Raw genomic sequence first — 113,735 nt, forward strand, 5'->3', positions numbered from 1 at the left:
CGTACACCATTCCATAGTACATGGAACAGATAAAAATGTACAGTATACAGATGTGGTACGATTGCCAATGAAACAACTATCCATCAACGTCAAGATATAAGCTGCAGGTCGTACAACATTGAACACACCAAAACTGTATAGTCAACTACTATTCAGACAAAGGGTCATTCGAAGTATCAAGGCATACGGCAACAAATTAGAAGATGCAAACAATGTACATGGATAGTACAAAAGGCTCCTTTCTACGATCAGTAAATGCAATTGACGTTGTCCACTACACCTGAAAAACAAAGTGTTAATCAAATTGAAAAGTAAAATGTTTTAACTTTTATTCGAGGGATAATGATGAGTCATTTGTAGACGAAACAAAAATGGAAGCTTTGTATCTTTGATTAGTACATTTAAATACAAGTCATTTTGAAAGAGGGTCGAAAGATACCATAGGGAAAGCCAAACTAATAAATCGAAAAAAAAATGGCAACGCCTTGGCTAAAAATGAAAGAGACAAACAATAGTATACATGACACAACATAGAAAACTAAAGAATAAACAACACGAACCCCACCTAAAACTGGGGTGATCTCATGTGCTCTCAAAGGGTTAGCAGAGCCGTCGTGTTGCCCATGTTATAACAAATCGGTGAAGTAGTCTTATTCGGTAGGTCACATTCATGAAAGGGAAGGGGATTGTAGTTACTACGTAAGGAACATATCTGATATCATCTGTGAAACGGTTATTCCATAACGGTCGACCAACTCGTGATGGCGTCCGTAAAATTTACGAAGGGATGATTTTAACTTCACCATTTGTAACTTTTGATTTAAAAGTTTCCTTGTTAGTCGCAACCCTCTATCAAGAAAATTAGCTCCTATACTATGTATACGAACTTTGGTTGATTAACTTAAATATGAAGGGTAAACTTTAGATTTGAAGTTGTCCACAACAAAAAGATACCATGTTTATAAATTAAACAACACTGATCAGTCTTTAGATCCTGTACGATATAAACTCTATGACTGGTAGCTTTACTTACCTTTTTCAAATACTGCTTCCTTTAGAGTTTGAATGTCAGACCTTGTGTCATCATATTTGTTCGTGAATGTGCGAGCAGAAACAAAAACAAACAGGAGAAAGACGGAACAATTGTGGAGATTCTTACACAGGTTATATAAAATACAGATTGGCAAAGTGCTATCCTGTACAAATGGATGAAGACCTATCCTGTACGGATAAATGAAGTCCTAGCCTGTGCAGAAGGGTGAAGTCCTAGCCTGTTCAGATGGGTAAAGTCCTAGCCTGTACAGATAGGTAAAGTCCTACCCTGTTGAAATGGATAAAGTCCTAGCCTGTACAGATTGGCGAAGTTCTAGCCTGTACAGGTGGGCGAAGTCCTAAAAGAGGGTCGAAAGATACCAGCGGGAGAGTCAAACTCATAGACCTGTACATATAACATACTTTTAAAAGTCTTCGTGTCTACAAAATAAATTGATTACCTGTATGAAGCACGACAATTATTTGTTCTCTTAACATATTGCATGGCATATACAGAGTGAATTCATAATGGTAGAAATTTCAATATGGCCTTATAGGTTCTTGATTCCTTCTGAATTTCTTTTTGTAACGTCACGTAAAAGGCGAAATTTCGTTATGGCGTCACATATAAAGAACAGAGCTTTCTGCAAACGTTTGAAAAAGAAGGATTGAGTTTGTTTAAATATCGTTCGGCCGTTATATCTGGTGAATGATGATTTTTTTCCAACTCTGAAACAGGTAACTTTAAATATATAAAAAAAGTTTGGTAAGCCTAGCTTTTGAAATTTAAAATTCAAAAGTCTTGAGTTGAGAAATTACGTAACACACTTTGATACGGTGATACTTTTTGTCCGCAATTTGCTTTTTGTCCGATAATTTTGCTTTTTGTCTGACACTTTTGCTTTTTGTCCGTTTTGCTTTTTTGTCCGATAATTTTGCTTTTTGTCCGAAACTTTTCCTTTTTGTCCGATGATTTTGCTTTATCTCCGATATGAAAATGTATATGTTTTGCCGGTTTCGTTTTGAACATCAAAACCCCCTGCCATTTTTTTCTTATTACAAAAGTAAACAAACATAAGTGATTGCGCATATTGTCAACAGGGGCAGACATTTTTAGTGAAATCGTGCATATTTATGATTTTTTGCGTTTTGTGTTTGATATTTTTAAGAAGTATAACCTAACTCAAATTTCAAGTTATGCACATAACATTATTTATTACTGAATATTATAGACCATGAAATGCTTTTGATTTTTTTCATTAAAAAACAAACTTATTTATTTTCAGCCCATCTGGCTCTATTGAACAAATAGGCTTTTCTAATCACGTAGCGTTCGGCGTCCGTCGTCGTCGTCGAGCGTTAACTTTTACTAAAAAAAATCCTCTAAAGTTACTGAGTCAAATTTTAACAAACTTGGCAACACTTATTATTAGGGTATCTCATTAAAAAAAATATGTCTAATCATGGAAGTTTTAAATATTTAGATAATAATTCCATGGTCTAATTAACTCGCCTACCAATTGAGATGAACAACACGCCATAACATAGAATATATGGGGTAAAATTTAAGTTTTGTCTTTTATTTTGAAAACCACTAAAAAGGTAGAAATCTGACAACATGAGGATGTTGAGCTCTACCGATTGTCCATACATGTCAAAACAGTGAGATGCTGTCCCAAAATTGGTTTCCATTATTTAACTATAGTTTGCCTTAAACCATTGCTATTAAACTTGGACACAATGCTTATTACCACATTACCCAGAACAAGTTTGAATTTTGATGGCGTCACTTTTACTGTTGTAGAGTTATGTCCCTTTGCAAAAACTGTCGATTTGTTTTATTTCCGTTTCTTTACTTAAAAAGAAATGGTATGAAATGTGCAATGTGTATTACTACAAACCACAGGTCAAATTGGTGACATCACTTTTCCAGTTATGCCCCTTTATAAATAGGGAAATGCTGACTTTATCGTTTTTGTTTTCTAACTTTAGTTCGTCTTTAGCAAATGATATGAAACTTATACAAAATACTTATAATAACAGAAGTTCGATCAAGTTCAAATTTGGGTAGTGCCACTTTTGCCGTTCTTAAGTTATGTCCCTTTCTAAAGGTAAATTCAAGCGGAATTATTATCTGCGTCCAAAAGACTAATTTGGATTTATTGCCCTTAAATGGTTTTTACCATTTATTCTCGTGTTTGCCTATTATTTTGAAAATTAAAATAGAGACCATGGAGACAGAAACACCTTACGATGACCAGTCAGATCAGTTTTATACAAGTGAGACAACATGGTCGAACTCATTAATAGACTCCTTATTACAGAAAATGTCCTTTGATGATGATTTTGACCATTTTTTTGTTTGCGTTTTTTGCCTCATAACTTAAATCTACAATAAAGACAATATGAAGACGACTTCTTACTTAAGTTATTGCCCTTTAATGTAGTGTCTTTCCGTTTTTTTTAAATGTAAATAACAGAAAACAAATTTGTAATTAAGGTAGTAAAATTTTATTTTTTTTGTTTGATTAGTAATGTTTTTAGATTGGTAATTTAGGGGAGATAACTATAAAATAGCGAATTTTCTGAAAGATGAAATTGAGAAAGAAAATGTAGACTGTGTCAAAGCGACACCAACCCGACCATAAGGCAGACAACAGCCGAAGGCCACCAATGGGTCTTCAATGTAGCAAGAAACTCCCGCACCCGTAGGTGTGCCTTAAAAAATATGTATACTAGTACAGTGATAATGGACGTTATACTAAACTCCGAATTATAAAGAAACTAAAATAAAAAAAAAATGCAAGACTAAAATGGCCAGGGGCTCCCGACTTGGAACAGGTGCAAAATTGCTGCGGGGTTAAAATGTATATGAGATCTCAACCCTCCTCTATACCTCTAGCCAATGTAGAAAAGTAAACGCTTAAAAATACGCACATTAAAATTCAAGTCCGAGTCTGTAACAAAAGAGAATAAATAAAATGACAATAAAACATTAATAAAAACAGACAACTACATGATATTTTGCTATTTTACATTTGAGCACGGTGACTTTTTCTTATCTATTAATATTTTCAAAGCATTTTCTTTTCTAAAAGCTATTTTCTATCATTTGTTTACCTTAGCTTCGGATCACATGATGCTTGGTTTTTTTCCTGTATAATCCATACAAAATGTGTCATTTTGTCACAACCTGTATCTTGAGAAAATGTTCGTTTACCTATCATACTTATTATTTTTTTGAACGTTTCACAATATTTTTAAGTTTGTTGCAAAATCATTTTTAATCTATTCTCCCATACCACCTTAAAGACGATTTTCACATCTATTTTGCGTTTTGTCACACGTCATAGAGAATTATAATAGATAAAGATACACTTCAAATCTCAAAAATGATCAGCAAATCAAGATCTACTAATATGTCAAATCTTGCCGACATAGTTAAGTAGTAGACTGTAACTCTTTATAAGAGTTATTGCCCTTAAATGAGTACTTCTTTTATCCTCTATTGTGTTCTGAGCAAAGATAGAAGGAATCTAAACAGCACATCACTGAACAATACCAGGTCAACAAAACAGATTTTGTTATGAATTATATTCTTGTTTACAATTTTGGAGAGTGTCCTTTGTTGAATATGCACATAGATCAAGGTGATCACAAAGGCTCTAAAGAGCCTCTAGTTTATTATCATTAGAATCACAAATGTATGTATAGTTGGTTAAAATAACCTTTTAATATCAATGTCGAATACTTTTCGCTTGATAAATTTTTGGAACAAATGTGAAGTTCATCGGGTTATTTGAACGGATGCAATTTCGAGTTCGAACGTTTTCTTACTCAAGTATGACTTTCTTGTTTTACTTTCGGCGTGTAAATTTAAGATTATGTCAGGAATTTCAGCTCTTATTGTAAAGAAATTCAATAAATAGCAGAATATATGCCAGATTTTTCTAACAACCAGTGACAAATAATCAGGTGCATAATTTAAATATGATTTTTCCAGCAAGCAATTGCTCATAGACTGTATATTTACCCTCCACATTAGACCAAATAATCCACAAATTCCGCAAAGAGATCTTTTAATGAAAGGCCATGTCTAGGGAGTCATAAAACAACATTCGCCCAGCAGGACCTATGTACATTTGTATTTGTCCTAACCAACTATGATAGTGTTTCCGCGTTAGCTTTCATATTGACACGAGTACCCATGGTAAAACCTTCGGAGCTATCGCAGCTTGCATGGAAATTAAAAAAAAAAACGTTGATCTTTTCCTGGTGATTTTATAGTGGCCGTCCGGCGTAAACAAAATATCTGATAACCAACAACCGTTATATATATATATATATTATTGATGGCGATCCGATGGATACATCTGTTGTAGAGTTGTCACTGACTTTGACGTACTTATAAATATAATTATTTTCTGTGACTGCATATTACATTAATTTGTAGGATCCTTTACTACAGATAATTTAGCTGATCTGTAACAATAACATCTTCATGCCTTATATATCATGTACTGCAGTACGCCGAGAGATTAAAACTGACGTGGAAAGGTAACACATGGCCAGCGAAAGCTCTTTTATTGAGAGCCCAGGTGGTCGTGTGGTCTAGCGGGACGGCTGCAGTGCAGGCGATTTGGTGTCACGATATCACAGTAGCATGGGTTCGAATCCTGGTGAGGGAAGAACCAAAAATTTGCGAAAGCAAATTTACAGATCTTACATTGTTGGGTTGATGTTAAGACGAGTTGTATATACATTATGTACACAGCCATGTATCACCATCATTGATGGCGATCCGATGGATACATCTGTTGTAGCCGAAAATGAAAATGAAATATTCTTATTTGATATCGATCTATTATTGGAATGATAAATTTTCCTGACCATTTTTTGTTTTAAAAAAATGATCATTTTAAATATAGATTTTAATTTTGAAAAAGAAAGTGTCAGTTTATGTTAGCTGTCATTTTTTTTTAATGTGATTATCGGAGTCCTGGTCTGCATTCCAGCGGCTTTCGTTCGTTTATTTTTGTAGTACATTTTATATAGACACTGTTTTCAATTATTTTCACCAATATTTGAGATGCAAGTTACATCTTGCCCACTCAAAACAGCGTTACAAAATTTAGGTTTCAGAAATGAATAGCCTTAAGCCATCAACGATGACTTTTCACGAGTTGTTTTAGTTAAAGGATGATTCCTTTATTTTTGTGCAAGTCTTGCTCTTCACGACAAACAAGATAAAAAGAACATTACGTAAAGCATTAAGTACATGTATCACCTATAGTATTTTACAACCTTCATTGGTGGAAGTTTTATAAATAATTCTGGTGTTTTGTTGTTTGTTAGGTTGTTTTTGGGGTGTTTTTTTTTTTTGGGGGGGGGGGGGTAATATATTAGAAATTATTGTCCTGAATAAACATCTCTATGTGTTTGTGCTTTTTTGCATTTCAGTTTGAATTGTGAAATTTCTTCTATCCAGCCGTTATAAATGTTTTTGCCAGAAATCCATGTTTTTTTTTATCTAATAGCTACAAACTTTAAAAACATTTTCTAGTTGTCTTGGATTAGATTTTCCGAGACGCTGAGTTTGTAATTTGGTGCCTCATTTAATTTATACAATATTTGGAATCTTAAAAAAATGCAGATGGAAATTGTCGGTTCTTATGAATGTGTTCGGAAGGAATAAAATTATGACTCCTTGTTAGACCATCAAAAATGACTATTAACAATGTAGGACACCTTGGATTAAAGATCTTTCAGGACAACGGGTTTGAAATTTCACTTAAACATATCTCTTTAAACATATGATAATGGACATAGCACAATGAAGTCCTGTCGAAAATACGATTATAATACGACATGAACGGAGCAGGATTTGCTAACCCTTCCAAAAAACCATATATCACCTCGTTTTTTAACAGGGTTCTTGTTGCTCAGATTTTATTTTTCAATATTGTGAGTTGTGTGGACTATTGAGCCTTTTTCTTATATATGATATCACAACTATTATATATATGTAAGCGTTCAGATACATTTATATTGATACACTGTTGAATTGAAATAGACTTAATAATTAGATGAGTGAAAAAAAGTTTGAAGAAATAGAAAAAAGGGGACATAAAATTAAACAGGAGAAGTAAAAGGAAAGTTTGAGGATATCTGTACGTGTGTGGAATTGGCATTCTTAAGTGTTTTACACAACAAGGAATATAATATTAAGATTGTTATAGAAAAACGTTTATTCATTCTGGTCGCAAGTAAGTCTGGAATCCTTAAACGTGTTAGCAATGGTGTTCCTTCTCCAATTTTTACAATGCATGGGACATCTAAAGATAAAGACGAAAATCCATGTGTGATGGTTTTGATATTGAAATTCTAAATATGTTTACTGCGCTAAATATTAAAAACGAAAATCGTACAAATAAGTCAGGAACGGGGGTTCAACCTCTAACTTAGTACCGTAGTTGCTGTTTGTATCTGTATACAATATTTGTTTGTCGTGTACAGTTTTGTTTATCAATCAAGCCGTTGTTTTTTTCTCCTAAAATTGTTTACAGTCCAGTAATAATTTCGTCATTTTTCCAACAACTTCATTTGTTTCTAAATATTAAAAACATTACAAATATAACAAACAATGCTGTAACTTTTGGAACACAATCGCAAAGTTTGAGGAATACATGTGTAGCTATTTATTGACATAAACTGTATCAATCTTTAAATATTGAAAATGTCTAGCAACTATTTCCAAATGGCGTACCGTTAAGACGTTTGAGGCTGTTCATGGAATAAGGAAACTTTGGTTAGCATTGTCAGCCAAGTATTCAATTGTTGTTTGACAAACTCAAAAAGAGATGGGAAAGTAAAAAAGTAAGCAAGTTGGTTAATCGTTAAAACAAGTTAGCTAAGTTGAAACCCAAGCCGTTATAACAAGTTAAGCCCCAGTCCCTCCAGACCACGATCGCACCACGCTCACCGAGATCTAAAATAATTTCACGATCTTACCACGCTTCTACTGCTATTATAGTACGTTCTTACCACGATTATACTTCGTTCATACCTCGATCTTACTATGTTTTCAGCAATAACGTGAACATGATAACATCGTGTTCCATATCATTACAGTTCCATTCCTTCTATCTCCACCCAAGTAACAATCTATAAAGGTAAACCAATATAGGTCAAGGTACGGCCTTCTACAAGGAAACTTAATGCCTAATCCAAAAATAACTTAATCCAAAAATAATGCTCACACCGAACAGCAAGCTATAAAGGGCCCCAAAATTACTAGTGTAAAACGGGGAAAACAACGGTCTAATCTACTAGCATATAAAAACGAGAAGCATGGTTAATCCGTTAGAATAAAAGAAGTCCTCGTTACAAACAGACAAATAACACCTGGAGAGATTTAATATATTTTTTGTGAAAATGACAATGAAAATCATGAATTTGGGTCGCGGTGAGAACAGGATGGTCGTTGTGAGGTCGCAATAACGTCGCTGTGAGATAATAGCGCTGTCTCTCCGAAAAGAATCATCTTTCGCTGCGCCCTCGCTACGATGGTACAGCGACCTTCACGATCTTACCAAGACCTTAATGCGCTCTCACTACGCTTCTACTACGACCTGATTAAACAACGAACGACCACACCACGACTGTTTTGAACATGTTCAAAGTTGGTTACACTCATCACGATCTTGAAAACCTCACCACGATCGTGATACGACCTTACTGGGATCTACACGATCGTACTACGATCATCAAGCAAAATTATTGGACAAAAAGCAAAACGGACTTAAAGCAAAGGACAAAGAGCAAAAGTGTCGGACAAATTGCAAAATTATCGGACGAAAAGCAAACGCGGACAAAATTCAAATTGCGGACAAAAAGCACCGTATCATACGGCCTGTACACATAATACACGTCCATTTAACATGCAACAGGAGAGCACAATCATTAGATATACAAAATGAGAAACCGCCATTATGCAATAAAAAAGAGTCATTACACATTCAACAACAAAAAACAGCCACTACAAATTGAACAAGAGAGAACAGACATTAGACATACAACAGGAGAACACGGCAATTATACATTAACGAAATGAAAACGGCCATCCAAAAAAAAAAGAGAATATGGCCATTACACAGATAACTGGATAAGAAAACGAGTATAACACATGCAACCGGAGAGAACGTCTATTAGACATACATCATAAGAAAACGGTCATTACACAATAAAAAGATATTATGGTTATTACACATACAATAAGAAAAACGGAAACTACACGTGCAACAAGAAAGAACGGCTATTTGACATACATTGTACAAGAGACAAAATTCATGAATCACAGAAAATGAGAACATTGACATTACACATGTAACCAGGAAATTTGACCAGCATACATACAACAGATACAAAGGGCAATTTGACATACTGTTGACTCAATAGTATACGTTGGATACCAATGTTCGTGGTTTTCATTGGTACAGGTGAACCACAAATTCAAATATTCAACGAATACCCATTGTGTATAGGCTTTGTATGCAGATATTGACAAAACCAGGAAATCAAATATCCACCAAAATACTGGTTTTCCGCAATCCACGAAAATTGATACCCACTAAAATAAATTAATTCACAGTACAACAAGGAAAAGTGACATTACCCATACTAAATGTGAACATGTCAATTTCACACAAAGCAAGGATACACGCGCATTACACATAAGACAAGAGACTACGACCATTTCTTTTAAAACAGGAGGAAAATAGAATTACGCGTTAAAAGAAAATACCGCCATACACATATAACAAAAAATGGCCATAACACATCGAAGAGGAGAGAATGTCCATACAACAAGAGAAAACGGACATTAAACATAAAAAAAACTAGACAGTTCATCAAATACCCATATAAAGGGAAAAAATCGGCCATTACGACTACATAACGAGAAAGCAACCATTACATATGGTAATTTTACGTACAACATGAGAAACCAGCAATTGTATATGCAATAAAAGAGAACGGCCATTAGATATACAACAGGAACAATGGTTATTACGCATATAACAGAAAAACGGGCATTAAAAAAACAAGATAAAGCGGCCATTACACAAACAAACGAAGAAAACGACCATTACACATGAAACAGTAGATAACAGTCTTTAAACATTTAAAAGGAGAAAACAGAGATTGATATAAATAACAATAGAATACCGTTTCAGATACAACAGTACAAAATGGTCGTTACACATACAACAAGAGAATACATCTATTACACATCTAACAGGAGAAAACGGAAAGTACACAAACAAAAGGAGAAAACGGCATCTATACATAAAACTGGAGGAAACGACCATTACAAATAAAACAATAGAATACGGCTTTAAAACATACAACAGGAGGATTCGGCCAAAACACATGAAACAGGAGAGAACTATCATTAAACATAAAACTGAAGAATCGGCTTTTACACACACAACAGGAAAACACGTCCAGCTCACATACAACAGCAGAGGACTATTAAACATAAAACTGGAGAATACGGCTATTACACATATAACAGGAAAACACGTTCATGTCACATACAACAGGAGAGGACTATCATTAGACATAACACTGGAGAACACGGCTATTACACATGCAACAAGAGATATCTATCATTAGGCATAAAACAAGAGAATACGGCTATTACACATACAACACGAGAATACAGTCATTATACATTAAACAAGAGAATACGGCTATTACACATACAAAAAAGGAATCGGCCAAAATACATACAACAGGAAGGAACTATCATTAGAAATAACACAAAAATATACGACTCTTACACATAATACAGAAAAAAACCGGCCAATTCACATACAACAGGAGAGGACTATCATTGGACATAAAACTGGAGAAAACGGTGATTACAAGATTATAAGAGCATACGGCTATTACACTATCAACAGGAGAAAACGGCCGTGACACATACAACAGGAGAGAACTGTCATTTGACATAGAAATGGGGAAAAGACCATTAAACTTATATATGTTCCTATTGGTATAAACGCAATGTGACCTACCTTTTTTGTTCCCTCTTTTATATTTCTAGATGCCTGTACTTTGTCCTCCGAATTCGACCTACCGAATTTGATTTATAACCACTTTTGTACTTACATAAGCAACAGGACTAGCGCCATTTGTGCCGCATGATCTGCAAAGCTTATCGGACCATTTCGACATTTTCCGATTTTAATTCTTTTCAATGAAATTTTCAGTTTGCTTTCAACAAACGAGTTTTAATGCCTTCTTGTTATATTTCGTCCCAATAAGTGTACATTAACACATACACTCTAGACGACACACACTCCTTGGGTGACTCTAGAATCACTGTTGACCGACTTTTGACTCCATATTACACAATTTTCCGAGAGGTTACCTATAATATGTGATGTTACATTCTGGTATATTCTAAGTTCTTATATACATGATATATGAAAAGAGTATAATAAAGAGTGCAATTAGCGGAAATAACAATCAGGTATTTCCACTACTGTATTTGTTTTTAGAAAGAACTATTGTATTTGTTCTGATTATATTTTTTTCTTCCGCCAAGTTTCAAAACTTGTTTTGTGGTGTCGCAAGATGTTGCTTAGATTTTTTGCATATGATATCGAACAGTTATTACGCTTTTGAAACTGAACCTGGTAAGTCAACGACTTTTCATTGTAAGAGTAACCTCACCAAACGTTGTTTTTTTCGTGCTGAGTTCTCCTCCGTAACCAAAAAAAGTGACAAATTTATTGTACTTAATTGCTCGTTATATCCTAAAGATGATTTGTCATATTCAACCGAATCAATTCTTAGACGCTATATGACAGTTATTTCCACTTTTGAATTTAAGAAAAGGGATATGTCAATGTATCACATGAATGGATAAACATAAGGGACGTGTATTTGAGGTCCTGAGGTCATAAAAATAAATTTGAGGTCAAGTTCACAGGTCAAGGTCATGTTTTGAATTTTGATTTTCCATTGTTCCGATATTTCCTCTGTAAAGGTAAAAAAAGCGACACATTAATTGTACTATATTGCTCGTTATATTCTAAAGCCGATTGGTCATATTTAACCGAATCAATTCGTAGACTCTGTATTACAGTTATTTCCACTTTTAAATTTGACATAAGGGATATGTCAATGTATCACATGAGTAGTTAATAATACAGACCTTAGGGACGTGTATTTGAGGTCCTGGGTTCATCAAAATAAATTTGATGGCAAGGTCAAAAGTCAAAATAAAACTTCTAATTTTTACTTTTCCTTATTTTGCATCTTCTCCGACACTGTTATAGAAATACACATGTATAAATAAAAAAAAAGTGCAAACTGTTTGCTTTATTGTAATGAAGATGTTTTCCTATTTGGTCTGAAACAATCTAAAAGAATCATAAAATGCCCCTGAAAAAAGTTTTTATATAAGGTTAATTGTTTATTACTCCAATTGTTCATTGTAAACCAATATCACCTTTTACAAAAGATTGGGGAGATTGAAAAAGTGACACATGGAAGTGACCTTGAGAAAACCAAAAGTAGCCATTTTTTTGCACTTTTTTATGGAAAAGTACTCGGAATCCATTTATTTTGTAAAATAAATAAATAATCGCATCATTAAAGACTAAACCGGAAGTGGACAATTATCAACTTTTTTACATGCGAAAGTATAAAGAAACTATATATTGGTTGAATTAGTGTAATGCTATCAAATGAGACCGGAAGGCACATTTTCTTTAACGGAAGTAGCACATAATCTCCCTTAATTCTCTCAAACGTATATAGAAACTATTCAATCATCGCATCAGTATAAACATGATAAAGAAAGTTATGAATGGATACTACTTTCAACTTTTTTTAACCTGAATTAGCTTCTTTTAAACTTTTGAAATTGATGAGGAGAGACCTTCAGGTGTTCTTTGAATAATTAGTAAAAGAACAATTGGTTTCCAATAAGGTACTTCCACGGAAAAGTTTTTTTTATTATTTTGTTCGGAATTGTGTTTTTCGCCTTATTGGTTTCTTGCATAGTGTTATTGTTTAAGAAGATGTCGCTTATGTATTTGAAATATAATGTCGAACAGTTTATAAGCTTTTGAAACTACTAACACTGCTTAACAAAATACATTACCTTGCATATGATATCGAACAGTTATTACGCTTTTGAGACTGAACCTGGTAAGTCAACGACTTTTCATTGTAAGAGTTACCTCATCAAACGTTGTTTTTTTGGTGCTGAGTTCTCCTCCGTAACTGAAAAATGTGACAAATTTATTGTACTAAATTGCTTGTTATATCCTAAAGATGATTTGTCATATTCAACCGAATCAATTTTTTAGACGCTTTATGACAGTTATTTCCACTTTTGAATTTGAGAAAAGGGATATGTCAATGTATCAGATGAATGGATAAACCTAAGGGACGTGTATTTGAGGTCCTGAGGTCATAAAAAAAATTGAGGTGAAGTTCACGTTTAAAATTTTGATTTTCCATTGCTCCAATATTTCCTCTGTAAAGGTAAAAAAATGCGACACATTAATTGTACTATATTGCTCGTTATATTCTAAAGCCGATTGGTCATATTTAACCGAATCAATTCGTAGACTCTGTATTACAGTTATTTCCACTTTTAAATTTGACATAAGGAATATGTCAATGTATCACATGAGTAGTTAGTAATACCGACCTTAGGGACGTGTATTTGAGGTCCTGGGTTCATCAAAATAAATTTGATGGCAAGGTCAAAAGTCAAAATAAATCTTCTAATTTTTACTTTTCCTTATTTTGCATCTTCTCCGACACTGTTATAGAAATATACATGTATAAATAAAAAAAAGTGCAAACTGTTTGCTTTATTGTAATGAAGATGTTTTCCTATTTGGTCTGAAACAATCTAAAAGCATCATAAAATGCCCCTGAAAAAAGTTTTAATGTAAGGTTAATTATTTATTACTCCAATTGTTCATTGTAAAGCTATATCACCTTTTACAAAAGGTTGGGGACATTGAAAAAGTGACACATGGAAGTGACCTTGAGAAAACCAAAACAAGCCATTTTTTGGCACTTTTTCATGAAACGTACTCGGAATCCATTTATTTTGTAAATTAAATAAATAATCGCATCATTAAAGACTAAACCGGAAGTGGACAATTATCAACTTTTTTAAATGCGGAAGAAACTATATATTGGTTGAATTAGTGTAACGCTATCAACTGAGACCGGAAGGCACATTTACTTTAACGGAAGTAGCACATAATCTCCCTTAATTCTCTCAAACGTATATAGAAACTATTCAATCATCGCATTAGTATAAACATGATAAAGAAAGTTATGAATGGATACTACTTTCAACTTTTTTGAACCGGAATTAGCTTCTTTTAAACTTTTGAAATTGATGTGGAGAGACCTTCAGGTGTTCTTTGTATAATTAGTAAAAGAACATTTGGTTTCCAATAAGGTACTTCCACGGAAAAGTTTTTTTTATTATTTTGTTCGGAATTGTGTTTTCGCCTTATTGGTTTCTTGCATAGTGTTATCTTCTTGTTTTAGAAGATGTCGCTTATGTATTTGAAATATGATGTCGAACAGTTTATAAGCTTTTGAAACTACTAACACTGCTTAACAGAATACATTACCTTGTAAGAGTTACTGTAAAAGTTTACGACAAATATATTTTACCAAATTGCTCGTTACATCTTCTGGACAAGGATGACCATTTGAACCGAAGCTATCCAGAGAATCCATATGAGAGTTTTTCCCCTGATGCATTTGATATAAATGATATGCATTTCTAACCTCTTAACCATAATTAAAGGCAACAGTAGTATACTGCTGTTCGAATATAAGTGATAGAGACCAAGGGGCGTTGGATTTGAGATCCTTCGTCCGAAAAAAAAGAAAGAAAAAAAGGTCAAGGTCATATTCTGAATTCTGATAGTGGCTTATTATTATTTACTTTTTATAAAAAAATGTATATGATATCGACAACATACTGTTACTCAATTGACATGATAGATAGTTGCGGCATGTACGAAATTGAATAGCATTGAGCACCAAAGTTTCTAAAAGTTTTGCCAAATACAGCTAAGGTAATTTTTTCTTGAGTTACAAAAGCCTTAATATTAAAAACATTCTAAAGTTTTGTACACAGTTAGTTTATAAATATGAACTTATCAATGAAAATCAACATCATGAAAGAAGTGTTGATTTCTAGGCTGGTGATACCATCGGGGTATTTTTAATATTTTGTGTGCTGATGAAGTTTATAAATTCCCAAATTGTAAAGATTTTTTTTACAACGGTTTACATTACATGTCTGAGGACTAACTATATAACTTGTTTATCTGAACAAATGTATATAAAAAGTTCTCATAGTGATGTGTAACGAGTAGATATTACAATAAAGGCAATCGAAGTAGGACAAGAAATAGTTAAACTTGTCAAAATTATATAACAGAAACATACAAGCTGATTACATTTACGTCTTTTGTGACGTAGTTGAAAGTTGTTTCGTAAGCAATCATATCACATTTACTTTTTTTAATATGTATCAAGTTGTTCATTCTTATTTGGTTTGATGAAAGATTTTATTAAGTTGGACTGTCCTGTAAAGAACGTAGTACATACCCCATTTATTTTATTCGGATCTATATCTGCTCTTTCTAATAACAATTTAACAATGTTGATGAATCAACCTTTAGCAGTTAAGTGTGAGGGAGTATCACCTTTCTGAAATAAAAAGTTTACAATGTTCGTATTTTCATACAGACGTGTAATACAAACTCTGTCATGCAAATGATTAAAGTATAAAAAAACATTGGCCAACATTTCGAGAATGATGAATTTCAAAAAAGTTTTTCTTAATCGCATTTTTGTTGAGACTGTTAATAAACTGTGTATTCGAATCCCATTTAATATAACAGACAGTAGTTTGTTCTGTTTGTGTGCTCCATTGACATCCCCAATCCCAACTGAAAAAGCTTTATACTCCAACAAAACAAATACAAAAACAACAACATGGTAAGTTGTTCTACACTCTTAGTATAACTGTTTGTATCATAACGGGCAGATTTCAGAAAAGAGGTCTCAGTACAGAAAAGAGTTTCGAAAGATACCGGAGGGATAGTCAATGCTTACCCTTCCGGAGCACCTGAGATCACCCCTAGTTTTTGGTGGTGTTCGTGTTGTTTATTCTTTAGTTTTCTCTGTTGTGTCATGTGTACTACTGTTTGTCTGTTTGTCCTTTTCATTTTTTGCCATGGCGTTGTCAGTTTATTTTCGATTTCTGAGTTTAACTGTCCCTCTGGTATCTGTTGTCCCTCTTTTAAGGCAGTATAAAAAAAACTGAGAATAAATGTGGTCAGTATATATCAGACAAAAGAAAATTAAATTACATTATTTGAATATTAAATAAAGTGGTGTCTTAAATTATATGTAGCACAGGTAAAGATAAAACACTTAAATACAAGGCTCAAGAAGACATTATATAACATTGTCATTGAAGTGTCATGCAAACATTATTAATCACTGTTTGACATATGTGTGTACCAACGACCGTATTATTTCACTATGGAATGGCAAATTCCATAGAATTTCCAAGTTTACACAAATATGTATTTAAAAATTTATTTACAAATCTTTTTTATCAATCCATTTTCTGTTGCATGCATTATCATTAATAGAACAAGGTTTGTAAACTTCAAATAGAACAAGGTAAACTATTAAAGTAAATATTCAATATAATTTCTTATTCAAAAGTTCATGATATTTCTTTTGCTAATAACAATAAGGCCGCTGCCTATCCGTGTGGACGCAATGATCGCGAAAGTAGCAACAACTCACAAGTCAGGATTGTTGTGTTCACTTGCATATGATTAATATGCTATTTGTGTATAAAATGTTGACTGATTATTGCTTAAAACTAAGCATTTTCTGCCTTATGCATAGTCTAATAGGCTGTACAAGAGAGAGTCGAAGTTTTGTTATCTAAGAAACGGATGTTCCATAACGGTCACAAACTCGTGAAGACTCCGTAAACTTAACGGAGGGACAATTAAATCTAAGTTTGAACTCTTATTGACTTCCTTGTAAGCAAACATACTTCTATCATGGAAATGATTGTATGAAATACAAGCCATTGAATATAATATCAACTATATGTGAAGCGTTTTTTCTGTAGTTTCTCGACGACGTACTAAATATTTGATGTTGCATCTATATTGTTTTATCTTAACTTGAACTCCCTGCTGAGCATAATGTGGAGAAAACATCATATCATAAACCTTTGATGATATTTTACTTCATGTGATCGCGAAACAGTAAATTTTGACCTATTTGTTTTATAAGTTTTATTAAAATTCTAAAACACTAAACACGTGATAAACAGTAATTAAAACAATCCCGTATACTACATTGAAAGAGAATCGAAAGACACAAAAGGGTTATTAAAACTCGTTTGTCGAAAAGACAAAGAAAATGGTTATCTGTTTATACACTATATTTAAAACTAAAGACTGAGCTCCATGAATCCCTTAAAACAGACCGGAGATACTTGGAACTTACGGATACCATGTATACTGTTGTTACTATAAATATCTTTAAATATAGTCTCCAATACATATTTCAGACATAATAGCTATTTTAATTAAATTTCGTCATAATGTGTTTTTAATCTTTTTTTCAGATGCCTTCATGTCGGGCCTTGTTCTCCTTTCTATTTATGTTATGTCATTTACGTGATAAAAACTTTTAAATTTATAACCCGAGTTATCTACTTTAAAGTATCCATAGTGTGTTGTTATCTTTTAAATACATAGAAGAACTGCTATAATTTACGTGTATGTTGATCTTGCAATATCTACTGTCTCTTTTTATGTACGACCTGATGCACTATCATATACTATGAAGATTTCTAAGGATATTTCACGTGTATTTAATATACTTGTTGTTGTTTTCACACCAGTCCTTTTGTTGCCGTTACCATTAGTTGTTGGAACACAGGTAATATTTTTATTCATGTGTAGTCTTTTTTTTTCCGCTGTTTTAAGAGAAATATTAACAATATAAAAATTCAAACTTTGTTTTTCGTGACAGAATTTATAATTATCTGTCAGAACTCATTTTTTGTTAAATTGGTATTGATAGTCAATCGTTCAATCAATATACATGATATATGGAAAGTTTGTTTATTTACCAATGGATTTGTTGTAAGTACGCACCATTTTGATATCAGCGTCTCTGCTGAGTCTTGTGTAGACATAACTTGCGTCTGGCATGTCACATTATAAGCATGATAACTTTAATAACTATTAAAACCACTGGATCGACGTCACTGCTGGTGGACGTTTTCTTCCCGATACAAATATTCCCAGGTCGACTTCGTTGTTTACATGACTTTCAATTATATGTTGTTTTTTATAAATTAATTGTTTGAACTTTATTGTACTAAAGTTTGTTGAATGAATGTAAATAACAAGACTTATTATCGTTAGATTTTGTTTTTCAGTCATATACTATTTTCGTAATTTATATCGTGGAAAATTGTCTTGAAAATTGTATCTTTACATTTTAATGCTAAGACTCCGTGTTGAAGACCGTACCTTGACCTAATGATTTTCTTTTATAAATTGTTTTTTTATGGAGAATTGTCTCATTGGCACTCATACCACATCTTCCTATATCTATATAAAATGACACGGATAAATTGAAGACTCTCTTTTTAATCAACTCATCTACAAATTATAAAAAAAGAACCTGATCATTCAAGAGGGTATCAACACCCAAGTGGCCAGTACTCCAGTACTTGCATGCTAATTCGGATTTGTGTTATTATAATTGCTTTTACACACTTTTAATTTCAGTGTCACTGGTCAATCTTAAATTAAGAAATATATCTCCCTCATGCAAAGATCTGATTTCCTTCCCGGCTTCGGATATATTAAGTTTGTCCTGTTAGGTTATAGCTCTTTATCTTTTCAATAAGCTTTGTATTTTAAAACAATAGGGTCCCTTACATCACTGACCATACATTATTTGTCCAAATACGTATCTGGTACCCAAAACAAAAGGGAACCGTTTACGTTATCATCAATGCAAACAAAAGTTCTATTGAATTGATTTCGCAATTTTTCTGGCATATGCAAATATAATTATGCAAAACATATGCGTTTGAACATCAGAAAATGCTTTAGGGCATTTCAGTTTGTCTTATTATTGACATTATTTAACAAAAGTCGGGATAAGGGCAATACAATATACTATCACTTATAAACAAACACTTTTACATTTATCAAAACACACACAGGTCAAATACTGGTGTTACATTTACATAATATATATACCTTATTCTGAAGATGTGTAAATTCTACATTACAAATTGAGGGATGAATACGTAAACAATTAAAGACAACTTAATGGCTAGCAACACTTGTTTCTTAAAACATATAGTCTAGATAACATTATTATATCAAGACAACCTGGGTATGTATTGCTATCATTATACATGACATCATAATGATAAGTGATGCATTATCTTCCATTTGAACACCTCAGATTTAACGTATTCTGTTGGTCATATAACCAAAAAGCGCCAGTTCTAAGATTGAATGAAAAAGCCTTTATGGAAACTTAATCGGCAAATATATACATACACGTAACGCTTAACATGTCAGCGCAACCATGCCTGCTGGTGTTGCCAAAGTATCTGTACTGCGTTTGTGTGGGGCGCACTCGGAATGAAAAAGCAGAGATTCAACAAAAGTAAACGTCAACATACATAAAAACGGACTGTCTGATGAAAACTAGCAAGTTCCTCGTTTGTAAAAAGACAAGAAGATTAAAATATGTGTTGAACCCGGTTTTATAGCTACATGTAGCGGAACCTCTCGTTGATATGGCAATGATGAGGCCGCTTTTGACCTCTTGAACTCGAATATAGACTTAAAATTTATCACCATAATCCTCTTTACGACGATGCCTCATATCAGTATTACAAACAATCAATTATATCAAATATAATTTACAATGTTTCCTTGGTTTAATAATATACTGCACACAAATATACGTATTCTCTATATGTTCTTCTATCATTTCTTCTTTAATATAAATCAAATCATTTTAAGACAGTTCTTGTAGAAAGCATCATCAATCGACCTAAGTTTGGATTCAATGTTACATGTTTTCCGAAAAATTATAGCAATTTATTAGATTGTCAAATATAGTCCTAATCCTGTTTCTTGTATTAAATTCAGGTTTTATATTCATTTGTCATTCTAGGAATCAAAATGTGCTTACATAGTGTTTATAATGGCAATATACTGGATCACCGAAGCGTTGCCTATTGCAGTGACGTCACTATTGCCTATAATTCTGACACCATTAGTTGGACTTGGGAGTGCAAAAGAAGTTTCTTCACATTATTTGAGTGTAAGTTATTTCTACAGTTATTATAAAGGTATTTTCCCATACACTCAAGTACTATTTTAAGTATGAGATGTATATAGTTTAAGAGGGAACAAATAATTTTTTAAACATTACAATTCACATTAAGCAGTCAAATGTAATAACAAACAATCATCATATTTTTTTACTTAAGAGATAACTGTATTGAACTTGAAGCTTTGCAGACGTCCATCGTTAGTCTAACTGTTGCAAGTTATATTAGTGTACCGTGCAACGCGCAGCGGAGACAGGTAAACGGGTATTTGCAAACAGCAGAACTACCGAGGGACGTTATCAAAGCTTCAAATACAATGCAGCCATCTCTTTTCTAATGCAAACAACTTAAAGTTTATTATAAGATTTCAATCATTGTTTCAGTGTAAAAGTTTCATGTAAGAATATTCCGCATAAAAGATATTATTTTTTTTGTTCTCGACACTATGTGACTTCATAAGCATGCTTCCAATATCAAACGTAATCACTGGGCGTTTTCTAGCTTCTATGCTGCTTCAGAATGTTGCAGTACATATATAAATAGTAATGCATGTGGTTTAATTTTATATTTTATTTTTTGAGCTTCTTTGTGCTTTTAGGTGCAACATTTTAAAACTATGACAAACACTTAGCCGTGTTCCTTAGACTAGTTGATTCGTGTAATGACGTCATTAACATGTAGTGTGAGTTCTGTTTTAGGATACATCCATGTTATTTCTTGGTGGACTCATCATTGCCGTAGCTATTGAACATTGGAATATACACAAACGATTGGCCTTGGCTGTTCTAATGCTTGTTGGAACTGAGACTCGATGGTATGAAAAAAATAATGTAATTTGTACTGGTAGTTGATTTTTTGTAGTTGATGAGACATTGAAGTTGTTAGAATTGAAATTAAAAAAAAGAGATAAGGTTTGATTTCCAATGAGAGATCAAAATGATACAGAAATTAACAACTATATGTACCTCGTACGGCCTTCAACAATGTGCAAATCCTATATCGCATAGTACGCAATTAAGGGCCCGACATGACGATGAACAACAATTCAAACGAGAAAAATAACGGTGTTATTTAAGTCGGTTTAAAAATTACTAGTTATTTCATTTTTTTGCACGGTATTATGTTTCCCAGAATACCTGTAAAAGAATATAAAATAAAGACATTTATTCAATTCCATTTAAAATGTTTAAAATAAATTATGTGTTCGATTAGCGTTTGTCTTAATTACACAGTTCTAACCATATGTATACTTTGCACTCGAAAACAGTATTTGGTTTTTCTTTCTACAATCAATATCTTTGATCTTTGTCTAATTGAAGAATTACTAGCTCTCTTATACTTAACGAAGAAATATTTGTGAATTTTGGTCCCCAGTGCTCTTCAAGTTCGTACTTAGTGAGGCTTTTTTTTTGGATTCGAGCGTCGCTGATGGGTCTTTGTACGAGGCGCTCGACTGCCAAATTTAATTTTGGTAGCTATGATGAGTTTAACTAATACAACACTAACTTAAAGAAACGCGTTCAGCACGTACACACATACATAGCATACATTATAAGGGAACATTGATTCACTTAACGGTTAATTATTCATCCCTGATGATTACATACTAAACATACTACAATATTTGAAGGTTGATGCTTGGACTGATGTTACCCACTTGGTTATTATCCATGTGGATCAGTAATACAGCAACAACGGCCATGATGATTCCTATAACAAACGCCATACTGGTACAGCTAAAGGAAGCAAACGTCCCCGACGAAGACATTGCAACGGAAGGTAGAACTTTGATTATACATTATGTGTACAACAAATTAAAGGGCTGTTTTTTTTCGTGAAGAATGTTGCACGTTTTGTGTTATTGAGTAGTTTTTATAACTTTGACAGCTAACAGTATTCCTAATTATCAGGCGACTTTAACTTGAAGCTCATTCTATATCTAATGGATTTCTTTTAAAATTAATGGTCATTTGGTTAAAGTTAAAATTGACAACTTTTCTTTATACCTTTTGGCTCTCTTAAAGATTCTAGGTTGAAATAGCATTCAAGACTATTTTTCTCGATTTCAAACTAGCGTAACACGAACATTTGTAATCCCATACACATTGGTATGAAAGGCATGAGTATAGAGTCGGTATGATCATTTATTGAACATAACATAATCATTTATCACTAGATTGACAGGATTAGCCTACCCTTCAATGGGAACCTACGATCACCATGTGTTTATAATTTGTGTTGCTCGATTAGATTCTATGCAGTCATTGCAGTGTGATGTGTTTTATTTTTCCTGTCCGAAGTGTTTGTCATTTTGACCTGACATTTGCACTTATTCTTCGACTGATAAGTTTTCTACGTCAGAAAATACCTCTTCCAAGTCAGGAATATGACAGTAGTTCACCATTCATTTGATGGGATTAAGTTTATAACTTTGCCATTTGATCAAGGACTTTTCATTTTGACTTTTTCTCGGAGTTTAGTATGTTTGGGATTTTACTTTTTACATGACACCCTTGCATCACCCGTTTCATTTTAACATTAATACTTATTGGTGTTGCTACATTTAATCAAAATATGTTTTGAATGAATCATGTATTTGACTGATAGATGAAACTATGTATACGTTCATCGTAACAGATATTATAATTCTAAATTAATAGATGAGAGGGACGAAAGATACAAAAGGGACAGTCAAACTCAGTAATCTAAAATAAACTGACAACGCCATGGCTAAAAATGAAAAAGACACACAGACAAACAACAGTACACATGATAAATCATAGAAAACTAAAGAATAATAATATAATAATTTTAGATTGAAAGATTACTAATCAAATAATATCTGTTTACAGTTTATGATAACGATGCACTTAAGCTAGAAGATATAGAAGTTAATGGTGTCATCAAAGAAAATGGTCAACCTACAAGTACCGATATAGAGAAAGCAGATAAGTATGGGAAATCTTGTATATTCATTCATGTATACATTGGAAACAGTTCTGATTAAATGTTTACAATTGTTTGCTACATGTATATTTTTCATATTATTGTCATACTTGAAAAAGATCCGCAGAATACCTGCCTCTTTTGTTTGTATGAAACATATTCAGAACAGTCATTGCCCAGCAACACAAACTTATAGTAATGAATAAATGTCTGCCAAACACTTCGTGACTGGTGACTACAATCTCTTTATTTCCCCTTTTTTTAAATATTCTTTCTGAATTACTTTTTGAGTTTTCCTTTTTTGCTTGAAAGTGTTTCAATTACAATTACTTGATAATGCTTTTTTAATTTTTTTTACTATTTTTCTATTTATTTTCAGAACTTTAAATTACAAGGCTGATCCTGGAGACAAAATGAATCAACATGAAAGCAAAGAACATCTCGAAATATGTAAAATGATGTCAATCTGTATAGCACATGCCGCAAACTGTGGTGGCCTTGGGAGCTTGACCGGAACTGGTCCTAATGTTGTTTTCAAAGGACAAAGTGATATGTTAGTTAACCATTTACATTTGTAATTTAGAATGTAGATTCGTATAATTTTCAATAAGTTTAATAGCGATTGGTAATTTCTAGCCCCATAATGTTGTTAAAATATACTTGATTAAAGATTTTAGATATAACTCTATATATAAACAGTCTAACATATCAGATTTGAAAATACAATAGTCTCTGTTGTCTCTAGTTCAAAGTTATTGCAAAGAGACCACTATTGTTATACATGTTATACAGGTACCTAGAAGTTGGTGTTACCATTTTACCCTTGATAACATCGATGATAAAAAAAAATCGTATTTTGTGTGCCATGGCTAAAAATGAAAAAGACAAACAGACAAACAATAGTACACATGACACAACATAGACAACTAACGAATAAGCAACATTAACCCCACCTAAAACTAGGGGTGATCTCAGGTTTCCGGAAAGGAAAGCAGATCCTGCTTCACATGTGGCACCCGTCGTGTTGCTTATATGATAACATATCCGGTTAATAATCTAATTCGGTAGGTCACATTCATAAAAGGGAAGAGGATTGTAGTTACTATGTTATTGACATATCCGGTATAATTTATGAAACGGTTCTTCCATAACGGTAAACCAACTCGTGATGGCGTCCGTAAAATGTACGAAGGGATGAATTCAACTTGACCATTTGGAACTCATGATTTCATAGCTTCCTTGTGAGCAGCAACCCATGCAAACTATGCAACCGAACAACAAAATAAACATTATCACTTCATTCACATAATAAATAATTAAGATATCAATATGTTTTACTCCTTTCAGCATATTTGAGAAATACGGAGGAGAATCGCCGGTTACCTTTTCCTCGTGGTTTGCATTTGGTTTACCAATATCTGCTATCATGTTACTGGTATCTTGGCTATGGCTTCAGTTGTACTTCTTAGGAAAGTAAGGAATATACAATATTGAATGTTATATTTATATTGCTTTCAACAAAGACAAGTGACACTGTCTTTTGAAGAAAGATAAATCATACGAAAATAATTTCTATGATTCCAAGTCTTTTAATGTTTAAATGTCGTTTGGGTACAAAAACATAGACACCTCATATGTTCACAGACGGTCTAGTATATATCATTGTTGTCAAGGTGTATTTCTTAAATTCAATTTCAAAAACACATTAACCTTTATCTGATCTGTTAGTAGAAAATGACCGTGAAATCGCGGTACAATTGGCTATTGGTTAAAGCAAATAGTTTGTTTTTAATTTCGTGGGCAGTAAGTCAATTGAGCTTGCGCGAAAACATATAATAAAAGAATCGATAACGGTCTCTGAATTGAGTTATTTTTTCAAACAATGGCGTTATATGTGGTAAAAAGTTTCAAAGTTAAATCTAGGGAGAATAAAACATTACAATTATACGTCATAAAACAAATATTCCTGACTAAGTATGGTTTCAGAGGAAAAGCGCTCCAATAAAATTGTGTCTGTCCCTTTTAGTTGCATTGATTTTAAAATTATTTTCGAAAGACTGTTTTGGATTGTCAGACCTCCAGAAATGTAAATACATACTTGTTTTTATTGTAATTGAAGAGGTTGTTTGCAGTTCTGTTCCGGAAATGCGGAGTCTAGGTCAAGAATCAAGTCGCTTTTGAGAAAAGAATATGCCAGTCTAGGTCCAATAGAGTAAGATTTTGCGTTAGCTGAAATATTTATAAGAAGAAAAAAACGAACATTGACAAACTCTCCATTTTCAAAGATTTTGGATTTGTATGATACTTACTAAACATAAAATACTATCACCAAACGGTACGGATAAAAACAACCGTCACATTCCTGACTTGATAAGGTACTTTGTTCAAGGCCGCTAATTTGTGATCACGTAGAGGTCCTAGATTTCATGAAGCTATAATGACGTCAAGTCCACTGTTGTTGTTACTTGATTTCATAAAACATTTACATACAGACTTTGGAAGGACAAGTTCCGTGTACAATGAATCCCTTATGAGGATTCGCCTCTTATTCATTACAGATCCATAGGGGATCGGTAAACATGTACTAGTGTAAGAATGTTTCATTTAAGTTTGTAACTGAACTTAATAATACGCTTAAATACAGCAAATTCTTTAGTACATTTTGTGGGCGTTCATGAAAAAGTGAATGTAGTAAGGTTGCTAATGAAACAAGAGACCACCAGATATTAAGCAATGTGTTTAACCAACCATCCAACCAACCAACCAACCAACCAACTAATCAACCAATCAATCGATCAATCAATCAATCAATCAATCAATCATGATCATGATCAATAAATCATGTTTCATGAAAAATCGAAATTCAATATTGTTCTTGCGTCACTTCTGAAAAAAAAACACATGTACTCTGAAACTACAAGTACAATCGACCTCAAAATTTGCAGTCAGCAGGGCATACATGTACTGAAAGTTTATAAAAAAACTTGGTGCAGATATCTCTCAAAGCTTTTCCTAGACAAAAGAAATGGCAATGCCGTAAAAATCGCTTGCTAGGTCCGTAAATCTCAGTATAAACCTACAATAAAATGTCCGCTCCGAGATTGAAATACTAATCTGTGTTACAAACAGGTGCTGAAAAATGTACAATATCAGAAAATAATCAATAAATGTGTTTTAAAGTAACACCGGATCAATTAAATCCAAAACATGCACTGCCCGTGAATTGTCATCAAGTTGTCAATTTCCTACAATAACAAAAGAAATTACATTGTGTACATTCCATCTCTATGCATGTTGTCTGTACAAGGTCCCGACCTAAAAAGAAATTAAAAGACTAAGTTTTTCTTAATATAAACCCGTGTCACGTGATGTCTCCTCAATCTTGCGCGCGCGCTGTATCTAAAATAAAAGAAAAACTTTCCAAACTAAACATGAAACTTCTCCGGTAACATAATAATATAGACCCCATACCAAAGCAAACAAATAAACAAATAAACAAATACCCCCCCCCCTTTTCCAAATCAATCAATAAAAAAAATCAATTATCCATTCATCAGAGGGGAAAGACTGCCTAACAATTGTTTTCAAAACAATTGCTTTATATTTGTTCTTTTATTTGTTTTTGTTCTATTATTAAGATTACTTTTACTGTTGAATGGTTTTATGTGATATCCGTTTGACGGGGCTCGGTACTTATACATCTCGTCAATGTGTTTGTATTGGCTTTCATTTTTTGGTGATTTGTTTTGTATATGTGACTCTTTGTATTTCTTTTGTGCTTATAACGTGACTCTGTACTTTAAAAGATCCCGTCAGTATGATATTTGTCTATAATATGTCATTATGATATATTTCTATTATGAATTACTATATACGTTGAACCACAAACGTCAAAATCAATCAATGGCGTAGTGGAATTATCAATTTTTGGATTCTCATAAATTCTATGTATAACTTTTGGACTAGTTTGAATCTCGGTCTATTTCTGTAATTCATTCTTACATACTTTTGATTTTTTAACCAAAGTATGCGTACATTGCCTATGTAAATTTTAAAATTGTTTGTATGCACATTGAACGACAAATTTATGTGACATATATAATTTTTCTGACGTCAGACACTCAAATCAATCCATGTGTTCGTAGATAGTAGATGTTTTTGTGTCCTGTTAAATTGTTCCTTTTAAAAGTTTTAAATTCTCATAAATTCTATGTATAACTTTTGGACTAGTTTGAATCTCGGTCTATTTCTATAATTTATTCTTACATACTTTTGATTTTTTACCCTGTATGCGTACATTGCCTATGTAAATTTCAAAATTGTGTGTATATACATTGAACGACAAATTTATGTGACGTATATAATTTTTCTAACGTCAGACACTCAAACCAATCCATGTGTTCGTAGATAGTAGATGTGTTTGTGTCCTGTTAAATTGTTCCTTTTAAAGTTGTTATACGATGATGACTGATGTACCCATATTTTGACTATTTAATTAATTGTGACTGTTTATTTAACGCATCATGTAAATGTAGCAGAATTTGATGAGACTGTTATTAAAGTCAGAGGGTTAGCGCTATAGAACCAGGTTTAATCCACCATTTTCTACATTTGAAAATGCCTGTACCAAGTCAAAAATATGACAGTTCTTGTCCATTCGTTTTAGATGCGTTTTGTTTTTTGATTTTGCCATGTGATTATGGACTTTCCAAATTGATTTTCCTCTGAGTTCAGTATTTTTGTGATTTTACTTTTTTTTAATGGATAACAATAGACATTTTGTTTTAGCTTTGCTAAAGGCCGCCGTAATTGGTCACTTTGTTCTCCTGGTACATTGTATTCTTATGGATAACAAAAAACATTTGGTTTTATCTTTGCTCAGGTCGACGTAATTGGTCACTTTGGCCTTCTGGTATTATTTTGGATAACAAAAGATATTTTGTTTTAGTTTTGCCACGGCCGTCGTAATTGGTCACTTTGTTATCCTAGCATTGTTATGGATAATAAAAGACATTTGGTTTTAGCTCTGCTCCGACCACGGTCATGTGTCACTTTGTTCTCCTGTCATTGTTATGGATAACACTAGACATTTTGTTTTACCTTTGCCCAGGCTGACGTAATTGGTCAGTTTGTTTTCCTGGCATTGTTATGGATAACAACAGTTATTTGATTTAGCTATGCTCAGGCCGCCGTAATTGGTCACTTTTTTCTCCTATCAATGTTATGGATAACACTAGACATTTTGTTTAAGCTTTGCTCTGGCCGCCGTAATTGGTCACTTTGTTCTCCTGGCATTGTTATGGATAACAACATACATTTTGTTTAAGCTTTGCTCAGGGCGTCGTAATTGGTCACTTTATTCTTCTAGCATTGTTATGAATTACACTAGATATTTTGTTTTAGCTTTGCTCAGGCCGCCGTAATTGGCCACTTTTCTCCTGGCATTGTTATGGACAATGATAGACATTTTGTTTTAGCTTTGCCCAAGCCGCCGTAATTGGTCACTTTGTTCTCCTGGCATTCTTATGGATAATGATAGACATTTTGTTTTAGCTTTGCTCAGGTCGACGTTATTGGTCACTTTGTTCTCCTGGCATTGTTATGGATAATGATATACATTTTGTTTTAGCTTTGCTCAGGCTGCCGTAATTGGTCACTTTGTTCTCCTGGCATTGAAATGGACAACAATAGACATTTTGTTTTAGCTTTGCTGAGGTCGCCGTAATTGTTCACTTTGTTCTCCTGGCATTGTTACGGATAATGATAGACATTTTGTTTTAGCTTTGCTCAGGCCTCCGTCATTGGTCACTTTGTTCTCCTGGCATTGTTATGGATAACAATAGACATTTGGTTTTAGCTTTGCCCAGGACGACGTAATTGGTCACTTTTTCTCCTGACATTATTATGTATAATGATAGACATTTTGTTTTAGCTTTGCTTAGGCCACCGTAATTGGTCACTTTGTTCTCCTGGCATTGTTATGGATAATGATTGACATTTTGTTTTAGCTTTGCTCAGGCCGCCGTAACTGGTCACTTTGTTTTCCTGGCATTGTTATGGATAACAACAGTTATTTGATTTAGCTATGCTCAGGCTGCCGTAATTGGTCACTTTTTTTTCCTATCATTGTTATGGATAACACTAGACATTTTGTTTAAGCTTTGCTCTGGCCGCCGTAATTGGTCACTTTGTTCTCCTGGCATTGTTTTGGATAACAACATACATTTTGTTTCAGCTTTGCTCAGGGCGTCGTAATTGGTCACTTTATTCTTCTAGCATTGTTATGAATTACACTAGATATTTTGTTTAAGCTTTGCTCAGGCCGCCGTAATTGGCCACTTTTCTCCTGGCATTGTTATGGATAACAGTAGACATTTTATTTTAGCTTTGCCCATGCCGCCGTTATTGGTCACTTTTTTTCTCCTGGCATTGTTATGGATAATGATAGACATTTTGTTTTAGCTTTGCTCAGGCCGCCGTTATTGGTCACTTTGTTCTCCTGGCGTTGTTGTGGATAACAATAGATATAGGTGATGGAGGTGGATGGCATAATATATTTCCACCAAAGTAAGTAAAACAATATGCTATATGTTATCAATACAAAAAGTTTGATCTTTAAATTTCGGGTATATTTGCTTTCGATCTGAACCCCATTAACTTACAAGGGTATAGAAATATGAAACCTTAGGCTTTACCTGTAAAAAAAAGTAATAAGAAGTACACTCCCCGACACTTGTTCAATTGCTTTCTATGCTTATAGCTCCGTTTTAAGCAGGCACACATCTTTTACGTTCAAATAAAGTGGCAATCGTTGCATTTCAAAGCAACACTTTATGGTGTCATGTACTGTAAAAATCAACATACAGTATTGTACCTTTAATGACATATATATAATACATAAATATTCTACATATTGTGAAAGTTAAATTCATGCGTAGGAACTATTTTGTGTTAAATATGTACTACTTTCTGCCGGGCCCGAACTAGAGGTGTTACACCAATACTCATGTCAGAAAAGGACGTCCATAGACAACGATGCAAGGTTAAATATTTGTCTTTATTTAAATGTAGAATATTCTAGTTGTGGTCTAAAATTTCTTACCTTCATCACAGGAAAATCATATGCAGAATATAATTTTTCAAACTATGAACTCTTTACACTGACAAAGTTTAGGTTATTTTTTCATTGGAGGTTAACCACATCACAAAATATCAATATTTTATCAGAGTTCGTAAAACTGTATATATTTTTCAAAGTCTACTACGATGTTCGGTTTCTCAGTGAAGTACAAGCGGTGTTTATATATATTATCAATGTTATATCTGTGTCTATAATGAATACAATATCTATTTAAAGCTGATATCATAATTTTTCAGAACAGTTTCAAACTCTACTCCAGCTTGATTATTATCATGTAGTTTGTTAATATTTCAGAACAGTTTCAAACTCTACACCAGCTATATTGTTATCATGTAGTTTGTTTATATTTCCGTCTAGAATCAGAAAGTTTTCCGAAAAAGGTTAGTATTAATAAATCTGTATTATGACATGTATGAAGACTAGTGTTGTCTACTAGAATATAAAATAATAAGATCGTAAAATTACTTCTGCGTTCAATATTATAAGTTAAAGCAATGTTTGTTGTGGTTGGTTCAAATAACAGATCTGTTAGTTAGAACCTCAATGTCCTCTTTAAATCAGAAATATAAGAACTGATTCCGTTGTGAATCGAATTTGTCTACAATTTTAACAAAATGAAAATGAATTAATGAGGGTATTTACAGACCGTCGTCATAGATATACAGACCCATTTATTACCAAAATAGAAAAGATAAAACAAACAAATAACAGTCCACAAACAATGCATATACAACTTAGTACTGAGTAGAACAAACCCTACTACACACTTGGTAAGATTGGAAAGATAGATAGCATATGATAACTGTTGATGCTAGTTTGACTGTATTCGAAAAAAATACTTATCTCCGAGAAAAATGTAAAACAGAAAGTCCCAAATCATATGGCAAAATAAAATGAAAAAGCACATCAAACGAATGGATATCATCTGTCATAATCCTGACTTAGTACAGGCATTTTCAAATGTAGAAAATGATGGAATGAATCTAGATGTTTAGCGCTAAACCTCTCATTTGAAAGACAGTCGCATGAAATTCCTTTACATTGACATCGATGCGTAATCAAGTGTCACAACTAGGGGTACAAGAACAACACAAACTAGACAAAAAAACTAGGGTAAGTTCAGGTGCTCTGCAAGGGTAAGTATATATTGTTCCACATCTGGCACCCGTCGTGTTCCTTATGTTATTCTAAAGCCGGTAAATGGTCTCATTCGGTAGGTCATGTTCGTGAAAAGGGAATGGTATTGTATTACGACATATTAAATGAACATATCCGATATCATTAGTATAACGGATATTCCATAACAATCAACCACCTCTTGATGGCGTCCGTGAAATTTACGAAGTAATGATTTCAACTTCACCATTCGGAACTCTCGGTTTAAAAATGACAGAGTCACAATTGGGAATCTGAAATCATCTCTTTTTTCGTAATTTTTTGTTTCCAACCAACCATACAAGCCAATTTCTAGATATAAAACCTAATCAAATGGTAAAATCAAAAGCTGAAACATATCAAACGAATGGATAACAACTGTCATATTCCTGACTTGCATTGGTACAGGTATTTTCTTATGTAGAAATTTCATTTATGCACGAATCACTAAGAGTTACATTTTTGCGTTTGTGTTTTTTTCAAAACAGGACCAATACCTCCTCTGCTTACGTGGAAGATAGTAGAGAAGAAGTTACCATGGGGCGTAGTTATATTGTTAGGCGGGGGATTTGCTCTTGCTTTCGTTAGTCAGGTACTTATTCAAACGTTTTTATTACTTACTTTGTTTGACCATGTTTAACATGCAATGTTTACAAAATAACGATATATTATTACTGACAATTAGCACTTATCATATCAGGTATGTTAATGTCTTTAGAACACGTAATATTCTGTATTGTACTACTTGTTTTTATCTTACTGACTGATAATTTACTTTCTCAGCTTTCTCCTTGAGATGATCAACGATAATCTAGAATTATCTAAACAAGTTTACAAGATGATGCAATGGATATTTTATTGATAAAATAAGAAAAGGGATGTTTTTAACCGAGCAGGAACATAACGCTTATTGATCTTATACGCTAATTTGTCTTCGTTTAAATTGATGACACGATTCGATTTACTGGTTAAATTTTACTTTGAGAATGTGTTGCCTACAGTTGGCGATTTACACGGTCTATCTTGTTTTCCTATCAAACGAAATAACCATCGATATAGGTAAAGTAAAGTCAATTTCATGGTCATGATGGTATATTTTAACTTTCCAACATTTTTGTCAAATTTTCAACGATCTTTATGAAAGAAACATTAGTTTTTCCTGTAGAGTAAAAGTTATATTCTGAAATATTGTATTAAACCAGCAGACAATTTACGAACTAATAATGCCAACCTTTCAAATAACAGAGTTCCTTATTGTTTTAGAATATGATGTGACAATATTATATTTTTATAGACGATGTTATTTTTTGCAGGAATATGGGTTATCCAAATGGCTAGGAACGCAATTGGCTGTGTTAAAACCCCTTGACCCATGGATTGTGAATATGATATTGTGTATTATCGTAGCGGCAGCGACAGAGGTCACAAGCAATGTTGCAATGTGCACACTCCTAATGCCGATTTTGGCTGAACTAGTAAGTGTATTTTTATATGTTATTTTAGAAGCACTCTTGTGCATGTTTTTGTAAGTAGACGCATCCAGATGATGGAACATGGTTCCATCTGGAGTTCCTGCAAGTCAATTATATTTTGTTTGAAACTAGAATGTGGTCTTTTCTTCGACAAACGTGTAATATAAAATAATTACTGTACCTTGGCCGTGATATTCGTTAATGTTATCCCTCGCTAACGCTCAGGATAAAATTCGAATAAAACGGCCCAGGCCATGTGTAAATTACCAATAATCTATGGCTTCCATGAATTATTTCTTAAACAACGTTTAAGTACTCATTCATGCTCATTGTAAAACATCAACTGAATAAAAACACAGATGTACACATACACATAAACAAAAACGACGTGAAGATTTTAAAAATTCAAGTGCTTTATTGAGATCAATCTATGAATCGTCCGAGTCTAACGTTAAATTGGGTTATACGGTAACAATTATATTTACAAGTATTTATTATATATTTGTAGTCTTTACAACTAGAAGTTAATCCTCTATACTTCATGTTTCCGGCAGCCATAGCGACATCGTTTGCTTTTATGTTACCTGTGGCAACACCGCCAAATGCTGTGGTGTTTGCCTATGGATACCTGAAAGTTATAGACATGGTAAGAATTGTTGTATACGATTTATTCTAACATGACGTCCTTCAAACGCTTTGAGTACACACCCGTGGTAAAATATGAATATATTGCATTGGCTGTTCCGATCGTACTCCCACGTCATATGTTTTTTATGAATGAAGTACCCGACGTAATAGAATGATGACGTTATGATTTAAGCATTTTACGGGAAAATACACGCTTTTGATACCGAAAATCATCACAACAAGGAAACGTAAACAAACGATGCTAAAATGTGGTATAAGCCCATTTTTTTCATATAAATAGAAGACATATAAGTAAGTTATCATTAAAATACATCCAAATCTATCTAAATAAGATTTGTGAATAGTTTGAGCATGTCACTTATTCTGTATTCTCCGTTCTTTTACGCCAATCTAAAAGTGCGTTAATTTATGGGAATGGCAAATAATGGCCTCCACCTAGAGCGCTTCGATCAATAAAAATTGCCGTTTTTTGTCCTATTAGAATCGAAATAATATCATGGGGGCTTGAATATATCTAGATTTTACCACGGGTTGTCCCTTTATGCCGATATTTTACCCCTCGCTATCGCTCAGGGTAAAATATTTGTCATAAAGGGCCAACCCGTGGTAAAATAACGATATATTCAAGCCCCCATGAATTATTTCTTAATTCTAACATGACGTCCTTCAAACGCTTTGAGTACACACCCGTGGTAAAATATGAATATATTGCATTGGCTGTTCCGATCGTACTCCCACGTCATATGTTTTTTTATGAACGAAGTACCCGACGTCATAGAATGATGACGTTATAGTTTAAGCATTTTACGGGAAAATACACGCTTTTGATACTGAAAAACATCACAACAAGGAAACGTTAACAAACGATGCTAGAATGTGGTATAAACCCATTTTTTTTATATGCATAGAACAAATATATAAGTTATCATTAAAATTCATCCAAATGTATATAAATAAGTTTTGTGAATAGTTTGAGCATGTCACTTATTCTGTTTGCTCTGTTCTTTTACGCCAATCTAAAAGTGCGTTAATTTATGGGAACGGCAAAAAATGGCCTCCACCTAGAGCGCTTCGATTCAAAAAAATTGCCGTATATGTCCTATTAGAATCGAAATAATTCATGGGGGCTTGAATATATCTAGATTTTACCACGGGTTGTCCCTTTATGCCGATATTTTACCCCTCGCTATCGCTCAGGGTAAAATATTTGTCATAAAGGGCCAACCCGTGGTAAAATAACGATATATTCAAGCCCCCATGAATTATTTCTTAAATATATGTGTACTAGATAGTAGATTGATTTAAGGGCATACGATACAGTTTTGATTCTGTATTTACAAGTTCGTGAAAATTTGCATATAGGCTATTTTTTACCTGATTAAATCAAATATGTAATAAAAACTATACCTTCATGTGCTACTTTTTGAGGCTACTTTTATGAGGTCGAAATTTTGTATATTTGCTCAAAATTAAGATTTGTGGCCGTAATTTCTTTTTCGAAAGAAAAACATAACTTTTTTTGTTATAAAAGATAAACACAAATTGTTTTTTGTTAAATAATCGGTAATTTCTGTATTTTATAAGTATCCAAAAAAATTATGCATGTTTTATTCAGAAATAACTCATATTTATCAAATGTTCATGAATTGAGGAAAATACGTCATTTTTTGCTGCATGTTTATCAAAATTAAAAACAATTCTCTATTTACAGTTTTATAAAATTTTGGTCACATAATCTCCCTGCAAAATGAAACAAATTGCTGTTTTGAAAAATAGGGGTCCATGAACTCGTTTTTAAATTAAATCAGTTTAAATGATAAAAATCAGTCGAAAAATGCATCTTTTTCGATATGTCACAGTTTGACGTCGCGAAAATAACATTTTACGTTAGCAACGTCATTACCTCCCCTGTAACTGTATCGTATGCCCTTAAGGAATGACTGTACTATTTTTTCTGTCAATGATGTGCACACTGAATAACCCATTTGAAACTGAGGTAAATAATGAAAAACATATTGATGACGTCAAACCACAAGACAAAGTTATGTCTATGAGCTGATAAGCAAAACGAAGTCAGACAATCAGAAGACGGGTTACATTCAAAATTAAATTACTTGTGTTTACATTGAGTTTGGTTTGTAATTCATCCGGAAATGTAGAATAATGGTACTTTTACTAAAAGATATTTCAAAATTAGTATAATTAATCTGTTAAATACACTGTATTGGTCATTTATGCAACCATGCAACGATCACAATATTAATGTGAATTTATTTTTGGTTCTAATAAAGTTGTTTGGTTATTTCTCTGACAGAAATTCATTGGTTTTTTTTTTGTCTGAATACAGTTGATATGTTATTTCTTTTACAATAAGATCAATTGTATTTTATTTATTAGTCCTAAAAATAAGTGGAAAAGGAGAATCACAAAAATACTGAATTCAAACAGGAAAGTCCCTAACCAAATGTCATATCAAACGCTTGCACTGATAAATAACAACTTATTCCTCACATGGTAAAGGCATTTGCTTGTGTACAAAATAGTGGATAAAACCTGTTTTTAAAGCTAATTAGCCTCTTACTTGTATGACAGCCGCATCAACTTCCAGTATATTTACAACAAATTGAGTGAGCAAATCAAGCAAACACATGACACACAATAGGTCAAAATGATCCAAATAAAGCTATGCCACGAAATGGCCTTAATGTGCTTAAAAGTGGCATTGAAATACCGAAAATCCATAATAAAAATCAAATTTAATTGGTTATGTCTCAAACAATTAGTACATATGATAACAAATAAAACTACGCTTATAAATATTCAAGATGAAGTATACCAATGTTTTATTTAAGAACCGAAGTACAATTTGTATGAAGCGCGGAAGCGCTTCATTCTAAAAATGTACGCACGGTCAACGCTTTTACAACCCTATAAAGTTACAAAAAGAAGCATTCAATACTTATAATTACATTTTTGAGCTAGGATTATAAAAACATGATTTTAATGAAGTTAAATTTTTAAATTCACCTGTGCACTTTATTGTGGGACCTCGTGTCATCATGAATGAAATGTTATTGTCTCATGCAACTGCTTAAGGAATAACATGTGATGTGCAATTAGCCAATCAGAATAACGTATTATAATGAAACATACATCTAATGTAATTATTTCAGGTTAAAGTTGGTTTTTTGATGAATATACTTGGAATAGTTGTACTGGTTATAGGAACGGAAACGTGGGGAGAAGCTGTGTTTGGTTTCCATAATCAACCAGATATCTTTAAGCATGGACTAAATAACACTGACATTGTAAATAACACTTGCATCTGTAACGGAAGTCTACTTTTGTAAAAATAAAATAACTTATGTTTAGACCGAAGTCAATTCATCTGTGTTTTATTAAGTTTTTGCAAAAAGTAAAATCACAAAAATACTGAACTCAGAGGAAGATATAATCGAAAAGTCCATAATCACATGGCAAAGTCAAATGACAAAACACATCAAAAACGAATCGACAAGAACTGTCATATTCCTGACTTGCAATGGAACATTGTATTCGGCTGTTGATAGTTTTGTGTCTGTTTGGATGTGTAATGACCGTTCTCTTTTTTTTTTTTTATAGAAGATGGCTTTTATCTCTTCTTGTTGGTTAAATGTTCTTATCCTCTAGTCTTATGTTTAATCGCAATTTTCACCTTTTAAATGTGTGATGGCCATTTTCACCTTTTTAATGTGTAATGGCCGTTTTTTCTTCTCCTGTTATATGTCTAATGATTGTTTTCACTTTTTGTATGTGTACTGGCCGTAATCTTTAGTTTTATATGCAATGGCCGTTTTTATTTTGTGGAAAGTTTTGTTTTCTGTAGCATGAGTTATAACCGTTTTCTCCTTTTACATGTATATGTGAAATGGCCGTATTCCTATATGAAATGGCCGTTTTCTCTGATCTTATGTGTGATGGCCGTTTTCATTTGTTATGTTTGAAATGCCCCTATTTATGTTTTGATAGCCGTTTTCCCCCGTTGTATGTTAAATGACCTTTCTCTTTCCAATGGCATTGTATTTTTTTTGTCTGTATTGTGTCTCCTATCGTACTCTTAATAGCCGTATTCTCTTGTTTAACGTGTAAAGGCCGATTTCTTCGGGTTTTACGTGTAATTAAAATGGAATTTTTCTTCTTTTGTTTGTGTAATGGTTGCATTAACAATGTCTTATGTTATATGTACAGCGGCTGTTTTTTTCCTGTTGTATGTCGAATGACTGTTGTCTCATGTTTCATGTGTAATTGCAGTTTGTCTTCTTGTACACGTAATGACCATATTTTTTTTTATTGTATTATTGTAGTTTTCTCGTTTTGTATGAGTAGCCGTTTTCTACCTTTGTGTGTGTTTTGGCCGTTTCCTCTTGTTTTATGAGTAATTTTTGTTTCCTCTTGTTTTATTTGTAATGATCGTTTGCACCTGTTATATATTTAATGGTCGTATTTTCTTGCTTTACGTGTAGTTGTCGTTTTGTCTTGTTGTACTGTACGTCTAGTTGTACAATGTACCCTTCTTCTGTTGCATGTGTAACGACCGTATTCTATAAGTATACTAAAAACTATATGTCGTCATCTGTAAAACAGTTGTCTCATTGGCACTCACACCACATCTTCCTATATCTAATAACAGGTTAGGGGAAGGTTTGGGGTCCCCGCTTACAGGTTCAACCCGGTCACATTCTGTATGTGTACATCGACCAAGCACTCTCAAATCGAGTAGATAACTATAGCGTGTATTTGAACTGATTACTTAAACGAAGATAAACTGAAGTTAATATAACAAATCAAACACAAGAATGTGTCCATATTACACGAATGCCCACCTCGCACTAAGATTTTCTATGTTTAGTGGACCATGAAATTAGGGTAAAAAGTCTAAATTGGCATTAGAATTTGAATGGTCATAGCATAATTATGGAACATGTCAACTAAGCTTCAGGTTGATTGGACTTTAACTTCATCCAAAACTACCTTGACCAGAAACTTTAACCTGAAGTTGGACAAACGGACGGACGGACGAACGGACACACAGACCAGAAAACATAATGCCCCTCTTCTATCGTAGGTGGGGTATAAAACATAATGCCCCTCTACTATCGTAGGTGGGGCATTATAGGATTAAACACATTTTTTCTAGAGGTTATTGATGTGTAAACCGGGGCGGTTAACTCACAAACTGAATAAAAGTCCGAAGGACTTTTATGTCAAGTTTGTGAGTTAGAGACCCGGTTTACACACCAATAACCTCTAGAAAAAATGTGTTTAATCCTTATAATTCTTCAGCCAAACATACGCGATTATTAGTTTACATTATAACTTTGATGGCTACTATATGTACCATCAGATGCAAACTGTCATGTCGTAACTAAGGAGTACGCCGCCATCTTGACTTCTAAAAAACTTTTAAATGTTCGATAAATGCAAAAGAGTCTAAAATGAACTAGCACCTACCTCAAAAACTTCATTTTTATTAGATACTTTCCGAATTTGAAGCGTAATAGTAACGAAATAATCTTCCGTCTGAAAGTTTTCAACCGTATGACGTCGTGTTTTGCCATGACGTAAATTCGCCAATTCATTCGTGAAATTTCCCGGAATTTTATTTAAATTTATTTTTTATACATTTTCGAAGCTTTAGTGCATTTACTTTTTTTCTTTTTTTGGATTATATATGCATAAGAATAGAAACAACTGAGAAGTTTGTTGACAATATCATACATTTCTTATAGTTTTCCCAAACTATTCATATATTTTCAAGCTAGGAAAATAAACTCATCATAGATACTCCAGTGGCACGTCCTATCATCTTGAATATAGGAAGTGGACCCCGAGGTGAGTGCAGTCCAACCGAACCGACAAATATTTTGAACGATTGTATGATAAAACACGATACCCTCCCCCCCCCACCACCATTATACACTTTCTAATTAAACGAGAAGTACACACCCTCTACACCCTCTACAGCATTGAATCTGCAATAGAGTGTTACTAAAATTTAGAATCGGGTTATCTTAATCGTTAATTTCCTTCCAAACCCCTTAAAGCTTGTATCTGAAAACTAATCCCCTTTTGTCCTATATCTTTGATTATAGATAATGTTATACAGTTTATTTCCTGATTGACTTAAATCGGTTATTGTCGGTACGTTAATCTCACTTGAGGTACTTTCGTAAACTATTTAAGGAAAGGTAAAGTCACATCTATCTATGTATATAGCGATACCTGCATGTCACCTTTGAAGAGAAGTTGACAGTTTGTATATATATATATATAAGATTTAAATCATCACAATTTATAACCGAGAGATGGGTGTATTACGAGATTTACTTCGATTGAGGAACATATTTATCATAATTCTGACACCTATAATACTATTACCAATTATTTATAGCATTGAAACAAAGGTAAGATTTGTTTTCGTCTTTTCTTATTTAATGCAACTAATTACTAAGTAGTACACAATATTATTGAGGGGCCAGCTGAGTACTACCTCCGCGTGCGGGATTTTCTCGCTGTGTTGATGACCCATTAGTGGTCTTCGGCTGTTGTCTGCTCTTATGGTCGGGTTGTTGTCTTTTTGACATATTCATCATTTCCATTTTTAATTTTATTTACATTGCTAGACCACAAAAAGGACCAAATTGATGAATTATCCTACGAGATGAATATCCGTGTTTATGTATAATTTATGCAGGAACGTGTGTTCTTTTCTGTTTATGATATCCATATATTAACATACAATGTACGTGTAATGTACGTATACAATTTATAAAATTAGTCTTTACACATCTCTTCAACTCGTTTATTTTTTTGACAGCTGTGATTTATAAACACTTTTCAGAAATTAATGTTTTGTACATATTTACAAGGCGTATACACCTTCCGTTTTGCTAAATTCTGATAGAAAATGTATATGACCAAGAGTTTCGTTCGTACATGTAGTTCTTTGTCCGTTTCGTTCTTTGATTGATTTATGGTTGTTATTTATTTAAGTCTAGTGCTAATTTATTTATGTAAGAAGTGACGAGAATTATCTTTTCTTGTGTATATCATTGTCTGACAATCATACTTACATGTTCTTACTTAATCCTCTTCATGTTCTTGAACACATAATGCATTAACACCCTTGTTTCTGTTTCTGTAACACAAGTTTTTTTCCGTGGTTGAGTAACTAGCCCAGCGCACAACCCCCTTATAAGGAGGGACAGTGATTTCTTCATGAAGGTTTCCTTCCTCTAGATGAGTCGCTAGCCAAATTTCACGACTCCCATCTTGCCATTGGTTTTGTATCGAGTTTTCCTTCTCTTAGATAAACTGCTTCAGTTAACAGAGCTATGATCTTCATCTGACCAACTATTCACCCATAGCCAGATCGCTGGGGCAAGGTTGATGAGTGCTAGGGCATGTTCACACGCTGGTTGGCCTACACACCGCATCTCTGGGACCCTTGTTGCTCCGTGATACTGACAATCATACAGCATTATAAAGTTCACGAGTGCAAATATATAAGTGAAAAGTTTTGTTGCAACAAAAAATACATATGATTTTAGTAGCAAAAAAAAATCCCTGAAGAAAAGTACTAGTAGTCAACATGTTAAATGGAGAGTTGATACATGTAGGTAGCCACTTCACAGAATATTACTGTACGAGAGCAATGCAGAACATATTACTAACTATAACATGTATTTGAAAAAAAAATGAATTGTGAGAATATGTAAATATATTTTAATTGACTGTTGGTTACTTAACCTCCAGTGGTAAATATTTCATGTACTGGTTCAGGACTATTTAATTGTGTTTGAAATCTGCTGTAAGCAAAAACTGAAAGACTCTGTTTTGCCGCAAATAAAAAAAAAAAAGATCCTACAGTCCTTGATAGAATGTAAACAAACCGTTATGCATGTACAAACAAAAAGAATCAGTACAAACAAAAAAATCTGGCAATTTGCCATCAGACACAGCATCGTCGACCTACATTGAAAATTCCATTTACTAACTTAAACCGAAACCTCGTAAACAATCCCTTTTTTCCTGGTACACTTAAAATGTAGATAAACAAATATTTTAAAATAGCCAATTTCAAACTTATGTTGATGTAAATAGTGATAAGAGATGTGAAACGACGATCAGTCCCTTATTCAACAAGATTTTTTGTGCAGGAGAAAAAAATGAACCGTACTGAAACATCATAAAATAAAACGTCCAATACAATTTTTTTATACGTCCGTCCATCCGTGTCTGTCTGTCTGTCTGTCTGTCTGTCTGTCTGTCTGTCTGTCTGTCTGTCTGTCTGTCTGTCTGTCTGTCTGTCTGTCTGTCTGTCTGTCTGTCTGTCTGTTCGTCCGTCCGTCCGTCTGTCTGTCTGTCTGTCTGTCCGGCGTAAACATGTTGCACCGTAACTTGAGAACGACTTATCCAATTTCATGAAACTTAATATAGTTGTTTCTTGTGATGGTCAAATGATCTGTATACTTTTTGGTGAAAATAAGATTTAAACTTTTTGATTTACGGCACTTTGTAGCTAAAACAGGGGTGTGTAATCATTATATCTGTATACTTTTTGGTGATGATTCAAAATTTCATTTTTGAGTTATTGAGTATTTTGAGTATTTTGTAAAAAAAGGGGAGGGTTTTTTACATGTCGCGCCATATCTAAAAATCGATTTATGATTATTGCTACAAAATTTACACATTTCTTTGTTATATTAATCTAAGATCTTTATACTTTTTAATGGTGATTCATATTTCATTTTTGAGTGATTGAGTATTTTGTAAAAAATGGGAAGGTTTTTTTTACATGTTGCGCCTTATCTCTATAACAATTTATGATTATTGCTTAAAACTTAACACACTTCTTTTTTATATTTATCTAAAGATCTGTATACTTTTTGGTGATGATTCAAAAAAAAAAATTTGAGTTATTGAGTATTTTGTTAAACAGGGGAGGTTTTTTTTACATGTCGCGCCGTATCTCAAAAATAATTTATGATTATTGCTTAAAACTTTACACACTACTTTGTTATATTAATCTAAAGATCTGTATACTTTTTGGATTTTATTCAAAATTTTATTTCAGTGATATTTAGTTTTTTGTAAAAAAAAAAAACCAGGGTGGGGGGTTTCCCGCCGTGTCTCAAAAACTATAAATAGTTATTGCTTAAAACTTTCTCAGAAACTATTGATGATTATTGCATATAACTTCCACATAAGATGTCGGGCGTATCATGCGCTCATGGCGAAGCTGTTTATTAAACAACAAATATAGTCGAATAAATTTAAAGAACTGTACAGTACTTTTATTTGGTAGATTTCTGAGATAAACAATGCTGTCTAGTGCAAGTTCTGTGTGATTCTTTGGTGTTTTTTTTTATTCAGAGGATAATGATGCTAAAACAAATAAAACAAAGAATCTTTCATTTCTCTTTATTACATTTCAAACCTGAATCGGACAATCGTGTAGTAAATCAAACTTTCTGTTTCCATTATATAAGATATCCTTACGCATTTTTGTCATTTTTTTATGAGTAGGCGCAGTCAAAGAATTATGTTGTATTGGAATATTTTACATGGTCCAGCAAAGACTTTATTTCTATAAAAAGAAACTAACTGTTTGGATCCGGACCGATGGCTTTTTTTCTATTCCGTGATTTTTGTATTTTTTTTATTATAAGTTTTGTTTGCTCATTTTACATTTTATTTTATAACTAATGTTTATCCATTATTCGCTTATTCTTAATCAAGTCAAGTCCCTCTTTGAAAAATCACACTTCAAGATATAAAAGTGTCGTGTTATCGAAGGTGTCTGAGGACTAATATATGTCCTAAGACCCTCTTAAGAGAATTGTTACTCTAAGTCGTGTTATCGAAGGTGTCTGAGGACTTATATATGTCCTAAGACCCTCTTAGGAGAATTGTTACTCTAAGTCGTGTCATCGAAGGTGTCTGAGGACTAATATATGTCCTAAGACCCTCTTAAGAGAATTGTTACTCTAAGTCGTGTTATCGAAGGTGTCTGAGGACTTATATATGTCCTAAGACCCTCTTAGGAGAATTGTTACTCTAAGTCGTGTCATCGAAGGTGTCTGAGGACTAATATATGTCCTAAGACCCTCTTAAGAGAATTGTTACTCTAAGTCGTGTTATCGAAGGTGTCTGAGGACTTATATATGTCATAAGACCCTCTTAAAAGAATTGTAACTCTAAGTCGTGTTATCGAAGGTGTCTGAGGACTTATATATGTCCTAAGACCCTCTTAAAAGAATTGTAACTCTAAGTCGTGTTATCGAAGGTGTCTGAGGACTAATGTATGTCCTAAGACCCTCTTAGGAGAATTGTTAATCTAAGTCGTGTCATCGAAGATATCTGAGGACTAATATATGTCCTAAGACCCTCTTAGGAGAATTGTTACTCTAAGTCGTGTTATCGAAGGTGTCTGAGGACTAATATATGTCCTAAGACCGTCTTAGGAGAATTGTTACTCTAAGTCGTGTCATCGAAGGTATCTGAGGACTAATATATGTCATAAGACCCTCTTAAAAGAATTGTAACTCTAAATCGTGTTATCGAAGGTGTCTGAGGACTAATATATGTCCTAAGACCCTCTTAAGAGAATTGTTACTCTAAATCGTGTTATCGAAGGTGTCTGAGGGCTAATATATGTCCTAAGACCCTCTTAAGAGAATTGTTACTCTAAGTCGTGTTATCGAAGGTGTCTGAGGACTAATATATGTCCTAAGACCCTCTTAGGAGAATTGTTACTCTAAGTCGTGTTATCGAAGGTGTCTGAGGACTAATATATGTCCTAAGACCCTCTTAGGAGAATTGTTACTCTAAGTCGTGTCATCGAAGGTGTCTGAGGACTAATATATGTCCTAAGACCCTCTTAGGAGAATTGTTACTCTAAGTCGTGTTATCGAAGGTGTCTGAGGACTAATATATGTCTTAAGACCGTCTTAAGAGAATTGTTACTCTAAGTCGTGTTATCGAAGGTGTCTGAGGACTAATGTATGTCCTAAGACCCTCTTAGGAGAATTGTTACTCTAAGTCGTGTTATCGAAGGTGTCTGAGGACTAATATATGTCATAAGACCCTCTTAAGAGAATTGTTACTCTAAGTCGTGTTATCGAAGGTGTCTGAGGACTAATATATGTCCTAAGACCCTCTTAGGAGAATTGTTACTCTAAGTCGTGTCATCGAAGGTGTCTGAGGACTAATATATGTCATAAGACCCTCTTAAGAGAATTGTTACTCTAAGTCGTGTCATCGAAGGTGTCTGAGGACTAATATATGTCATAAGACCCTCTTAAGAGAATTGTTACTCTAAGTCGTGTCATCGAAGGTGTCTGAGGACTAATATATGTCATAAGACCGTCTTAAGAGAATTGTTACTCTAAGTCGTGTCATCGAAGGTGTCTGAGGACTAATATATGTCCTAAGACCCTCTTAGGAGAATTGTTACTCTAAGTCGTGTTATCAAAGGTGTCTGAGGACTAATATATGTCATAAGACCCTCTTAAGAGAATTGTTACACTAAGTCGTGTTATCGAAGGTGTCTGAGGACTAATATATGTCCTAAGACCCTCTTAAGAGAATTATTACTCTAAGTCGTGTTATCGAAGGTGTCTGAGGACTAATATATGTCATAAGACCCTCTTAGGAGAATTGTTACTCTAAGTCGTGTTATCGAAGGTGTCTGAGGACTAATATATGTCATAAGACCCTCTTAAGAGAATTGTTACTCTAAGTCGTGTTATCGAAGGTGTCTGAGGACTAATATATGTCATAAGACCCTCTTAAGAGAATTGTTACACTAAGTCGTGTTATCGAAGGTGTCTGAGGACTAATATATGTCATAAGACCCTCTTAAGAGAATTGTTACTCTAAGTCGTGTCATCGAAGGTGTTTGAGGACTAATATATGTCATAAGACCCTCTTAAGAGAATTGTTACTCTAAGTCGTGTCATCGAAGGTGTCTGAGGACTAATATATGTCATAAGACCCTCTTAAGAGAATTGTTACTCTAAGTCGTGTTATCGAAGGTGTCTGAGGACTAATATATGTCATAAGACCCTCTTAAGAGAATTGTTACTCTAAGTCGTGTTATCGAAGGTGTCTGAGGACTAATATATGTCATAAGACCCTCTAAGAGAATTGTTACTCTAAGTCGTGTTATCGAAGGTGTCTGAGGACTAATATATGTCATAAGACCCTCTTAAGAGAATTGTTACTCTAAGTCGTGTCATCGAAGGTGTCTGAGGACTAATATATGTCATAAGACCCTCTAAGAGAATTGTTACTCTAAGTCGTGTTATCGAAGGTGTCTGAGGACTAATATATGTCATAAGACCCTCTTAAGAGAATTGTTACTCTAAGTCGTGTTATCGAAGGTGTCTGAGGACTAATATATGTCCTAAGACCCTCTTAGGAGAATTGTTACTCTAAGTCGTGTCATCGAAGGTGTCTGAGGACTAATATATGTCATAAGACCCTCTTAGGAGAATTGTTACTCTAAGTCGTGTCATCGAAGGTGTCTGAGGACTAATATATGTCCTAAGACCCTCTTAAGAGAATTGTTTCTCTAAGTCGTGTTATCGAAGGTGTCTGAGGACTTATATATGTCCTAAAACCCTCTTAGGAGAATTGTTACTCTAAGTCGTGTCATCGAAGCTGTCTGAGGACTAATATATGTCCTAAGAACCTCTTAGGAGAATTGTTACTCTAAGTCGTGTCATCGAAGGTGTTTGAGGACTAAAATATGTCATAAGAACCTCTTAGGAGAATTGTTACTCTAAGTCGTGTCATCGAAGGTGTCTGAGGACTAATATATGTCATAAGACCCTCTAAGAGAATTGTTACTCTAAGTCGTGTTATCGAAGGTGTCTGAGGACTAATATATGTCATAAGACCCTCTTAAGAGAATTGTTACTCTAAGTCGTGTTATCGAAGGTGTCTGAGGACTAATATATGTCCTAAGACCCTCTTAGGAGAATTGTTACTCTAAGTCGTGTCATCGAAGGTGTCTGAGGACTAATATATGTCATAAGACCCTCTTAAGAGAATTGTTACTCTAAGTCGTGTTATCGAAGGTGTCTGAGGACTAATATATGTCATAAGACCCTCTTAAGAGAATTGTTACTCTAAGTCGTGTCATCGAAGGTGTCTGAGGACTAATATATGTCATAAGACCCTCTAAGAGAATTGTTACTCTAAGTCGTGTTATCGAAGGTGTCTGAGGACTAATATATGTCCTAAGACCGTCTTAGGAGAATTGTTACTCTAAGTCGTGTTATCGAAGCTGTCTGAGGACTAATATATGTCGTAAGACCCTCTTAGGAGAATTGTTACTCTAAGTCGTGTCATCGAAGGTGTCTGAGGACTAATATATGTCGTAAGACCCTCTTAGGAGAATTGCTACTCTAAGTCGTGTTATCGAAGGTGTCTGAGGACAAATATATGTCATAAGACCCTCTTAGGAGAATTGTTACTCTAAGTCGTGTTATCGAAGGTGTCTGAGGACTAATATATGTCCTAAGACCCTCTTAGGAGAATTGTTTCTCTAAGTCGTGTCATCGAAGGTGTTTGAGGACTAATATATGTCATAAGACCCTCTTAAGAGAATTGTTACTCTAAGTCGTGTCATCGAAGGTGTTTGAGGACTAATGTATGTCATAAGACCGTCTTAGGAGAATTGTTACTCTAAGTCGTGTCATCGAAGGTGTCTGAGGACTAATATATGTCCTAAGATCCTCTTAAGAGAATTGTTACTCTAAGTCGTGTCATCGAAGGTGTCTGAGGACTAATATATGTCCTAAGACCCTCTTAAGAAAATTGTTACTCTAAGTCGTGTCATCGAAGGTGTCTGAGGACTAATATATGTCATAAGACCCTCTTAGGAGAATTGTTACTCTAAGTCGTGTTATCGAAGGTGTCTGAGGACTAATATATGTCCTAAGACCGTCTTAGGAGAATTGTTACTCTAAGTCGTGTTATCGAAGCTGTCTGAGGACTAATATATGTCGTAAGACCCTCTTAAGAGAATTGTTACTCTAAGTCGTGTCATCGAAGGTGTCTGAGGACTAATATATGTCCTTAGACCCTCTTAGGAGAATTGTTACTCTAAGTCGTGTTATCGAAGGTGTCTGAGGACTAATATATGTCCTAAGACCCTCTTAAGAGAATTGTTACTCTAAGTCGTGTCATCGAAGGTGTCTGAGGACTAATATATGTCGTAAGACCCTCTTAAGAAAATTGTTACTCTAAGTCGTGTTATCGAAGGTGTCTGAGGACTAATATATGTCGTAAGACCCTCTTAAGAAAATTGTTACTCTAAGTCGTGTCATCGAAGGTGTCTGAGGACTAATATATGTCGTAAGACCCTCTTAAGAAAATTGTTACTCTAAGTCGTGTTATCGAAGGTGTCTGAGGACTAATATATGTCCTAAGACCCTCTTAAGAGAATTGTTACTCTAAGTCGTGTCATCGAAGGTGTTTGAGGACTAATATATGTCCTAAGACCCTCTTAAGAGAATTGTTACTCTAAGTCGTGTTATCGAAGGTGTCTGAGGACTAATATATGTCATAAGATCCTCTTAAGAGAATTGTTACTCTAAGTCGTGTTATCGAAGGTGTCTGAGGACTAATATATGTCCTAAGACCCTCTTAGGAGAATTGTTACTCTAAGTCGTGTTATCGAAGGTGTCTGAGGACTAATATATGTCCTAAGACCGTCTTAGGAGAATTGTTACTCTAAGTCGTGTTATCGAAGCTGTCTGAGGACTAATATATGTCGTAAGACCCTCTTAAGAGAATTGTTACTCTAAGTCGTGTCATCGAAGGTGTCTGAGGACTAATATATGTCCTAAGACCCTCTTAGGACAATTGTTACTCTAAGTCGTGTTATCGAAGGTGTCTGAGGACTAATATATGTCCTAAGACCGTCTTAGGAGAATTGTTACTCTAAGTCGTGTTATCGAAGCTGTCTGAGGACTAATATATGTCGTAAGACCCTCTTAAGAGAATTGTTACTCTAAGTCGTGTTATCGAAGGTGTATAAGGACTAATATATGTCCTAAGACCCTCTTAGGAGAATTGTTACTCTAAGTCGTGTCATCGAAGGTGTCTGAGGACTAATATATGTCCTAAGACCCTCTTAAGAGAATTGTTACTCTAAGTCGTGTCATCGAAGGTGTCTGTGGACTAATATATGTCCTAAGACCCTCTTAGGAGAATTGTTACTCTAAGTCGTGTCATCGAAGGTGTCTGAGGACTAATATATGTCCTAAGATCCTCTTAAGAGAATTGTTACTCTAAGTCGTGTCATCGAAGGTGTCTGTGGACTAATATATGTCGTAAGACCCTCTTAAGAAAATTGTTACTCTAAGTCGTGTTATCGAAGGTGTCTGAGGACTAATATATGTCGTAAGACCCTCTTAAGAAAATTGTTACTCTAAGTCGTGTCATCGAAGGTGTCTGAGGACTGATATATGTCCTAAGACCCTCTTAGGAGAATTGTTACTCTAAGTCGTGTCATCGAAGGTGTTTGAGGACTAATATATGTCCTAAGACCCTCTTAAGAGAATTGTTACTCTAAGTCGTGTTATCGAAGGTGTCTGAGGACTAATGTATGTCCTAAGACCCTCTTAAGAGAATTGTTACTCTAAGTCGTGTTATCGAAGGTGTCTGAGGACTAATATATGTCCTAAGACCCTCTTAAGAGAATTGTTACTCTAAGTCGTGTTATCGAAGCTGTCTGAGGACTAATATATGTCCTAAGACCCTCTAAGGAGAATTGTTACTCTAAGTCGTGTAATCGAAGGTGTCTGAGGACTAATATATGTCATAAGACCCTCTTAGGAGAATTGTTACTCTAAGTCGTGTCATCGAAGGTGTCTGAGGACTAATATATGTCCTAAGACCCTCTTAAGAGAATTGTTACTCTAAGTCGTGTTATCGAAGGTGTCTGAGGACTAATATATGTCCTAAGACCCTCTTCAGAGAATTGTTACTCTAAGTCGTGTAATCGAAGGTGTCTGAGGACTAATATATGTCATAAGACCCTCTTAGGAGAATTGTTACTCTAAGTCGTGTCATCGAAGGTGTCTGAGGACTAATATATGTCATAAGACCCTCTTAGGAGAATTGTTACTCTAAGTCGTGTCATCGAAGCTGTCTGAGGACTAATATATGTCCTAAGACCCTCTTAAGAGAATTGTTACTCTAAGTCGTGTCATCGAGGACTAATATATGTCCTACGACCCTCTTAAGAGAATTGTTACTCTAAGTCGTGTTATCGAAGGTGTTTGAGGTCTAATATATGTCCTAAGACCCTCTTAAGAGAATTGTTACTCTAAGTCGTGTCATCGAAGGTGTCTGAGGACTAATATATGTCATAAGACCCTCTTAAGAAAATTGTTAATCTAAGTCGTGTTATCGAAGGTGTCTGAGGACTAATATATGTCATAAGACCCTCTTAGGAGAATTGTTACTCTAAGTCGTGTTATCGAAGGTGTCTGAGGTCTAATATATGTTCTTAGACCCTCTTAAGAGATTTGTTACTCTAAGTCGTGTCATCGAAGCTGTTTGAGGACTAATATATGTCCTAAGACCCTCTTAAAAGAATTGTTACTCTAAGTCGTGTTATCGAAGGTGTCTGAGGACTAATATATGTCCTAAGACCCTCTTAGGAGAATTGTTACTCTAAGTCGTGTCATCGAAGGTGTCTGAGGACTAATATATGTCCTAAGACCCTCTTAGGAGAATTGTTTCTCTAAGTCGTGTCATCGAAGGTGTTTGAGGACTAATATATGTCATAAGACCCTCTTAAGAGAATTGTTACTCTAAGTCGTGTCATCGAAGGTGTTTGAGGACTAATGTATGTCATAAGACCGTCTTAGGAGAATTGTTACTCTAAGTCGTGTCATCGAAGGTGTCTGAGGACTAATATATGTCCTAAGATCCTCTTAAGAGAATTGTTACTCTAAGTCGTGTCATCGAAGGTGTCTGAGGACTAATATATGTCCTAAGACCCTCTTAAGAAAATTGTTACTCTAAGTCGTGTCATCGAAGGTGTCTGAGGACTAATATATGTCATAAGACCCTCTTAGGAGAATTGTTACTCTAAGTCGTGTTATCGAAGGTGTCTGAGGACTAATATATGTCCTAAGACCGTCTTAGGAGAATTGTTACTCTAAGTCGTGTTATCGAAGCTGTCTGAGGACTAATATATGTCGTAAGACCCTCTTAAGAGAATTGTTACTCTAAGTCGTGTCATCGAAGGTGTCTGAGGACTAATATATGTCCTAAGACCCTCTTAGGAGAATTGTTACTCTAAGTCGTGTTATCGAAGGTGTCTGAGGACTAATATATGTCCTAAGACCCTCTTAAGAGAATTGTTACTCTAAGTCGTGTCATCGAAGGTGTCTGAGGACTAATATATGTCGTAAGACCCTCTTAAGAAAATTGTTACTCTAAGTCGTGTTATCGAAGGTGTCTGAGGACTAATATATGTCGTAAGACCCTCTTAAGAAAATTGTTACTCTAAGTCGTGTCATCGAAGGTGTCTGAGGACTAATATATGTCGTAAGACCCTCTTAAGAAAATTGTTACTCTAAGTCGTGTTATCGAAGGTGTCTGAGGACTAATATATGTCCTAAGACCCTCTTAAGAGAATTGTTACTCTAAGTCGTGTCATCGAAGGTGTTTGAGGACTAATATATGTCCTAAGACCCTCTTAAGAGAATTGTTACTCTAAGTCGTGTTATCGAAGGTGTCTGAGGACTAATATATGTCATAAGATCCTCTTAAGAGAATTGTTACTCTAAGTCGTGTTATCGAAGGTGTCTGAGGACTAATATATGTCCTAAGACCCTCTTAGGAGAATTGTTACTCTAAGTCGTGTTATCGAAGGTGTCTGAGGACTAATATATGTCCTAAGACCGTCTTAGGAGAATTGTTACTCTAAGTCGTGTTATCGAAGCTGTCTGAGGACTAATATATGTCGTAAGACCCTCTTAAGAGAATTGTTACTCTAAGTCGTGTCATCGAAGGTGTCTGAGGACTAATATATGTCCTAAGACCCTCTTAGGACAATTGTTACTCTAAGTCGTGTTATCGAAGGTGTCTGAGGACTAATATATGTCCTAAGACCGTCTTAGGAGAATTGTTACTCTAAGTCGTGTTATCGAAGCTGTCTGAGGACTAATATATGTCGTAAGACCCTCTTAAGAGAATTGTTACTCTAAGTCGTGTTATCGAAGGTGTATAAGGACTAATATATGTCCTAAGACCCTCTTAGGAGAATTGTTACTCTAAGTCGTGTCATCGAAGGTGTCTGAGGACTAATATATGTCCTAAGACCCTCTTAAGAGAATTGTTACTCTAAGTCGTGTTATCGAAGGTGTCTGAGGACTAATATATGTCCTAAGATCCTCTTAAGAGAATTGTTACTCTAAGTCGTGTCATCGAAGGTGTCTGTGGACTAATATATGTCCTAAGACCCTCTTAGGAGAATTGTTACTCTAAGTCGTGTCATCGAAGGTGTCTGAGGACTAATATATGTCCTAAGATCCTCTTAAGAGAATTGTTACTCTAAGTCGTGTCATCGAAGGTGTCTGTGGACTAATATATGTCGTAAGACCCTCTTAAGAAAATTGTTACTCTAAGTCGTGTTATCGAAGGTGTCTGAGGACTAATATATGTCGTAAGACCCTCTTAAGAAAATTGTTACTCTAAGTCGTGTCATCGAAGGTGTCTGAGGACTGATATATGTCCTAAGACCCTCTTAGGAGAATTGTTACTCTAAGTCGTGTCATCGAAGGTGTTTGAGGACTAATATATGTCCTAAGACCCTCTTAAGAGAATTGTTACTCTAAGTCGTGTTATCGAAGGTGTCTGAGGACTAATGTATGTCCTAAGACCCTCTTAAGAGAATTGTTACTCTAAGTCGTGTTATCGAAGGTGTCTGAGGACTAATATATGTCCTAAGACCCTCTTAAGAGAATTGTTACTCTAAGTCGTGTTATCGAAGCTGTCTGAGGACTAATATATGTCCTAAGACCCTCTAAGGAGAATTGTTACTCTAAGTCGTACAATCGAAGGTGTCTGAGGACTAATATATGTCATAAGACCCTCTTAGGAGAATTGTTACTCTAAGTCGTGTCATCGAAGGTGTCTGAGGACTAATATATGTCCTAAGACCCTCTTAAGAGAATTGTTACTCTAAGTCGTGTTATCGAAGGTGTCTGAGGACTAATATATGTCCTAAGACCCTCTTCAGAGAATTGTTACTCTAAGTCGTGTAATCGAAGGTGTCTGAGGACTAATATATGTCATAAGACCCTCTTAGGAGAATTGTTACTCTAAGTCGTGTCATCGAAGGTGTCTGAGGACTAATATATGTCATAAGACCCTCTTAGGAGAATTGTTACTCTAAGTCGTGTCATCGAAGCTGTCTGAGGACTAATATATGTCCTAAGACCCTCTTAAGAGAATTGTTACTCTAAGTCGTGTCATCGAGGACTAATATATGTCCTACGACCCTCTTAAGAGAATTGTTACTCTAAGTCGTGTTATCGAAGGTGTTTGAGGTCTAATATATGTCCTAAGACCCTCTTAAGAGAATTGTTACTCTAAGTCGTGTCATCGAAGGTGTCTGAGGACTAATATATGTCATAAGACCCTCTTAAGAAAATTGTTAATCTAAGTCGTGTTATCGAAGGTGTCTGAGGACTAATATATGTCATAAGACCCTCTTAGGAGAATTGTTACTCTAAGTCGTGTTATCGAAGGTGTCTGAGGTCTAATATATGTTCTTAGACCCTCTTAAGAGATTTGTTACTCTAAGTCGTGTCATCGAAGCTGTTTGAGGACTAATATATGTCCTAAGACCCTCTTAAAAGAATTGTTACTCTAAGTCGTGTTATCGAAGGTGTCTGAGGACTAATATATGTCCTAAGACCCTCTTAGGAGAATTGTTACTCTAAGTCGTGTCATCGAAGGTGTCTGAGGACTAATATATGTCCTAAGACCCTCTTAGGAGAATTGTTACTCTAAGTCGTGTTATCGAAGGTGTCTGAGGTCTAATATATGTCCTAAGACCCTCTTAAGAGAATTGTTACTCTAAGTCGTGTCATCGAAGGTGTCTGAGGACTAATATATGTCATAAGACCCTCTTAAGAAAATTGTTAATCTAAGTCGTGTTATCGAAGGTGTCTGAGGACTAATATATGTCATAAGACCCTCTTAGGAGAATTGTTACTCTAAGTCGTGTTATCGAAGGTGTCTGAGGTCTAATATATGTCCTAAGACCCTCTTAAGAGAATTGTTACTCTAAGTCGTGTCATCGAAGCTGTTTGAGGACTAATATATGTCCTAAGACCCTCTTAAAAGAATTGTTACTCTAAGTCGTGTTATCGAAGGTGTCTGAGGACTAATATATGTCCTAAGACCCTCTTAGGAGAATTGTTACTCTAAGTCGTGTCATCGAAGGTGTCTGAGGACTAATATATGTCCTAAGACCCTCTTAGGAGAATTGTTACTCTAAGTCGTGTCATCGAAGGTGTCTGAGGACTAATATATGTCATAAGACCGTCTTAGGAGAATTGTTACTCTAAGTCGTGTTATCGAAGCTGTCTGAGGACTAATATATGTCCTAAGACCCTCTTAGGAGAATTGTTACTCTAAGTCGTGTTATCGAAGGTGTCTGAGGACTAATATATGTCCTAAGACCCTCTTAGGAGAATTGTTACTCTAAGTCGTGTAATCGAAGGTGTCTGAGGACTAATATATGTCATAAGACCCTCTTAGGAGAATTGTTACTCTAAGTCGTGTCATCGAAGGTGTCTGAGGACTAATATATGTCCTAAGACCCTCTTAAGAGAATTGTTACTCTAAGTCGTGTTATCGAAGGTGTCTGAGGACTAATATATGTCCTAAGACCCTCTTAGGAGAATTGTTACTCTAAGTCGTGTTATCGAAGCTGTCTGAGGACTAATATATGTCGTAAGACCCTCTTAAGAGAATTGTTACTCTAAGTCGTGTCATCGAAGGTGTCTGAGGACTATTATATGTCCTAAGACCCTCTTAGGAGAATTGTTACTCTAAGTCGTGTTATCGAAGGTGTCTGAGGACTAATATATGTCATAAGACCCTCTTAGGAGAATTGTTACTCTAAGTCGTGTCATCGAAGGTGTCTGAGGACTAATATATGTCATAAGACCCTCTTAGGAGAATTGTTACTCTAAGTCGTGTCATCGAAGCTGTTTGAGGACTAATATATGTCCTAAGACCCTCTTAAGAGAATTGTTACTCTAAGTCGTGTCATCGAAGGTGTTTGAGGACTAATATATGTCCTAAGACCCTCTTAAGAGAATTGTTACTCTAAGTCGTGTCATCGAAGCTGTTTGAGGACTAATATATGTCCTAAGACCCTCTTAAGAGAATTGTTACTCTAAGTCGTGTCATCGAAGCTGTTTGAGGACTAATATATGTCCTAAGATCCTCTTAGGAGAATTGTTACTCTAAGTCGTGTCATCGAAGGTGTTTGAGGACTAATGTATGTCCTAAGACCGTCTTAAGAGAATTGTTACTCTAAGTCGTGTCATCGAAGGTGTTTGAGGACTAATGTATGTCATAAGACCCTCTTAAGAGAATTGTTACTCTAAGTCGTGTCATCGAAGGTGTTTGAGGACAAATGTATGTCATAAGACCGTCTTAGGAGAATTGTTACTCTAAGTCGTGTCATCGAAGGTGTCTGAGGACTAATATATGTCCTAAGACCCTCTTAAGAGAATTGTTACTCTAAGTCGTGTCATCGAAGGTGTTTGAGGACTAATATATGTCATAAGACCCTCTTAAGAGAATTGTTACTCTAAGTCGTGTTATCGAAGGTGTCTGAGGACTAATATATGTCGTAAGACCCTCTTAAGAGAATTGTTACTCTAAGTCGTGTTATCGAAGGTGTCTGAGGACTAATATATGTCCTAAGACCCTCTTAAGAGAATTGTTACTCTAAGTCGTGTTATCGAAGGTGTCTGAGGACTAATATATGTCATAAGACCCTCTTAGGAGAATTGTTACTCTAAGTCGTGTCATCGAAGGTGTCTGAGGACTAATATATGTCCTAAGACCCTCTTAGGAGAATTGTTACTCTAAGTCGTGTTATCGAAGGTGTCTGAGGTCTAATATATGTCCTAAGACCGTCTTAGGAGAATTGTTACTCTAAGTCGTGTTATCGAAGCTGTCTGAGGACTAATATATGTCATAAGACCCTCTTAGGAGAATTGTTACTCTAAGTCGTGTTATCGAAGGTGTCTGAGGTCTAATATATGTCCTAAGACCCTCTTAGGAGAATTGTTACTCTAAGTCGTGTTATCGAAGCTGTCTGAGGACTAATATATGTCCTAAGACCCTCTTAGGAGAATTGTTACTCTAAGTCGTGTTATCGAAGGTGTCTGAGGACTAATATATGTCATAAGACCCTCTTAGGAGAATTGTTACTCTAAGTCGTGTCATCGAAGCTGTCTGAGGACTAATATATGTCCTAAGACCCTCTTAAGAGAATTGTTACTCTAAGTCGTGTCATCGAAGCTGTTTGAGGACTAATATATGTCCTAAGACCTTCTTAAGAGAATTGTTACTCAAAGTCGTGTTATCGAAGGTGTCTGAGGTCTAATATATGTCCTAAGACCCTCTTAGGAGAATTGTTACTCTAAGTCGTGTCATCGAAGGTGTCTGAGGACTAATATATGTCATAAGACCCTCTTAAGAAAATTGTTACTCTAAGTCGTGTTATCGAAGGTGTCTGAGGACTAATATATGTCATAAGACCCTCTTAAGAGAATTGTTACTCTAAGTCGTGTTATCAAAGGTGTCTGAGGTCTAATATATGTCATAAGACCCTCTTAGGAGAATTGTTACTCTAAGTCGTGTTATCGAAGGTGTCTGAGGTCTAATATATGTCATAAGACCCTCTTAGGAGAATTGTTACTCTAAGTCGTGTCATCGAAGGTGTCTGAGGACTAATATATGTCCTAAGACCCTCTTAGGAGAATTGTTACTCTAAGTCGTGTTATCGAAGCTGTTTGAGGACTAATATATGTCCTAAGACCCTCTTAAGAGAATTGTTACTCTAAGTCGTGTTATCGAAGGTGTCTGAGGTCTAATATATGTCATAAGACCCTCTTAGGAGAATTGTTACTCTAAGTCGTGTCATCGAAGGTGTCTGAGGACTAATATATGTCATAAGACCCTCTTAGGAGAATTGTTACTCTAAGTCGTGTCATCGAAGGTGTCTGAGGACTAATATATGTCCTAAGACCCTCTTAGGAGAATTGTTACTCTAAGTCGTGTTATCGAAGGTGTCTGAGGACTAATGTATGTCCTAAGACCGTCTTAAGAGAATTGTTACTCTAAGTCGTGTCATCGAAATTGTTTGAGGACTAATATATGTCCTAAGACCCTCTTAAGAGAATTGTTACTCTAAGTCGTGTTATCGAAGGTGTCTGAGGTCTAATATATGTCCTAAGACCCTCTTAAGAGAATTGTTACTCTAAGTCGTGTCATCGAAGCTGTTTGAGGACTAATATATGTCCTAAGACCCTCTTAAGAGAATTGTTACTCTAAGTCGTGTCATCGAAGGTGTTTGAGGACTAATATATGTCATAAGACCCTCTTAGGAGAATTGTTACTCTAAGTCGTGTCATCGAAGCTGTCTGAGGACTAATATATGTCATAAGACCCTCTTAGGAGAATTGTTGCTCTAAGTCGTGTTATCGAAGGTGTCTGAGGTCTAATATATGTCCTAAGACCCTCTTAAGAGAATTGTTACTCTAAGTCGTGTCATCGAAGGTGTCTGAGGACTAATATATGTCCTAAGACCCTCTTAGGAGAATTGTTACTCTAAGTCGTGTTATCGAAGGTGTCTGAGGACTAATGTATGTCATAAGACCCTCTTAGGAGAATTGTTACTCTAAGTCGTGTCATCGAAGGTGTTTGAGGACTAATGTATGTCATAAGACCCTCTTAGGAGAATTGTTACTCTAAGTCGTGTTATCGAAGGTGTCTGAGGACTAATATATGTCCTAAGACCCTCTTAAGAGAATTGTTACTCTAAGTCGTGTTATCGTAGGTGTCTGAGGACTAATATATGTCCTAAGACCCTCTTAGGAGAATTGTTACTCTAAGTCGTGTTATCGAAGGTGTCTGAGGACTAATGTATGTCATAAGACCCTCTTAGGAGAATTGTTACTCTAAGTCGTGTCATCGAAGGTGTTTGAGGACTAATGTATGTCATAAGACCCTCTTAGGAGAATTGTTACTCTAAGTCGTGTTATCGAAGGTGTCTGAGGACTAATATATGTCCTAAGACCCTCTTAAGAGAATTGTTACTCTAAGTCGTGTCATCGAAGGTGTTTGAGGACTAATGTATGTCATAAGACCCTCTTAAGAGAATTGTTACTCTAAGTCGTGTTATCGAAGCTGTCTGGGGACTAATATATGTCCTAAGACCCTCTTAGGAGAATTGTTACTCTAAGTCGTGTTATCGAAGCTGTCTGAGGACTAATATATGTCATAAGACCCTCTTAAGAAAATTGTTACTCTAAGTCGTGTTATCGAAGGTGTCTGAGGACTAATATATGTCATAAGACCCTCTTAAGAGAATTGTTACTCTAAGTCGTGTCATCGAAGGTGTCTGAGGACTAATATATGTCATAAGACCCTCTTAGGAGAATTGTTACTCTAAGTCGTGTTATCGAAGGTGTCTGAGGACTTATATATGTCCTAAGACCCTCTTAAGAGAATTGTTACTCTAAGTCGTGTCATCGAAGCTGTTTGAGGACTAATATATGTCCTAAGACCCTCTTAAGAGAATTGTTTCTCTAAGTCGTGTCATCGAAGGTGTTTGAGGACTAATGTATGTCATAAGACCCTCTTAGGAGAATTGTTACTCTAAGTCGTGTTATCGAAGCTGTCTGAGGACTAATATATGTCCTAAGACCCTCTAAGGAGAATTGTTACTCTAAGTCGTGTTATCGAAGGTGTCTGAGGACTAATGTATGTCATAAGACCCTCTTAGGAGAATTGTTAACTCTAAGTCGTGTCATCGAAGGTGTTTGAGGACTAATGTATGTCATAAGACCCTCTTAAGAGAATTGTTACTCTAAGTCGTGTTATCGAAAAGATCTTATTTACATGTAGGATAAGTCCTAATTTTGGTCTCAACTTTAGAACTACTTATAAGCTGTGTTATGATATACATGTACATGTAGTAGGTATATGTCAGAAAAATATAAACTTTGTTGTATGAGGCTTAAAAACTGGGTAAGGGCGAGCATAGACGGATCCAGGGGGCTCTGGGGGGCCGAGCCCCCCCTTTCTGTGAGAAAAATTTGGTTGATTATATAGGGAATCATTGAAGCATGACTGGAGCCCCCCCACCTTAGGTCAGTCAGCACCCCCCCCCCCCCCCTTTAGGAAAAGTTCTGGATCCGCCACTGACGAAGTTCTACCAAGCCCTTTGCCAGTTTTGCGCCGAAAACAAAAAAAAGGTTATTATATTTCTGACATTGACTTACATTGTTTTTATACTGCAACCTTATTTAAAATTGTAGCATAAATATAAATATAATGCCTTCATCGAAACACTTCGCCGGTTTTTTGTTTTTGTTTTTTGTAAGTCAAATTCACCCTTACATCCCATTTTTTACATTAACAGTCTACTTATACCGCCTTTTAACTGAATCTCGCCGTTTAACAGTTCGTACATGTATTACTTGAGTGTTTTATTATGTGTACTTGTCCTTAATATGTATGTAATGTTTGTCACCGGACGTTTAACAAACAACTTGATCGATCACTCAAACAAACTTTCCTTCAGCAAATAGATACGTACATTTATTTAAACATTGACAAAATTACATTGACTAATTATCGAGCTAGTCATTAAGAATACAATCATATAAATACATGCAAAATATGCGAATCATTTCATGAACTTTTTTGGGATAGTTCTGGAAAAAAATATATTTATAATTTAGACACATTTTATTTTCGCCTTTTTGTCCAATTCGATTCGAGCGTGACTGTGTTTGTAGACGATATGTTGGCTTTGGTCTTAACTTCGTGCACTTACATTTTAATCCTTGGATCTTTGATTGATTTATTCAAAGGTATTATTGAAAATAAATCAGTTTATATGTTCGATCATAAGTTAACAAGAGTGTACTTTAATAAGTTAAATATTCTTCATTTTGACCGATACACTCAAAAGTCAGTTAATTTATGCAATATGTTGTGTATCTATCTACCTGTAACTAGTAATTTCATGTTTTAAATGTTTAAACTTTCTTTCAACTTAAATGTATGTATATTCAATAGACATGTTGATGTTGTAACGCTAACATTTTTTTTTCACCGAAGATATTCATATTATATAATACTTGGAAGGTGTGGCCTACTGGATTGGATATTATATAATAATATCTTTATTTGTCATATAAGTAACATTAAACTTGTGACATAAACAAAAGTAACAACAACAATAAAATAACTGAGTTGACCACACACATATCTATATATATATATTTATCGCTATTTTGTGCATTTTTCCTTTGATCTTTTTTTGTGATAATTTTCATATCATGCTTCTCGCTTGAAATGGAAGAATTATCGCTAGAAACTAACGAGGCCACGTGGCATTGCTAACGAAATTGACATTGACATTGACAACGTCGTCATAGATAAAATAGCGATAAACAGATTATCATTGGTCCTCTCAACTCGATTGCTTTTCTCACTTTCGCTGTACCAGCTCAAGCGAGAAAAATCAATCTCGTTGAGATAGTCAACGATAATCTATAAATATACAAGTAAAATTATATACCCGTTTAAAAGAAGCAGGATATAAAGTTTACGTCTGTCCGTCCGTTCGTCCGTCCGTTCGTCCGTCCGTTTACCTCCTCTCCTATAAATTGTTGGTTCAATTTTCTATAAAATTGAGAATGGAAATTGGGAACATGCCAAAGAGACAACAACCCGAAACTATCTATTAATAAATCTTACAACTCTTTATTTAGGGGGAAACCCGGAATTCTGAATCAAAAGTAATATTTTAAATAAATCCAATAGCGAAGAAAACAAAAAATGGTCTAAAATTGTGAGAGCTACATTTGTAATTTCCTACACTTGCGAGTTATGCAAGTTCTCCTATCTTGAAACATTAAAAATAAGTACGCCCCACCCTCCCCGAACATTTTGTCGCGGGGACATGACAAATAAAGATATTTTTTTTCTAAGAGGGAACATTATGATTATTTGTTTTTCTTTTTACACCAAAGGAGGCAAAATGTGCTTATATAGTTATACTTATGGCTGTGTATTGGATAACGGAGGCCTTACCTATAGCTGTGACGTCACTGCTACCCATTATTCTCACGCCATTGACTGGATTGGGCAGTGCAAAAACTGTGTCAAGCAAGTATCTTAATGTGAGTTCACAATAAGTTCATATTTAATATTTAGTTGGAACAACGTCTAGTGATCAAATGTAATCATATCAAAACTTTTTTGTGCACTATCGCCGTTATGTATTTCATATTCATGTTGCTCAAACTTTAATCTAGAATCTACTCGTTTTAACTTTTGATACATGCATGCGTCCAATTTAAACTCTGAAGTTTAATATCGCAAAACAAAAACAGCAACAAAACCTTTCAAACGGTCTACAACTTGAAAACTAAAAACGTTACTCTTTCAAAAGATATTTAGAAAAAAAACCACGGAAAACAAATAACTCATAAATCTGTTGTTTCTAGAGGTTACTGGGTATTTAATTGAAACAGCTAACTTAGTACAAAATTTTGTGGAAATTTTTATGCAAAAATTCAAAAAAAAAAATATATTGATATTTTTCTTTAGGACGTTTCTATGTTATTTCTTGGAGGACTAATGATGGCTGTGGCTATAGAACATTGGAACATCCACAAACGATTGGCACTTAGAATTCTGTTACTTGTTAGATCCGAACCAAGATGGTATGTCAACTTAAACATTGCTTCTAGTGTAATTAGAACTAATTCATATTTAAATAGTTTAGTGTGCAATGTTTGTCGATAGTTCAGACATGTAGTTTTTTTTTTTATTTAAAAGCCTCTGTTTGTAGAGTTGGTCATTTTTTTTTATTGGTATGTTAAAACGTTGACTGGAGCACATTTTGTGTGAAACGCTTTTGTAATCCTACACGAATACATTAAGGAAACCTTTAGTCCTTATGATAAAATGTATAGGACTCGTAGATGCAATAGAGCTGAATTACGATGGTCAGTCACGCTGAAGTGCGATGTTTTTTTTACAAAAGAGCGATGGTCCGTACGCTACAGTGCGATGATCTATAAGACACGTGATGGATATTTCAAAATCTACAGATATGTAATTATTATCAGGACTAGATTGTTTTATTATCCAGTTTATAAATGTGCGTTCATCATTTACAATGTAAGTTCTTAGTCTTAGTTGTAAATGAGAGATTATAGTCTTTTATATTTTCGACATGTAAATATTATTCTGCGTTTACTTTTTATCTTTATTCTTTTCTTGTCATGAGTTCTTCGTATACCGTATAGTAAAACGCAGATTCTTGCTGGGGATCCGTGTGTATTTCAAAAAGTCCACGCTCCATTATACGTAACAAATTTCCTTTGAAAATTTGGAAACAAATCCGCTAAATTAAAGGTTTACTTATCGTTCTCCTGTATGGCAATCCTCCCCGTTTTCAATAGTATTACAATTTAACGCGACCCTTGTTAAATAGAAAACTCGAAAATTGCTTCTAACAAACAAATTTACTTTTACATTGACATTATAATTATTCAAATAATTATAATTATTTTATTCAGACCATTACACTTCAGTGCACCCCAATCACACTCCGATATAGCTACCAACAAATGAATGCTAGTTAAGATAGCGGCAGAATGCCAACATTGCACTTCAGTGTAATCAAAAACGCACTTCAGCCACAAACCACCCCACATCAGCGGGATTATCGCGTTTAAGAGTACCAACGCGGTTCCCAGTCTTACATTTGTATCAACTATGAACTAACGAGATGTATACCAAGCTTGTGTGTTGTTTTGCTATGCATTGTCATGGGAACCACGTGCAGTGATGAATGTTGCAGGTTAAGGAGAAATTACATGAATTTTCTGAACGGCTGAACATTTTTATCAGCCAATCAAAAGTCCGGATTCCTATCAAACACACACGAGGCCATAGATGGGGATTTACAGAATAGAGAATAAAGAAAACATAAAAAAAAAAGGAATACAAAATTAATAGAAAAGAGAAAAAAAAGATTTCCAGACTTGAGACAGGCGGGGTCTACTCGCACAAAATCCTCTAAGTAGATCTGAGAGTACTTGCAAGTTCCATGGTTACTGAAAGCCAGTTCAAACGTGACAATTGAAGAAAAATAAAAGTTAATCAATTCTTACATATGTGTGCGTAAGGTTTTTTTTTACATCGGCTAGAGTTATAGGGGGAGGGTTGAGATCTAAAAAAAGACATGTTTAACTCCGCCGCAATTTTGCGCCTGTCCAAAGACAGGAACATCTGACCTTTGTTAGTCTTGTATGATTTTTAATTCTAGTTTCTTGTGTATAATTCGGAGTTTAGTAAGAGGTTCATTATCACTGCACTAGTACATGTATATATATTTGTTTATGGGCCAGCTTAAGGATGCCTCCGGACGCGGGAGTTTCTCGCTGTATTGAAGACCCATTGGTGGCCTTTGGCTGTTGTCTGCTCTACGGTCGGGTTATTGTCTCTTTGACACATTCCCCATTTCCATTCTCAATTTTATAAAAAAATCACAATTTTAAATAAATACTAATTGTAGAACTTGTGATGTTTTAAAATCGAAAAGTACATATTTCAGGCTAATGTTACATATTTTAGGCTAATGTAACACATTTCAGGCTAATGTTACATATTTTAGGCTAATGTAACACATTTCAGGCTAATGTTACATATGCCAAGCTAATGTTACGTATTTCAGGCTAATGTTACATATGTCAAGCTAAATGTTACCTATTTCAGGCTAATGTTACATATTTAAGGTTAATGTTACATATTTCAAGCTAATGTTACATATTTCAGGTCAATGTACATATTTCAGGATAATGTTATATATTTCAGGATAATGTTACATATTTCAAGCTAATGTTACATATTTCAGGCTAATGTTAGGACTTATGCTACCAACATGGTTCCTTTCAATGTGGATCAGTAATACAGCAACAACGGCCATGATGATTCCTATAGCAAACGCCATACTGGTACAGCTAAAGGAGGCAAAAGAAGAAGCAGAAACAAACGGACATCTCGCTATTGAAACTGGCAAGTTCCATATTACATGATGACGAAAAACGTTACAAAATGCAACAAAGAAAGCCCAGTTTGAATGCTTCTCTTTTTTTTTGACGAACACCGTTGATTTTTAGACAAGTGAGCTAATACCTTTTGCAATACATAATCATTTCTCTGTGACATCACCTGTGTATTTATTGACCATTTCATATTCCAAAGAGAAGTTTCAGAGCCTTTAGACAAATACATGTTTAAAATTTATATGGAAAAGCTGATCGAGGTAAAGATAAGAAAAAATGGTATGATTTATACTAATACCATATACGAATGGACAACATTATGGACAATTAAAGGGCACCGTTGGGGAGATTGAGGGATTGTTTTTTTTCCTGAAATATGGATATGACCCAGTAAAACGTTTATTATCTTAAACAGTTCTTCTGCAGTACAAATACACATCTTGAACCAGACTATGTTAAATCAAATGATCCTGAATTGTACGCGCCACGCTTTTATCATGCTTGCACCAACTGCATGTTGATGTCCATATATAGATTTCCAATTAGAAGGTTTAATATGTGTCCTTATTTAAGGGACTACATCAAAAGTTCAATGTAGGATAAAAAAAACTTAATTCAGATAGTTTTTTTAATGACCCCCCTACCCCCCCTCTTAACTTAATTAGGGAAAAATTGATAATCCCCATATGGATAAATGTAAAATCTATGTAGGATAATCAAAACTTGCAGTAAGTTTAACCCCCACCCCCAAACTATATGAATTAAGTTTTTTATCCTTCATTGATCTTTTGATGTCGTCCCTAACATATCCTATTGTTTATAGCGGGTTGCCTCGCATGTCATTCTTCCCAATGTACTTATTATTGGAGTTCTGGGCATTTGTTTTCTTGTCATGAATATATACGTATAAACATATACCCATGAACATTTAATGAACAACAACCAATAAACCAATAAATGAATAACTGTTCTAATGATCAAAAAGTCATGTTTTATAATGTATGAATGATTTAATTGGTAAACAGATTTTACAGTGTATTAGTTTTAGTTTGTTATTTGTGGACTGCTACTTTGGTATCTTTTTCCTTATTTGCTTGCTCTATATATTTATGAAAAATTGTTACCCTTATATTATGTGATATTAACCTCATTAATTTGACTATATTTATTTCAGAACATGATGAGGTTAGATTAGGCGTTGTTACCCTCTGGAATTTGACTATATATTTCAGATCATGATGAGGTTAGATTAGGCGTTGTTTCCCTCTGGAATTTGACTATATATTTCAGAACATGATGAGGTTAGATTAGGCGTTGTTTCCCTCTGGAATTTGACTATATTTATTTCAGAACATGATGAGGTTAGATTAGGCGTTGTTACCCTCTGGAATTTGACTATATATTTCAGATCATGATGAGGTTAGATTAGGCGTTGTTTCCCTCTGGAATTTGACTATATATTTCAGAACATGATGAGGTTAGATTAGGCGTTGTTTCCCTCTGGAATTTGACTATATATTTCAGAACATGATGAGGTTAGATTAGGCGTTGTTTCCCTCTGGAATTTGACTATATATTTCAGAACATGATGAGGTTAGATTAGGCGTTGTTTCCCTCTGGAATTTGACTGTATATTTCAGATCATGATGAGGTTAGATTAGGCGTTGTTACCCTCTGGAATTTGACTGTATATTTCAGATCATGATGAGGTTAGATTAGGCGTTGTTACCCTCTGGAATTTGACTATATATTTCAGAACATGATGAGGTTAGATTAGGCGTTGTTACCCTCTGGAATTTGACTGTATATTTCAGATCATGATGAGGTTAGATTAGGCGTTGTTACCCTCTGGAATTTGACTATATATTTCAGATCATGATGAGGTTAGATTAGACGACGTTACCCTTACAGTAAAAGATAATGAGAAAATAATGGAACAACAGAATAATGGTGAAGTCAACAAAGAAGAATACGAAAAGTCAGTTGATGTTTTTTTTCGTGGTTTTTTTTCCCATTTCTTTTGGCGTTTCAATGTACGCTAAGTACTAAGTATATAGGTAATCGAGGCGATTAACATGAAACAATAAACAGAAAATGGAAATGTAATGTGATGCAAAACAAAAAGTAAAACATCACTGCAATATAAAATAATTGTATAATTGGATCAGTCAAAATGTTAGTCTCGCTGTTGACTCATCAAGATCTAAATACGTTCAATGAAAACTGCATTACTTTGCTAGTAGTACTAGAATGATACTATCCCGTTCCCTTTTCAAGTTTGTGATTACCGAATTAGACTAAATATCAGGTTTGTAATAGCATGAGCAACACGACGGATGTTACATGTGGAGCAGGACAACCTGAGATTCCCCCCAGTTTATGGTGGGGTTCGTGTTGCTTAGTATTTAGTTTTCTATGTAGTGTTTTGTGTACTATAATAATTGTTTGTCTTTTTCCTTTTAAGCCATGGCGTTAACAGTTTATTTTCAATCTATGATAAAGAATGTGCCTCTGGTATTTCCCCCGTCTCCTTTAAATGTTCATTTTATCTTAGAAAGACGTTTATACCTGAAACATCAAAGAAAGAGAGTCAAGAATATAAAAGGATATGTAAGATGTTATCTATCTGTATAGCACATACAGCTAATGTTGGTGGTATAGCTAGCCTTACAGGAACCAATCCTAATGTTATACTGAAAGGACAAAGTGATATGTGAGTATTGAGACATTATGGTGTAACTAATGTTCAGGGTATAGCTAGCCTTACAGGAACCAATCCTAATGTTATACTGAAAGGACAAAGTGATATGTGAGTATTGAGACATTATGGTGTAACTAATGTTGGTGGTATAGCTAGCCTGACAGGAACCAATCCTAATGTTATACTGAAAGGACAAAGTGATATGTGAGTATTGAGACATTGTGGTGTAACTAACGTTCAGGGTATAACTAGTTTGACAGGAACCAATCCTAATGTTATACTGAAAGGACAAAGTGATATGTGAGTATTGAGACATGATGTTGTAACTAATGTTTAGGGTATAGCTAGCTATAGTCTGACAGGGACCAATCCTAATGTTATACTGAAAGGACAAAGTGATATGTGAGTATTGAGACATTGTGGTGTAACTAATGTTCAGGATATAGCTAGTTTGACAGGAACCAATCATAATGTCATACTGAAAGGACAAAGTGATATGTGAGTATTGAGACAGTATGGTGTAACTTATGTTGGTGGTATAGCTAGTCTGACAGGGACACATCCTAATGGTATACTGATATGTGAGTCTTTGGAGTTACTTGTATATAAATAAGCTGTGTGGTGTAAAAAGTCCTCATTTACAATACCTATGGCAATACCAGCAAACGACAAAGACGTCAGTCACACTAAACTCCGAAACATATGCTAGTAAATAAACCATATACTATTTGATATTGGTATGCCTTGCGATTACTTTCAGCCATTCAAAAGTACAGATTCGTATGAAACATAAATTTTAAAAAAGGGTCTGGGAGAAGGTTTGGTGACATTGGAACATTTATAGTCCCGCTGTAAATGTTTGCACCTGTCCTAAATCAGGAATCTGATGTACAGTAGTTGTCGTCTGTTTATGTAGTTCATTTTTTGTTTCTCGTTTTTATATAGATAAGACCGTTGGTTTTCCCGTTTGAATGATTTTACACTAGTTATTTTTTAGGCCTTTTATAGCGTGCTGTTTGGTGTCAGCCAAGGCTCCGATTTGAAGGCCATACCTTGATGTATAATGGTTAACTTTTATAAACTGTTACTTGGATATAGAGATGTCTCACTGGCACTCATACCACATCTTCCTCATAAGCACTCGTCTCAGATTGTTTTTCCCTTTATATAAAGACCAGTGCCTGAGATCTTCCTTTATCTGTTTTTTACAATAACTTGTGTGTATACTCAACTTATTTTTTATATTTATCTCCAAAGCGCAATTTCTTTAAAAGGATATAGCAATTTAGCCGATATTTTCTCATTAATCTCGTGTATTTCTATTTTATTCAATTGCAGTATATATGATAGGTACAACGGAACTTCACCTTTGACCTTTGCCACATGGTTTATGTACGGATTACCAATCTCAGCTATTATGCTGGCACTTGCCTGGATTTGGTTACAAATATTCTTCCTTCGTGGGTAAGATTTTAGATAATTTTTGTACATCTAGCCAGACTTCTTCCACCATGATTTATTTTACAGCTGTTTGATTGTAAATAGTCTCCCTATGACTGTTAATTACATAAAATTGAGAATGGAAATTGGAATGTGCCAAAGAGACAACAATCCGACCATAGAGCAGACAACAGCAGAAGGTCACCAACAGGTCTTCAATGCAACGATAAATTCCCGCACCCGGAGGCGTCCTCCATCTGACCCCTAAACAAATATATGCTAGTTCAGTGATAATGAACGCCATACTAAACTCCAAATTGTACACAAGAAACTAAAAGTTAAAATAAAACAAGACTAACAAAGGCCAGAGGATCCTGACTGGGGACAGGCGCAAAAATGCGGCGGGGTTAACATGTTTGTGAGATCTCAACCCTCCCCGTATACATCTAGCCAATGCAGAAAAGTAAACGCATAACAATACGCACATTAAAATTCAGTTCAAGAGAATTCTAAATTATGTCTTCATCATATGAATACCAGGCACAATCTTCCCCGTGAGGGCTTTAGTATCATACCATACATGTTTTATAGTATTTTGTAACGGCAAAATAAGAATAGTATGTATCAATTAATAATACACAGTCTCACTGGCTTTTGTTTTTGTTCTATGTCTCAACGAAGTAGCCTCAATTTAAAATGTATGTTTAATATAAAAAAAAAAAGTGATGATGTATTATATGAGAAACCTCGTCGCTTATTTTTATAATTCTTGATTATAAAGTTAAAATCGTAGAGTGTACGTCATGGAAATCAGAACTATGTAACCTGATGTGCTGATATTAGAATCATAGGAAGTCAGATATGGCATGAGTGCCAATGAGACAACAAGCAAGCCAAGTCACAATTTGTAAAAGTAAACCATTATAAACATGGATAACCAGTTTTTTTGGGTTTTTTTTACATTTTTTTCAGGTCATTTTTTAAATGCTGTGGAGGAACTAAATCAGCAGGTGTAAGAATTAAATCAGTTCTGAGGAAGGAATATGAAAGTCTAGGACCAGTTAAGTAAGTGCATACAAGTTCGTGTAGACACTTTAATTTTTGTGGTGTTAAAATTTCGATGTTTTGTCTCTATATAAGATTTTAATGGGATTTAATTTCGTGGTTTCCAGTAAATAGAAGGAATAATATATATAGGTTAAATTTCGTGTTTTTTTTTTAATTTCATGGAAGTATTCTTTCCGCGTAATAAACGAAATTCAATCCGCCACGAAATGTTTTGCTTCATCTATAATATAATTTAGGAATGCATTCATAAGTTTGTAAATTCTGGATCTGGGATTTGCCCGTTGTATGTTTACCGTGCTTGTCCCAAGTTAGAAGCCTGCAATTCAGTGCATGTCCATCTGAGCCTTTTTCAACTGATTTTTATAGTTCGTTCTTATGTTGTACTGTTATACAACTGTCCCAGGTTAGGGGGAGGGTTGGGATCCCGCTAACATGTTAGACCCCGCCACATTATTAATATATGTGCCTGTCCCAAGTCAGGAGCCTGTAATTCAGTGGTTGTCGTTTGTTTATGTGTTAAATATTTGTTTTTGGTTCATTTTTTTTACATAAATAAGGCTGTTAGTTTTCTCGTTTGAATTGTTTTACATTGTCTTATCGGGGCCTTTTATAGATGACTATGCGGTATGGGCTTTGCTCATTGTTGAAGGCCGTACGGTGACCTATAGTTGTTAATGTGTGTGTAATTTTGGTCTTTTGTGGATATTTGTCTCATTGGCAATCATACCACATCTTCTTTTTTATATGTCGTTTGTTGCTGTATATTATGTTTGTTTTTCGTTCAATGTTTTGTAAATAAATTAGGTCGTTAGTTTTCTTGTTTGATTTTGGTTACATTTGTCCGTTAGGGGCCTTTTATATCTGACCATATGGTATGGGGTTTGCTTATTGTTCAAGGACGTACAATGACATAAAGTTGTTAACTACTATGTAATTTGGTCTCTGGTCGAGGGTTGTTTCATTGGCAATTATACAACGTTTTAATTTTTATTATTCATGTTTGACTTTAATTATAAATGAAAAGGTTTCAGTATAAATATGAAATAAAATCTTGTACACGTTTATACGTTTCAGAAATTGGCATGTTCGACATCGAAATTCTTTAAAATTATGTTTAATAAAATTGCAAGGGTTTTTCAGTTGGTCGGGAAATTACCAGGAGTGGCCATATTTTTACTCCCGACAACCCGTTTGTGGCTTTCCACACGGTGATATAAAAAAAAAAACGGAAATGTAGAAAATAGTTGATAAACTTTCCACTTTTTTTCCCTCCTGATATTTAGTACCAAATACAAAAAAAATGCTGATTCTGTTTGATCAATTACCATGGAAACACTTACTCTAATTCAAGAGTTCGAAAAATTAGACGAAAAATTGACGAACATTTATTTTTGCTTCGGTCTGTGAATGATGATATTTTTACAACATGTTTTTTTAATAATTTTACAGTTTTGCCCAAGCTGCTGTGATAGGTCACTTTTTTATTCTAGCAGTATTATGGATAACACGTGACCTCGGTGGAGCCGGTGGATGGGGTGATATATTTCCTCCAAAGTAAGTATAGAAGTTCAGATTCATTGCTTATTTATGTCATTTCTATGCACCACCTACGATAATAGAGGGGTATTATGATTTCTCGTCTGTGGCTCCGCTCATCCGTTCGTCCGTCCTGCTTCAGGTTAAAGTTTTTGGTTAAGGTAGTTTTTGACGAAGCTGAATTCCAATCAACTTGAAACTTAGTACACTTGTTACTTATGATATGATCTTTCTGATTTAATAGCCAAATTAGACTTCAGACCCCAATTTCACGATCCACTTTACATATAAAATGAGAGTGGGAGTTTCAGGTTAAAGTTTTTGGTCAAGGTAGTTTTTGATGAAGCTGAAGTCAATTCAACTTGAAACTTAGTACACATGTTCCCTATAGTATAATCTTTTAAATTGTTATGCCAAAGTGGATTTTAACTATAATTCACGGTCCATGGAACATGGAAATGATTGATTGGGGAATCAGTGTACTTTGGACACATTCTTGTTTTTTTTATTCTTTTTCAAATATAGTGTTGTGAATTATTTTGTGCAAACGCCGGTACGATCTGTTTTTATCATATTACTTTGACATTTGATTAGGGAATTTCCGATTTGAATTTTCCTCGTTGTTTAGTGTTTTTGTGAAAATTTTACTTTTTACATTGTTAATCATTCAAATGCGATATATTTCCTATTTATAGGACAGTTACAGATTCGACACCATCTATATTGATATCGTGTAGTTTGTTTATATTTATAGGACAGTTACAGATTCCACACCATCTATATTGATATCGTGTAGTTTATTTATATTTATAGGACAGTTACAGATTCCACACCATCTATATTGATATCGTGTAGTTTGTTTATATTTGTAGGACAGTTACAGATTCCACACCATCTATATTGATATCGTGTAGTTTATTTATATTTGTAGGACAGTTACAGATTCCACACCATCTATATTGATATCGTGTAGTTTGTTTATATTTGTAGGACAGTTACAGATTCCACACCATCTATATTGATATCGTGTAGTTTATTTATATTTATAGGACAGTTACAGATTCCACACCATCTATATTGATATCGTGTAGTTTGTTTATATTTGTAGGACAGTTACAGATTCCACATCATCTATATTGATATCGTGTAGTTTGTTTATATTTATAGGACAGTTACAGATTCCGCACCATCTATATTGATATCGTGTAGTTTGTTTATATTTATAGGACAGTTACAGATTCCACACCATCTATATTGATATCGTGTAGTTTATTTATATTTATAGGACAGTTACAGATTCCACACCATCTATATTGATATCGTGTAGTTTATTTATATTTATAGGACAGTTACAGATTCGACCCCATCTATATTGATATCGTGTAGTTTATTTATATTTATAGGACAGTTACAGATTCGACCCCATCTATATTGATATCGTGTAGTTTATTTATATTTGTAGGACAGTTACAGATTCGACCCCATCTATATTGATATCGTGTAGTTTATTTATATTTATAGGACAGTTACAGATTCCACACCATCTATATTGATATCGTGTAGTTTGTTTATATTTGTAGGACAGTTACAGATTCCACACCATCTATATTGATATCGTGTAGTTTGTTTATATTTATAGGACAGTTACAGATTCGACACCATCTATATTGATATCGTGTAGTTTATTTATATTTGTAGGACAGTTACAGATTCCACACCATCTATATTGATATCGTGTAGTTTGTTTATATTTGTAGGACAGTTACAGATTCCACACCATCTATATTGATATCGTGTAGTTTATTTATATTTGTAGGACAGTTACAGATTCCACACCATCTATATTGATATCGTGTAGTTTATTTATATTTGTAGGACAGTTACAGATTCGACCCCATCTATATTGATATCGTGTAGTTTATTTATATTTGTAGGACAGTTACATATTCTACACCATCTATATTGATATCGTGTAGTTTATTTACATTTGTAGGACAGTTACAGATTCGACCCCATCTATATTGATATCGTGTAGTTTATTTATATTTGTAGGACAGTTACAGATTCCACACCATCTATATTGATATCGTGTAGTTTGTTTATATTTCCATCAAGAGTACCAGATGTATTTTGTTTAAATAAAGGTATGTATTTACTGATTGCAATTAAGGAGGCTCGCGGGTATAAGATTTTTAGAAAAAATTAAACATTTATTTTTTATTAATTTTTTTATTAATTACCTTTAGTAGTTGTTACTTTATCATATGGTACAAAAATCATTCCAAAAAAATAATTCGAATTGACCCCAGGTGACTTTTAAAATGTAGATATCATTGAAAAAGCTCCAAATTATCTCCCTTTGGTGCAAAAATGCCATTTTTTGCCATTAATATTGAAATATCTTTTTTAAATCATCGGTGACCTATATTTTTTATTGTTGTTTTCGAATAAGCTGTACACAAACTAAATTATTGTTAAATTGAAGCGATTTCTGTAATTTAGTTCTTTTTTTATTTTGATATTACCGTTATTTCTCCTATAAGATCAACAGAAAAAAAGGACATTGACCGAAATGTACGCTTCTTTTTGTAGGCAGATTGTGAGCGTAAATGAACGGTGACCCCATTTTTTTATTTCATTTTTCCATTAAGTATAAGGTAAAGTTCATTTATAGAAAAATATAGCGAAATCCTATATTAAATAAAAAAAAAAATCATTTAGTCCCGCAAGCCCCCTTAAATTGCTTAACGTCCAGTTGCAAATATTTCATACATGTGTCACGCATGTTCATGACAGTAACAAATTAACAATTTCTCAACTGATTTTTATAGTTCGTTCTTATGTTGTACTGTTATACCACTGTCCCAGGTTAGGTGGAGGGTGTGGATCCCGCTAACATGTTTAACCCCGTCACATTATGTAAGAATGTGCCTGTCCCAAGTCAAGACCTGTATTTCAGTGGTTGTCGTTTGTTTTTGTGTTACATATTTGTTTTCGTTCATTTTTTATATAAATCAGGCCGTTAAATTTTTTCGTTTGAATTACTTTACATTGTCATTTCGGGGCCTTTTATAGCTGACTATGCGGTATGGGCTTGGTTCATTGTTGAAGACCGTACGGTAACCTTTAGTTGTTAATTTCAGTGTCATTTAGGTCTCTTATGGGGAGTTGATTCATTAACAATCATACCGCATCTTCTTTTTTATATAATAAGTATAGTAGGAAGATCCTGTAATAGAACCCTTCGATGATTAAGGTCGGGGAAATGTACTAGACTTCCATTGAAAAATTAGGGTAAATTGAAAATAACCCTTGCATCATACCACCTATAGGACCCATCAAAGACTAGTAACAAGGGTTCTAAACTTGCACATATCGGGCTACTTTCTCTTCACGAGGCATCGAATTTAACGCCCCAACATTGATCGGAGGTGCTTGTGTATTTATACATCCCGCAATCCCAAAGCGTTTACTGTCGGTCGAAATAAACTTTGCAGTCCTCATATTTAATTTTAATATTGCTGTTGTTTAAACACAATGCTTTTATGTTTCACAGTTAAATGAATATAGACGGCGTGCACAAAGTTGACGGCAACTATAAAATACGCTTTTAAAAGTAGTTTTGTACAATCGTGTTTGAAATATCTTTTCTATGTGGATTTTTTTTATGATAGAATTATGAATATAAACAAATAAAATCCACATTACTAGTAAGGATATCAAAATTAAATTTGAAAAAAAAGTATGAAACGAACATAGATTAAACGGCAAAAACATGTGTAACTTGTAACATTAGAATAAGTATGAACTAGAGATTTTGACCTGAAATTTATACAAATTCAACATATTTTCCCAAATTTTCGTAAAATATAATTTTTCAGATATGGACTATGTCGTCATACGAAATTCAGAACAAAAAAACGAATAACGACCATTGTGGATACGCTTAGAATGTAGTTCGTTATGTGTAAGAAGTAGTACTTAAGAGATTTTTTTTTTCGAAAATGGAAGAATCGATAAGGAAAATTATGTAATTGCATTTTTTTGTTTTAGAATAACTTGATTTTCCAAATGTGAATTTCAAGAGGTTGAAAAAAATCTGCAAAATAAGAATGATTTGATTGTCCTGGCTGAACACCTCATTTTTTTTAAATGTCCAGTTATTATTTTACAATTTAAAGAAATGTCGTTTTAACGCTATTTTCTGACTAGGGTCACCGACATAGTCGCTTATCATTTCCATTAAAGTGCTCTTAGCTTATATCTTTTAAAAAGTTATGTGATAAACTGAGAGTATTTTTGTTACGCTTATGTTTTCTGGGGGAAAATGACGACGTCGTAAATGAATTTAGTAATTTGAAGACGTTACGTTTGTGGACTAGGCTTTGTGCACGCCGTCATAGTGGTCAAACGTATTCGTACTGCTTTATGTTATGTACAATATGTACAGAAAATATCCTCATACTACTTGTCATTTTAATTTAATATTTACACGTGTATTTTGTAATATAAAACGGTAAGTTTTAAGATGATACAAATTGTACTTGGTAAAATTTTCAGTATATAATAGTATCACAGAAATAAAAAGTGTACAAGACGATTTAAAAGGTCTCCTGTAAAAGACCTCACGTCATCTCTATTTTAAGCGTTAAATGTTTTGATGACTTGTACATATATGATGATTAATTTTCTAATAACAGGAAAAAATGAGCCAATACCTCCGTTAGTACCCTGGAAAGTTGCAGAGAAGAATTTACCTTGGGGTGTTATGATACTTCTTGGCGGCGGATTTGCATTAGCCCATATAAGTGAGGTATGTTGATATAAATAGTCAAATCAAATATTTATATATACTACTTTTTGTTTTGTTAAAATGCAAAACTTTAATGCAATCGAAATATATAAAACAATGGTGCTTGAGATTTCCCGGTAACGGAGAGAATTATTTAGAGGTATATATTTAAACTGTTGTTATAGTGAATTTTGTTTACTTCCTCGTGTTCAATGTCACTTCTGATGGAATGTATAATACTAGTAATCTAGAGCTTTCAACTGTTGCAGGTAAAAGACAGCATTTAAGTTCATGTACACACTACGAAAGAGAAAATGTCGTTAGGTTGATGACATTTTGTCAATTTCTTTCCTGTTATAAATAGAATTAAATCATATAACTTAATATGAGCATCTGAATTTAAACATCAGTTTAAATATACACAGTCATTCATGCTTATTTCTGTAATATGATTTGATCTCTTGCGGAGAGTTGTTTCACATGCAATCATACAATGTACAACATCTTCTTTTTTTTATTTCTATGTAGGGGCCTCGGTGGCCATGTAGTCTTAAGTGCACATTTATAGTCTGTTATTACTAGCCAGTCAGCACTGAGGTTGTGAGTTCGAACACCGCTCGCGTGGATGCACCCGACTCAAATTTTAATTGACTAGGATTGAGAGTGGTCGTAAGTTCTTTCCGGCTACTCTGGCTTCCTCCATGAAAAAAAACTTGCCACCACGAAATAGTCAAAAAACATGCTAAAACACACAAAATTATACAATTTGATATCTTAGTCGAAAGTTGAAAAGAAAGTTTTCAATTTCAGGAATCTGGATTATCTAAATGGTTAGGTAATGAGTTGGCTGTCTTTAGCGACCTTGAACCTTGGCTTATGAATCTAGTGTTGTGCGTTGTTGTCGCTGCAGCAACAGAGGTCACCAGTAATACTGCAATATGTACTCTCATGATGCCAATTATGGCTCAAATAGTAAGTAATCCTAACGTTTTAAATCATGAACTATACAAATAATTTATTTCAGGTTATGACTTGGTATTCACATAGGATTTGCCTTCTAAGCTTACTAATCGGAAATCAAATAACTAAATAATTTAAATTTTAATTTTTGCTAAACGACTCCAGATGAACAGTAAATTTTAAAAGTATGTTGTCCCCGTTATTAATTTACCCAAGTTTTAACCTGTAAACACTTTTTGTGTCTCAAAATTATAATAAGAATGCGAATGATGACCTTCTGTGCATACTACGGTTTCTGTTCTATCACACAACAAAATAAATCTTGTTTTCTATGTTTTTTGTATTGATTTTTTTTGCCATGTCCATTTTAGATTCCTTTGACTTATGTTAAAAGTTATGTTGAGTTTAAAGTTGTCTTTTGGTATAACCCGGATCTTTATTATACTAAGAGTTTGCCGGAACTTATCCAGAACAATTGTGGTGTCCGTGTTTTTCATCGTTAAATCTTGAGACTCGGTGTTTAAGATGTGTAAGGAATGTTTGCTTAAATCTTTTCGTTAAATATCGTAATATTATCATAATCATAGGAGAAAAGGATATTGGTATTTTGCGTATAGTCCGTTTTTTTTTGTTCTGTTAAATTTGTCAAATCTGGCCATATAAGACTAGCTGTTTATGTTTTTACTTTTATAAGCTTTTTTTGTACATTTGTAGGCTCTACAGTTACAACTAAATCCGTTGTACATCATGTTTCCAACAGCCATTGCAACCTCGTTTTCATTCATGTTACCAGTAGCAACTCCACCGAATGCAGTTGTGTTTTCATATGGACATCTAAGAGTTATAGACATGGTAAGTACAGGGTATTAAATGTAATATATTTATTATTAAATCTACCGGTGTTAATATGAAAGCATTTTGTATAGTCGATTTAATCCATCATAATGATGTGTTGCGCGCATTTAAATAATTACTCCGGTGTATTGAACGTGAGAACAAAAAACGATATCCGTCATACAAATGTACATGTAACAAGTATATAAAACTAGTATCAGCGTAAAACTGCATTTTAATTGATTTTCAAATGATGATTTAATTAAAGTCTGGGTCTGGCATGTCAGTAACTGCAAGTGGTCGTTTGTTTATTGATGTATCATTATCACTGTTTAGATCTTCTGTGACCTATCGGACTGTTTTAAGACTCGGACTGTTTTTAATCTGAGTTGTACCGTGCGTTTTTTTCTTCCATATTGGCTAGAGGTATGGGGAGGGAAATTAGGATCTCACAAAACATGTCTAGCCCCGCCGCATGTTAACACCTGTCAAAATTGAGGAGTCTCTGGCCTTTGCAGATCTTAAATGTTGTTTTTGTAATCCGTGTAAGATGTTGTGGGAGACATGGAAATACTGTGCGTCCGTTGGTCTGCTTGTCCGTCCGTCCCGTCTTGTTAGCGCGGTCACAGGTAAAAATTTTGCCATATTTTATAGAACTTATACTATAGTTTGGTACCAGGCAAGGCAAGTTCTATAATGGTGGAAAAATGCGGTGCTCACTTTGAATAACACGCTACGTTGGTTATTTAGTGTGCACAACATTTTTTATGATATATTTTCATAGTCAGAAAGATTATTACAGTCAATCCTTAAGTAATAGCAACACAAACACAATGAAACTGAGTTTATAAACTGGTATCTTTAAGTGACCAAATATGTTTTAGCTGGCTATTTTTTCATTGTTTTTTTATTTCAGGTGATGGTTGGTTTTATGATGAACATTATAGGAATACTGGTACTCATTTTAGGAACAGAAACATGGGGAGCTAGCGCTTTTAACTTTCACACATTACCAGATATATTTAAGACAAACAACAATGTATCTGATATTGCCCAGAACATTACTTTACTAGTGAATGGTACCTGTTTGTGCTCAAATCTTACCATGACATAAAAGTTCATCCTGTTAAATATATATATTTATTTCAAAACGAGGCAACAACTGCAGACTACGCGATGGATGATATGGAACGATTACCCAGTTATTTGGCCAATTGAAACTTGTTTGTGCTAAAATCGTACCATGACATAACATGTATCAAAAGGATACTGCCTAATGCTTCTCTTTATTCATTAAAAGTTCTGGTATGAATTCAGCATATTTAAAAAAAAAGGATCAAGTAAACAAGAAGATGAGCATAGTTAGTTCCCATTGAAATGCCGATTGCTGAAAAACACGCCCTACGAACATTACAAATATGTAACCAATCAAGAAATTATTCATGTTGTTTAAGTTTCCTTGGTATTGTTGTTTTTTAATGTCAGTTTCAGGTAATTGTTTGTAAGAATCAGTAAAATTTTCCCCTCTCTAAGACAAACAAATTCGAAGTATGACATTTTATTTTATAAAACAATATCCCTATCCAACTATTTTAATCTGTACTTAGTTTAGAATGATTAATACTTGTGTTTTAAAGTGAATAAAGTCAAGTGTTTTCATACTATTGCAAGATAAAGAGTCTTAGATTGTAAGTACTGTTGAGATCTCTGGGATTTGTTATCATCTGCATCTGATCACGCCACGTCTACAATAGGCAGTTTCACTATAATGGCGAAGCCCGAATATGATTGCTGATTAATTTGTTGTTAATAATTAAGAAAAAGGTGTCGCGGAACACTCTGAAGACCCAGCAATGCAACAATAGATTAAAGAACATAGAACAGATAAATGATTACCTAATACTTTCTCCTTAGTATGTTAGTGTCATAGGGGTATATGTTGAGTACTCAGGTGAGTTCTCAAAAGCTAATTCATTAATCAAGCAGTTTGTGTGTTGTGATTTATTCACAAAAACGATGATGTGTTGGGGTTTTATCTGCGGGAATAACAACACACATTTTAGAGATAGAACAGGTTTTATGTAGCATTACTATACATTAATCCATTCAGCTTTTTATATTCTGATTTGTATTAACGACATCACAGCCTTTATCCATTCGAAAAGAGTTTCTATTTTTTATTCTCTCGTTTAGCCTATTATTTGGCTTTATCCGGGACAGAAGCCATCAGTACTTTAAAGTTTCCTATTGATGGGTTTCGCTTCAGATATTTCGGGGTATTGAATTATACATTTCCCAGAAACTTTTGTGAGTGTTATTGTTAATTGGATTGGTATAATAGGTATAGACTTCTTTAAAAAGGGAAGTATTTTAAATTGAACTGATTAAAGATGAACATGATGAAGGATATTGCGCAAATTGATGGCAGCAAGACCTTTGATGGCGGGGTAAAGTTTTAGAAAGAGTCCGTTTAAACTTTTCATCTTTTCCGATTCGAATTTGTAATACAATGCCTGTTACTTGCTATATTCTAGATGATAATTGTAAGTTTGTAAATATTTGAATAGGGCTTTGTAGCAGTTGTTTCCAAACATAAGTTGTACAGAAAATGACGTTTGGAACAGGGTAATGAAACATTACGTTCAAATGTAATGAACACTAAGTACCTAACGGCTATTGTATGAATAGCATTATGGCATCAATAAAGACATCATGGAGAGTATGTGGTGTATAATGACGATGACCATGACTGCGTCTACCACGAGGAGTGGAGTTGAAAATGTTAATCGCATTTACCTAGCTACTAAAAGGTCTAATCATAATCCAATTTTTCATTGAAACAATATCGTGTCATTGTTCCCAATTGTCGAATCCAGAAGTGTTCTTTTTGTCTATGGGGAGGTGATGCAAGATAAGGATAGTATATTTTTTCAATGATGTAAACTGGCACAAAAAGGATTGAATGATCAGGCTGATTGAAATGATGGTAAACGTTGTCGCTTGTAGTATATTGCGTCTTATTTATGGTTGCACATGAGTTTATAAAGCCTTCCTTAAAACTTTTATCTTTTTCATTTTTTGCCATGGCGTTGTCAGTTTTAAATTTATTTTCGATTTATTAGTTTGACTGTCCCTCTGGTATCTTTCGTCCCTCTTCTATAAAAGACTGATTAATGACGCTCGAATCAAAAATGTTAAAATTTTTGAAAAAGGCGAAATAAAGTTCAAATTAAAAGAGCATTGGGGTTAATCTATACCAATTCTTTCAGTCTTCAATCGAAAAAATATATACAAATCAAAACACTTTAATTTGTATTGAATGTTATTACAGTATCAGTGATGAAAGTGTAAAAACAAATAAGAAATAAGATAACATGCTCCACCCTTCCTTGATATCATGTTGTTAGCACACACCATAACATTACAGAATGGGAATTATCTACTAAAAGACTAATAGAGTTGCTTCATTTTGTGTGGAATGTACCTCACTTTTTAATTTAAAGACATAGCATTGTCATTGAATATTTGTGTTACGTTGTTGTACGTTGAGCAATAAATAAAACTCATACCACAATGTCTGTTATAAATCCGCCTGTATGTCTGTCACATGTTTGTTTCGTTATCTGACATAAACTGCTAATCAGACCTAGAATTGTGTACCTTAAATTAGTGATGATTCTGTGTCAAGGTGAAAACCTTACGTGACTTTGTGTCGATGGCTTTTCCAAGGTGAAAACCCGACGTGACTTTGTGATAATTGTTTTGTAGAGGTGAAAAACAGACGTGACTTTGTGAAGATGTCTTAGTTAAGGTGAAAAACCGACGTGACTTTGTGATAATGGCTTTGTAGAGGTGAAAACCAGAGGAGACTTTGTGATGATGGCTTTGTCAATGTGAAAAACCGACGTGACTTGGTGATTTGTGGTTTTGTGTAGGTAAAAATCCGACGTGACTTTATGATTGGTGGTTTTGTGAAGGTAAAATTTCGACGTGACTTTGTTATTGGTGATTTGTGAATGTAATAACTCGTGTAAAAGTAAACCAATATATGTTAAGGTACAGCCTTCAACAGTCCATATGCAGTAATCAACATAGTTATAATGACCTTAAAATGTACCAAAAACAAGATCGCAGTTTATTTCTATGTCCAAGTCGTTCCCTCAGTTACAGATACACCTTCTGTCATCAAGAGACATTATTTTACCTCTTCGACAACAAACATCACTGGGTGTGTCGTAGTGCCATATTTGACCGCGATTACCAATAGTTGCATCGGCTCTGTCACATTTACTTCCAAATAAACATCCCATCTGGTATCCTATCGAAAATAAAATATATTGTTTATCAAAACCAGTCTTTTACCTAGTTTTTTGTGGACGTAGCACGCGTCTGGCGTATACAAATAATTTTTAACCTGTAACCGTATGATTGCTATTATTCGTTTGTTTCTCTATCCTATAATTTCGCACATTTATTTAGTGTAGCCCTGTCGTGTAATGTTGTCATTCTAATGTTATAATTAACACTGCCATTAAGGTGGGAGGTTTAGCATGCCACAAAACCAGGTTCAACCCATCTTTTTTTCATGAAATGCCCTGTACCAAGTCAGGAAAATGGCCATTGTTACATTATAATTCGTTTCTGTGTGTTTTACATTTCAGTGTTGTGTCTCTGTTGTGTTATAGTGTTCTTTTATATTTGATACGTTTCCCTCAGTTTTAGTTTGTTACCCGGATTTGTTTTTTTCTCTATCGATTTATGAATTTCGAACAGCGGTATAATACTGTTGCCTTTATTTATGTGTTGAATAGAATATTTCTCGTCCTTTTTCTAAAAACACATAATCGGACGATATTAAGACCTTGCTGATAAATATTCCGTTTCGACTTCACAAATAATACACGATGGTCATGAAGTATATATTATAGGTACTGACGTTTTTTTATAATCTTAATTAAGTCTTTTTGTATTATTTTATTTTCTTTATAAATTATTACTTTTACCATTTAGTATACTTTGGTAATATCGATGAGACGTGTCTCGTTTCTTAAACATCCCGTCATTGTGTTATTGTGCAATGGTAATTTTTTGTATTCTTGTCTTTTGTCTTTGGTTATGTACTTTGAATATATATGCCTTTTATATGATAGTTGTTATCCATTGGTTTAATGTGTTAGAGCTTTAGATTTTGCATTAGATTAGGGACTTCCATTTTGAATTTTCATCGGAATTATGTACTTTTGTTATATAGTACTTGAACACTATAATCATATTCACCATAAAAAGTGGATCATATAACCAGAAACATTTTCATTTCATCTTTTCTGCTTTATTCTAAATGTATTCCGAGCACGTTCAGATCAGAGCTTACTATCAATTTAATCTTCGACGATAAAGAAAAAACACTTGCATACCAATTTTTTTTTTTTTAACAATAAACAGTTTCGTAAACAACTGTGGCCTTAGATCAATAAAAAATTATAGAAATTCCTAATTTACCTTCAAATAGGGCCAACATTTTCTCGTCTAACTTTTTTTTTAACAATAAACAGTTTCGTAAACAACTGAGGCCTTAGATCAATAAACAATTATAGAAATTCCTAATTTACCTTCAAATAGGGCCAACATTTTCTCGTCTAACTTTTCATTTAATTTCCTTTTCTCTTCATTGAATCGATCTATTTCTTCTTGTCGTTTCACCTCCAACTGTTTGCGTCTATCATTCAATTTTTTACGTTCTTGTCTTCCTCAAAAATAAATTTTCTCAAAATCAATTATTGATTCTTGAATATACCTAGTTATTTTCCATTTGTTTGATGTAATTGATTTTTTAATTTTGCCACATGTATGATAAGAAAATTTCTGTTTTGTAGTTTCCTTAGAATTCGATGTTTTGTTTTGTTGTGTTTTTTTTACCTGATTGTTTTTTATAGAATTGATGTAGTGGTTCTGTGTTATCTAACTTGCCTGGATCTTTTAGTTGGTCGTTGGTTTGATTCCCAAGCGGGTCAAACCAATTTCATTTAAACACGTGTATGTTACTCAATGCTTCGCATTAAGATAAGTCGTAAGGGCAAAGGCTGGTCAGATCAGAATCAAAATAACGTATCGAGATTAAAATGCTATAACTCTCTGCTGATTTTTATGTTTGTATTAAATATTTGAACACGAATTAAATAAACCAATCATAGAAACAGAGCATGGAGCAATACTGTATACCCTAGTTTATATGTTTGTTTTATGTTTTGAAAACATACCATTAGATCGAACAAAAGGTGACTAAAAACTGAATGATGTATTATCTGAGTTGAAGATAATTCTTTTCAAGTACTATTGCCATAGATCAGACTTACAAATTATATTTTTCATCATTTGTTTTTCCCCTTATTGAAAACATATATTGTTGTTCCTTGGACTATGACACAAAAAACATTTATAATCAAACTTACAATTTAGATTTATCCAATATTAAAAAAGACATGCTCCTCCCCCTCCTCACAAAATATGAATGGTTGGTGCCGACGTGATGCATACTACATAATATACATACCCGAGTTCCTCAATCTCTTGTTTCGTTTCAAGTTCTTTTAGTTTTTGTTTTTGGATTCTATATTCCTTAGCAATTATTTCTTGCTTTTTTTTGTTCCTCTCTTCCTCTTTTCTTTTCTGATCCAGATCTGTTCTCTTTCGTGTTGTCTGTTTCCAGCATCCGTGTACATTTCATGTGTATAAAACCTCCCTCCATTATTTCTAACAGTATTATATACATTTTCGATTATCATGTAAACGTCTTGTTCAGTGTTTTGTAGTCCGAGTGAGATGTAACGATTGTCTATTTTCTGTAGAAGTGCACCCAAAGGAGAGTCTTTTTTTACTTTGTTTTCGACAAAATCTTTTATATTTGTATTGGCATTTTGGAGTCTATCCTTATTTGTAAAGACAACACTTACAAAATCGCTGACTTCATCTCCGAAGTAGTCCATAAATATTTCTATCGTGTTTTGTTCTTCGGCAGTCATTCGTCCTATTTGAAGAATAAATATGATGGCATGCATGCCGGGAAATGTCAATGCTTTAGATATTTCCTGCAGTATAACTGCATTATCGTCTTCAGTATCAAAGAAACCTGGCGTATCAAAAACAACAATATGGCGACCATTGCAAGTTCCCCTTGCAGACGTGGTATATTTAGTAACGGATTCGTCCGATACATCCGCAGTGAATACTTCTCTTCCTAAAAGACTGTTTCCGGTAGTACTTTTTCCTGCTCCTGTTTTTCCAATCAATAAAATGCGAAATTCATTTTCTATGGCTGCATCTGGGATGATTTAAATGAATGTATTGCACAATTACATTAAAAATACATAATTGTTATTCAAAACTCCCGGACAGATGAAAGTATGGTTATAATTTGGAGTTTAGTATGGTGTTCATTATCACTAAACTAGTATATATTTATTTAGGGGCCAGCTGAAGGACGCCAACGGATGCGGTAATTTCTCGCTAAATTGAAGACCTATTATTGACTTTCAGCTGTTTTCTGTTCCATGGTCGGGTTGTTGTCTCTTGACACATTCCCCATTTCCATTCTCAGTTTTATTAGAGTTTTAAAAATGGAATAACCATTTCACAAATGATATTGGATATGTTCCTGACTTCGTAACTAATATCCCCTTCCCTTTCATGAATGTGATCTACCGAATTAGACTATTTTCCGAATTGCTTATCACATAAGCAACACGACAGGTGCCACATGTGTAGTAGAATCTGCTCGCCCTACCGGAGCACCTGCGATCACCCCTAATTTTTGGTGGGGTTCGTGTTGCTAATTCTATAGTTTGCTATGTTGTGGCATGTGTACTATTGTTTATAGATATATGAAGATGTGGTGTGAGTGCCAATGGGACAAATGTCCATCCAAATAACAATTGATACAAGTAAAGCATTATCGGTCAATGTACGTTTGTCTGTTTGTCTTATTCATTTTTAAACTGACCTTATAAAAGAATATGAAAGTACTAGTCTATTTCAATACCAAATTAAAGATATAACAACTTCCAATAAAACTGAAGAAAATGGCTACCACTTCATATAAATATTTTAGCCAAGTGACCAGAACAAAGAATAGTTAAACAAAAGATTCCAGCCTAAATCATAGTGACCAATAGAAAAGATATAAACAATAGGAAATGTTGTACCTAAATAAACTAGCAGACTACAAATTATAATAGGGGTAAATAGATTATATCCAGTATATATTCTAATAACATAAAATCTTAATTAACATAAAACATAAACACATTGCGTTGTCAATTTATTTTCGATTTATGAGTTTGACTGTCCCTCTGGTATCTTTCGTCCCTCTTTTAAAACAGTTCTGTAAATTTTAGATATTAACTCTCTCCAAATGCTGTGTTTAATTTAGTTGTATGAATATGATTATATAAGTTAACAACTCAAGTGTTGCAATGCCATCCTTTATTTCGCTGTTTGTATAGCGTAAATCCTTGAAATAAAGTAAATTAAGTTATGCAAACGCACTTTTGCTCTTCTATTTAGTATATAAAAAAGTATCCTGCTACCTCCTTTAGCTAACGAGGTATTTCTTTTTACAAAAGTATATAGTTCATGTTGGTGTCTGATTCGCAGTCAGCGTTAATAAGACAATAACAATCAAAACCAAGGAGTAAACAAAGACTAATAAAATCAAGACATTTACATCAACATTTACAAATAATAAATGAGAAACAACATGAACTCCACTAAAAACCGGGAGTGAAATCAGGTGCTCCAGAAGGGTACGCATTTCCTGCACCGTGTATGGCACCCATCGTGTTATTTCTTTGTTCAGTTTGGAAAAGATGGAAGGTTATTATGACTGAGGAAGAATATCAGATATGATTTCTGACACACTTTTGTCATAATTGCCAATCAGCTCATGATGACGACCGTAAATTTCGTGAGTGGTGACCTTAATTTGATTGATTCATAGACATGTCTTAGCAACTTACAAATGTACATGTAATGTAACTTGCAGGATAAAATCAATCATTTGTAACATGAGTAAATTGTCACAAAAAATAAAATATATTTGTAATTGCTAATAAACTAATATGAAAAACAATCGGATTGCGTCGTTTCTAGTTCTGTTTCTAAAGCTCGTGCAAAAAAAATCTTAGATTGTTCGACAAATGCTGTACTTAAACTTTATAATCAAAGAATTTAAATTACAGCTACATACCTTCTGTAAAATACATGGTGAAAATAACAGCTAGGAATACTTGTTTACCAATATAAAACATCTAAAATCAAAAAGAACAAACTGTGCATATAGTCGATTGATAATTATAAATATTATTAGAATTGTAATGTAACATTTGGATTAATAAATATTATTTTTAAGTTACTAAGATCGCCGTTAAAACTTTATATATCTTTAAATATATTTAAAACTTCATGAATTAAACATGTTAGGAAGCATCCTCAAGAATAAGACACCATTATCTTTTTTAAGAGGGCTGTGGGTGTTTTGTTCTGGGGGTCATATACTATTTGGTTTCTAATTTAATCCATCAAACAACTTTGTCAATTACTTCGGTGAGCTATATCCTTAAACTTTACTTTTCGCTATATAGATGATGTTCTCTTACTAAACACTAAATAAATCTAAGTTTAACGGCTATACATCCCATTGAAATAGATATAAAGGATACACTACATAGAGTGCAGTAAGTTTATATTTTGACCTACATCTAGAAATTGGCAATGAGGGGCGAGAGAAAACAAAACTTTACGACAAAAGAGATGATTTTAGATTCCCAATTGTACTCTTTTTACACTGTGCTGCTACATTCCAGGAGCTCCGGCTTTAGGAGTTTATATGTTTTAATAGATAAGATATTGCCGGGCTTGTTTTTCCAATAATGATTTATTTGATAGAGGGTTGCTGCTCACAAACACATTGAAGTTGAAATCATACGTTCGTATATTTTACTTGTGGTTGATCGTTATGATATACTAGTTTCACAGATGATATCATATATGTTCTTTATGTCGGAATTATAATACCGTTCTCTTCACGAATGAGTCTACCGAATTAGATTGATTGTCGGGTTTGAAAATACATGATCAACACGACGGGTGACACGTCCTCTGGAAGCTGTCACCTCTCTTTTACAACAAGAATAACACACTTTGTTTATAAATTTTGTTTCTATGTTATCACTTAATTTGTGTATTTTAATTTTTTCAAATATTTCTTATTTTCATATTTGCTGAAATGTTCAATTATTCGAACTAAGTCAATCGGAAAAGTCACAAAAGGGGGTATGTTAATGTAATGAGTGTGGTTTTTTTTACACGCATGTTCTGATTTAAAATATTAGGTTGATCTAAGAGAACACAAAATATTTATGATTAAGATTTCGCATCATGCAATTTACTGTTTGGATAATTAAAAAATCTATGTTAATGAAACATTCAACAATTCCTCCTCTTCAACTTAATTCGTGTAATTTAACGTCGTCTATTGATGAATATAAAATTTCTTTTTCGTTTATCACTTTATCAAGCCTTTAGTTTTCTCTTTTGAATTCTGTTACAAATGACTTTTGAGGGCCTCTTATAGGGCTGCAGATAAAATGAGGTATAAGTAAAGGTTTCGTACGTTTATTTACCTTATGATTTCATCGGACTTATATTTTGACTTTTAAAAACTGTAATATTATATTTAGCGGTGACCGAATGCAAAAATGAACTCTTAAAAAAATTAATTGACAGTCTTTAATCCTGGAAAAAATCCACTGATAATAGTAAAATATGACCTACCCTACAAAGAGTCAACAACGTAGGACACCCTAAGTATAATCAGATAATAGCTATAATCAATATATATTACAGTTGCTATACTCACATGACTAAGGCCGTGTTCACACCAAACGTCGTGTAGAGTAAACATGTTTACAATTCGTTTAGTGTAGTGTACTCTGGTTTAACATTACATTTGTTCACATCAATACACCTTGTTTAGCTACCTGTACATAAGATTTGTTCCCACTTGTAAACAATATGTCATTTAAATGTTCATTACGTAGAACTGAATTCAAAATTTTTGGACAATTTTTCTAGCGGTAAGGGATCAATCATTTGTCTTCAAAAGGGGGAGGGGATGGAAATAATCCGATCCCCAATTTGATAAAACAAAGAATGGTCATACAGATGATAAAAAAAATATTCTGAATCAAGAGTTTCCCCATACATTATAGTGTTAAATATTAAAAAAAAGTATTTGATCACCAGCATCTAAAAAAAAGGAATAAAAACATACGCGCGAAAAAATTCTGACTCAGATAAAAAAAATAACCCTCCCCTTTTTAAGTTAAGTGGTTGGTACTTTATGAAAGCCATTTTTATAATTTGCAGTAGTTTGAATATACTAGAGATGTCTCGATTACGCATTAGAAAACGTTAGCTGCAACAGCGTGCTTACAGCCGAGAAAATGGATTGAGATATTAGGGATCACTACATTTGAATCTTTTCTGCTAGTTTCAAATGGCATTTCTTCTTCAAGGAGTATTTGGTAAAGGAATAAGGTAACGTTTTTTTTTTATCTACTTCAAGTGTTATTTAACGGATCTGAGATATTAGACACACATATCATTTACCTCACACTTTTTTTAGTCATTTATTTATGCGTGAATCGTTGTTTGAGTAAAGACCAGTGGCTAATATTTCTGTGTACGTCAAGTCGATTCGGGAAGACCTTTTCAAATGAATTAAGCAGCAACTATTAACTTCAATTTTTGTGGAGGGGGAGGAGGAGCGGAGGTAGGGGGGCGTGGGCTATTGATTTTTTTCAGGACAAATTTTGGTGACTACTCGAAATCAATTTTAGCATTAAATATAGTGGCAGCTGAGGGTGAAACAAACACATTTTTTTTCAGGGCCAAAACTGGAAACATGTTTTTGTTTCCAAAACAAAATCCATAGCTAACCTCCCCACCTCCTTGCTTTTATGTTTTATACTCAACTATAATACCCCCTCTCCCCCGAAAATCAATTGGTTGCTGCCTTATGTGTTCGGCAATGATGCTGCTTTGAGTCTTGATCAGGGGTTGATACAGTACGTTATTTTTTTTTAACAAAAATAATCTGTAAAATTTAGACAACAATTTCTGTAAAGAACTATACTAATAATTATCAAAAATATCAATTTAACTCAAAAATAGTTGCCTCCTTAAATATATACACGGTAAAACTAATGTCCTAAATGCCTAGTTTTGTATACACTTAACCTACACTAGGCCTACATTGACTATCGACTGTGTGTAGATAAAACATGATTTAAACTACTTGTAAACATTGAGTTTTATCAATTGGAACGCAATTGTGTTTAGTTTACGTGTGAGTTACACTAACACAACACCGAATTTAGGTCAATGTGAAGACGGCCTAAGTGTGTGGAAATTTGCAGTTTTAATTTTAGATTTCGATTTTCCGTATATAACTATTGATTCGGTATAGTCATACAGCTAAATATTAATTATACGTCATAACAAAACAAAAAATGAACTTATAATTTGAACTTAGTACAAACATGAAGGTATATAATTATTACAATTTTGTTATCTTTATATTCAGCAGATGAGAGTTGTACTTTACACAAGTATTCCACATTCCAAACTAAAAGACAAATTGAAAGAGTGGGTATTACTTTGCTTCATAAAAAAGAATGGCCAAAGTAGATACAAGGTTATTGTCTTAGGGAGGGATAAATCCTACTTTGTAAAGAATCACTCTGATTGTAACAAAATATTCTCTGAAACCGATATTATCAAGATGCTTGATTTCTTGATTGACAACAAATTTGTTACGTTCGGGAGACATGTTTTTCAACAGACTGTCGGCATCCCAATGGGAACAAACTGTGCCCCTCTACTTGCCGACTTGTTTCTTATTATTATGAGGCTGACTTCATGCAGGAACTTCTTAGGAAGAAGGATAAGAAGTTAGCAATATCCTTTAACTCTTCTTTCCGCTATATAGATGACGTTCTTTCACTAAACAATTCAAAATTTGGTGACTATGTGGAACGCATCTATCCAATCGAATTGGAGATAAAGGATACTATACAGATACAGTTAAGTCGGCTTCATATCTTGACTTACATCTAGAAATTGACCACGAAGGTCGGTTGAAAACAAAACTTTACGACAAAAGAGATGATTTCAGCTTTCCAATTGTGAACTTTCCATTTCTAAAGTAGCAACATCCCAGCAGCACCTGCATACGGGTTATATATCTCCCAATTGATACGATATTCCCGTGCTTGCATTTCATATCATGATTTTTCTTGATAGAGGGTTACTGCTCACAAGGAAGCTATTAAACCACGAGTTCCAAATGGTGAAGTTGAAATCATCCCTTCGTACATTTTACGGACGCCATCACGAGTTGGTTAACCGTTATGGAATAACCGTTTCACAAATGATATCGGATATGTTCCTAACGTCGTAACTACAATCCCCTTCCCTTTTATGAATGTGACGTACCGAATTAGACTATTTACCGGATTTGTAATCACATAAGCAACACGACGGGTGCCACATGTGGAGAAGGATATGATTACCCTTCTGGAGCACCTGAGATCACCCCTAGTTTTTGGTGGGGTTCGTGTTGTTTATTCGTTAGTTTTCTATGTTGTGTCGTGTGTACTATTGTTTTTCTGTTTGTCTTTTTCATTTTTAGCCTTGGCGTTGTCAGTTTGTTTTAGATTTATGAGTTTAACTGTCCCTTTGGTATCTTTCGTCCCTCTTGTAGTTCACCTTCGGGTAAGATGTATAAATATCTAATTTTGAAACATAACACAAATATACTTTTTTCGAAAAAGTAAGGATTTTCTTATCCCAGGAACAGATTACTTTAACCGTATTTGGCACAACTTTTTGAATTTTGGATCCTCACTGCTCTTCAACTTCGTACTTGTTTGACTTTATAAATACTTTGATATGAGCGTCTTGCGTACTAAATTATAATCCTGGTACCTTTGATAACTAATTTCATACTTTTTACACGCTTTTGAATTACTCCATCCATATAAAGCCAGCCTTATTGATATAGAGGTCAGTAAATGTTAAAAAATATGAAATGTACGATTATTCGAACAAAGTCGTCAAACAGGGTGGAAGGTGTTTTTTTATGTAAAATAATATGTAATTCCCTACTTTGAAGATAACAATATGTTGATCTTAGAGAGGGAACACAAGTTTCTAAATTTCTGATTAAGATTTTGCATCAAAGAATTTATCGTTAAGTTTGAAAAAACTATGTTGCATGGAACGATTCAACAATTGGACATCACAACCTAATTCGGATAGATTTAACATAGTCAATTGATCAAAACATTATATCGTTTTCGTTAATAACTTAATCCAACAGCGTTTGAGATCTGTAACACATGTCTTTTCAGTGCATGAGTTAGGGCTGCGATAAAATGAGATATGAGTATAGGTGTCGTACGTTTATTTACATTTTAATTCAATCGGACAAAGATTTTGACTTTAAAAAACTGTAATATTCTATTTAGCGGTGACAAAATGCAACAGTGAACTATTTAAACGATAAATTGACAGTCTTAAATTTAGAGAGAGAAAAAACAACTAATTATGTTAAAATATGACCTACCATGCAAAAAGGCAAATACCTCGCACGTCCTTATAATAGTATATATCAGATAATAGATATACAGTTGGGTGCAGACCAAGCATTACATGTAAACGGGCCGAAAAAGTTAACGCGGCGTTTACTCGCGTGCACTTCATGTAAACGCCGCGTTAACTGTGCGTTAACTCTGAAATTGCAGTAGACATTAAAAGTAAACGGGCGTTTACTTTCGCGTTTACATCCGCGTTAACGCAAAAACGGCGCGTCTTCTAATTTTTTAAAGAGTAAACGGGCGTTTACTTTCCCGTTTACCTCCGCGTTAACGTGGGAAAATGCGCGTCTTCTATTTTCGTAATAAGTAAACGCGCGTTTACTGTTTGTAGTAAACGCCCGTTAACGCAGATTGTCATCGTAACCTGGATACACTGACCTTAAATATGAAATGATAAGGAACATCAAAATTAATTGACCAACTAGTCATTTCCGCTTGACATATTGACGATTGCGGATATTTAAAAATGTCACACATTTGTATTTAATTGAACAATAATTATAGTAAATTTCTTGTTCTTCGCAAATAACAGTTTAAGTATGTTTATTCAAATACATGTAATTTAATCCTCACCAAAATCAAACAGTTTTCTCATCTTAGACAGACTGACTCGTAAAACAAAATTATTTGATATCATTAGTTATCTTATTTTCTATATAGAAGTAATTCAGTTATATTTTTATGCCATAATTGACCATATAATACAATTGACAGCAATTTTTGTACCAGCCTGACAGTCATGACCTCTTTTTATTTAAAATATTGAATAGTAAACAAAATTAAGTAGTTTTCATACATCAGACTAACTGGTAATACATAATTATTTATTCGCAACAACCAAAACTGACCATATCAGTAATTTGTTATGTAAATCTATATAGTCCGCATAGTAAATGAGTTATATTTTGATATAAAGATTGATTGTATAATAAAAAAGGAAGCAATATTTAAATATTATGACATAAAAAAAAATGCATCAATTTAGAGTGCCAGCATGTCCTTTTTGTATTCAAAATATTGAATTATAAACAAAATTCAATAGTTTTCATATCTCAGACTGACTCATATAATAACATTATTTGTCCGCAACAGCCAAAACTGACCATATAAGCATTTTATTATGTAAATCTATATAGCCGCATAGTAAAGGAGTTATATTTTCATGTAAGGATTGATTGTATAATAAGAAAGGTACTATTATTTGAATATTATGACTAAAAACATTTATTTGCATCAATTTAGAGTGCCAGCATGTCCTTTTTGTATTCAAAATATTGAATCGTAAACAAAATTCAATAGTTTTTATATCTCAAACTGATTCATATAATAAAATTATTTGTCCGCAACAACCAAAACTGACCATATAAGCATTTTATTATGTAAATCTATATAGCCTCATAGTAAATGAGTTATATTTTCACGTAATGATTGATTGTATAATAAAATAGGTAGCAATATTTGAATATTATGACTAAAAAAATTTGTGCGCATCAATTAAGAGTGCCAGCATGTCAATGGATTGCACATGCTATTTTCACATGGCTAAGTGTGTGGAAATTTTCAGTTTAAGTTTCGATTTTGATTTTCCGTAACTATATATTGATTCGGTTTTTTCAGCCAACATATTGTAATTAAACGTCATTACAAAACACGAACTCGTCACTATACACAAACATGAAGGTATTACAAATCTCACTTATTTTGTGGGTTATAATTTTACTATCTTCGTGTTCCGCAGAGGAGAGCTGTAGTTTACAGTCAGGTAAGACATTCAAATATTAATTTTTCAAAAAAGAAAACATATATTATGTATCATTTTTTTTTACCCTTTTGAATTATTCCGTCTATATGATATACATATATATCTATATATCTATAGTTAAACACTTGACCAACTGTATACTAGGAGAAAATAACAGAGCCACCCCCCCCCCCCCCCCATTTTTTCACCAAGTGCTTATTTCATATCTATCTTAATGAATTGGTCAAATGGCGAGTGAGTGTTAGTAATGGGACACAAACAAATGGTCGGCAAGACCATTTGAATATGAATATATTCATAAAATCAGTAATGGCGACCTCTTTACAATGTACAACAACGTTCGTTAATTGTTACAATTTAAATGTATTACTATGGGTTTTCCCCGGTTATAAATAGTCTACATTATGGAATTTTCCGTCTGTAACAGTTATAAATAGTATGAGCAAAATGGATAATTGAAAGTATTTGCATCGAAAGCGAAAACTAAATTTAATTAAAAACAAATTGTTGAATTGAAATTAAAGATTCGTGCTTCTGTATAATTATATTATTCATTGAATTCAAATAGTTTAATCCTACAATTCTTTTACACATGAATAAAATGAAAACATTTTAATTCATGTAGTCATACTTGTTCAGAATAACAATATTAATTGAAATGTTGGAATTAAAATGTCTTTGGATTTGTAAATGTAGGATGTTTTATATACCGTATATGTATTCCATGACTCCATGAAATTGATGCTATTACTTTGTAAGGACTGAAAAATATAACATACCCCAGATAGGATGTTCTATGGATTTATCGTGCTTAAGAGTGAATATGTATATTTTCACTGGAAAACTTTGCAAAAGAAAATCGTAGAAGCGTAAAAAAAATGCCTCATTAAAATTAAAAATCAGTTATTAGCCTGCAACAAATAATGTAAAACGTTTATTATCTTTTATATTCAAAATATAATTTTCGAGAGTTCTGATTTTCACCGTAAAGCATTTACTGGTTAAACAAAATGCACCGTTTCAGTCAAGGTCATTGTTAAATTGAAAACAGACTTGCATTTAACTTCCCCGAAGAAATATAAACGGGAATGTGGACTTCGAACAACTCAATGAAATGCCACACTGTTTCTCTTTCATAATTTAATTCAAACGATTCCTTTTTTTTATAGAAAAGGTTGCAGATAGTGATATCCGTCATTGTTCACAAAAGAAGAGTGAAGATATAGGTATGTTTCAAAAACACACAAGTTAAATTTCCTTAACATTTCAAATATATATCAGGCAAACCAAACACATTTGAATAGAGGACCTCGTTCTGATTCGCTCGAAACAAAAACAAATAATTCTGACATGGCAGAATACAGACAACAAAACAGAACCTTATAAATTAATGTTAGTTATAATAAAACAAAACATAACATCTTAGGCAAACTGTTGCGTTAGAGACTTTCAATCTAAATAGTATAATTATATTCGGAATATGTCAATATGAAAATATGAAAACTAAAATCATAACACCAATTAGGGTTCTTACAAATACAGCATACAATTTAAGTTGCAACAGTTGTACCTTTTTACAATAATATGTTTAAATGATAAATTGCAAATATATCAACTTAAAAAAAATACGGTTTCAATGTTCTCATTATATTTTATTAAACCAAGAAGCTACTTTTTTTTTTAAGTTAATCTGTTTTACAATGCCGGAATATTCTAAGTAACTACAATATTCCGAATAGGATTTGTTCATTGGTGAAGGCTATTTGATTACCTGCACTTGAATATTTGGCAGTAATACCACATCATATAGTTCTACAACCCTGATTTCCCAGTTGACTTATGTATACATTAGTTTTAGTTAAAATTATGGCGAAGATATATCTTGCAAGTTCATAAGTAAAGTGCTGCATGCTTGCCATATCATAAAACGTAAACAGACGTTCAGTACCTGAGCCGGTTTCTTCTGGGTAATATTTTTGATAATATTCTTCGTTTTTAGGTATAACTGAAAATGAACGCAGAATATTGCTAATAGGCCGGACTGGAGTCGGTAAAAGTACTACTGGAAACACAATACTGGGGAGGGACGTTTTTCATGCAGACACTTCGGGCGAGTCAGTCACGAGAAAGACGGAATATGCGCGCTCACTGCGTTACGGGAGAAATCTTTTAGTTGTTGACACTCCGGGATTGTTTGATACAAGTATACCTAATAATGAAACTATGAAAGAAATTGCACAATGTTATAGCCAAACAGCTCCGGGTTTACATGCTATTATTTTTGTTACTGAGATTGGACGTTTCACCAAACAAGAAAAAGATACATTTGACTTTTTTCTCACTCATCTTGGAAAAGAGGTCATTGATTACATGATTGTAGCTTTTACTGGAAAAGATAGACTAGATCATAAAAAACGTACAATTAAGCAGTTTGTTTCCAATTTAAAAGATGAGTCGGATCTTAGGTGGTTGTTGAATCGGACCGAATACCGATATACAGCGTTTGGATATGGCGGTAATCGTGCTGATCGTGAGGAAGAAGTTATCGAACTTCTTGAAATGGTGGACGACCTTGTCAAAGAAAACGATGGGAAATATTATACAAATGACATGTATGAAAGAAATGAGAAAGTATTAAAAGAACGATGGGAAGAAGAAAAACGAAAAGAAACAGAAAAACTTGAAAAGGAAATACAATCAGCTAAGAAATCTGCTCAAAAAGAGTTTGAAGAAAAACAAAGGGAACTTGAGAAAAGTTTTGAAGAACAGAAGATTGAACATGAAAATAATATGAAAATATTGAATGTCAAATTCAAAGAACAAGAATCCGATATTGTGATGCTAAAAGACAAAAATAAGCAGGACCTTGATGAAATGCGGAGAGACATAGAACTAAGAGAAATGGCATTAACAGTTCGTCGTATTGAAACGGAAAGAGACATTGAAATAAGGTTGCGAGAAGAAGCTGAAAGAAAATTGATCGATAAAGAAATGACGCTTCGAGAGGAATACAGATCTGATGCTGGCTTTTTTGAGCAGGGTCTCACGGCAACAGGAAAGGTTTTAGGAGCTGTTGTAGACGCTGTTAAGGGTGTTTTAAGTTTTTTCGGAAGTTTGTTTTAAAGGATATAAAGCCTTGAGAAAAGTCAATTTTTTTTTCATAGCAATATGTACCTTCCGTAAAAAAAACAAATTGTTCTGAAAAAAAAATCAAGCACACTATCAAAGAGGGGAGGAGATACCAGAGTGACAGTCAAACTCATAGGTCGATATTAAACTGACAACGCCATGGCTAAAACAAAAAAGCAAACACTAATACGGGTCTTTTTAACGTCCTTTCCCATATAGTAGGGATCGCCTATATCCCTTTTCCTTTAACGTTCCATAAGCGTCTTAGTCATCGTCGTTGTGCAGGATAAATTAGAAATAATGTTTGTCCTGTATTTTCCTTTATCACAATTCCCTAATGGTAGAGGTGCTTATCATAAGAATTAAATTTGCCGAATAATCTGAAATAGTCTGAAACAGTCTAAACATATTCTCAACCTGTACTCCTCCTTTTTCTGACTTCAATAATCGACCAAAGGTCTGAACAATCATCCTCCACTCTGAACCATACTTGACCAACTAATATCTGGTTTTATTAAAAAAAAAAAAAAATCAAAATGTTAAAACAAATTTCTTTTTAACTGACATGACGACAGCAACAACAGTTTCATATTAACAAATATAGATAGTTAAATCAAATTATCTTTTATCATAATTACATTATATCAGTTTTAAATTTTTTTATCTGTTTTTTTTAGAAGAATAGATTTTGTTTTACTAAAAAAACACATTTATACTGAAGGAAGTTAAATCTTATCACGATGATCTTGTTTGAAATTTGTTTTTTTACAGTGACTTGACTGTTAGTGTTGCTCTCCACCAATTGCAATTATTCAAAATTTTGACCAAACTGCAATTTGTTTTATTAAACCAAATTGTTCAACTGGTCAGAAATTTGAAAATATTGATCAGTCAAAATGTGAAAGTGCAAAGTGATAAAATAAAACATACTTATAATCCTATAAGACTTTAACTCCACTGTATTGATGTAATACCTATATCAGTCTATCAATCTGTATAGTTATAGTATAAACTATAAAAGTGTTTTTTCACCAAAAAATATATGATAATTTATATTGACCCCTCATAAAAGGGATATTTATAACAATAAGGGGTTGTTCCCAACCTGATTATGACTAGGATGAAAAATTGTCTCATTGTCAGTCACACATACATAGACCAGATTTAACTATTTCTTGATGAACAGGAAAATACTTCATAAATTAAAGGTAGTCAAAGTACAAATGATAAATCAAATTTAAATATTGTCATTACCTATTATTTTATGTTTACAGAAAAATGTATTCACTCTTCTTTGTTTTACCAACTTCGCCCCAAACAGTTGCAAATTAGATATCTTATCAAAATTTTAAATCGCTCGCTCGCCCCAATTTTTTTTTGCCCAAAAACCGGTAGAAGAAGTAATTAAATTGGTTTGGCCTTAAGCATTTAAAAATTTTGAATAACATTGACAATGTTAGTAACAATTCAGTTTTGAGATTTTTTGATCAGCTTGTTTTACTTTAAAGGTGAAATATATCTATATGTAAGTGTTAATATATATAATTTTAAAGTAATGATATGTTTATTCTATAACTTCAAATGGTTGTTCAAATTTCTAGTCAGTAGAAAACTGTTGTTAAAAACAGTTCGTAAATCCTTGAAATACTACAGATATATACAAAATATAGGTCTAGGTTGGTTTTGACTTGCTCGAGTAGGGTTCAGACTGGGTCGGATATGGTTCCTACTAGGTCGAGCATGGTTGAGACGCGTACTTAATTGTTAAGTACATGTCGAGAACAAGTGCAGACTGTTATGTATGGTTTCGTCTGCAGTCAAGTATGATCAGGTAAATTGAAGATCAATTCAGACTGTTCGAGTTTCAATCGTTACAGTCGAGTAAATACATAAACCATTTTAGACTTTTTCTGGTTTGTAGTATAAATTAACATACACAAAGCGAATAAATACAGTTCATATAATACCGATATTGTTATGTACCCAACGCAAATAGAATTACAACAACATTGCACAATACACATTTTTACTCTATTTATAAGATACCGATTTTGTTTATATTCATATACCATTATCAGTGTCCAAATTTGTATTGCAAGTACGGACATAAGCATGCCAATGTTCTATGTATTCCATGACACCATCACTCCAATAGTCAGTGATTCGGTAGTTCTGCAGAAAGTATAATGTTGATGATATCTTAGATATTCAGTTAAATATTCTATTGATTATGAACTTAAAGTGAACTGCAGTTTCCTTTCCCTCATAAACAGTTGAAGCTTTACGATCCAGTTGTCTTACTAAATCTCTTGGTTATATATTGACTATCTGCAATTCTTTTATGATTTTGTTTCTATTGACTTGTGTGATATTTTGGGGTTTTCTGTGATGGACATATTTCATTCTATGTCGTATTGTTTTTTGTTTTTTTTGTTGTGTTTTTTATCTTGTATCATTTTTAATTTACATGACCCAAATGATCATTGTGAGCTTTTATCGTCACTCGACGTACGTCGTCTGTCGTCAGTAGACTGATAAAATTTTGTTCTCTGAAACTGCTGCGCCAAATTTCGTCCAAACCTGGTCATATTAAATATTGGGGTATATAGTTTTTAAAATATTTCCGATGACTTAGCCAGCTAACTAAATTAGTCAACATGGCTAAAAAAAGAATGAAGGGGTAAATGCGCGTTTTTTTCGTTAACCGTTGTACAAAGAGCACAAGTTTATCTGACCTGAGCTAGATTATTTACAATGATAAGTTCTACCTTAATTTTATTTTTTGAATAAAAACTATCCAAGGACTCTTTTATTTCCCTGAAATTTTTATCTTTATTTACATTTTAGCGATACATTTTAAAAATTATAATAAAAACATGTAGATAGAAAATTAAATAGCAAACATAATCAGCAATACAAAAACTGCAAACAGTTCCACATGACAAAATTGTTAACCGATGTTTATTGAAAGTTTTTCCTTTTTATGTCGATTTTGCATTTTTGTGTATCCACCTTGTAAACTATAATATGTATATAGAACCTTTAAGAAAGCAAACGAATCAGCAAGAGTATATATGCAAATAAGAAAGAATAGATGAAATGTCCAGTTATATATTAAAAATCTTTGCCTTTAAATGACGGTTTGTGAATCCTTTTTTATGCAAAATCAATTAGAGAAATATAAAAACTCTGAACAAATAAATGATCAGTAATTGTACAAAATTTATAAAAAAGATATCTGTGTGATAAATTATATTCTAGTCTAAAACGATGAAGAGTGGCCAGTAATCACCATACACACAGATCATGTAAGCAGCACATGCTTAATATCAATTTAGTTATAGAAAAAAATATCATACGACTTAATGGTATAGCTATTCAGTTATGAATTTTCACTATCCTATATTCTGTCATTGGACAAGTTCACTGAAACACATGAAATCCATCATGATCACAAAGAGCATACAATAATATATATTTTAAACTGATTTTATTTTACTTAATGTGGCGGGGTTAAACATGTTAGCGGTAACCCAACCCTCCCAATAACCCGGAACAGTGGCATGACTGTTCAACATAAGACCGACCTCAGTTGAATAAGGCCTAAACTCATCAGATGGACAAAGAATTTCTGAATGAAAACATACAAAAATATTTCAAAATTACAATATAAAAAAGGAGATGTGGTATGATTTCATATGAGACAACTTTCCACAGGAGAAAAATGGAACAGAAATTAACAACTACAGTTCACCGTACGGCCTTCAACAATAAGCAAAGCCTTTATTGCATAGTCTGCCATAAAAGGCCCCGAAATGACAATATAAAACAATTCAAGGGAGAAATCTAACGGCCTCATTTATTTAAAATAAACTGAACGAAAATCCAATATGTAACAGAAAAACAAACGACCACCACTGAATTACAGGCTCCTGATTTAGGACAGACACATATATACATAATGTGGCGAAGTTAAACATGTGAGCAAGAATCCAACATGTGACAGTGGTATTACAGTTTAACATACGAACGACACATAAAAATCTGTAGAAAACGGCTCAATTCATCAGATGGACAAAAAAACTGGAATACCATGTACAGAGAGAAACAAGCAAACATGTTTTAGCTTCAAAATTGGTGTTTTGTTATATTTTGTCTCATGAATGATCTAATTATACGTATTTCCATCTTGATCTAAAGATGTTTATTCAGTTTGTATGTCTTGATTAAGAATGTTGTGTTATCACCATGTAATCTTTTTTTTCCAAAACAAATTGATGTAGTTAAATTTAGCATACAACCTCGACCTTGAAATTGACAAATTACTACCGGTTTAAGTGAACGATCTATAATGGACGAAACCTTTTCTAGGAGAGGATCGTCTTGTCATAGTAAAAGAGTAGGCGCCATTTGTTTCCACAACTAAGTCGGTTCATTTTCATCTACAGTTAAGATAGTTCATGTGTCTTATTCCATCTTGGATTTTGAAGAAGAAGATACCAATTGGTCTAGATCTCAAATGAAACGTGCACATTTTTAGCTTAGTATGTAATTCATGTGTTATACTTTTAATTTAGATATATCAAATTAAGTGTTTTATTATATTTACGGCTGTAATTTCTAAACAAAAACCAAGATGATTGTATTTGATTCATTTATTTTGTAACTTTGCAAAATACGTAGAGATAACTCAGATCAAGTAATTGTATAAGAGAAAATTTTCTGAATTTACCTTTCATCAAATTAAACTAATGAAATATCCCGAAAATTAACTTGTAAAGAAATATTTCTATTCTTTTATACGCACTTTTAAATTATTTAATAACTATATATCTCCTTAAAATAGAATGGACAAATATTTCTTGCATATTCAGGACATTTATAATTTTATAGATAAATAAGTTGCATCAGCAAAGTGGGTAAACAGGCACTTTAACCTATAATGGTTTACTTTTTAAATTGTTATTTGGATGGAGAGTTGTCTCATTGGCACTCACACCACATCTTTCTATATCTATGAAGGGTTTTAACCTTTATTGTCCCTAAAAACAAAACATAGGCAACACACCCACCAGACCCCTGAAATGATTAAGCAAATGTGATCTAACGATCAGAAAACGAATCAGAGGTGATATACTCCTTACACGAGTAACTTAGTCCAAGTACCATTCTGACACATCGTTGCTGCGTAATAATGCATCCCACACAACCAAACAGACGTTTCTTTTTAGCAAAGGTTTAAACGTCTGACGGAGGAAGTTTATATGGCCTAACTCAGTGAACCACGGGGGACAAACAAGTATTAAGATAACTGCTTAAGCTGTTAAACAGGATGTTGATTAGGAATAACATGGCTAGCTGATTTATAATGCTTTTTTGTGAAACCGATATTGATTGTTTGCAATTACCATATTGTAAAACATTTTCTCTATGTAATCACATGGTTAGCTTTTCACTTGAATCGTGATCAATTGCTCCATAAACAAAGAACTATTATAGACGTTTATCCAGCGCAAATGTCGGGGAACATGTGATCGGATAACACCAGATATGAATAGATTGTATTTTTTGGTTCACTTGAATTATTCTTATTTATTCGTTTATTAATTTAATATGATAGACTCATTTTGATTCAATTTTTGCTATTTGATATTTATACTCTAAAACCACACTCGTCGTCCCCTGCTAGCATGCTTACGTCTTACGTTTTTTTCGATGCTTCTTATGCTATCAATTAGTATTTAAGACGAATTAGTAAAAACGATCCAATGATCGTAATTCTAACTTCAATACGAAAATATTGAAAACAAATCATTCGTATATATTCAAAATTAAAAATAAACATCTTCAATGTGTTATATATATAATATATATATTTGTACATTTTCATATTGTCATACTCCTTCCGCTTCTGCTAATAAAAGAAATTAATTTCAATGAGTGATTTAAACACTAGTAGAAATACAAAAGAGTATAAAAAAGAAAAACCTATAATTGTTTACTTTTTAAATTGTTATTTGGATGGAGAGTTGTCTCATTGGCACTCACACCACTTCTTCCTATATCTATTTGATGGAGCCGTTCAAAAGCATTAAGCCATTGGCTCTTATAAATCAGCACTTCATGCATGTACAACCAGTACTTTAGCTATTTAGATATCATATGCTTGATATGATAAAATTTTGATGTTTGTCATGTCTTCGTGTTTGTTTAACCTATATATGATATAACAGACACTCATTGTGACCTTCACTGGAGGCAATATTCTTATAAGACTGAACACCATTTTTTATTCATGAATAAATGCAACAGTAGTTAAACGGTGTTTGAAATCTGCAATTTGACATTTCAGCACTCACAACATAAAGCAATCTTTTTTTCACATTGAGGTAAGCGAGAACAAATAATTAAAATAAAATATGAAAGGGCATAAGACAGTTTTGAGATTAGTATACGAGTTTTTGAAAACAATGAAAAAAACTGAAATGAGGGTAATGGCACCATTTTGTAGTGATCTGACTAAAACTCTTTCAACATTCACGTTATCTCAACTGCGACAAGAAACAGGTGCAAACTTCTTTTAGAAATATTATTAATAAACGTAACGTGGGCTCGTCCTCAATATGGGGATGTAGAACTTGTCATTATCCATAAAAAAAAAAGATGAATATGCACGTATATTCAAATGTAACTTAACCCGCATACAGCAATCATATTAAAATGTATGCCTTTTTGAAAACATGTATAAGAGTAAAATTGTCAAAACAAATGAAGCAATTCAAAAAAGCATGATTCTTTCTTTTTTAAACCTATTTTGATTTTTTTGCTTATAATGGATTTAATATCATGGTTGTCAGAGTTAGGTAATCTCTGTTTTATTTATTCATATGTTGCATATTTAAAGCACGGATGTTATGAACTTGAAATATAGGTTTTACATATGTCCATTTGTATTACTAGTATTTACTGTTTTATGTATAGTTATACAGTGCTATAATTTTGATTGTAAAGTGTTGTTTAGTTTGTGTCTGATTTGTATTCGCCAAACGCCATCTTTATTGAGAAATAGCTTTCTCATGTTTTTTTTAGATTAAACCGTTGGTTTTCCTGTTTCAATGGTTTAACAATAGTCATTTCGGTGCCCTTTATATCAGGCTGATCAGTCTGAGCCAAGATGCAGTGTTGAAAACCGTACTTTGATGTATAATCATTTACTTTTACAAATAATCACTAGGTTGTAGAGTTGTCTCATTGACACTCATCCCATATCTATTCAAATACAATGAGTGAATAATAAGGCAACAAAAAGCAGTTTTACCCTTCACATATGGAATAGGATCCCAGTTACGGTAACCAGTCCGGTACCCACGAATGTAGTTCTTAAAAAAAAACTATAACTTTTCTCTAAAATGGTGTAGTGTCATTATTACACAAGTTCTGAAACTAAATGTAGATTTATTTGAAAGGGTAGGCTTTCTAGTTTGAATTTCTGTAAAAAAAATGATTGATTTAAATACAATCTGGCGTCAGTGCATGGAGTAAACTGTCTAAATTCTAGCCTTTATTCTTCACCGGAAGTAGACTGAGTGACCCTGTTGTCAATCAAAACAAAATTTTGCAACGGAATGCCGGTCATGAGGCACTGAGATTGCACTCAGAAACTTGGAACCTAATGCCTAACATGAAACAGAAATCCCAAGGTGGCTATCAAAATTATTTAACGAACAGCACCCCATTTATTTACTATGACTTTCAATGCGTTCCAATGGGGCAAATAACTGGGTCCCCGTTCCTGTCAGAAGGCATATATTGAACACTTCAATCTACAACTGTAAGCTTATTTTTCGAGTTACATGGATGAAATTTGGCTGCAAACTTCAAAATTTAATAAGGAAAACAATGGTGTAATTATTTTTTAAATTTGAATTAAACTTTTTAAATTAAATTGAAATTTAAATTTATGAAATTTTAAAAAAGTTTTTTTTTCATTTGAAAGCTTAAAAAGAGGTCACAGTGAGGTCATTTGTTGGAAATTTAAATTCATACACTTGTAAGTTAAAATGGAGGGATTTTTTGAAAAATATAGGCAAAAAATAATAGAAAAGAGCCACCTGGCAAGAAATCATGAATGCTTTTTATGGGATCAGGGAACAACAAAAGATGGAAAATATGGGCTTATTTCTTTTCTAGATCCTATTTCTGGTACCTGGAAAAAGAAAAAGGCCCATAGATTCAGTTACATGGTTTATAACAATTATTTAGAGTTAAATAAAACATTTGATGCCAGTCATTTGTGTCATAATAGTTTGTGTGTGAATGCGGCTCACATTAATTTAGAGCCGCATCACATAAATAACAACCGGATTTATTGTAAGCACCGCAATTCTTGCCAGGGCCATGCCAATTATCCAGATTGCCGCCTGGATTTATTTTTAGAAGATATTTAAGGGGTAGGGCTATAGCTTATATATAAAGAATTTTGACTAAATGTACAACAATTTTAGACTCTTTTTGAAAGATTTGGTGGTCCTTAAAAGAACCTTTAATTTTGTCTCTATCTTTTTCAGATGTAGATGGATGCAGTTATGTCTTCTTTGACTTTGGAATTTTTGAAGTACAGCTTCTGGTAGGTATATTCTTCTTGGCAGGCATTACTCTCCCATATGAATGATCGTTCTTTGTGCTTTGAACAAATGCCGTATTAAGTTTGGGATCAAGTTGTCCTTTTTGATATCGGTCTTTAAATTTACTTTGTTCCTTTTCTTCCACATGATCCTTAATTTTCTGTCCGGTTTGTTGTAAATTTTTCTTTTTCCTTTCTGGAGTATTTTGGTATACTTTGTTCCTTTCACACTCCCTTTGCATCTGCTCTAAGTGTTTAAATGAACCTTGTGATATTTTAAAACCAATACATTCTGCTTTTTGTTTCCAGGAATTAGCTATACCATTATTCAAAGTGTGAATTATTGCTGATGCCCTCCCTTCAAAATTTCTAGAAAAGTTCACATTTTTTGGTAAGGATACACTTAGTGCTCTGTTAACGGCTTCACATTTTTGAGTGTTGAAATTAAATTTCATTTTCATTAATGCTTCCTCACTAAGTTTCATTTTTAAAAGTTCTTGCATTATTAATTTGTCATTGTCATCCATATTCAGGTTGGTTAACTTGTTTGCACCTAAGTACATGGATCTCAGCCACCAACAGTTTGTGTGACCACCACCACACACGTATGAGCTAGTGGGACATTTAGAGCAGTCGCCAGTATAACACCGCACAGTAGCATCAAGCACTCTAGGTAAGCATTTTTTAATCTTTTCCAAATTTCCACAGTTTTCTTTCCACATTTCATTGAAAACTAAGCTACATCTGGCTTTCAAATCTTGACTTAAAACTTTCTGTCCTTGTTTTTTCTTTTCACGTGTCGAACCATAAAACATGTTCAAACTAAAATTTGCAGAATTACTTTGTCGAAACTGTGATCTTCCGAGATGAATTGGGTCAGCTTGGCGTTCAACTTTCCACAACGGGTGTAAAACTTTGAGTGCATCATTTATACCTTCTGCGCCACGTCCGTCTCCATCTGTAACTGCATACTTTACCAGCACATTTTGCCTATCAATCTGAAGTCCAATTTCTTTACCCATGAGATATTCACTTAAAGGGTTGGTTGGCTTAACATTGGCTGTACATGTACCAGCATGTCCATCTGGACAGGTTACATTAAGTCCCTTCCCTTTAAGCCAAGAACCTGTCCAGCAAAGTTTATTGTGAAAAACTGATGCAACAATGAACTTATGGTCAGTCACTTGCTCACATGCCAATGATATTGCCTGAGAAGCATTTTGTCCGGGTTTTTTTGTGCTTACTATATGCATACTGTTATAACGCGTGTCGATTGCTACAGGAATATGTGACGGCTCTTTTACACCACGAATTCTGTTAACTTCTTTCACAGTTTCAAGATTTTCTTCATATCATTGTCATTTAACTCTTTAATCTCATTCGCAACAAAATTAGAATGCCTCTGCAGTGTTCTTTTAGTGGGTGGTGGTATATTTAGTCCTGCGGCCATCATAAATCTTCCTCTTTTTATTCCAATAGGAGTCTCCTGTAAGGCAGATACAAGCATGCGGGTTAACTCTCCAGGGTTAGGTCCACGTTTTGGAGTTTTAATTTCATCGAACAGGTTAACACACGGTGATGTAAACTTGCATTCTGTACATTTATATATGCACTTTACACAAGATCCATACTTAATTAACTTTGTCAGTTCAAAGTTCGGGTTATCACATTTAATGTCTTGTAAATTGTGAAATTTAACAACTACATTAAGTAGCAGAGTAACTTTATTCATCTTAACAACTCTATATGACTCATCTATAACATGTGTTTCATCATGAGACTCAGATTTAGCTTCTTCTTTCAGAACCTTCAAACATTTTGGATGTGGACGTAATAACTTGGCAGATCCAGGATTTCCCTCGACATCTGGTAAACTGTAGGAGGTGCCGTCTTGACCGGAATTAGCTACAAGTGAGAACTTCTCTGCATCTAGCCTCTTCCATTGTGTATTAGATGAACTTGGCTGACTGTTTGAAGACTGTGTTTCATGCTTTATTCCCTTGTTATGGGGTCTGTTACCCGCTTTGAAGCAAGATTTACGTCGATTTTTGCCACCTTTCATGTTAATTTACAGTACCATTGACTGATAATTTATGATGTTCTACATTTTCTTGCATTATTTATATCACTGGAAGATGCTGTCAGCTTCCTTGACACAAATTTGCCACTAATTGCTGACAGTGACACTTTTTTGGGGATTTACAGGTGCTGGACAGTGTATTCTAAGAGATCATGTGTGTGTACAGTAGGGCTTACATTTTATTGGATTACCACTAATTGCATTACCATGTAAACTACTGCTTTTCATATATGATAAGGAACTTATTTGCCTTCATAGATATACATTTTTTGTAAGTTTTTCACTTTTAACTTCTTTCCTTTTGTAATTCCTATAAAAAAAATAAGGATTTTGTATTTTTTTAATTAAAAAATGATTTTAATTAAAAAAAAAATCATTAAAATTTAATTTTTACTAAATTTTCATACAATGAATGAATTTATCTACCATGTGCAATTTACAGAATGTAAATATCTTTTCAAATAAAAATGTTGTGCTGATTTTAAGCAAATTTACTTCATGAATATATGATTTTATGCGACTAATTTTCTGATATTTGAGGAGAAATGAGACGCTATAGATAAGGATCAATAACTCTGTAACTGTTCGATGAAATTTATTAAAACTTTTCAGAATAACTACTGAGATGTATATCTTTATTTTAAAAGTAAGGTTTTAAGTCTGGAACAAAAGATAAAGTCTGACAGGAATAGGATCCCAGTTACGGTAACCAGTCCGGTACCCACGAATGTAGTTCTTAAAAAAAAACTATAACTTTTCTCTAAAATGGTGTAGTGTCATTATTACACAAGTTCTGAAACTAAATGTAGATTTATTTGAAAGGGTAGGCTTTCTAGTTTGAATTTCTGTAAAAAAAATGATTGATTTAAATAAAATCTGGCGTCAGTGCATGGAGTAAATTGTCTAAATTCTAGCCTTTATTCTTCACCGGAAGTAGACTGAGTGACCCTGTTGTCAATCAAAACAAAATTTTGCAACGGAATGCCGGTCATGAGGCACTGAGATTGCACTCAGAAACTTGGAACCTAATGCCTAACATGAAACAGAAGTCCCAAGGTGGCTATCAAAATTATTTAACGAACAGCACCCCATTTATTTACTATGACTTTCAATGCGTTCCAATGGGGCAAATAACTGGGTCCCCGTTCCATATTTTACAATTAAAGTCCAAACACAGAATATCTTATTTATTCCAAATGATGATATTCTGCCAGTGTGTATCTCTTTATCTGTAAAGTACCATGGTATTAAATATTTTCAAAAACAATTACAGAATAATTACCAAAAGTAAGAACCATTATTCTAAAGTGGTTGACAATTACTATAACATCACTGTCAGGAAATTTTGTATAATGAAAACCAGATTTTCGAGACATGATTACAAGTTGACGAGTAAGCAACCTATCTACTCTGAATATCATATGTCCACTATAAGTCTATAGTTTTTTTATTCATTGATTGCTATTTTTATCATCTTAGCAAGTATATCATGTAATTCAGGACGATTTACTTTTTCATCAAAATGCGATACAAATTTTAGATAATTTTATACATTCAGTTTATTGTCGACGGCTATATGTATATCGTTATTTCTTTCATTTGGTCATTTCCAGTCTTATATTTAATATATCAATTACGGTCAATTAAGTAAGTATGTTTGCAAAAAAAAAAGAATTTAATGAGGGGTTTTGTTATCCTCTTTTATAAGCACTTTGATTATATTTGTATATATACTTCGTGTTTTTTATTTCACTTTCACAATTGTTAATGTAGACCACGATCCTCCGCTCATAGAATACCCAGCATTGTGTACCCATACACTATCATTATGATGTAACTGAAGTGCTAGAACAACAGTACCGGTATGATACATTGATGAAGGAGGACTACTGGAATATCCAATCCTTGTCTCCGATATTATATTATCATTCAGCTTAATGTAGTAGTCACCTAGATTTGCATGGGACATGATTGAAGACGAAATAATATAGTCCTTTTCTTTCACAAATAAACTTTCCAGTATTTTTATGCTGCGAGGTTATTAATTCCAACACTGAATATGACGTTCCCAAATTTCATAATGCCACTTGCTGTTGAAGAGGATGTAAGGTGAGCTGTCATAGCAACTGAAAAAGAAACTTGTATTACTCGTAATTTTATTTCATATTTTTTCTTAATAAGTTAAGGGGGCTCGCGGGTCTAAATAATTTTTTTTATTTAATATAGGATTTCTCTATATTTTTCTATAAATGAACTTTATCTAATACTTAATAGAAAAATGAAATAAAAAAAATGGGGTCACCGTTTATTTACGCTCACAATCTGCCTTCGAAAGAAGCATACATTTTTGTTAATGTCCTTTTTTTCTGTTGAAGTAATAGGAGAAATAGAAGTAATATCGAAATAAAAAAAGAACTAAATTACAGAAATCGCTAAAAATTTACAATTATTTAGTTTATGTACAGCTTATTTGAAAACAACAATAAAAATTATAGTTCACCGATGAGTAAAAAAAGATATTTCAATTTTAATGCCAAAAAATAGCATTTTTGCACCAAAGGGAGATAATTTGGAGCTTTTTCAATGATATCAACATTTTAAAACTCAACTGGGGCCAACACGAATTGATTTTTTGGAATGATTTGTGTACCATATGATAAAGTAACAACTACTTAAAGTAATAAAATAAATTTTGTAAGAAAAAATAAAGTTTAATTTTTTTCTGAAAATCTTATACCCGCGAGCCTCCTTAAATGATGAAAAAAATATAACAATGTACAATATTTATGACCTTAACAGTATTTTCTTTCTACAAACAAAATTAAAATTTTAAATACTTTGATAAACAACCGATTTTTAAAAAAAAATTAACTATGTAATCGCATTTATGCAAATTTAATTTCTGGCCTTGCTGTTTTTGTTCTGAAGTTCTGTTATTATTTCAACAAACAAAAACATCGGCGATTTTACATGAATTTCTATAATTTTCTATATCACCAGGTTTGTACACCAATGACCAACATGAAGGGTGACACACTGGGAGTAGGATCTGTTACGATTCCCGAGCACCTGCGATCATAACGGATTTTTGTGGTGTGTTTGTTTCACTCAGTCTTTAGTTTTCTATTTTTCCTGTTGTATATTGCTGTTTGTCTTTTCGTCTGTTTTTTAAGATTTTTTTTATGCCCAACCTACGATAGTAGAGGGGCATTATGTTTTCTGGTCTGTGCGTCCGTTCGTTCGTTCTTTTGTTTGTTCGTCCTTCCGTCTGTTCGTTCCGCTTCAGGTAAATGTTTTTGGTCAAGGTAGTTTTTAACATGCAAAACACAAATATGACAAACATGAATAAACAATAACCACTAAATTTGAATTTTGGTTACAAAGGATGGAGAAATAACAAGATTTATGTAATAATTTCAAAATGTTTTTTTCTATTTAAATAGTATATGTAATAAAATCAGGAAAAGGAATTTTTCGTTACATTGAAGACCCATTGGTGGCCTTCGGCTGTTGTCTGCTCTATGGTCGGGTTATTGTCGTTTTGAAACATTCCCCATTTTCTTTCATAATTTCATATATTGATATTTCTTAATGATTTATATTTACTTTGTTCGGTGCTATCATTTATCTGTTGTTGAATCCGTGAAAACGTCAAATTGTTTCGGTTTTCAGTTTCCTCACTTTTCATTTCAATATCGTGTAACTGGGAAAGCGTTAGATTTTCTAGTTGATTGATTTTACTGTGGGTGCGAACTTCAAGTTCATTCAGCGAATTCGTTGTCATATTGTATAACGCCAGAAAATCTTGACTACGTGCACGTTCCTTCATACTCAAAGAATTCGTCTGTGCAGTAATAGTTTGTACAGATTGTTGAAAAGTGTTGATTTCTTTAGGTGGTTGAATGCTATCTAACTGTTTTAATTTTGAAATTTCCTGGTCCATCAAAATAGATTTGTTTTGTAAGACTGTTGATTCTCTCCCTTGAATGGACAAATTTCCAAGAACGTCATTGAATAGACCTCTTTGCATCAGTAACAGTTCACAGTTCATCGAGGTAGATCGTTTTGTTTTTAAGTAACTGGTAATCATTTTCGACCTGATTGTATTTGTTCTGCAACACAGTGTTTTCGTTTTGTAAGTTATGGTAATTTTGCTCTAAAAATTTATTTTTTTCCAATAACTTTAATACATCTTCGTTAGTAACATTGTTCTTTTCAATATCTGCTAATTTCGTATCCAGTAAATCCCATTTATGTTGAAGTTGGGCGGTAAGCAGAACAAATGAATTGTCCATGTCATGTCGAAGTGTAAAAGTGTCTTGATGTAGATTTTCCATTTTCAGCTGCAGCCTTTTCTCTTCTTCATAAAACTTTGACAATGTCATATATTGATTGGAAGGCAAAGATTGTCCTCCATTACTTTGTTGGCTATCTAAAAGGAAACCATTAATGGTAGTGAACAACAGGAAATAAAGCATCACCATTTTGAACACACCCATCATATCGAATAACTAAATGAATGTAGTTTTATTCTGTAAATAAACTTTGTAAATTTGCTTTTTGATAAGTATCACATGTACATACTTTGGATCTCGGTCATATGTTACGTGTGAACTAGTGCACTTAAATAAATGTTATCTCTCAATTGAAAATGTGTCAAATACTGGTTTGTCCTCACGATGATTAATTTGATATACACAATTACCGACTTTTCTGAAAGTTATTAAGTTTGTGGATTTTTCACTTTCACATATATCATGTATATAAAGATTTCGTGATGGATATCGATATCCAAGAATAATCCAAAACAAAAACTCTCAACTGAAATGGCAAAACTGAAACCTAGAACTCATAAAACGAATGGAAAACATTGGTACAGTCATTTCCTTATATAGAAAATGGAAACTTAAACCTGGTTTATAGCTATTTGAACCTCTCACTTGTATGCCAGTCGTTGTATAGAATACCATTATATTGACGAAAATTTGAAAGCACAAAACACATACAGAAGTTAGAATGTAAAAAATTTGGGACAGCAGTCAATATTGTGTTATGGTATTAATCACTATGAAATCAAATAACTTTTTCAACAAAGAAAAACATAATGGCATATTAACACTCTATAGACAAGGATAATCAACTTAGTTGTATTACCACAAAAGTTTAACACTACAAATGGACTAACGCATTTGTAACGGTAAAGGTTAAAAATATAAAAGAACAAAAATATAACACTTTATTTTTAGATGACAAACAAAGTCAGTAGTTAGAATATATTCTGCAAGGCCAACAAATATACTTTGAAGTCGATACGGAATGTCTAAAAAAAAAAAAGGTCTTGGTATTATTTTCAAAAAAGGTCGAAACGTTATTTAACATATTATTGGTTCATCAACGTTTTGTAAAGATTTGGTGCCAGCTGTAAGCTCTTGAATACCGATTAAATGAGAAGTATATTGTTTATAATGGTTGTTATATTTTCACATTCACTGAGCGGTGTAAGGAAACTATTTGTCTTCATTACTGAAATATCGTTCTCAGCAAATGGTCGGTCGACATTTGATTACGAAGTTACATGTTTTTATCTCTTCTAAATATCCTATTGTTACGTAATGAAAAAAGCGACCATGCATGGTGACGTTACATATAAAGAGGACGACTTTATGGAAATGTTTGAAAAAGAAGAACAAAAATCATCAAAGAAACCGATATCGAATTTAACTGTTGCGAGTTGAGAAATATCCCACTTGTTGCAGTGATATAATCTATATATCCCATATGCAGATGTATATTGCTTCTAAAA

The 113,735-nt window shown here is 33.7% G+C and overlaps 4 protein-coding genes and 1 long non-coding RNA gene across 5 annotated transcripts; 4 read left to right on the plus strand and 1 right to left on the minus strand.

The window, feature by feature from the left end:
* Positions 1 to 17,924: 17,924 nt before the first annotated feature.
* Positions 17,925 to 37,224, plus strand: LOC134727753 (Na(+)/citrate cotransporter-like). The gene is made up of 14 exons (XM_063592140.1): positions 17,925 to 18,078; positions 20,353 to 20,502; positions 21,211 to 21,326; positions 22,143 to 22,291; positions 23,365 to 23,464; positions 23,838 to 24,011; positions 24,806 to 24,931; positions 25,578 to 25,670; positions 29,921 to 30,025; positions 30,894 to 30,979; positions 32,243 to 32,346; positions 33,068 to 33,229; positions 33,735 to 33,872; positions 37,048 to 37,224. The coding sequence occupies exons 1-14, from the start codon at positions 17,980 to 17,982 to the stop codon at positions 37,222 to 37,224; spliced, it is 1,779 nt and encodes a 592-aa protein (XP_063448210.1). The 5' UTR covers positions 17,925 to 17,979.
* A 2,882-nt stretch (positions 37,225 to 40,106) lies between these two features.
* On the plus strand, positions 40,107 to 78,755 carry LOC134681131 (Na(+)/citrate cotransporter-like). Its single transcript, XM_063540580.1, has 14 exons — positions 40,107 to 40,317; positions 61,246 to 61,395; positions 61,826 to 61,941; positions 64,143 to 64,303; positions 66,166 to 66,271; positions 66,848 to 67,006; positions 68,333 to 68,458; positions 69,407 to 69,499; positions 70,952 to 71,056; positions 73,091 to 73,182; positions 75,739 to 75,851; positions 76,641 to 76,802; positions 77,505 to 77,642; positions 78,541 to 78,755. The coding sequence occupies exons 1-14, from the start codon at positions 40,219 to 40,221 to the stop codon at positions 78,736 to 78,738; spliced, it is 1,818 nt and encodes a 605-aa protein (XP_063396650.1). The 5' UTR covers positions 40,107 to 40,218; the 3' UTR covers positions 78,739 to 78,755.
* Positions 78,756 to 84,234: 5,479 nt separating this feature from the next.
* On the minus strand, positions 84,235 to 92,368 carry LOC134681977 (GTPase IMAP family member 4-like). The gene is made up of 3 exons (XM_063541599.1): positions 92,308 to 92,368; positions 86,866 to 86,926; positions 84,235 to 84,942 (listed from the first exon to the last, which is right to left on the minus strand). The coding sequence occupies exons 1-3, from the start codon at positions 92,308 to 92,310 to the stop codon at positions 84,248 to 84,250; spliced, it is 759 nt and encodes a 252-aa protein (XP_063397669.1). The 5' UTR covers positions 92,311 to 92,368; the 3' UTR covers positions 84,235 to 84,247.
* Positions 92,369 to 93,947: 1,579 nt separating this feature from the next.
* Positions 93,948 to 97,418, plus strand: LOC134681978 (GTPase IMAP family member 4-like). Its single transcript, XM_063541600.1, has 3 exons — positions 93,948 to 94,100; positions 95,270 to 95,326; positions 96,100 to 97,418. Exons 1-3 carry the CDS (start codon positions 94,013 to 94,015, stop codon positions 97,221 to 97,223), a joined length of 1,269 nt encoding a protein of 422 aa, XP_063397670.1. The 5' UTR covers positions 93,948 to 94,012; the 3' UTR covers positions 97,224 to 97,418.
* A 7,393-nt stretch (positions 97,419 to 104,811) lies between these two features.
* On the plus strand, positions 104,812 to 107,978 carry LOC134681979 (uncharacterized). The gene is made up of 4 exons (XR_010100739.1): positions 104,812 to 104,929; positions 105,797 to 105,855; positions 106,386 to 106,525; positions 107,657 to 107,978. It is a non-coding gene; the product is annotated as an uncharacterized LOC134681979 (long non-coding RNA).
* Positions 107,979 to 113,735: the final 5,757 nt, after the last annotated feature.

The sequence above is a fragment of the Mytilus trossulus genome, chromosome 8, assembly GCF_036588685.1.
Source record: "Mytilus trossulus isolate FHL-02 chromosome 8, PNRI_Mtr1.1.1.hap1, whole genome shotgun sequence".
Taxonomy (NCBI): Eukaryota; Metazoa; Mollusca; class Bivalvia; order Mytilida; family Mytilidae; genus Mytilus; species Mytilus trossulus.

Excerpts from the sequence above, each read along its gene's own strand:
- LOC134681131 (XM_063540580.1), top strand. The coding sequence starts at position 40,219 with ATGGGTGTATTACGAGATTTACTTCGATTGAGGAACATATTTATCATA. Across the intron at positions 64,304-66,165 it reads ACATCTCGCTATTGAAACTG|ATCATGATGAGGTTAGATTA; the intron begins GCAAGTTCCATA and ends TATATATTTCAG. Across the intron at positions 75,852-76,640 it reads CATTAGCCCATATAAGTGAG|GAATCTGGATTATCTAAATG; the intron begins GTATGTTGATAT and ends TTTCAATTTCAG.
- LOC134681978 (XM_063541600.1), top strand. The coding sequence starts at position 94,013 with ATGAAGGTATTACAAATCTCACTTATTTTGTGGGTTATAATTTTACTA. Across the intron at positions 94,101-95,269 it reads GAGCTGTAGTTTACAGTCAG|AAAAGGTTGCAGATAGTGAT; the intron begins GTAAGACATTCA and ends TTTTTTTTATAG. Across the intron at positions 95,327-96,099 it reads AAAGAAGAGTGAAGATATAG|GTATAACTGAAAATGAACGC; the intron begins GTATGTTTCAAA and ends CTTCGTTTTTAG.
- LOC134681977 (XM_063541599.1), bottom strand. Across the intron at positions 84,943-86,865 it reads CACCATGTATTTTACAGAAG|ATGCAGCCATAGAAAATGAA; the intron begins GTATGTAGCTGT and ends AAATCATCCCAG.
- LOC134727753 (XM_063592140.1), top strand. The coding sequence starts at position 17,980 with ATGAAGATTTCTAAGGATATTTCACGTGTATTTAATATACTTGTTGTT. Across the intron at positions 22,292-23,364 it reads CGAAGACATTGCAACGGAAG|TTTATGATAACGATGCACTT; the intron begins GTAGAACTTTGA and ends ATCTGTTTACAG. Across the intron at positions 30,026-30,893 it reads CATAATATATTTCCACCAAA|AACAGTTTCAAACTCTACAC; the intron begins GTAAGTAAAACA and ends TTAATATTTCAG.